Source organism: Panthera pardus, unplaced genomic scaffold (genome assembly GCF_024362965.1).
Source record: "Panthera pardus isolate Hobbes unplaced genomic scaffold, ASM2436296v1 HiC_scaffold_11, whole genome shotgun sequence".
NCBI classification, from domain to species: domain Eukaryota; kingdom Metazoa; phylum Chordata; class Mammalia; order Carnivora; family Felidae; genus Panthera; species Panthera pardus.
In genome coordinates this window covers 12,259,009-12,403,187 of record NW_026526666.1, presented here as the reverse complement: position 1 = coordinate 12,403,187, position 144,179 = coordinate 12,259,009, and the positions used below count along the sequence as shown (strand labels likewise).

The 144,179-nt window shown below is 41.1% G+C and overlaps 3 protein-coding genes and 1 pseudogene across 15 annotated transcripts; 2 read left to right on the top strand and 2 right to left on the bottom strand.

The window, feature by feature from the left end:
- The first annotated feature begins 20,350 nt into the window (after positions 1 to 20,350).
- Positions 20,351 to 22,039, top strand: LOC109271855 (beta-1,3-galactosyltransferase 6-like; annotated as a pseudogene).
- A 19,100-nt stretch (positions 22,040 to 41,139) lies between these two features.
- On the bottom strand, positions 41,140 to 65,755 carry DRAM2 (DNA damage regulated autophagy modulator 2). Of its 6 annotated transcripts, none has more exons than XR_002082223.2 (11): positions 65,634 to 65,753; positions 64,446 to 64,573; positions 63,236 to 63,303; positions 59,043 to 59,184; positions 55,400 to 55,467; positions 54,026 to 54,165; positions 46,696 to 46,873; positions 46,112 to 46,194; positions 44,330 to 44,422; positions 42,082 to 43,796; positions 41,140 to 41,599 (listed from the first exon to the last, which is right to left on the bottom strand). XR_002082223.2 is itself a non-coding variant. In XM_019457818.2 (10 exons), exons 4-10 carry the CDS (start codon positions 59,171 to 59,173, stop codon positions 41,555 to 41,557), a joined length of 738 nt encoding a protein of 245 aa, XP_019313363.2. In that variant the 5' UTR covers positions 59,174 to 59,184; positions 63,236 to 63,303; positions 64,446 to 64,573; positions 65,634 to 65,755; the 3' UTR covers positions 41,140 to 41,554. The 6 variants fall into 6 exon arrangements, 3 of the variants coding, with proteins under 3 accessions (XP_019313363.2, XP_019313361.2, XP_053747285.1); XR_002082221.2 differs by having other exon boundaries at positions 41,140 to 42,650; positions 42,974 to 43,796; XR_002082222.2 differs by having other exon boundaries at positions 41,140 to 42,650; positions 43,152 to 43,796.
- A 13-nt stretch (positions 65,756 to 65,768) lies between these two features.
- Positions 65,769 to 102,683, top strand: CEPT1 (choline/ethanolamine phosphotransferase 1). 3 transcript variants are annotated; one of them, XM_019457815.2, is made up of 9 exons: positions 65,769 to 65,875; positions 72,423 to 72,832; positions 78,011 to 78,158; positions 80,440 to 80,581; positions 93,497 to 93,581; positions 99,870 to 100,001; positions 100,471 to 100,629; positions 101,184 to 101,309; positions 101,905 to 102,683. In XM_019457815.2, exons 2-9 carry the CDS (start codon positions 72,494 to 72,496, stop codon positions 102,022 to 102,024), a joined length of 1,251 nt encoding a protein of 416 aa, XP_019313360.1. In that variant the 5' UTR covers positions 65,769 to 65,875; positions 72,423 to 72,493; the 3' UTR covers positions 102,025 to 102,683. The 3 variants fall into 3 exon arrangements, with proteins under 3 accessions (XP_019313360.1, XP_019313359.1, XP_019313358.1); XM_019457814.2 differs by lacking the exon at positions 93,497 to 93,581 and adding an exon at positions 86,582 to 86,666 and having other exon boundaries at positions 65,790 to 65,910; XM_019457813.2 differs by having other exon boundaries at positions 65,791 to 65,910.
- Positions 102,684 to 105,218: 2,535 nt separating this feature from the next.
- Positions 105,219 to 124,708, bottom strand: DENND2D (DENN domain containing 2D). 6 transcript variants are annotated; one of them, XM_053891269.1, is made up of 12 exons: positions 124,412 to 124,708; positions 119,661 to 119,836; positions 118,714 to 118,826; positions 117,940 to 118,009; positions 117,141 to 117,218; positions 115,955 to 116,095; positions 114,779 to 114,927; positions 110,471 to 110,648; positions 107,171 to 107,212; positions 106,697 to 106,781; positions 106,152 to 106,394; positions 105,219 to 105,728 (listed from the first exon to the last, which is right to left on the bottom strand). In XM_053891269.1, the coding sequence occupies exons 1-12, from the start codon at positions 124,467 to 124,469 to the stop codon at positions 105,652 to 105,654; spliced, it is 1,410 nt and encodes a 469-aa protein (XP_053747244.1). In that variant the 5' UTR covers positions 124,470 to 124,708; the 3' UTR covers positions 105,219 to 105,651. The 6 variants fall into 6 exon arrangements, with proteins under 6 accessions (XP_053747244.1, XP_053747246.1, XP_019313366.2 ...); XM_053891271.1 differs by having other exon boundaries at positions 106,152 to 106,391; XM_019457821.2 differs by lacking the exon at positions 124,412 to 124,708 and adding an exon at positions 120,439 to 121,647.
- Between the last annotated feature and the right edge of the window lie 19,471 nt (positions 124,709 to 144,179).

The following is a 144,179-nucleotide window of genomic DNA, read 5'->3' as shown; positions in this document are numbered from 1 at the left end:
AGGAGTATAATATATTCAAAGTGCTGAATGGGAAAAATCTGCAGCCAATAATACTGTATCCAGCAAAGCTGTCGTTTAGAATAGGAGAGATAAAAGAGTTTCACAAACAAAAACTAAAGATGTTCATGACAACTAACCAGTGTTGCCAGATATAGATATATATACATTTTATTTTTATATACTTTATTGTCAAGTTAGCTAACATACAGTGTATACCGTGTGCTCTTGGCTTCAGGAGTAGATTCCGGTGATTCAACACTTACACACAACACCCAGTGATCATCCCAACAAGTACCCTCCTCAATGCCCATCATCCATTTTCCCCGTCCCCCCAGTCAACCCTCAGTTCGTTCTCTGTATTTAGGAGTCTCTTATGGTTTGCCTCCCTCTCTGTTTGTAACTTTTTTGGTCTCTTTTTTCTTTGGAAAGAAAAGAACAAAAGTGACAACCACAAGAAAGGAACAGAGATAATTTCCAGAAACAATGACAAAACAAATAATAAAACGGCAATAAATACTATCCATCAATAATTACTTTCAATGTAAATGGACTAAATGTTCCAATCAAAAGATACAGGGTGTCCGAATGATTAAAAAAAAAAAAAAATCCGTCTATAGGCTGCTTCCAAGACACTAATTTTAGACCTAAAGTTATCTGCAGACTAAAGTGAGGGGATGGATAAACATTTAAAATGCAAACTGATGTCAAAAGACATCTGGAGTAGCAATACTTGTATCAGATAAACTAGACTTTAAAACAAATACTGTAAAAAGAGAAAAGGGCACAATATAATCATAAAGGATACAATCCAACCAGAAGATCTAACAATTGTAAAAATTTATGCATCCAACATGAAAGCACCAAATATATAAAAAAAATTAATAGCAAATATAAAGTAACTTATTGATAATAATGTAATACTACTAGAAGCTTTAACACCCCACTTACATCAATGGACAGATCTAAGCAGAAAATCAAGGAAACAATGGCTTTGAATGACACACTGGACCAGATGGAATTAATAGATATATTCAGAACATTCCATCTTAAAACAGCAGAATACACATCCTTTTTTTTTTTTAATTTTTTTTAACATTTATTTATTTTTGAGACAGAGAGAGACAGAGCATGAACAGGGGAGGGGCAGAGAGAGAGAGGGAGACACAGAATCAGAAGCAGGCTCCAGGCTCTGAGCCATCAGCCCAGAGCCCTACGCAGGGCTCGAACTCACGGACTGTGAGATCGTGACCCGAGTGGAAGTCGGACGCTTAACTGACTGAGCCACCCAGGCGCCCCTACACATCCTTTTCAAGTACACATTGGAGAGTCTCCAGAACACATCACATACTCAGAAATCAGGCCTCAGCAAACACAAATGAATAAGATCATAACATGCATATGGTTAGTATTCAAAATATATAAAGAACTTATCAAATTCAACACCAAAAAATTAAATGACCCAGTTAAAAAAATGGGCAGAAGACATGAATAGGAAATTTCCCAAAGAAGATGTACAGATGGCCAATAGACACATAAAAAGATGGTCAACATCATTCACCATCAGGGAAATGCAAATTAAAACTACAATGAGATACCACCCCATATTTGTCAAAATGGCTAAAATTAATAACACAGGAAACAACAGTTGTTGACAAGGATGTAGAGAAAGGAGAACTGTCTTGCACTATTGCCAGGGACGCAGACTGGTGCAGTCTGGAAAATGGTGTAGAGGTTTCTCAAATGTTAAAAATGGAAGTATTTACCCAAAGGATACAAAAATACTAATTCAAAGGGATACATGCACCTTGATATTTATAGCAGCATTATCCACAATAGCCAAATCGTGGAAACAGCCCAAATGCCCATCAACTGATGAATGTATAAAGAAGAGGTGGCATGTGTGTGTGTATGTGTGTGTGTATGGAATATTATTCAGCAATTAAAAGAATGAAATCCTGCCAATTACAATGACATGAATGAGAGATTATAATGCTAAGGGAAATAAGTCAGTCAGAGAAAGACAAATACCATATGATTTCATTTATATGTGGAAGTTAAGAAACAAAACAAGCAAGCAAGGGAGAAGAGAGAGAGAGAGAGAGAGAGAACCCAAGAAACAGACTCTTAACTAAAGAGAACTGATGGTTACCAAAGGGAAGGTGAATATGTGAATGGATGAAAAAGGTGATGAGAATTAAGGAGTGCACTTGGGTTATGAGCACTGGGTGATGTATGGAATTACTGAATCACTATACTGCATACCTGAAACTAATATGACAATGTATGTTAACTCTATTGGAATTAAAATAAAATTTTAAAAAGGAAAAAAAGAAATGTAAAAGAACTTTCTCAGAGTGAAGAAAAATAATACAGGTCAGAAACTGAGATCTACATAAATAAAGAGCATTAGAGAAGGAATAAGTGAAAGTAAAATAAAAACTCTAATTCAAAAAAATTTTTCAATGTTTATTTTTGAGAGAAATGGAGAGTGTAAGCAGGAGATTGCCCCGATCTCTCTGTCCAAGGTGGGGGGCGGGGAGAGAAAGAGAAAGAGAGAGAGAGAATCCAAAGAAGGCTTCACACTACCAGCTGAGACCCCAATGTGGGACTTGAACTCAAAAACCATAAGATCATGACCTGAGCCAGTCAGACACTTAACCAACTGAGCCATGCAGGCGCCCCTAATTTTTTCTTCTTAATTGAAATAACAGATAATGGTTTACTCAAAATACTATCAACAATGTATTTGATGATTATAGCTTATATATAAGTAAAATGAGTGGCAATAATGATTAAAAAAATGGAAAAGAATTAGGGATATTTTGTTGTTATAAGCTACCTGCATCATCTGTGTTGTGATATAGATTTATTCAAAAATGGACTTGCATTAGCTGTAAATGTACACTTAAACTCTAGGATAATAACTCAAAAAGGTTAAAAAAAACAACCTATTATTGATATAGTAAGAGAGGACATAAAGTGGGATGATATCAAATGTTCAATTAAAAATGCAATGGTCAGCAAAAGAGCAGAACACAAAAAGTTGAACAAACATTCATGGCAAGGAATAGATAACAGTAACAAATATGATAGATATTAACTGAACTATATAACAATAACTTTAAACATCAATGTCCTATATACATCAATTAGAAGATAGAGATTGATGATGTTAAAATCAAATATAGAATGGAAACGAGATGAAAATTTCCTGAGCAGAAAAACCCACATAAGGAAAACTTAATACAGCCAATTCTGCAACACAAGTCAAACTTGAGCCATTCTTATGCCTCTTAAAATCATAAATGAAACAAGCTATTCCCCCATACTGGCAGTCCCTTATTAGTAGGAAAACTCTAATACTGTAATCAACTTATTGTAAAGATGCAACCTCTAGGGGTGCCTGGGTGGCGCAGTCGGTTAAGCGTCCGACTTCAGCCAGGTCACGATCTCACGGTCCGTGAGTTCGAGCCCCGCGTCAGGCTCTGGGCTGATGGCTCGGAGCCTGGAGCCTGTTTCCGATTCTGTGTCTCCCTCTCTCTCTGCCCCTCCCCCGTTCATGCTCTGTCTCTCTCTGTCCCAAAAATAAATAAAAAACGTTGAAAAAAAAAATTAAAAAAAAAAACAACAAAAAAACAAAGTTGAGGACTCTAAAATGTTTGTTAGTGTGGATCCTGACAGTCTACTCCTCAGAAGACACCAGCAGCTATTTTCCATTGAGGTAACCAGCAGCCATCACTATGGTGGACTTCCCAGAGAGGATGTAGAAAAATCAGGACCAAGAAGGAAATTCATAGTGATTAATGAATACATTAAAAAAAAACTCAAATTAACAACCTAACTTTACAATTCAAGGAACTAGAAAAATAGTAATAAACCAAATCCAAAGTTAGCAGAAGGAAGAAAATAACAAAGGTTAGAGAAAAAGTCAAAGAAATAGAAAATAGCAAAATGATTTTTAAAAAACTAAGAGTTGGCTTTTTGAAAAGATAAAACTGACAAACCCTTCACTAGTCTAAGAAAACAGAGGGGAAACTCACTCAAATAAATAAAATTGGAAATGAAAGAAACATGAGAACTAATGACACAAATAAAAAGATCACTTTTCAGAATGGCTAAAATTAACAACTCATGGAAAAACAGATGTCGGTGATGATGCAGAGAAAGAGGAACCCTCTTACACTGTTTGTGGGAATGCAAACTGGTGAAGCCACTCTGGAAAACAGTAGGGAGTTTCCTCAAAAACTTAAAAATAGAACTACCCTACCATCCAGCAATTGCACTACGAGGTATTTACCCCAAGGACACAAAAATACTGATTTGAAGGGATACACACACTCCAAAGTTTATAGCAGCATTATTAACAATAGCCAAAGTATGGAAAGAGCCCTAATGTCTATTGAATGGTGAATAAAGAACTTGTGGCATGAATATATATATATATATGTGTGTATATATATATATATATATATATATATATATATATATATATATATGAATATTACTCAGCCATCAAAAAGAATCAAATCTTGCCATTTGCAATGGCATGGATGGAGCTGGAAACTATTATGCTAGGTGAAATAAGTCAGTCAGAGAAATACAAATACCATATGATTCTACTCATATGTGGAATTTAAGAAATGAAACAAATTAACATTGGTGGGGTGGAAGAGAGAGGCAAGCCATAAGACAGACTCTTAATTATAGAGAATAAGCTGAGGGTTGCTGGAGGGGAGGTGGGTGGGGGGATGGGTTAAATGGGTGATGGGTATTAAGGAGGGCACTGGTTGTGATGGCACTGGGTATTGTATGTAAGCGATGAATCACTAAATTCTATACCTGAAACTAAAAGAAAGAAAGAAAGAAAGAAAGAAAGAAAGAAAGAAAGAAAGAAAGAAAGAAAGAAAGAAAGAAAGAAAGAAAAAGCTATTTATCTCAAAGCACTGGATAATCTAAAAGAAATGGATAAATTCCTAGAAACATAACCGACCACAGGTAGATCATGAAGAAATAGAATTTCTAAACAGACCCAAACTAGAATAGTGATTGAATCATTAGTCAAAAACCTCTCCACAAGGAAAAGATCAGTATGAAATGGTTTCACTAGTGAATTCTACCAAATATTTAAAGAATTAATGCCAATTTTGCTCAAATTCTTCCAAGAAATTGAAAATGAAGTTATATTTCCAAACTCATTTTACAAGGTTAGCATTACCCACATACAAATGCCAGTAGAAGAAAACTAAAGGCCAACATCCCTGATGAATATAGGTATAAAAATTATAAACAAAATATCAGGAAACTGAATTCAAAAACACATTAAAAATATCATACAACATTACCAAGCAGGATTATCCCTGGGATGCAGCAAACACAATCAATAAATGTGATATATCATATTAGTAATATGAAAAATAAAATCTATGATCATATGAATAGATGCAAAAAAAAGCACTTGACAAAATACATCATTTCATGCTAAAAACCCCTCAGTCAACTGAGTATAAAAGAAACATACATGAACAAAACAAGGATTATATATGACAGTGTTGCAGCTAACATCAAACTCAATGGTGAAAGAATGAGAGGTTTTCCTCTAAGATCACCCTCACCACTCTTATTCTACATAGTACTGGAAGCCACAGATAGAGAAATTAGGAAGATAAAGAAACAAAAAGTGGCTTTCTGAGAGGGGCCAAGTTGGCAGAACAGCATGGAATATTTTTTTTTGCGTCTCTCATCCCTGAAATACAGCCAGATCAACACTAAACCATCTTGCACACCTAGAAAACTGATTTGAGGATTAACACAACAATCTGCACAACCTGAATCACAGAACTCAGCAGGTACGTGGGGCAGAGAGGTGAACCAGGGGAGAGAAGCCACAGAGGGCAAGGAGCTGTTTTTGCTTGTGGAGAGAGGATGGAGATGGGGGGTGGGTAGGGAAAGTACAGGAAAGCATCCCACCCCCAACCGCCTGAAAGCAGCTGGAGAGAAAAGAAAGAGCACACAAGGAAGTGAAGGAAAAACAGAGAGAAAGGAGAAAGAAGAGTGTTTAAATTCCATTAAGACTCTAAACAGGGGGACCTCAGAGTCTGAAACTCTGTAGCTTGATACCTGATGGTGTTCTGGTAGGAAGGGCGAATCCCCAGGAGCAGAGTGAGGTCGGGAGGTCCTTGGGCCACAGAGGAGAGGCAGTTCCCCTGCTGGGAGGACATCTGGTAGAGGCTATGCAGACACCCCACAGGCAAAGGCTCCAGCAGACCCCGGAGAACAACCACATTCACTGGTGCTGGAACAAGGTCATTAAGGGTAAAGCCTGGTGCCAGATATGTGTTGTGATTTTTCATAATCCCTGAAATGCTGCTGCTACGTGATCATGTGAACTTTTTCTGGGGTGGGCTGGCACCCAGCCGTGGTCTCTGGGCATCAGCAGCGACGCGGTCTCCCAAACGTCCCTGGGGGTGGGCCAGCACCCAGCCATTTCTCGGTGAGACCCTCCCCAAGAAGGTCTGAGTGGGCCAAAGACGCAGTCCCTCAGAAGTGAGGGGTCGGGAAACACAGCCGCATTTGAGATAAAACTCAGGAGGGAGGTGCCGCTTAGTAACCTGGCGGCTTGGTCACAGACAGTCTAAAAGTGGAGTGTGGATGGAAGCTGGAGAAAAAGGATGTGTGCGGGATTGCTGATCAGGGAGAACAGATTTCTGATACTAGAGACTGGGTGGGAGAACAGATTTCTGATACTAGAGACTGGGTAGCTGGGTGACACCATTCTCACCCCTCCCACACATGCGCAAACATACTTACATGCGACACAACAATCCACCGCAGTAGACTAGAAGTGCCATCTAGTGGAGAACGGAGCTGTTACACTAAGCCCCGCCCAACTGGGCCAACCTCACTCTTCAGGAACACAAGTTTCTCCACCACACAAGTTTCTCCGCCTGCTTAGTTTATGGACTATAAAGTGCTTCATAGTGTGCTTCTAGGGGAAACTGATGTAATTTCAATTGTATTTCAGTCTTTGCTGGTCCATCTATTCAATTTGTTTTCTTTTTCTTTTTTTTTGCTTGAATACAGAAAGAGAAAAAAATTTTTATTTTCAATTTTTATAAAAAAATTTGTCTTTAATTTTTTTCTACTATATTTTTTACTTTTTTGTAAACTTTTCAAATTCTATTTTACTTCCATCATGTCATTTAATTCTATTTCATTGTATTCATTTTTTTCAAATTTTCAAACATTTTCCTTTTTCCTTTTTTCTTTTGTTTATCTTTCCCTTTTTTCACTAATCTATCAAGCCCTTTTCAACAACTAGACCAAAACACAACTAGGATCTAGCATCATTTATTTGATTTTTGTGTGTGTTGTTTTTATTTTATAATTTTAATTTTTTTATCTCACGAATTCCTTTTCCTTCAAAATGATGAAATGAAGGAACTCACCCCAAAAGAAAGAGCAGAAAGATATGACAGCCAGGGACTTAATCAACAGACACAAGCAAGACGTCTGATCTAGAATTTAGAATCACAATAATAAGAATACTAGCTGGGGTTGAAAACAGATTAGAATCCCTATCTGAGGATATAAAAGAAGAAAAAGCTAGTCAGGAAGAAATGTAAAAAATGGATAACTGAGCTGCAATCTCGAATAGATGCCACGGAGGCAAAGATGGATGCGGCAGAGCAGTAAATCAGCAATATAAAGGACAAACTTGTCCTCTAGGAGAATAATGAAGCAGAAAAAAAGAGGGAGACTAAGGCAAAAGAGCATGATTTAAGAATTAGAAAAATCAGTGACTCATCAAAAAGTAACATCAAAATCATATGGGTCCCAAAAAGATGAAGAGAGAGAAAAAGGGGTAGAAGGGTTATGTGAGTACATCATAGCAGAAAACTTTCCTAACCTGGGGAAAGACACAGACCTCAAAATCCAGAAAACACAGAGGACTCCCAGTAGATTCAACAAAACTGACCATCAACAAGGCATATCATAACTCAAATTCACAAAATAGTCAGGCAAGGAGAGAATCATGAAAGTAGCAAGGGAAAAAAAGTCCTTAACCTACAAGGGAACACAGATCAGGTTTGCAGAAACCTATCCACAGAAACTTGGCAGGGCAGAAAGGAGTGGCAGGATATATTCAGTGTGCTGAATCAGAAAAAAATATGCAGTGAAGAATTCTTTCTCCAGCAAGGCTGTCATTCAAAAGAGAAGGAGAGAGAAAAAGTTTCCCAGACAGACAAAACTTAAAGGAGTTTGTGACCACTAAACCAGCCCTGCAAGAAATTTTAAGGGGGACTCTCTGAAGGGAGAAAAGACAAAACAAAACAAAAAAGACCAAAAGCACAAAGACTAGAAAGGACTAGGGAACACTACCAGACACTCCAACTCTACAGGCAACACAATGGAAAAAAGTTCATATCTTTCAGTATTCACTCTAAATGTCAATGGACTAAAAGCTCCAATAAATAGACATAAGGTAACAGAATGGATAAGAAAACAAGATCCATCTATATACTGTTTACAAGAGACCCACTTTAGACCTTCAGATTGAAAGTAAGAGGATGGAGAACCATCTATCATGCTAATGGTCAACAAAAGAAAGCTGGAGTAGCCATACTTATATCAGACAATCTAGACTTTAAAATAAGGACTGTAACAAGAAATGAAGAAGGGCATTATGTCATACTTAAGGGGTCTATCCACCAAGGAGATCTAACGATTGTAAACACTTACGCTCCAAATGTGGCAGCACCCAAATATATAAATCAATTAATCACAAACATAAAGAAACTCATTGATAATAATACCACAATTGTAGGGACTTCAACACCCCACTTAGAGCAATGGACAGGCCACCTAAACAGATAATCAACAAGGAAACAATAGCTTTGAATGACACACTGGACCAGATGGACTTAACAGATATATTCAGAAAATTGCATCCTAAAGCAGTTGCATCCTAAAGCAGAAGGAATACACCTTCTTCTCCAGTGCACATGGAACATTCTCCAGAATAGATCACACACTGGGACACAAATCAGCCCTAAACAAGTACAAAAAGACTGAGATCATACCGTGCATATTTTCAGACAACAATGCTATGAAACTCGAAATCAACCACAAGAAAAAATGTGGAAAGATAACAAATACTTGGAGACTAAAGACCATCCTACTAAAGAATTAATGGGAGGGGCGCCTGGGTGGCGCAGTCGGTTAAGCGTCCGACTTCAGCCAGGTCACGATCTCACGGTCCGTGAGTTCGAGCCCCGCGTCAGGCTCTGGGCTGATGGCTCAGAGCCTGGAGCCTGTTTCCGATTCTGTGTCTCCCTCTCTCTCTGTCCCTCCCCCGTTCATGCTCTGTCTCTCTCTGTCCCAAAAATAAATAAACGTTGAAAAAAAAAAAAGAATTAATGGATAACCAAGAAGTTAAAGAGGAAATTCGAAAGCACCTGGAAGCCAATTAAAACGATAACACCACAGCCCCAAACCTCTGGGACTCAGCAAAGACGGTCATAAGAGGAAAGTATATAGCAATCCAAGTCTTCCTAAAGAAGGAAGAAAGGTCTCAGATACACAACCTAACCTTACACCTTAAGAAGCTGGAAAAGAACAGCAAATAAACCAAAAACCAGCAAAAGATAGGAAATAATAAAGATTAAGGCAGAAATCAATGCTATTGAAACAAACAAAAAAACCACACACACAAAAACAAAAAACAAACAAACAAAAAAAAACCAACAACAGAACAGATCAATGAAACCAGAAGCTGCTTCTTTCAAAGAATTAACAAAATTGATAAACCCTTGCCAGTTTGATCAAAAAGATAAAGGAAAGGACCGAAATAAATAAAATCAAGAATGAAGAGGAGAGATCACAACCAACACAGCAGAAATACAAATTATAATAAGAGAATATTATGAGCATTACACACCGATAAAATGGGAAATCTGGAAGAAATGGACAAATTCCTAGAAACATAGAAATGACCAAACCTGAAACAGGAAGAAATAGAAATATTTAACAGACCCATAACAAGTAAAGAAACTGAATTAGTAATCAAAAATCTCCCAAAAAACAAGAGTCCAAGGCCAGATGGCTTTCCAGGGGAATTCTATCAAACATTTAAGGAAGAGTTAACATCTTTCTCTTGAAGCTGTTCCAAAAAATAGAAATGGAAGGAAAACTTCCAAACTCTTTCTATGAAGCCAACATTACCTTGATTCCAAAACCAAAGACCCCATGAAAAAGGAGAACTATAGACCAATTTCCCTGATGAACATGGATGCAAGAATCCTCAACAATATATTAGCCAACCGGATCCAGTAAGACATTAAAAAAATTATTCACCATGACCAAGTGGGATTTATACTTGGGATGCAGGCCTGGCTCAATATCCACAGAACAATCAATGTGATACATCACATCAATAAAAGATAGGACAAGAAACACATGATCCTCCCAATAGATGCAAAGAAAGCATTTGACAAAATACAGCATCCTCTCTTGACAAAAACCCTCAAGAAAGTAGGGATAGAAAGATCATACCTGAGATCACAAAAGCCATACATGAAAGACCCAATGCTAATATCATCCTCAATGGGGAAAAAGTGAGAGCTTTCTCCATAAGGTCAGGAACAAGACAGGGATGCCCAGTCTTGCCACTGTTATTCAACATAGTACTGGAAGTCTTAGCCTCTGCAATCAGACAACACAAAGAAATAAAAGCCATCCAAATTGGCCAGTAGGAGGTCAAACTTTCACTCTTTGCAGATGACATGATAATCTACATGGAAAACCCAAAAGATTCCACCAAAAATTGCTAGAACTAATCCATGAATTCAGTAAAGTTGCAGGATATAAAATCAATGCACAGAAATCAGTTGCATTCTTATACATCCAACAATGAAGACCAGAAAGAGAAATCAAGGAATCAATCCCACTTACAATTGCACCAAAAACAATAAAATACCTAGGAATAAATCTAACTGAAGGGGTGAAAAATCTATAAACTGAAAACTATAGAAGGTTTATGAAAGAAATTGAAGAAGACAGACAAACAAAATGGAAAAATATTCCATGCTCCTGGATAGGAAGAACAAATATTGCTAAAATGTCAATACTACCAAAAGCAATCTACATATTCAATGAAATACCTATCAAAATAACACCATCATTCTTCACAGAACCACAACAAACAATTCTAAAATTTGTATGAAACCAGAAAAGACACCAAATAGCCAAAGCAATTTTGAAAAAGAAAAACAAAGCTGGAAGCATCACAATCCTGGACTTCAAGCTGTATTACAAAGCTCTCATCTATCAAGATAGTATAGTACTAGCACAAAAACAGACACTCAGATCAATGGAACGGAATAGAGAACCCAGAAATCGACCCACAAATGTATGGCCAACTAATCTTTGACAAAGCAGGAAAGACTATCCAATGGAATAAAGACAGTGTCTTCAGCAAGTGGTGCTGGGAAAACTGGACAGCAACATGCAGAAAAATGAACCTGAACCACTTTCTTACACCATACACAAAAATAAACTCAAAATGGATGAAAGACCTAAACGTAAGACAGGAAGCCATCAAAATCCTCGAGGAGAAAGCAGGCAAAAATCTCTTTGACCTTGGCCACAGCAACTTCTTACTCAACATGTGTCTGGAGGCAAGGGAAACAAAACTAAAAATGAACTAGTGGGACCTCATCAAAATAAAAAGCTTCTGCACAGTGAAGGAAACAATCAGCAAAACTGTAAGGCAACTGATGGAATGGGAGAAGATATTTGCAAATGACATATCAGATAAAGGCTTAGTATCCAAAATCTATAAAGAATTTATCAAACTCAACACCCAAAAACAAATAATCCAGTGAGGAAATGGCCAAAAGACATGAATAGACACTTCTCCAAAGAAGACATCCAGATGGCCAACTGACACATGAAAAAATGCTCAACATCACTCATCAGGGAAATACAAATCAAAACCACAATGAGATACCACCTCACATCTGTCAGAATGGCTAAAGTTAACAACTTAGGCAACAACAGATGTTGGCGAGGATGTGGAGAAAGAGGATCTCTTTTGCACTGCTGGTGGGAATGAAAACTAATGCAGCCACTCTGGAAAACTGTATGGAGGTTTCTCAAAAACTTAAAAAGAGAACTACCCTACAACCCAGCAATTGCACTACTAGGTATTTATCCAAGGGATATAGGTATGCTGTTTCAAAGGGGCACATGCACTCCAATGTTTATAGCAGCACTATTGACAATAGCCAAAGTATGGAAGGAGTCCAAATGTACATCTATGGATGAATGGATTAAGAAGATGTGGTGTATACACACACACACACACACACACACACACACACACAATGGAGTATTACTCGGGGGTTGTGGGAGGGGGGGATGGACTAAATGCGTCAGGGGAATTAAGAAATCTACTCCTGAGGGGTGCCTGGGTGGCTCAGTCGGTTGAACGTCCAACTTCGGCCCAGGTCATGATCTCACAGTTCATCAGTTCGAGCCCCACGTCAGGCTCTGTGCTGACAGCTTGGAGCCTGAAGCCTGCTTCAGATTCTGTGTCTCCCTCTCTCTCTGCCCCCTCCCCAGCTCATGCTCACACTATGTCTCTGTCAAAAATAAATAAACTTAAAAAAAAAAAAAAAAGAAATCTACTCCTGAAATCATTGTTGCACTATATGCTAACGTGGATGTAAATTAAAAAATAAATTATTTTTTAAAAAAGAAATAAAAAGCATCCAAATTAGAAAAGAAGTAAAATTGTCATTATTTGTAGGTGATATGGTCTTATATGTAGAAAATAGTAAAGACTCAACCCAAAACCTGTAGAACCAATCAAGCTCAGGAAAGTTGCAGGATATAAAATCAACATAGAGAAATCAGTTGTGTTTGTATACTCTAACAATGAAATATATGAAAAAAGGAATAAAACTATCCTATTCACAATAGCATGAAAAACAGTAAAATACTTAATAATTTAACCAAGGAAGTGGACATTCAGCACAATGAAAACTACAAGACTTTGATGAAATATGTTGAAGAAGACACAATAAATGGAAAGATATCCCATGCTCATGGTCAGGAGAATTAATATTGTTAAAATATCATGCCACTAAGTATATTTATAAATTCAATATAATCCCTATCAAAATCATAAAGGCAATTTTCACAGAAAGAGAAAAAAATAATTCTAAAATCTGTGTGAAACCAGAGAAGACCCCAAATATTCAAAGCAATTCCGGGGGGAAAAAAACAAAGCTGGAGACATCACACTTCATGATTTCACACTATAATAAAGCTCTAGTAATTAAAATAGTATGGTACTGACATAAGAATAGACACTTAGACCAATGGAAGAGAGCCCAGAAATAAACCCCTGCAGATATGGTCAACTAATATTTGACAATGGTCCAAGAACACTCAATGGGGAAATGAAAGCCTCTTCAACAAATGGTGATGCAAAAAGTGGATCATCACATGCAAAAAAATGAAATCAGACCGCGATCTTACAGCACTCATTAAAAATAACTCAACATAAATTAAAACATAAACATAAGACCTGACGCTGCAAATCTCCTACAAGAAAACACAGAGAAGAATTCACTTGGCATTGGTCTTAGCAATGACTTTTTTTTTTTGTATATGACATCAGAAACATAATCAAGAAAAGCAAAAATAAACAAGTGAAGCTACATGAAACAAAAAAACTTCTGCACAGGAAAAGAAAAAATCAGCAAAATGAAAAGTCAACCTACAGAAAAGGAGAAAAAATATTTTCAAGCCATATATTGCATATGGGATAATATCTAAAATATCCAAAAGCTCACGCAAGCCAATAACAAAAAAAATCAAATTAAAAATGGGCAAAGTAGGGGCGCCTGGGTGGCTCAGTTGGCTAAGTGTCTGGCTTCCGCCCAGGTCCTGATCTCACAGTCCGTGAGTTCGAGCCCCACATCAGTCTCTGTGCTGACAGCTCAGAGCCTAGAGCCTGCTTCAGATTCTGTGTCTCCCGCTCTCTCTCTGCCCCTCCCACACTTGCACTCTCTCTGAAAAATAAAAAAATGTAAAAAAATTTTTTTTAAATGGGCAAAGTAACTCAATAGGTATTTTTCCAAAGAAGACATACAAATAGATAACAAGTACATGAAAAGTGTTCACCATTACTAATCATCAGGAAAATCTAAGTCAAAACCACAATAAAATATTACCTCACACCTGTTAGAATACTATCATCTAGAAGATAAAAAATAACAACTGTTGGTGAAAATGTGTGGGAAAGGAACCCTACCTAGTGCACTATTGGTGGGAATGTAAATTTGTACAGATACTATGGAAACCAGTATGGAAGTTCAAAATACAAAACATAGAGTGATCATATGATCCAGCAATCCCACTTCTGGGTATACATCCAAAGGAAATGAAATCAGGATTTCAAAAAGATACCTGCAATTCCATATTCATTGCAGTATTTACTACAGCATTTTTACATATGGAAACACCCTAAGTGTCCCTCAGTGGGTAAATGGATGAAGAAGATGTGGATGTGGATGTGTGTATGTGTATGTGTACACATACAGTGGAATACTATTCAGCCAGGAGAAAGAAGGAAATCCTGCCATTTGCAACAACATGGATGGACTTTGAGGGCATTATGCTAAGCGAGGTAAGTTAGAGAGATAAAGAGAAACACCGCATTATATCACTTGTATATGGAATCTTAAAAAGCTAAACTTGTACAGAGCATAGAATTGAGGTTAGCAGGGATTGAGGAGTAGGAGAACTGGGATATTTAAGGGTACAAACTTGAAACCAGTAGATAAACACATTCTGGAGATCTAATGTATAGTAGAGCGGTTATAATCAACAATATTGTATTATAAACTTCAAAAGCGCTAAGAGACTAGACCTTAATTGTTTTTACAATAAAGAAATGGTAGTTATGTGATATGATGGAAGTATTAGCTAATGCTAAGATGTTAGACATATTGCAATATACAACTGTATCTAATCAATGCATTGTAAACTTTAAATTCATATCATGTTATATTCAACTATATTTAAATAAATAAATTTAAGAAGTTCTCTGCACATTTTTATCACATTATTTGCTATTCTGTTATTGAGCTGTAGCAGTGTTTGCCTTTTAGAGAATTTATAGTTAATATTTATTATAATTATTGATACATTTGACTTAAATCCATGAAATAGAGATACAGTCACATTTATCTCACTTGCACTATTACTTTTTCAATCCTCTTGCTTTGTTTTGGCTTAATTTTTATTATTCCATTTTTCCTTTTATTATCTCTTACACATTCCCATACTAATGTCTTAGGGGTTCCCTACAGATTCCAGCATGTACCCCTTACTAAAATCAAAATCTGGGGGTGCCTGGGTGGCTCAGTCACTTAAGCATCCGACTTTGGCTCAGGTCATGATCGCACAGTTCGTGAGTTCGAGCCCTGCGTTGGACTCTGCGCTGACAGCTCAGAGCCTAGAGCCTGCTTCAGGTTCTGTGTCTCCCTCTCTCTCTGCTCCTCCCCTACTCATGCTCTGTCTCTCTCTCTCTCAAAAATCAATAAACATTAAAAAAAATTTTAAACCAAAATCTGTACATTTCCTGAGCAATTAAGGGAAATTCAAAAATTTTTATTCCATTTATTTTGATTTATTTTTTCATATATTTTGCTTCTGCATATATTTTAGGCCTAGGCAGGTGTGATTGATAATGATGATGATGATTTTATACAATCAACAGTAATTTAGACTTACCCATTTATATATCCATTCTGTTCCTGTTTATTCTTTAATTTCTAATACTGCCTCTGGAATCTTAACTTTGCACAAACAACCCCCTTTAATATTTTCTTTAGTGAAGACCTAATGGTGAAATTTCTTGGCCTTATAGGTCCAAAAATGTTGCTATTTTTACTTAATCTTGATAGATTGACTTGATACACAGGTTTAAGTTGGCAATTATTTTCTTTTAGTTCTTTGAATACATTATTCCATTGCATTCTGATTTCCATCATCTCTGTTAGCAAGTCACTTGTAAATGTTATGTCCCCCCCCCTTTTTAATGTTTATTTATTTTGAGAGAGAGAGAAAGGAAGAGACACGTGTGCATGCGAGTCAGGGAGGGGCAGAGAAAGAGGGAGAAAGAGAATTCCAAGCAGGCTCCACATTCAGCACAGAGCCCTATATGGTGCTCGATCTCACAAACTGAAAGATCATGACCTGAGCTGAAATAAAGAGTCAGACACTTAACCGACTGAGTCACCCAGGTGTCCCATGTTCCCCCTTTAAACACAATGTTTCTTCTCTTTGGATGTTTTGAAGACTTTCTCCTTGTCATTAATTTTTACTAGCTTTGCTGTAATATACTTACGTATGTTTTAATTTACCTTCATAAATTTATGTTTATAAAACTTTTTTTAAAAATTTGCAGATTGATCTTTCTTCAATCTTCTAACATTCTTCAGCCAGCATGTCTTTAAGTAGTGTTCAGCCCCATTCTCTCTCCACCCTGTTCTTCACTCCAATCAGTCTTTTTCACTATATAGTCCACATATCTCTTATGGTCCTTCTTCTGACATCCATCTTTTTGCTTCTCTATGGCATCACTGTAATATTTTCTTTTGACAAATTTTTTACTCTCTTTTCCTTTACATCTTATCTATTAAGTGAATATTATTTTCAGCTATTATGTGTTTTAGCCTAACAAATCCATTTGTATGGTTTTAAAGTCCATGTCTGTGAACTCCATTATTTGGCTTTCTTGGTTATCTAAAATAAGTTCTTGGTATTTTGTCATCCCCCCTCACCTGTCCATATACTCATCTAGTTGTCAGATATATTAATGTGGTATTTAACTTTTTTTTTAATGTTTTTGAGAGACAGAGAGTACAAGTGGGGGATGGGGACAGAGAGAGAGGGAGACCCAGAATCTGAAGCAGGCTCCAGGGTCTGAGCTGTCAGCACAAAGCCCGTCACAGGGCTCGAACTCATGAGCCGTGAGATCATGACCTGAGCTGGAGTCGTACACTTAACTGACTGAGCACCCAGGTGCCCCATACTGTGATATTTAATGTGAAAAACTGTAGATATAATTAGAGACTCTGGGTGATGGGACCTTTCTCCAGATCGGATTTGCTCATGCTTCTGTTAGGAAGATAGGCTAAAGGAGCTGGAGATCCCACAGTAGGCGGACTCATCTAAGGAATATATGATCTGAAGCTTGGCTTAAAACTGTACAATGGAAATTGTACATGTACCTCAGCCTCACGCCTTTCAGAGTCCCGACTGAAAGTGGGTTATTGCCCAAGGTCTCACCTCCTTCCTAGGGCCAATTACTGCAGTATTTGTCAGTGTACTACTATTGACTCCACAGAAAGTGATGCTTGGTTTTGTACCATGTCAGCACCTCCTTTCAGAATTGGCAATTCCTATAATTTGAGGAAAAAGCAGCATCGATGATAGGCTCGCTTCTTTGAGCATTCCTTCTTTTTAAAGTTTGGCTTCCAAAATTGCCAGTACCTATGCAAATCTTCGATGCCTTTTAACAGATTTATGATTTTTAGTATAAACCTTATTGAAATATAGTTCACGTAAATGTGTTCATTTTAAGTGTAGAGTTACATGAGTTTCGAAAACTATGTACAGCAATGTAAACACTACCAGAATTAGGAAGTAAAGGTATTCCATCATTCCTCAAAATTCTTTTTGCAGTCAACCCCCTAACACCCAAGTCCCAAATGGACTTGTCTTCTATAATTACAAATTACAATTTGCTTTTTCCCTTTTCTAAAATTTCATGAGTGGAACTGTATTAACATACGTTCTCTTTTGTGTCTAAACACGTTTAGAACTTCATCTATATATTTACATATATCAGAAATTTGTTTCCTTTTACTGATTAGCATTCCATTGTGCAGATATATCACAATGTGTTCATTCATTTACCCGTTGACAGACATTCACATTATTACCAGTTTATAATTATTATTAATACAGCTGCTATGAAATACCAATATAAGTCTTTTGTGGACAAAAATTTTCATTTACCGTGGGTAAATACCCAGTGGACTCATATCATAATTGTAAATTTGAGTTTATAAAAAACCATCAAAAATATTTGAGTGGTTATAAATTTTACATTAACCAGAAACATGTGAAAATTCTAAGTGCTCCATATTTAGCAATATTTATAATTGTCAGTTATATAATTTTAGTAATTCTAGTTGGTGTGTAGTATAATTATATTGATATTTCAATATGCACTTCTCTAATGACAAATAATGTTCATTATAATTTGATATGCTCATTGACCATTTCTTGATCTCATGTTACAAAGTATTTGTTTAAATCTGTTCCCCTTCTTTATGGATCTTTATATTACTGGATTAAAAGAGTACTTTATATATTTTGGATATAAACCCTTTGTAAGATATATATTTAAAATGTTTTTCCCCACTCTCTAGTTTTCCTTTTCCTTTTCTTAGGATGTGCATAGGGCTCCCCAGAGATACCTATGTGTGTGTGGGGTGGGAGGTGTTAAAAGAGTTTTTAAAAAATTGTCTCACATGATTGTGTGGGCTGGCAAGTTGGAAATCTATAGGGGAGGCCAGCAAATAGGAAATTAAGGTAGAATTTGATGTTGCAGTATTGAGTCCGAAATCTCCATTGCAGGGCAAAAGACTGAAAATTCACTCAGAATTGTTATGTTTTTGAAGTAGAATTCATTCTTCTTGAGAAACTTCAGTTTTTGTTCATAAGACCTTCAACTGATGGGATGTGGCTAACCCACATTATGGAGGATAATCTGCTTTACTGAGAGCCAACTGATTACAAAAGTTAATCACATCTAGGGGCACCTGGGTGGCTCAGTCAGTTGAGCATCCAGCTTTGGCTCAGGTCATGATCTCATGGTTCATGAGTTTGAGCCCTGCAGCACTCTCTGCCCCTCCCCCACTCTCTCTCTCTCTCTCTCTTTCTCTCAAAAATAAACAAAAACATTAAAAAAAATTTTTTTAAGTTAATCACATCTAAAACAGTACCTTCACAGCAACATCTGGATAGCTTAGCCAAGCTGGACACAGGAAATCAATCATCAGAGTGTCTGAAGCAGAAAATTTTAATTATGATAACTCTAACTTATCCATTGTAATGACTCAAGCCTTTTATGTTACATATATATAAAACTATGTCTACCCCCAATACTGCTAAAATTACTCATACTTTTATAAATTTTATAGTTTTAGCATTCTTAAATGGATGTCTATATAAAGTAAATATTTTGTGTGAAGTATTAGATTCAGTGCGTTTGTTTCTATTTTGTTCTTCAGTTGTTTCAGCACTATTTGATTTTAAAAAACTCTTCTTTTTCATTGAATTTTTTAGAACCCATGTTAAAAATACATAGACCATATGCATTATTTTCATAGGTTTTTGTAAGTAAGACTCATTTTCTCACCTCCTGCTTCCAAAACTAGATTCCTGAGAAAGAGATTTATTTTAAATAATTGGCTCACCTGGCAAGAATCTGTGTATTTTCAGCCCACTTTTTCAAACTCTAAACTTGTTCCTCAAAAGTGTCTTGGAGAACACTTTAGGAACAGTCAAGTAAGGACTTCTGAATATCCACTCTGAGAGGGGTGTGGTGGGGTGGGGGTGGGGGGGGTGGGGGGAGACAACAGTGGCAAAATGGTCAACGTCAACTTTTTCTAAACTTTGGAAATTACCCAAGGCTTCAAGAAGCTGGAGAGCATTTCTTCAAGAACAACAAGTGAATCTCAGTAAGAACTGTGAGCTCTGAGGATGCTCTTTCCTAGTCACCTCCACAGATCAGTGGTAGTCTTAAAACTTAGAGGCCTAAGAGCAAGAGCAATTAAAGAGAAGGGGAGGGGGAGGGGGGGAGAGGGGGAGGGGGAGGGGGAAGGGAGAAAAAGAAAGAAAGGAAAGGAAAGGAAAGGGAAAAGGAAAGAAACCCCAGTGTAGTAGGTACTGAAGGGACAATTGTTTGGGAAGTTTCCAAAAAAGCCCACCAGAGAACTGTCACTGTTTGACCTGTCTGGAAGCTTCCTGGAAATGCCCATTCACCAGCTTTGAACTGACTGAGAGTTCACACAGAGAGGAAACATCTGGCTGTTAGTCAAAAATAAATAACAGCGATTGTGTCAAATTGCAGCTGCCTCAGGCAGAAACACTAGGAAGGGCTAGAAAGATGGCCAAGAAAATTATATCGGAAAATCCAGGGAATCGATGTGCACAAATGGTTACACGTAGAGGTCTAGAGGGCAGAACACACATGCAAGCAGACATGGAAGCTCAGGAAGACAATGTAAAAGACCCTAATCTCTCACAAGCAGGAAATGAAGGCTAAGAAAGAACTATAAACCACCAGAGCACCGAGGGCATGCTGCAACATGTACACAGAGCCTCTTTTCAAATGGGGACGATTCATTGCTTTAAGGCATTGTTTTGAAGTTGTTGTTGTTTTTTTTTTTTTTTAATTTTTTTTAATGTTTATTTTTATTTTTGAGAGAGGGCAAGAGCACAAGCAGGGCAGCGAGAGAGGGAGACACAGAATCCGAAGCAGGCTCCAGGCTCTGAGCTGTCAGCACAAAGCTTGATGCCGGGCTCCAACTCACAAACCGCAAGATCATGACCTGAGTCAAAGTCAGACGCTTAACCAACTGAGCCACCCAGGTGGCCCGGCACTGCTTTGAAGTTTCTGCCAATCACTAGTTGACTATGAAGTTGACCAAAAATATTGTTGGCTCCACACTAGACAGAATAGGGAATGCATTGTATTGATCCAGATAAGTAATCAAACAGCAAACTAACAAACTTTTGGAAGTGGGGGGGGGGGGGGTGGGGAGGAGAGGGGAGGGCTGATTTCTAGAGTCCCTACATTATATTATGTAAAATAACTAGTTTTTGCCCTGGCCCTCAGCCTCCACTGCCAGCAGATTCTGCCTGTGCCGCCGGGTCAGGGCCTCTGGCATGTCCCAGGGGAGTGTCCTGAAGCTACTATACCACACCTGGTGGCACTAGACAGTGTTGGGCCTGGGTGGCCTGGTGCTCTGCAGTGCCGGACTTCTCTACCTGGCCTGCTGTGCAGCTCTTGGCCCTAGCCTGCCAGAGGCCGCAGCCCTCCTCCCGCTGGGCCAGCACGGGCCACCACCCTCCTGGTGGTACCGTTGGCCCGTGCGCCGTGGGCGGCCGCACGGCACTGTGTGGTGCACCACACAAAGGAGGCGGCCACACGGCCCAGCAGCCAGGGTGACATGTGGGCACATTCTGCCAGTGGGCACAGGCAGCCTGGGCGCCGAGGAGCGGCTAGCCCTGGCACGCGAGCAGGCACAGCACGGTGACCTGCTGCTCCCCGTGCTGCACCACGTGTGCGAGAACCTCACGGCCAAGGTACCGGCCACGCTGGTCTGGCTGGAGGGCACATGGCCTTTGCGTTCATACTAAAGGCGGATGCCGACGCGTTTGCGGGGCTGGGCGAGCTGCTGGCAGAGCTGCGCACACGTGACCCCAGGCACGGTCACCGTCTCAACTGGGGCTTCCTTTTAGGCCGCGGCAGCGCCAAGCCTCGGCGCCACTGCCACAAAGCCATCTGACAGCTCTGTGACTACTACCTGCCGTACACGCCGAGCAGTGGCTCTGCGCTCTCAGCGGACCTGGTGCACTACCTGTGCCGCAGCTTGAGCACTTGCACACGTGGCACAGCGAGGAGGTGTCCCTGGGCGCCTGGCCGGCGTCGATGGGTGTCCGGCGCGAGTACGACCCCTGCTTCCACACCGAGTCGAAGTCCAGCGGCTGTAGCGACCTATACCCAGTGACACGCAAGCTGAGCCTGGAGAACATGCTGGAGAAGCGCAAGGCCCTGACGGGAGAGGACCACCTGTGCAAGCAGGACATGCAGCTGCGCCTTTCCTACGTCTTCCACTGGTGGGCGCCTCCCCCACAATGCTGTCAGAGGAAGGAGGGCCTCCCCTGAGCTGCAGCCTAGCTGACCTGCCACAGTCACAACAGCACTGTTGGGAGCCAGGACAGATGCTTTGGGAGGTGGCTGGCACAGCCAGTCATTCAGGGCCGGTGGGGCAGATGATGAGTGGCCTCCCACTGGCCTCGCATGGACAAAGCTGGCAGGTTCTGGCTAGTGGCTCAAAATGAGTCCAGCCCCCAGGAGACCTGGTTTATTCAGCGCCAAATGGGGTTTTCAGGCAGAAGCCAAGCAGCAGTGGGCAGCTCCTGGATCCCAACTCTGGTGGGCACCCTGGGCTGTGCACCCCAGTGGCCACCATGGGGCCTCACTCAAAGAGCATCTTGTTCGGGGTCTGGGAGACCCATGGTACTTGCCAGGACAACACATGATGTCCAGGTACAAATGCTTGTCGCTGGATTTCAGGCAGTGTTGGCCTAGACTGGGAAGATGTCCGGTTTGGGGTGTGATGGCAGACAGCAGGGGCTTGTAGCCCCACCTCAGCCTGTCCGCTTGCTGTTCTCTCCCAAGGTAGGGGCAAGCAGCCAGAGGCTGGAGCTGACAGGCGCTTGCAGACCCTGACCCCAAAGAAAGAATCTGGACTTGTTCAGGGGTGGGGACTGTGTCATTTCCTACATCCTGTGTCATTTCCTACATCCTAGGAAATCCCTGCACCAAGAGCTGTGGCTGCAGGGAAATGACCCTTGGACCCTTACATGTTGCAACTTAGCTCTGTGTTGCACTCCAATGGCGTTTATCAAAATTGCTATAGATTTACTGCATTAGGTTACCTTCTTTAATGTGTCATGTTGGTATCTTTTGTCATGTGTAAGTTTAAAATTTAACTTGTGTTATGTTACTTAGCTTCAATGGTATTTTGGTCTGTGTTGCTCTAGAGTGAATTTGTGACAAATGTAATTCAGGGCTAGCCTGTGACTTATTTATAAATAATGTAAATTTGTGTGGATGAGGGTTTAAGTTGGGAATGTATGGGTCTCAGTATTTTTAAAATTATTTAAGGGCAAATTTTTCTTCAGAACGTGTAATTTGTGGATTAATCCGTTTTTACAACTTGCGTTGTAGAGCCATTGCTGCATGTGTATTTAAATGTGGAAGAATTCTAAAACTGTCAAAAAATAAAATAACTAGTTTTTAACAAAAATTATGAATCATGCAAAGAAAGAAGAAAGTATGGTCCACACAAAACAAAACAGTCACTAGATACTGTTCCCAAGGAGCTCAAATGTTGGAATTACATGATAAAAACTTTAGAATAACTGTTATAAATATGCTTAGCAAATGAAAACACATGTTTAAAAAATTTTTTTAAAGCATGAGAATAACATTTCACCGTATGAAAAAATTTCAATGAAGAAACCAAATAAAACTTCTGGACAGAAAGTACAATAACTGAAATTTAAAAGCCACTAAATAAGGTCAACAAATAATTGGAAGATAACTAAGATAACAAATAACTTGAAGATAGATCAATTGAGATGATCTAATCTGAGGGATGAAAGAGAAGAAGAAGAGGGAGGAGGGAAGAGAAGAGAGGAGAAGAGGGGAGAAGAAGGGAGGAGAAGAAGAAAAAGGGAGAAGAACAAGAAGGGAGAAAAAGAAGGGAGAAGAAGAAGGGAGAAGAAGACGGGAGAAGGGAGAAGAAGGGAGAAGGGGGGAGAAGGGAGGAGAAGGGAGGGGGAGGATGGGGGGGACAGAGGGGGAGGAGGGAGAAGAAGGAGGAGGAGGGAGGAGGAGAAGGGAGAAGGGAGGAGAAGAGAAGAAGAAAGAAGAAAGAAAGAAGAAGAAAGAAACCCAAAATGTCAGAGTCCACTGAAACACCATCAAGTGCACCAGATGTACAGTAAAGGAGTCCCAGAAGGAAAGGAGAAAGGGGCACATTTCAAAACTATTTCAAGACCAATTAGTTCCCAAATTTAAAGAAAAATAGTAATCTACTTATCCAAGAAGCAATGAATTTCAATTACAATAAACAAAAAGAGATTCACACATAGTCACATCAAAGTCAAACTGTCAAAAGCCAGACTTATATATACATTGAAAGCAGTAAAAAAAAAAAAAAATAATAATAATAATCTAATTAAAAATGTGAACAAGAAATGAACAGACATTTCTCCAAAGAAGACATCCAGATGGCAAACAGACACATGAAAACATCACTCATCATCATGGAAATGCTAATCAAAACTAAAGTGAGACCTCACACCTGTCAGAATGGCTAAAATCAACAACACAAGAAACATGTGTTGATGAGGCTGTGGAGAAAAAGGAATCCCTTTGCACTGTTGGTGCGAATGCAAACTTGTGTACCACTGTGGAAAACAGGTTGGAGTTTCCTCAAAAAGTTAAAAATAGCACTATCCTATGATCCAGTAATCATCTTACTGGGTATTTACCCCAAAAATACAAAAACCTTAATTCAAAGGGATACATGTGCTCTTGTGTATATAGCAGCATTATTCACAGTAGCTCAATTACAGAAACAGTCCAAGTGTCCATCTACAGATGAATGAATAAAGAAGATGTAGTTTATATACACAACGGAATATCATTCAGCCATAAAAAACAACGAAATCTTGCCATTTCCAACAACGTGGAGGGACCTAAAGAGTATAATGCTAAGCAAAAGAAGTCAGTCAGAGACAGACAAATACTATATGATTTCACTCATATATGGGACTTAAGAAACAAACAAAAAGGAGCAAAGGGGGAAAGAGAGAGAGAGGCAAATCAAGAAACAGACTCCCAGCTATAGAGAACAAACTGATGGTTACCAGAGGGATGGGTAAAATAGGTGATGCGGATTAAGGAGTGCACTTGTCATCATGAGAATACTGTGTGATTTATGGAATTGTTGAATGACTATATTGTACACCTGAAACTAATATAACACTGTATGTGAATTATGCTGGAATTAAAATTAAATTAAATGAATGTAGTAGAAAAAAATTACTCCTAAGGGATCCACATTTAGATTAACCACTGACTTCTCCGCAGACATCATGAAGGCCCATGAGCAATGGAATGACTTATTCAAAATCAAAGACCATCAACCAATAATTCTAAGTCCATAAAAACTATCTTTCAAAAATGAAGGTGAAATTAAGATCATCCCAGACCAAAACAAACAAACAAACAAACAAACAAAAAACTGACAATCTGTCTCTAACAGGTCAGACATGTATGCAGTTGAATCTTCTATTCATAACTGCATAGAAGAGTAATTACAAAATTGTGTTGAAGGGCTTAAAATTGACGACCTTATAAAGACATAATATATATGAAAATGGTACCACAAATGCATGGGGAGATAACATAGCCATACTGGAGCAATATGTTTGTATACAATTGAAATTAAGTTGGTACTAATGTGAACTAAAATGATTTAAGTTAAAATGGACTTATAATCCCAGAGTGATCACTAAGGAAGTAAGTAAAAAGTGACACAAAAATATATAGGAGTTAAACCAGTAGAATAAACAATATCTATTCTTAAAATTTTTTTTTATGTTTATTTATTTTGAGGGAGAGAGAGACAGAGCACGAGTGGGGAGGGGCAGAGAGAGGGAGACACAGAATCTGAAGCAGGCTCCAGGCTCTGAGCTGCCAGCACAGAGCCTGACATGGGGCTTGAACTCACGAACTGCGAGATCATGACCTGAGCCAAAGTCAGACACTTAACCGATTGAGCCACCCAGGTGCCCAACAATACCTATTTAATACAGAAGAAGCCAGTAACACAGAAATGGAGAAAAAAATAAAGACACAGAAATGTAGAAAACAAAGAGTCACAAAATGGTAAATGGTGCAGTAAGAAGCTCCAAGAATCCATCCCTCCAGCAAAACCAATACTGAAATGATAAAAACTGTCAAAAATCACTATTTTGGAAACCTACTCTAGTTGAAAATCTGAAGTGATCAGTGGAGTCCCTGAAGAAGAAAGAGGCTGGTAAATTTAAATGCTTGGCATTTAAATATTGGTAAATTTAAATGCTTGGCATAGTAGTTATCAGCCCTAAGCCCCAGCCATGCAGAAGCTAGAAATTGAGATTCTGTTCCATATCCTGCTGTGGCTTGTTAGTTCCAGATGAGCTTTGTCCTCCAAAATCTAGGTTTACATTTTGATCTGATTGGTTTGGTTATTCATTTAAGAAACAGCACAGAGAGTGACCATTTTAAACTCAGACAGAAGTGATTTCTACTGTCTGAAGAAAGAATTTAAAGGGACAAAACACTTGTATTTTCCTTTTGGGTCCAAGTATTTAAGGAGAACTCTGTCAGGGCACTGGCTAAACATGTAGATAGTAGAACAGAGACATCATGGTCACACATGACAAGGAATACAACATTTGCAAAAATAGTTTGGAAAAGCCTTTTTTTTTTTTTTTTTTTTTTTTTTTTTAAGAGAGAGAGCATGCTCACCCAATGCAGGGCTGGATCCCACAACCCTGGGATCATGACCCAAGCCAAAATCAAGAGTTGGACATTCAACCGAGCCACCCAGGTGCCCTGGAAAACTCACCTTTTAAAGAAACAGTAATTTTGCAGGAAGGTAAGATGGCAGAGGAGCAGGGTGACCCTAAGCTCATCTCTTCACTTCAACAGCTAGATTAATATTGAATCATTCTGAACACCCAAGAAATCAATTGGAAATCTTAGAGAACAAAGCTGCATTTCTACAAACCAGAAAAACTACTCGTAGAAGGTAGGACCTGGGTAGAGTTCATGGGAGAAAAGGGCTGCAGTCAAACCCCAGGGGAAGGAGCCCTGACTGTGTTGGGAATAAGGAGAGAGAAGGAGGAGAGATAAAGCACAGAAAAAAAAAAAAAAAAAGAATGAAAACATGCACAGAGGACTGTACAAGAAAACTACTCCCCAAAACCTTTGACAAGGAAAAATACAACACCGCCAGTCTTCTATAAACAACGGAGTGCAGATTCCAAAGTTTTGGAGGTCTATGAAATTGTGGTTCATGCGTGGGGAGCTGAGCTGTGTTCTGGTGGGAGAGCAGTGTTGAGCCCCAGTAGCAGAAAGCCTGAGGGTCCCTAGGGTCACACGGTGAGAAGTGATTCTCCTGTTTGGAGAGCATTTTGGAGAATGATATAGCCTCTCCACAGACAAAGGACCCTGTGGGCATCATCAAGCTATCCCGCTCACCATAATAGGAACAAAGATGGTGACTGAGAGCAGCAATCCCTGGCACCAGCTATGTGTTGCGATTTACCATAAACTCTGATACAATGCACGGTTGGGTGACGGTCTTCTACGGTCTTCAATGACAAGACGGCACTAGCCACAATGCAGTATTACCCTCCCCCCAGAAGACCAGTATGGGTCCCTGCTACAAGGGTCTCTGTAGCGTGGGGTTTTGAAACACAGCCATGCCTGAGTTAAAAAACAGGAGTGCTGTGGCATTTGGCAGGCTGACAGCTCAGAGACAAGATGAAGGTGGAGATCTGATGGAAACCAGGGACACAGGTGGGGTCACTGTTTGAGTGTCTCTGATGGCTCACTGAACAGGGATGGCTTCATTTCTTGCTCCCAAGAGAGAACAGGGTAAAGAATGTCTTCCCCTTATCCACCAGCTTGAACTACCTCAGTGAGCTAAACAGCACCACCAAGCAGACAGAAGCCACTACACCAAGCACTACCTTCCTGCTCCCTGCAGGCACGTCTCCACTACAGCAATTGCACCTGAGAATCAGAGTAGCAGGTTCCTCCCCCAGAAGACCAGCACAAACCCCTCATCCATAGTGATTTAGTCTACTGATCATAAACTGCTGCAAAGCTTCACCTCTAAGGGAAAAAGAATCTTGCTTCCTTTGTTTGTTTTTTGTATTTGTTTCACTATTTTGTTTTGCTGATAGAGAAAGCAATTTTTAAGTTTTTAAAAATTTTGTACATATTTGTTAATTTTATATATGTATTTAAAAATTGTAATGTAATCCATTCCTTTTCTTTCTTTCTACCTTTTTTCTATCAAGCTTCTCATAACAAGCAGACTAAAACACACGTAGGATCTAGCTTCCTTCGTGTACTTTATTTTTAATTTTTAATTTAATTCAATTTTTAGGTTTTATTTTGCTTTTGTTTCCCTCTGTCTCCAAAATGACAAGATGGAGGAATTCATCTAAAAGATATTCACCTAAAAGGAACAGGAAGAAATGATGGCCAGGGATTTAATCAATGCAGATATAAGTAAGAGGTCTGAACTAGAATTTAAAACAATTATAAGATCATTAGTTGGGCCTGAAAAAAGCACAGAAAACACTAGAGAATCCCTTACTGCAAAGATAAAAGAACTAAAGTCTAGTCCAGCTGAAATTAAAAATACTATAACTAAGATGCAATCACAAATGGAGGCCATAAAATCAAGGACAGCAGAGGCAAAGCAGCATATCAGTGATACAGAAGATAAAATCATGGAAAATAGCACAGATGAAATGAAGAGAGGAAGAAAGGTCATGGACCATGAAGGCAGACTTAAGGAACTCGTGACTTATTAAAAGGCAATAACATTAACATTCGTATCATAGGATGCCAGAAGATGAAGAGAGAGAAAGAAAGAGGGCAGAAGGTTTATTTGGCCAAATTAAAAAAAAAAAAAATTTTTTTTAATGTTTATTTTTTTGAGACAGAGACAGAGCACGAGTGGGGGAGGAGCAGAGAGAGAAATAGAGATAGTGAGATAAAGAATCTGAAACAGACTCCAAGCTCTGAGCTGTCAGCACAGGGCCTGACGCAGGGCTCAAACTCATGAATTGTGAGATCATGACCTGAGCCAAAGTTGGACACTTAACTGACTGAGCCAACCAGGTATGCTTGACCAAATTATACCTGAAAACTTCCCTAATCTTGGAAGAAAACAGACATCAAAATCCAAGAAGCACAGAGAATTCCCATTACATTCAACAAAGGCTGATCATTGCCAAGGCATATCATAGTCAAATTCACAAAATATGCAGGCAAGGAAAGAACCCTGAAAGCAGCAAAAGGGTAAAAAAAGTCCTTAACCTACAAGGGAAGACAATCAGTTTTGCAACAGATCTGTCCACAGAAACATAGCAGGCCAGAAACAAGTTGCAGGAAATACTCAACGTGCTGAATGGGAAAAATATGTGGCCAAGAATTCTTTATCCAGCATGGGTGTCATTCAATATAGAAAGAGAGATAAAGAATTTCCCAGACAAAAGCTAAAAGGTTCATGACCACCTAAACCAGCCCTGCACAAAATTTTAAGGAGGACTCTGAGTGGAGAAAAAAAAAAGACCAAAGCAACAAACACTAGAAAAGACCAGAGAACATCACCAGAAACACCAACTCTACAGGTAAAACAATGGCACTAAATTTGTATCTTTCCATAGTGACCCCGAATGTAAATGGACTAAATGATCCAATCAAAAGACACAGGGCATCAGAACGGATAAAAAAACAAAAAACAAAAAACAAACAAACAAAACAAGATCCATCTATATATTGCCTACAAGAGAGTCATTTTAGACCCAAAGACCCCTGAAGATTGAAAGTGAGGGGATGGAAAACCATCTATGATGCTAACGGATGTCAAAAAAACCAAAGTAGCCATACCTACAAGAAACAAATTAGATTTTAAAACAAAGATTGTAAAGAGATAAAAAAAGGGGGGGGGCATTATATCATAATTAAGGGGTCTATCCATCAAGAAGCATTAACATTTGTAAATACTTTTGTCCCCAACGTGGGACCCCAAATATAGAAATCAATTAATTTAACAAATGTAAATACGCTATTGAAAATAATACAATGTTAGTAGGTGACTTTAACACCACCCTTACAACAATGGATGGATCATGTAAGCAAAAAATCAGTAAGGAAACAAGGGCTTTGAATGACACACTGGACCAGATGGACTTAACAGATAAGCAGCAGAATACACACTCTCCTCAATGCACATGGAACATTATCTAGAATAGACCACATACTGGGTCACATATAAGTCCTCAGCAAGTATAAAAAGACTGAGAGAATATTATGCATATTTTTAGATCACAATGCTATGAAACCTGAAGTCAACTGCAAGAAAAATTTACAAAGTCCTCAAGTACATAAAGGTTAAAGAAATTCCTACTAAAGAAAGAATGGGTTGGCCAGAAATTAAAGAAATAAAAAATATATATATGGAAGCAAAAGAAAATGAAAACATGATAATCTAAAAACTTTGGGATATAGCAAAGGCAGTCATAAGGGGAAATATATGGCAATTCAGGCCTATCTCAAGAAGCAAGAAAGGTCCCAAATACAAAACCTAACCTTACACCCAAAGGAGCTAAAAAAGAAACAGCAAATGAAGCCTACAGCCAGAAGAAGAAGGAAAATAATAAAGATAAGAGCAGAAATAAATGATATAGAAACAAACAAAAAACCAAACAGAACAGATCAATGGAAGTAAGAGCTGACTATTTGAAAGAATTAACAAAATTCACAAACCCTTAGCCAGACTCCAAAAAGAAAAGAGAAAGGACCCAAATAGATAAAATCATCAGTGAAAGAGGAGAGATCACAACCAACACCAGAAAAATATAGACAATTATAATACTCTGAAAAATTATATGCCAACCAACTGGGCAATCTGGAAGAAATGGACAAATTCCTAGAAACATACAAACTACCAAAACTGAAACAGGAAGAAATAGAAAATTTGATCAGACCTGTAATCAGCAAAGAAATTGAATCAGTAATCAAAAATCGCTCAACAAACAAAAGTCCAAGGCAGATGCCTTCCCAGGGGGAATTCTACCAGACATTTAAAGTAGAGTTAATACCTACTCTTCTCAAACTCTTCCAAAAGAAAAAAAAATAAAATTAAAAAAAAAAATATATATATATATATAAAAGGAAATCTTCTGAACCCATTATATTGAGCTAGCGTTACCTTGGTTCCAAAACCAAAGACCCCACTAAAAAGGCAAATTACAGGCCAATATCTATGATGAGCATGGATGCAAAAATTCTCAACAAGATACTAGAAAATTGAATCCAACAATACATTAAAAGAATTATTTACCACCAAAAAGTGGGATTTATTCCTGGGCTGCAGGGGTAGCTCAATATTTGCAAATCAATCAAAGTGATTGATTAAGAAAAGGATAAGAACATGATCATTTGAATAGATGCAGAAAAGACATCTGACAAAGTGCAACATCCATGCATTATTAAAACCCTCAACAAAGCAGGGTAAGGGGAACATACCTCACCATCATAGGGCCATATATGAAAAACCCACAGCTAATATCATCCTAAATGGGGAAAAACTGAGAGCTTTCCTTCTAGACTAAGGAACAAGACAGGGGTATCCACTCTCACCACTGTTATTTAACATAGTACTGGAAGTACTACCTCAACAGTCATACAACAAAAAGAAATAAAAGGCACCCAAATTGGCAAGGAAGAAGTAATACTTGCACTATTTGCAGATGAGATGAGACTCTATGCAGAAAAGCCAAAAGATTCCAGAAGAAAACTGCTAGAACTGATATACAAATTCAATAAAGTCACAGGATATAAAATCAACATACAGAAATGTGCTGCATTTCTATACAACAATAATGAGGCAGTAGAAAGAGAAATCAAGAATTGATCCCACTTACGGCTGCACCAAAAAACATAAGATACCTAGAAATAAACCTAACCGCACAGGTAAAAAATTTGGAGTCTGAAAACACTTATGAAAGAAACTGAAAAGGATACAAAGAAATGTGAAAACATTCCATGCTCATGGATTGGCAGAAAAATATTGTTAAAATGTCTAAATTACCCAAATTTAATGCAATTCACATCAAAGTACCACCATCATTCTTTGCCGAGCTAGAACACACAACCCTAAATTCATATGGAACCACAAGAGACCCCAAATAGCCAAAACCATCTTGAAAAAAAAGAAAACTGGAGGTATCACAATTCCAGACATAAAGTTATACTACAAAGCTGTATTCATCAAGACAGCATGGTACTGGCATAAAAACAGACACCTAGACCAAAAGAACAGAATAGAAAACCAGAATTGAACACACAACTATATGGAACAATTAATCTTTGGCAAAGTAGGAAAGAATATGCAATGGGAAAATGTCTTTTCAACAAGTGGTGTTGGAAAAACTGGACAGCAACAGGCAAAACAATGAAATGGGGCCACTTTCTTACAACATACACAAAAATAAACTCAAAATGGAGAACCACCTAAATGTAAGCCAAGAAACCATCAGAATTCTAGAGGAGAACACAGGTAGCAACCACCTTGACCTCAGCCACAGCAACTTCTTACTAGACATGTCTCCAGAGGCAAGGGAAACAAAATCAAACATGAACTATTGCAACTTCATCAAGATAAAAAAACTTCCTTACAGCACAGGAAACAATCAGCAAAACTAAAAGGCAGCCTATAGAATGGGAGATGATATTTGCAAAGGACATATCTGATAAAGGACTAGTATCTAACATCTATAAAGAACTTGGCAAACTCAACACCCAAAGAGTAAATAATCCAGTAAAGAAATGGGCAGGGGAGGAGCCAAGATAGTGGAACAGCATGGAATGTTTTTGGCATCTCGTGTCCATGAAATGCAGCCAGATAAACACTAAACCATCCTGCACACCTAGAAAACTGATTTGAGGAGTAACACAACAATCTGCACAACCTGAATCACAGAGCCCAGCAGGTATGCAGCACAAAAAGGTGAACTGGGGGAGAGAAGCCGTGGAGGGCAGGGAGTGTTTCTGCTTGCAGAGAGAGGATGCAGTCGGGGGGACAGTATGGGAAAAGCACCCACACACACAAAAGAGGTGGAGAGAAAGTGGAAAAGTGGAAACAGCCACAGGGAATGAACTAAAAAGGGAGAAAGGAGAAAGGAGAGGGTTTAAATTCCATTAAGACTCTATAAACAGGGGGAGTGCAGTCTGAACTCCACAGCTAGATACCTGGTGGTACTCTGGTGGGAAAGGCAAATCTCCAGGAGCAGAGTGAGGTACAGGGGGTCCTTGTGACACGGAGAGAGGTGGTTCCCCTTCTGGGAGGACATCTGGTACAGGCTGTGTGGCCACCCCACAGGCAAAGGTCGTAATGGAGTCTGGAGAGCAATCACATTTGCTGGTGCTGGAACAAGGTCGTTAAGGGTGAAGCCTGGTGCCAGATGTGTGTTGTGATTTTCCATACTCCCTGAAATACTGCTGCTACACGATTGCATGAACTTTTTCTGGGGTGGGCTGGACCCAGCTGCAGTCTCTGGACATCCGCAACAGCATGGTCCCATGAACATCCCTGGGGAGGCCAGCACCTGGCCATTGCTGGGTGAGACCATCCCGTAGAGGGTCATAACAGGTCAAATCTGCAGTCCCTCAGAAGTGAGGGGTCGGGAAACACAGCTGCATCTGAGATAAAACTCAGGAGGGAGGTGCCGCCTGGCAACCTGACAGCTTGGTCATAGTGTAAAAGCAGAGAGTGGATGGAAGCCAAAGACAAAGGACAGGTGTGCTATTGCTGATTGGGGAAACAGAGTTTGGATACTAGAGGCTGGGTAGCTGGGTGAGGCCATTTTCATCCCTCCCACGCATGTGCATACACACCTACAAGCACTATAATCCAACCCAGTAAGCTAAGCAGCACCATCTGGTGGAGAATGGAGCTGTTACACTAGGCCCCGCCCAACAGGGAAAACCTGGCTCTTCAGGAACACCCCTCTGCCTGCTTAGTTTAAGGACTTTTATAAAGTGCTTCATAGTTTGACTTCTAGAGGAAACATGTAATTTCACTTTTCACTGGTCCAGCTATTCGTTTTTTCTTTTCTTTTGCTTGAATACAGAAAAAGAAAAATTTATTTTTATTAAAAATATTTTTCTTTAATTTTATTCTACTATATTTCCACTTTTTTGAAAATATTTCAAATTCTATTTTACCTCCATAATTTCATTTTGTTCTATTTCTTTGTATTTATTTTTTAAATTTGCAAACATTTTCCATTTTTTTCCTTTGTCTCTATTTTTTTCCTTTCTTCTCTAATCTATCAAGCTCTTTACAACAACCAGACCAAAAGACATATGACCTAGCATCATTTATTTGATTTTTGTTTCTGTGTCTGTGTTGTTTTTAATTTTTTAATTTTAAAATTTTTCCCTTATTAATTCCCTTTCTTCCTTCAAAATGATGAGATGAAGGAATTCATGCCAAAAGAAAGAGCAGGAAGAAACAACAGCCAAGGACTTATCAACACAGATACAAGCAAGATGTCTGAACCAGAATTTAGACTCATGATAATAAGAATAATAGCTGGGGTCAAAAAAAGATTAGAATCTCTTTCTGAGGATATAAAAGAAGAAAAAGATAGTCAGGAAGAAATAAAAAAATGCTATAACTGAGCTGCAATCATGAATGGAGGCCACGGCAGCAAAGATGGATGAGGCAGAGCAGTAAATCAACAACATGGAGGACAAGCTTGTGGAGAATAATGAAGCAGAAAAAAAGAGGGAGACTAAGGCAAAAGAGCATGATTTAAGAATTAGAAAAATCAGCGACTCATTAAAAAGTAACATCAAAATCATATGGGTCCCAAAAAGATGAAGAGAGAGAAAAAGGGGTAGAAGGGTTATGTGAGTACATCATAGCAGAAAACTTTCCTCACCTGGGGAAAGACACAGACCTCAAAATCCAGAAAACACAGAGGACTCCCATTAGATTCAACAAAACTGACCATCAACAAGGCATATCATAACTCAAATTCACAAAATAGTCAGGCAAGGAGAGAATCATGAAAGTAGCAAGGGAAAAAAAGTCCTTAACCTACAAGGGAACACAGATCAGGTTTGCAGAAACCTATCCACAGAAACTTGGCAGGGCAGAAAGGAGTGGCAGGATATATTCAGTGTGCTGAATCAGAAAAAATATGCAGTGAAGAATTCTTTCTCCAGCAAGGCTGTCATTCAAGAGAGAAGGAGAGAGAAAAAGTTTCCCAGACAGACAAAACTTAAAGGAGTTTGTGACCACTAAACCAGCCCTGCAAGAAATTTTAAGGGGGACTCTCTGAAGGGAGAAAAGACAAAACAAAACAAAAAAGACCAAAAGCACAAAGACTAGAAAGGACTAGGGAACACTACCAGACACTCCAACTCTACAGGCAACACAATGGAAAAAAGTTCATATCTTTCAGTATTCACTCTAAATGTCAATGGACTAAAAGCTCCAATAAATAGACATAAGGTAACAGAATGGATAAGAAAACAAGATCCATCTATATACTGTTTACAAGAGACCCACTTTAGACCTTCAGATTGAAAGTAAGAGGATGGAGAACCATCTATCATGCTAATGGTCAACAAAAGAAAGCTGGAGTAGCCATACTTATATCAGACAATCTAGACTTTAAAATAAGGACTGTAACAAGAAATGAAGAAGGGCATTATGTCATACTTAAGGGGTCTATCCACCAAGGAGATCTAACGATTGTAAACACTTACGCTCCAAATGTGGCAGCACCCAAATATATAAATCAATTAATCACAAACATAAAGAAACTCATTGATAATAATACCACAATTGTAGGGACTTCAACACCCCACTTAGAGCAATGGACAGGCCACCTAAACAGATAATCAACAAGGAAACAATAGCTTTGAATGACACACTGGACCAGATGGACTTAACAGATATATTCAGAAAATTGCATCCTAAAGCAGAAGGAATACACCTTCTTCTCCAGTGCACAGGGAACATTCTCCAGAATAGATCACACACTGGGACACAAATCAGCCCTAAACAAGTACAAAAAGACTGAGATCATACCGTGCATATTTTCAGATGACAACGCTATGAAACTCGAAATCAACCACAAGAAAAAATGTGGAAAGATAACAAATACTTGGAGACTAAAGACCATCCTACTAAAGAATTAATGGGATAACCAAGAAGTTAAAGAGGAAATTCGAAAGCACCTGGAAGCCAATGAAAACGAAACCACAGCCCCAAACCTCTGGGACTCAGCAGAGAGGGAAGTATATAGCAATCCAGGTCTTCCTAAAGAAGGAAGAAAGGTCTCAGATACACAACCTAACCTTACACCTTAAGGAGCTGGAAAAGAACAGCAAATAAACCCAAAACCAGCAAAAGACAGGAAATAATAAATATTAAAGCAGAAATCAATGCTATCAAAACCAACCAACCAACCAAACAAAAACAGTAGAACAGATCAATGAAACCAGAAGCTGCTTCCCTGAAAGAATTAACAAAATCGATAAACCCTTGCCAGTTTGATCAAAAAGAAAAAGGACCGAAATAAATAAAATCAAGAATTAAAGAGGTGAGAGCACAACCAACACAGCAGATACAAATAGTAATAAGAGAATATTATGAGCATTACACACCAATAAAATGGGCAATCTGGAAGAAATGGACAAATTCCTAGAAACATAGAAACTACCAAACCTGAAACAGGAAGAAATAGAAATAATGAACAGACCCATAACAAGTAAAGAAATCAAATTAGTAATCAAAAATCTCCCAAAAACAAGAGTCCAAGGCCAGATGGCTTTCCAGGGGAATTCTATCAAACATTTAAGGAAGAGTTAATACCTATTCTCTTGAAGTTGTTCCAAAAAATAGAAATGGAAGGAAAACTTCCAAACTCTTTCTATGAAGCCAGCATTACCTTGATTCCAAAACCAGACGAAGACCCCATGAAAAAGGAGAACTATAGACCAATTTCCCTGATGAACATGGATGCAAGAATCCTCAACAAGATATTAGCCAACCAAATCCAACAATACTTTAAAAAAATTATTCACCATGACCAAGTGGGATTTATACCTGGGATGCAGGGCTGGTTCAATATCCAGAAAGCAATCAATGTGATACATCACATCAATAAAAGAAAGGACAAGAACCACATGATCCTCCCATTACATGCAGAGAAAGCATTTGACAAAATACAGCATCCTTTCTTGATAAAAAGCCCTTAAGAAAGTAGGGATAGAAGGATCATACCTCAAGATCATAAAAGCCATATATGAAAGACCCAACACTAAAATCATGTTCAATGGGGAAAAACTGAGAGCTTTCTACCTAAGGTCAGGAACAAGATAGGGATGTCCACTCTCACAACTGGTATTTAACATAGTATTGGAATTCTTATCCTCAGCAATCAGACAACACAAAGAAATAAAATACATCAAATCAGACAGGAGTTCAAACTTTCACTCTTCACAGATGACATGATACTCTCTATGGAAAAGATTCTACCAAAAAACTGCTATAACTGATCCATGAATTCAGCAAAGTTGTAGGATATAAAATCAATGCACAGAAATCGGTTTCATTCCTATACATCGATAATGACACAATAGAAAGAGAAATCAAGGAATCGATCCCATTTACAATTGCACCAAAAACCATAAAATACCTAGGAATAAATCTAACCAAAGAGGTGAAAAACCTATACACTGAAAACTACATAAAGTTAATGAAAAAAACTGAAGACACACAAAAAAGGAAAAATATTCCATGCTCCTGGATAGGAAGAACAAATATTATCAAAATGTCAATACTACTCAAAGCAATCTACATATTCAATGCAATCCCTATCAAAATAACACCATCATTCTTCACAGAACTAGAACAATCCTAAAATCTGTATGGAACCAGAAAAAAATAGCCAAAAGCAATCTTAAAAAACAAAACCAAAGCCGGAGGTATCACAATCCCAGACTTCAAGCTGTATTACAAAGCTGGAATCCTCAGGACAGTATGATACTGGCACAAAAACAGACACTCAGATCAATGGAACAGAATAGAGAACCCGGAAATGGACCCACAAGTATATGGCTAACTAATCTTTGACAAAGCAGGAAAGACTATCCAATGGAATAAAGACAGTGTCTTCAGCAAGTCATGCTGGGAAAACTGGACAGCGACATGCAGAAAAATGAACCTGAACCACTTTCTTACACCATACACAAAAATAAACTCAAAATGGATGAAAGACCTAAATGTGAGACAGGAAACCACCAAAATCCTTGAGGAGAAAACAGGCAACAACCTCTTTGACTTAGGCCGTAGCAACTTCTTACTTGACACGTCTCCAGAGGCAAGGGAAATAGAAGCAACAACAAACTATTGGGACCTCATCATGATAAAAAGCTTCTGCATAGCAAAGGAAACAATCAACAAAACTAAAAGGCAACCGACAAAATGAGAGAAAATATTCACAAATGATATATTGGATAAAGTGGTTAACATTCAAAATCTATAAAGAACTTACCAAACTTAACACCCCAATAACAAATAATCCAGGGAAGAAATTGGCAGAAGAAATGAATAGACACTTTTCAAAAGACATTCAGATGGCAAACAGACACATGAAAAGACCCTTCATCATCAGGGAAATACAAATCAAAACCACAATGAGATACCACTTCACACCTTTCAGAATGGCTCAAATTATCAACTCAGGAAACAATAGATGTTGGTGAGGATGCAGAGAAAGGGGAATCCTTTTGCACTGCTGGTGGGAATGCAAACTGGTACAGCCACTCTGGAAAACACTATGGAGGTTCCTCAAACAATTAAAAATAGAACTACTCTCTGACCTAGCAATGGCACTACTAGGAATTTATCCAAAGGATAAAAAAACAAAATGCTGATTCAAAGGGGCACACGCACCCCAATGTTTACAGCAATGCTATCAACAACAGCCAAATTATGGAAAGAGCCCAAATGTCCATCTGTTGATGAATGGATAAGAGATGTGATATATATACAGGTACAATAGAATACTACTTGACAATGGAAAAGAATGAAATCTTGCCATTTGCAACAATGTGGATGCAATTAGAGGGTATTACGCTAAATGAAATAAGTCGGTCAGAGAAACACAGATATCATATGACTTCACTCATATGTGGAATTTGAGAAACTACAGATGAACAGGTAAAAGGAAAGAAAAATAATATAAAAACAGAGAGGAAGGCAAACCACAAGAGACTCTTAAATACAGAGAATAAACATAGTTGCTGGAGGGGGGTGGGTGGAGGGATGGGTTAAATGGGTGATGAACATTAAGAAGTCACTTTTTGGGATGAGCACTAGGTGTCATATGTAAGTCACTGGATTCTATTCCTGAAGCCAAGACTACACTGTATGTTAACTAACTTGAATTTAAATAAAAAATAAAAATCAACAACAAAAAAAGTAAAAGGCATATGTCCATTTCATCTTAGTTGTTGAACTTATTGGTATAAAGTTGTCCATTACATGCTCTTATTATCTTTAATGTCAACATGTTCTGTATTGATGTCTTACTTTTCATTCTTGATATTACTAATCTGTTTTATCTTTTACTTGATCAGTTTTTTTGTTTCCTAAGCTATTATAACAAATAACCATAAACTGAGTGGCTTGAAAACAATAGAAATGTACTCTGCCACATTTTCCTTTGAAAATCGAGGAGACTTTTAAAGGCTGTAGGAGAGGATTGTTCCTCACTTCTTACTGGTTTCTGGTGGCTAGCAATCTTTGGCTTGAGGATGCATTAGTCCAATCCCTGCCTTATCTTCACTTGGCCTTCTGTTTCTGTGTCTCTTTATGGTCTTCTTATAAGGACACTAAATCATTGGATTTAATATGATATAGTATGATGTCATAACTAAGTATATCTACAATAACCCTACTTCCAAATAAGGTCACATTCTAAAGTTCTGGATGGACGTGGCTTTTTTTATTAAAAAAATTTTTTTTTAACGTTTATTTATTTTTGAGACAGAGAGAGATAGAGCATGAACGGGGGAGGGTCAGAGAGAGAGGGAGACACAGAATCCGAAACAGGCTCCAGGCTCTGAGCTGTCAGCACAGAGCCCGACGCGGGGCTCGAACCCACGAACTGTGAGATCGTGACCTGAGCTGAAGTCGGATACTTAGCCAACTGAGCCACCCAGGCGCCCCAAAGGATGGACGTGGCTTTTGAGAGAATACTATTCAGCTCAGCATATTAATCCTGCTAGGTGTTTATCAATTTTAATCATTTCCAAAGTCTCACTTTTTTGTTGATTTTCTGTGTTAATTTCCATCAATTGTGGATATGTTCTCTGTCAATATCTCTTCAAACATTTCTTCCGTGCCATTCTCTTTTTCTTCACCTTGTGAAACTCAATTACAAGATGCAAGGCCATTTGATTTTGCCTTCAAAACTCAAATACTCTGTCCTTTTTATTTTCACTCCCTTTTCTCTTTGATTTTCAGTTTTTTATTTTCAATTGTCCCATCTTCCAAGTTTATCAAATCATTTCCTATGTAGTCATATCATATTCAATTCTAGAATTTTCTTTTTGTTTCCCATAGTTTACATGTATTTGCTGAAATTCCCCATCTTTTCATGCATGTTTTCCACCCTTTTTACTACCTCCTTCAGCAATTTATCATAGTTAATCTACTTCTGATAACTACAATATCTGGGCAATCTCTGAGTTCACTTCTATTGACTTCTCTCTGAATCAAATCAAATGTCTCTGCTCCTTGAAGGTCTTATAATTTCTTGCTGCATGCTGGATATTTTCTATAAAAGAATAGTAGGTATGAAAATAAATAATAATTACCTCCACAAAAGGGTGTGCCTATTCCTTGTCAGGCTCTTAGACTGGGAAGCTGCATCAATCTAATCTGTGGTTGATGTGGAGATGAGCTGTGCTGATTTAGTTTAGTTTTACCACTTGCTTCAAATATTTTAAATGAAGATTTCCTTTCAGCAGGAATTGGGATCTGAGAATTGGTGAGAACTTAGTAGAACCTTTGGTTTTTCAGCTAAATCGCCAGCTTTCCAAACATGTGGAGTTTCTCTTTGCACTACATTCCAAAGGCATAAGTTAGAATTTGAGGTTTTCTCTTTGTATTCCACTCAGGCTTCCTGAGAAGGTGAACTCTCTCTCAAATTACCATGCCTTTTGGAGGATACAGTTGCTTACACTCACAATGCCTCAGAAAGATTTTTCCTATTTTAGTTCTGTTCTATGTTCTTATCTTCCTAGTAAGTGAGTACATTCTTTCTAAAACTAGCAATCTGGCTGATTGAAAAGAAGCAAGACATAAATCACGGATTTATAAAGATAAGCCAATGTTTACTGAACTTCATTTCACAGTGAGTCTATACAGGACAAGGCAGAAGAGATAAGAGAAGTTCTTTCTCTTTCATAAATCCACTGAGCACTTACAACATATGACACTATTCCAGCAAAATATAATCTCAGTAACTGGGATGGATAAAAATGGAGCTCCTAAATTATAGAAGATCTTGTTTGATTTTCTAAAATCTAAAATTAGAAGTGGACTAGTTCAGGTTCCTTTTACCATGTGATTCTGCCATCTCCTAAAATCTTATCATCAATAATATCCATTGACTGGAAAGAGGGAAAAAAAGGGGACGGGCATTCCCGTTTTTCAGAATCTTAATATGAAAACAACAAATACATCCATTTCACTTACATTTCAGTGGCTAATATTCAGTCTCATGCAATTCTTAATTGAAAGGGAGGCTGGGAAATGCAGTTTTGCTGTGTATCCAGAACAAAAAAGAAATACATTCAGTTCATAGAATCTGTTAATTTTGTCAGCTTAAAAACCTTCTATCCTTAAAGCTAAATATTCAATACAGGAACGTTGATTGAATTGAAGAGGAATGCCTTATCTGTTTATACAAGCTTCTGTACTGACATTGGAGGCAAGTCATATTTTAAGGGAGGGTGTGGTTCTCTTCCATTACTTCAGTGTAAGTGAGGGATAAACACACATTCAAAAATCTATTTATAATCCCTTTTTGAATTAACATTTTCACCCTCTGTTATGTTTAAGAGTAAAAGTTACATAATGGGATTAAAATATTATTGAAGTAACTTTCTGTTTTATAAGAATTTAATGTGTTAGTGCATATTTCTAAACCTAATATTCTAGTACAGACCTGTAAGTCCAAGTTCTTCCTGTGTCATCCTCCCCACATGTAATTTATAAACTTTGATTCTATCAATCCCCCTCTCACCATATGTGGTCCTTCACAACTTGAATTTCAGCTTCCTTGATGTACAGGAGTCAGGACCCACCAGTGTTTCTCAGCTGTGGTTGCACTATGATTTTCAGAGGCATGAAAGAAATTTTTCATGGCTTGTATCCAAATATTTTTCTAGTGATGTCAAATTTCAATGCATCGATATTTACTGAAGTATCTCCCATGGTCACTACTGTGTGACCTATGTAAATAGTATTTTATTCCACTTTCTGTCTTATTAGCCCAGAAGTCTTCAGCAGTATTACTTACACAGTCTTATATCTAGAAACTTATTCCTAATTGAGATTTCTAATTCCACCAGATAACCATTTTCTTTTAAAGTGCTCCCTCTTATACGTTAAACTTGTCACCATCTTTTATTTTGGCCATGGAATCATTTCTTCTAAAATGATAAACCCTGTTAATCTTCTTCAAAGATTCTTTTGAGAACCAGTCACTGGGAACCTTCTGGATGATCATTTTCTTCTTTTGAATTTTCTCTGGGATCTGTAAACCATTCTTTATCTGCACAGATATGGATCCAAGTAGAAGCTATCCAATCACTTGCATGACAGAGAGAGAGAGAAAGTTGTTTTTGTGGATACAAGTATCACAACTATTTTGTACCTAGTTTTCTCCCCCTCTCCCCCCTTTGATTTTGTCCTTCCTACAAAGATCACACCCTGTTTAAAAGGGTTAGTATTTGCTCATTCAAGACTACTTTTACAAATAATTATAATTTCTATATAAATGAAAATCTCAGAAGCTCTTGACAGCAGTTTGTGGTAACTTCTATTAATCATATCTGCTATTACTCACAACCTTTCAGCCTTATGTATGAACACTAGTCCTTGTTTTGTGTAGATCACAACTGAAGTAAACTTACCTATAGCTACTTCTCTCATGCATCAAGTGATTAAAATCCCATTTCAGAGACTAAGCTTCATGAACCTCTTGCAAGGATGTGTGACAGACTAGTTGGCATAGTATTTGGCCTTATGGCAGGAATTAAATCAACACCTACAGAATCACTTGTGCAAAGCCTAAGCAATGAAAGTGCTTACATGAATTCAGGTCTGCTCCCCTTAATAAGTGGATTCCAGAAGAAAAAAATTTTATAAAGACTGTAAGAAATGTAGTGATATGGTAAAACTATTACTTCAAAACCCAATTCTAAAGGAGCTGCTGAGCAATGCTGAGTATCCAGGGTCCTGGAAAATGTCCTTATAAAAGTGCTCCAAACAAAACATGCTTTACGATGATTTAGAAAATATGAAAGGCTGGATTTTGTAGACTGCTTGGTACACTTCTGGTTGTTTCTCATAAGTAGGAAAAAAATCTACAATGTTGTAGTCCTTTGGTTTTATTTTCTGGGATTAAAAAAAAGTATAGGCATAAATGTTTTCCCATGCTCTTCTTGATGATATCCTTTAAAATAACTTATCAAACGGCTTTATGTCTCTTGTTTATCAGTGTTCATCAAAGTCACTGTCAGCCTTGATTAACTGGTTGAAAATTTCAGAGCAGAGTAAGTAACTTTCATGAACATTTTCCCCAATCCCTGAGAATCATAATCATCACAGAAATGTTTTATCCCTTCATCATAAATCTCTGGAAAGTAGCCGTGTTCGTTCATTGTTAACAGGGCAAGGAGCAGTGTCATAGAGGGTTAATCCATGTAAATTGGCTTCCACTTGTAAAGAAATTTTCTGTAACAGAAAAGAAAATTATATATAGACGTTTGTTCCTTAAAGACATCTTCAATGTCTTCAACATCACATCTTCGATATGTTCTGAGGAACATTTATGGGATTGAGGATGTAAATCAATTCTAATGAGTAACAAGAGTGAGACAGATGCTATACTGACAAAGGTATCAACTGTAGTACCAACAGAGTTGGGAAAACCAAGCTTCTCTACTCAGAAGTTCTTCATTTTTCTTTGGTTTCTAAAAGGAATCAGTAGGCGGAGGAATCAGGAAACGTAGGCAGAGTTGATGAAAATTCTGTGAAAAAGTTTCTGCAAATTTACTTGTTCTACAGCCCTATTTTCAAGGTTGAATACCTTACTAACAATACACTACTTCTCCAAACACAGAAACAATTTCCCTGAGTCGCTCCTCTTCTGGCATTGCTGCTTATGAAGTTAATTTTCAAAAAGGCTGGAGACTTGCCTATAGAAACTTCTCTTATTCCACCTGCAGGAAGTTTGACTGCATAAATCTAACGCTGTGTTTTCTTACCTGAAAATCACGGATGTAAGTCAAGAAAAAACCAAAGAAGGAGAATGACAAAGACCATTCTGCTGCAGTGGTGATCATGTGAAGCACATAACCCTTGAGTGACAATGGAAAAAAAAAGAACAGTTCTGTGAAATTTCATTCAAATAATCTATAATTTCTCTCAAAAAACCCATAAAATTTATAATCCAATCTGCCTTATGAAAATTAAAGGACATCAGGTAAATACTAAGGACATTTTAATACACTATAGACTTTTGTTAAAAATGTGTCCATTTGAGTTTAACTATAACAAGCATGCTATATTAATTAAAGATGTTAATAAAAGGGGAAGGTATAGAATACACTGATAACACAGAACCCTCTGTACTATTTTCACAATTCTTCTGTAAATATAAACTATCTAAATTCGGATTTGTTTAAAAACTTAATTCCATTTATATTTTATAAATAATTCCACATCTGAACTTTCTGTGGAAAAAAACCCAATCCTTAATTTATTGAACCTAGCTCGAGAATTAAAGACAGACATTAGAAAGTTCCTCCTAAATGATTTACCTACTGTAAATTTCATCCAGAGCAAATAAAATTTCCATCTGAGAACTAAGACAGGAGAACTTCTCTATGATCAGGAAGTTACTGCCTTTCCCACAACCATAAGATTCATTAAATGTCACTAAAAATGTTTAGGTAAAAAATGCTCATGGTAAACGTGGTATCATTTTTAGAGCATTAAATAATATATGGATTATAGCTAAGAGAATCCAGGGGTTCCTAGGTGGCTCAACTGGTTGGGGATCCAACTCTTGAGTTTGGCTTAAGTCATGATCCTAGGGTCATGAGATCAAGCCCTAGGTCAGGGTCTGCACTGAGCATTGAGACTGCTTGAGATTCTCTTTCTCCCTCCTTCTGTCCCTCTCCTCTGCTCATATATCTCTCTCTAAAATAAAAAAATATATACAATAAAAAAAATAACTGAGAATGGGGCACCTGGGTGGCTCAATCAGTTAAGCGTCCAGCTTTAGCTCAGGTCATGATCTCACGGTCCGTGAGTTCGAGCCCCACGTTGAGCTCTGCGCTGGCAGCTCGGAGCCTGGAGCCTAGTTGGATTCTGTGTCTCCCTCTCTCTCTGCTCCTCTCCCACTTATGCTCTGTCTCTCTCTCAAAAGTAAATAAACATTAAAAACTATTTTTAAAAAATAACTGAAAGAATCTAATAAATTATTCCATTCTTTCATTCTTATAAACATGTCCTATCCAGGGCTAATTCTTTAAAAATAACTTAAAATGAAATGCCACTGAGAGGTTTGTGAAAACAGATGAACTTATTTTATCATCTATTTAGTATATGTCCCTCCACTTTTTTTCTCAGGATCAAAGATGCTATCTCCATTCAGATATCCAGTATACTGGAACCCAAATGTAGAGTCCATAATAATAAACTTCCAGATAATAATTCAGAAAACACGATTTCTAATAATAAAAGATCTCAGTTGGGTATGTTGTACACTACATCCATATTTAGGAGAGACAATTTCTGAGAAAACTCTTTGCCATCACGATTCTCTTCATGTCTTGAAAATGTTCACTGATCAGACGCGAGAGAATAACACAGGTAATTCTACACAAACTCAATCATACATAGTAAATAATCCTAATTTAACAGAATTGACTATTCTACTGAAAAAGTTTCATTTTTGGTGATGACACAAAAGAATACATCAAAACCAACCAAACTAGTCATCTTTAATATAAAACTAAGTTTTGTAGATTCCAAGCTCTTACTTTGTCCTCGGGGTCCCAATGGAGTTTCTGGTCTACATCTTTGCCATAATTGCCACTGTGCAACAATGATGAGGAAGTCAGCACTATAAAAAAAAGTAAGTCAAGGAGAATCTCGGACAAGACCTGTGCATTTAAATTACATTCAAAATAAAAATAACTTTAAAGGTCCCAAAGGATTACTCATACATTTGTTACCAAGGTCCAAACCCATTTTCTTAAAGACTAGATGTCACATAGCAGTAGTGAAAATTAAAATGTGCCTGGAGGATTACAATGAAATGGTCTGTAGAGTCAACTCCCCTTTGCTCAGTAAATCAGTACTATCCTCCATAATTGTTCTCAAGGACATAAACTCATCCTTCAGATGTCTGAAGTGAGTATGGTCAGGCTAAACATCAGCTTTGTTCCTAGTTCAATTATTGAGGTCTTATGTAAAATTTGAATTTCACATTTCAAGTCTTTTAGTTTACTAACCCAAGAATCTCACCCACAAAAGACCTGCTTACAATATGCCAACAGTGTTCACTTAAATTCTGTTATTCAATTCCCTTCCAAGTGGAGCCACATTTTACAGCAAAGGATACTGCTAAATGCACTTACTCCACACCAGATAACCAGCAATAGTCTAATCCAGAAGACTTGTTTGCCATGAATTTTGGGCTGCATTTGGTAGGAAAGGATGGTCTGAACCAACATATATAACGAGCCCATACCAAAGGTGAGCACAGCTCCACATATGTGTACAGGAAAAAAGTCTGTTTTCTAAGAGGTAGAAAGAAGAAATAAGTAAATAAGGTAAACTCAAAACACATTACCAACACAATATTTAAAAGCACAAGCCAGCGATTTCAATAGAACATTCACTGAGTGCAAAAATACTGCGAATTCTACAAAATTAGTTCTTGAAGTAATTCTCTCTTAGACTACTCAGCATAAGCCAGAGGACTACAGTAAACCAAATTATTCATATGCCACTACTGAAAATATGACAGTAGTTGTTCATTTACTCATTGAATACCATGTTTCTGTGGGTGCCTCTTGTGTGTCAAGCACTGTTCTAACTACTCAGATATATCAGTGAACAAAACAGGCAAGCATCTGGCCCTCAGAGTTTATATTCAAGTGAAGAAGCAAAAACAATAAATAATAAACTTTAGAAGCAAGTAAAATTCATAGTATGTTAGATGGTGATAAGGACTATAGAAAAAGAGTAATGCACAACAAAGGGAGATTAGCAGGTTGGAAAGCTGGAGGGAGGGAGTTTCAACTGAAACCCAATTTAAATCAAAAGCAATTTAAAGTCTCAAAAAATTTAAACACCCCACCTTGGCTCTAATTGATTGGTATTGATAAAGTATACAAGGGATTATCATAAATTATAATTTTTCCCCCTTTACCTCACTCTTACCGGTATCCATTTACATTTTACTTTTTACTACATATACCCTCTGCTTAAAAGTGACAAGAGTGGCTCTCCAAAAATCCTACAAAGACCTTCAGTTGAGCCCCTCTAATTCTCGAAGCTGGCACTGTCTGTATTTCATGTGGTTGGGAAGGCACTGCACAGCATCTGGCACGGAGGGCATCACGGGGGTAGCAAGAGGGAAGAGGTAGGGCTTGGGCCTCTCCTTTCAGTCAACTGTGCTAATTCACAAATACAGAACCCAACTTTCTTAGTTGAAGCTACAGGAAGTTTCCAGTATAAAGAAGTAAAAGATAACGTTTTTGGCAACGCCATTGGTTTTCTTTTGGAGAGAAAAGGCTACTTTGATCCAGTTTGCGGTGTTATAACTGGCAATGAGTTATGAGTACTGAGAAGGGAAAAAAATGCATTGTCATTTCCACTTTGGGTAACAGAAAAAAAACCCTTCAGCACCTGTAAAACAATACAAAAAATAATAAAAAATAAAACAAAATGGTACTATCTTATCTTCATATGGGAATTTATCTGTACGTATGGATAAAGGCTGGAAAAATATAGACAAAAATGAAATTAACTATTTTAGGGCTATGAGAAGGAATATGGGTGAACTTTTCCCCTTAAAAATATTCTCATATCGTGATGATGCTAGAGATAGAACCTGATTGATGACCATCTGGGACGAGTACACAGTCCCATCAATAAAACCCTGTGACTTAAAAAGTAAAAACAAAAAATGGAGAACATTTATTACTATATTTTTATAGTTATAATAAAGGAATATAAAACTGGCAGGAATATTTAACTGGCAGTGCTTCAGCTTGTACATTAAATTTTGTCATATTTTTGAGACCAGAGAAACAGCAAAAGATCTTGAAATAGGTCAGACAGCATTCTTCCTATGGAATGCTAGAGCCTCTGGGTATAGTTCTACACAAATGTGAATTTTACTTGGCTTGGATGAGGCTACTTTTCACAGAAAACTTCTGTAATAATAAAGCTATGTGTAGCTTAGAATTCATAGGTAAATATTTTGCATACGACTTTTGAAAATGAAACAAACCATCCTTTGAGGTGTAGAATAGTTCTATATTTGTTCACAGGGAAGAAGAGTAAAGGAAGAGAACAGAAGAGAATTCTATTCATATTTATTATAACCATTGTTCTTTGGGCATATTTTATGTAATGCTTTTGCACAAATGCATTGAAACTTGATTGAAAGTCACAGAAACTCACACTTATGGAAAAGAGGGTATTTATACCTTTTATACTCATTTTACTAGAAAGGGCAATGATAGACCTATTCCTTGCATAAGCTAGATTAAAGTGTTCTGTACCTGGAAAAAAAAGTTATGTACAGAGACAGAAGTTAACTTATAGAACACTGATAGTAATACAAATAATCCACATCTGCATAAATGCAAACTGTGTCCTTTTGAATGCTATTAATTATTACCCTGTGAATAATGGCCAGTTTTGCATCATAAATTTATTTTACATTCCTTATCTGACAATAAATGTGTGGTACTTTGACTTCTCTTTTGAGCTGATTTGTAATTCCTAGTATTTCTCTCATGAATTAATAAGTTAAATAAAAGTCTTTGACACATTTATCCTCTTTAAAAATATATCCTTTATCAAAGACAAAAACTTATCTTTTGACAAAGACAAGAAAAATTACAGAGATTATGTGTGGTCAGGAGCCAATGTCTGATAAAGAACTTATAAATTACATATTGATTATATCTGTAAACTTTACCTAAAAGCAGTTAATGAAACTTAGGAACTAATATCCTGCTTACTTATCCTCTCTCCCAGGTGTCCTTGAGGATAAATTTTACAGGAAGAGAGAATGCCATGTGACAACAGAGGCATATATTATAGAGTTATGCCATGAGCCACGCATACCAAGGGTTACTGGTTTCCACCAGAAACTAAGAAAGAGGCATGGAATAGCCTGTGTCCAAAAGGGAACCACCCCTACTAACATCTTGGTTTCAGACTTCTGGCCTCCTAAACTTTGAGAGAATAAATTTCTGTTATTTTAAGCCACTTGATGTACGGTATTTTGTTATGGCAGCCTTATGAAATTAACATAGATTTCTGCTTACTTGACCCTTCCAAGTTTCCTTGAGGGTAAATTTCCTAGGAGGGGAAAAATTCCTCTAAGTAGGCATTGAGGACATATGTGTTTGTTTTGCTGAATATTATCATACACAGTTGTTTTAAAAGAAATTAAATTTGTATCTTTTTAGTCAGAGTTTTCAAATCTCATTAGATCTCTTTAAATATGGACGGCCACCCACACTCAGATATCACCTCACGCCAGTCAGAGTGGCCAAAATGAACAAATCAGGAGACTATAGATGCTGGAGAGGATGTGGAGAAACGGGAACCCTCTTGCACTGTTGGTGGGAATGCAAACTGGTGCAGCCACTCTGGAAAACAGTGTGGAGGTTCCTCAAAAAATTAAAAATAGACCTACCCTATGACCCAGCAGTAGCACTGCTAGGAATTTACCCAAGGGATACAGGAGTACTGATGCATAGGGGCACTTGTACCCCAATGTTTATAGCAGCACTCTCAACAATAGCCAAATTATGGAAAGAGCCTAAATGTCCATCAACTGATGAATGGATAAAGAAATTGTGGTTTACATACACAATGGAGTACTATGTGGCAATGAGAAAGAATGAAATATGGCCCTTTGTAGCAACGTGGATGGAACTGGAGAGTGTGATGCTAAGTGAAATAAGCCATACAGAGAAAGACAGATACCATATGGTTTCACTCTTATGTGGATCCTGAGAAACTTAACAGAAACCCATGGGGGAGGGGAAGAAAAAAAGAAAAAAAAAGAGGTTAGAGTGGGAGAGAGCCAAAGCATAAGAGACTCTTAAAAACTGAGAACAAACTGAGGGTTGATGGGGGGTGGGAGGGAGGGGAGGGTAGGTGATGGGTATTGAAGAGGGCATCTTTTGGGATGAGCACTGGGTATTGTATCAAAACCAATTTGATAATAAATTATATATATTAAAAAATATATATATATATACATATATATACATATATATGGACGGCCACAAAAGGGGCGCCTGGGTGGCTCAGTTGGTTGGTCATCTGACTTTGACTCAGGTCATATCTCACGGTTTGTGGGTTCAAGCCCCACATCAGGCTCTGTGCTGACAGCTCAGACCCTGGAGCCTCCTTCAGATTCTGTGTCTCCCTCTCTCTCTGTCCCTCCCGCTTGCACTCTCTCTCTCAAAAATAAATAAACATTAAAAAAAATAATAAAAATATATAGACGGCCACAATAATCACAAGAGAATTTTTAGCCATCCTGCTTAGTCCTTTAGCCTCTTCACGAAGTTACTAAACAATGAGAACATGTTGGTGGTAAGTACTATGTTAGGTGCTAAATATGCAATATACACAACGGTGAACAAACCCATGGTGCTTACAATTAATGGAGAACTAGATCAACTAAAAATTTTTAAAAACCATAGATATAAAATTAGACTGTAAGAAGTACTGTGAGAAATTTGTTTCCAGAGCTTAGAGAACACAAAGAATACAAATAAAGAAAACTCAAACTACACAGAAGCAAGTCTATTCACAGATTTCCTGAGGAACTACAGCGTGCACTGAGATCTTTAAGACACCTCGATCTGTTTAGGCTTGGGGTTGTGAAATGTCCAACAAAGGAAACATGAAATGGAGTGAAATAACTTATCTTATTCAAAGAACAAAGAAAGTCCAGTGTTATGTACAAGGGAAGACATTAAGAAGGGGAATGATGCAGGGGCGCCTGGGTGGCTGTCGGTTGAGCGTCTGACTTCAGCTCAGGTCATGATCTCGCGGTTTGTGAATTCGAGCCCCGTGTCAGGTTCTGTGCTGACCGCTCAGAGCCTGGAACCTATTTCAGATTCTGTGTCTCCCTCTCTCTCTGCCCCTCCCCTGCTCACGCTCTGTCTCTCTCTGTCTCAAAACTAAATAAAACATTAAAAAATTAAAAAAAAAAAAAAGAAGGGGAATGATGCAGAACGAGGTTAAAGAGGTAGACAGCACCCAGATCATGTAAGACCTTTGACTTAATTAAGCAGCTTGGCAGGCAGTTTGCCAAACTCCTTTTTCTCTCTTGATTCTATGTCTTTGCATGAAACTTTGGAGCTGTACAGCTCTAAGCAGGGGTACAGAGAAACAGAGTAGGATGTATATATAGCTCCAAAAGATTATACCGGAGCAATATTAAATGAAAGGCTTGCAAGACTGAGTGCAGAGGAAGTATTCAGGCAACTATGGCAGTAGTCCAGATGAGAGAGAATGAAATCTGAACTGGCTGAGAAGGAGATGGTAGGGAGAGAAGCGGAGATGAAAATGGACAGAAGCAGATGCTTTCAACACATGTTTAAGAGGTAAGACCCATAAGTCCCTACTTTAAAACACAGTGCTAGAGTCTCTTCCAAGTCAAGCTCTAGAACTGTAAACATCTGGTTTGTGGACCTTTTTTTCCTGTATCAATCAGCTAGAGTTTGTTTTTGCAAGAGAGAAGTGGGAAGAGGGGGCAATGCACTCGCCACTTAAAATAAGCAGTAACAGTTTATGTGAGAAAGGAAGGAAGGATATCTGGGTACTATTACAGAGTCTGCTTATAAACAGGGCCCAGCAATGAAGCCATCAAGGAAGGATGTAGAAGAAATTCAATAGGTCCAAAGCTGCATGAAAAGAGATGTGACCAAGAGAGAAAAAGGAATTTGATTCAAAATTATAAGGCTCAGGTGATGAAGTAAATTAGAATGAAAGCTGAAAACAACAACAAAAAAGTATATCAACTGTTTTTGTAGGTGAATGAGATAAAGGTAGAAAGGCAGTGTGTATGAGTGCAATCAGGAACTGTCACTGGAATTTACTGGATCGCATAAACAAATTTTAGTTACTAGTAGAAGTAACAAATTAAGTGTGGAAGTCAGGTTGGGATTCATTTTCCCACATGGGGGTGACAAATATTGTTAAATTGATCAAGGGACAACCAGAGCAAAGAATCACTATCCATACACTAAAAATTTCCAAATTTCCAAAACATATTTTTAAACACTGAGCTTTAGAAACTGATGGACGGGGGGGGGGGGGGGGGGGGGGGGGGGGGGCGGTTGCTGAATGGTTTGGGCGGTTAAACATCCAACTTCGGCTCAGGTCATGATCTTGCAGTTCGTGGATTCAAGCCCTGCAGTGGGCTCTGTGCTGACAGTTCAGAGCCCAGAGCCCAGAGCCTACTTTGGAATCTGTGTCTCCCTCTCTCTCTGCCCCTCCCTTGTTTGCACTCTGTCTCTCTTTCTTAAAAATAAATAAACATTTTAAAAAATAAAAATAAATTAAAAAAATAAAGAAAGAAACTGATCAGGGAAGGCAGGACCCTATTTGTGGCAAAGACAACTAGGTAGCTGTCCACCAAAAATTGTATGTCCCTTCCATGGTTTAGAGTTGCCCCAGGAACTGATGCTCAGCAAGACTTCATTTCCTAGCACCCCTGTGTCTAGCATCTAGCAAATACATGTTACTAGAATGATGTGACTAATTCTAGTTAACGTTAAAGTTGTAAAAAGCAGGTGTGGTTTTTGCATGTTCTCTTTGACTGTTTCAGCCAGCTGGTTGCAGAAGACATTAAGGACTTAGGGAACAGCAGAGCTCAAAGAAGGATAGTGTCAAGGCCTTAAATCATTGTGGGAGGAAAGCCATCCATCAACCAAAAATAACTACACTAGATGCATGAATATGCCTCTATAAGTATATTTGTATGATGAGTGTGTATAAATAGGGCATCAAACGTCTAAACTGAAACTTTATAAAGACTGTAGAGAGATTAATCAAAAGACACAATGTGCCCAGGATGTGGCTGAAAGAATGTCAATAGAAAGGAATGTGAAGAGTTGGCAAATGTTTATGAAGGTTGACTACCACTTTGAGAATTCCCTGAGGAAAAAGCTGGAAGAGCTCCATATCCTCCCTTTACTTACTCATATAAGGGGCTGAACACCTAGAAAGAGAGGTGATCAATGGGAACATCTTAACAAGAATATAAATACAAAATAGGTGTCAGGCATATTTTTTTTAAGTTTAAGTCTATAATTTGGTCACTTATAATTTATATCAATTCTCTCTGGTCTTGGAGTAATCACCAACTAAGTAGTAATAAAGAGTCTAATAAATGAAGAGTCCTGTGGACCCTTAAAGGGATAATTTATAAATAAAGAGTTCTGTGAATCCTTAAAAGGTCAGAATAATTTATAGGTGTTCAGCAGTTTACTGAGAATGAATTTTTCTAATTGTATATGTAGTGATCTCTAAGAAGGCCAAATAATTTAATGGTAGGGGATTCTACTTTGTCAAGGCAAAGAAACAATAACAGTGTGTAACTGAATGTTTCAGGTTTCCTTTTTAACATGTATTAATTTAGGTACTTCAGGAAAATACCTATGCTGGGCTAAGGCACAAACCTGGAAGTTTGCCACGATAGAAAGTCCAAAACAACTCAGTAATCCAAGTATAAGGCCAGCCTTGTTTATTCTGATGATACGATTCTCTTCAGGATTCAGAGCATGAACTTGCTTATAACGAACATAAATTGTAGCAATGCCTGGGAAGAGATAATCCGAATGACAACAAAGTAATAAATAACCAGGGAATAAAGTTGCCAACAGTTAACAAAGGTCATATATCGTAGATTTTCCTTTTACATTTTATTTGAGAGAAGAGAAAAAACAAAAAGCAGAAATAGCTGTCGATTTCAAAGAACTTTTAAGGTTGCATTATGGAACTAGTAATATCTCTGTGTGACTCAAAGGCACTGGCCTCCTGTGGGCCTCACGTTTACAAATATTTAGGATAAAACTTAAGAGAGAAGTTTGATGTTTTCTGAAAATGTCTAATAAGTGTTATATAAAACACAAACTATTCTATATGATTAGCATTAAAGTCTAAAGTAATTAGTGCCAAAATATGGATAAAATGAGTCTAGGCAAACAAAACAAAACACTAAAAGATGATTTGCCTCACTCTCATCAAATTATTACAATTTGGCTCAATGAGATATAGCAGTCAATTACACAGGGGGAAAATCCACACAACAACCCATTTTACTATCCTTATTAGTCAAAAGAGTCAAATCAAATCAAATTTTCCATGGCAAAAATATTATCAAAGATCTCAGAAGTGTAGAAAAGGAAACAGAGATATGCTTTTGTAGACAAGTTTTTGAAAACTTTAGTCATAAGAAGAATTTCTATGCACGGAATCATTTCCTTGACTTCAATTTTTGAAGTAATAAATATCATATGGAAGAATGCAAATATTTAAAACAATCAAAACTGAGAGAAAAAATATTTTAGTAAATCATTAATGAAGTTTGGTTCAAAAAAATAAACAGGAATGTAAAATCCAGTAGAACTCCATTCTTTTGGCATTAGAACATCATTCAAAAATCAAAACGTGGTTCCACTGCTGCTCTCAAACTTCTAAACTGTTTATCCCAAATGAATTTAGTTGGTGTTAGTTGTGAGCAGTGTGTTTACAGCTTTCTGTCCTCTACTGGTTCCTTAAGAAATCCACTTAAGGCCTCAAGAAATATTTGGTTGTACTTTACAACTTCTATTTGGATGAGAAGTTAAATAGCTTCATAGATATGTTTTATGATTTCTGTAATTTAGCATTTTTAGAAATTGCTTTTCTTTTAAAAGAAACATACCTGCGATCAATAATTTAGTGATAACAGTCCCTCCAGTAAACAGAAAGTAAAACAACAGAGTAGTGTTTAAAGAAGGAAATTAATTTAGCTATTACTTTCAATTTTTAAAATAATTCCCATCACTTACATAAAACTGCAGCGATATTTAACATTGCCCCAAACAAGCATTTTTCTGGAGGCAGTGTACCGGTGTCACTGAAAGAAAAAAAAGAAGGTATGTGGATTTCTCACACTAGGTATACATGTGCATTTTTTCTAAAGAATAAAAAATAGCAGGGTTACTTCAAATCCTTTGTCTTTTTATACATTTGTAAGTTCAGCTCTTATATAATTTTATGCGATCATGACAGTTTGAGCTCACAATATCCTACCTGGTTCACTTTTTCTCGTATCGCTTTAGCTTATTTCTTTTTCACATAACAGAAATCAACAGAAAATGATTTGAAAAACACACAAACAAAAGCACATGCTGGGTATGTTAGGGCTGTGTTCCTGACTGCCATCCTGGGCAGGTGTGTTCATCTGTCTCACCAGAATATTCATTCCCTAAACACCGCAGGCTCTTTCACAACTCTGTCTTTTGGCATCTGTTGTTGATGCTGCCTATAATTCAATTAATACTTAATCATTTCCTGTTAATTAAAAAAACATTTATCAAGCACCTCCTAAGTGCCAGACAGTATTTTAGGGACAGGAATACAGTGGTTAGTAAAGGAGACAAAGCCCTTGCCCGCCTGGAGCTTCCACGCGAGACCAGTTTTGAGTCCCCTCCCCTCCATAGCCTTAGCCAACTCCTCTAGCAGAGTGCAGACTCACAAAGCATTGTGTCCAGACTTCTATCGAAATCAATTAGTACAATGTATTGCAATGCATCGGTTTACATGCCTGTGTTTCAGGGCAGTGTGGAATACACAGATCCAGATCAACAGTCCACCCACCATTTACTGCAACACCTTGGGTATGCTCTTTTCAGTCCTTCTGACTGCTCCTTATCTGCAAAATGGGGCTATTAATTCCCTCCCAGCCTCGTCAGACCAACAAGAGGAAATGAAACTGTGGTCATACATGTGAAGATCTAGCGAAGTAGCAGACGCAGGGGAGATGCGTATTAAATGTTACTTCCTTTCCCTTCCTTCAAACTACAGTAAAGATGAAAAAGACAAAGACTTTCAAAGTCTCTTTTGAAAATAAGAAGGATCTCAACTAACACAATGTAATGGGATTAAAAACGAAATGGAAACTCGTGTCTGGTAAGGAATCAATAAGGTTTGGCGAGTTAAGTTGGGTTAAGTTCAGGAAAACTAAAGTATCAAATATCAATTCTAAGTATTGTTCCTTCTGACTCTAAAATGTATCTTCAGAAACAAAAGATTTTGTTACTCTGATCACCTTCAGGAGGTGGAGATTGTGGTTTTGTTAGTTTCTTCTACCTTTCAAAATTTCAAAAATAATGTATATATATTCTTATAATCAGAAAAAAAATCCATAATCATCCATAATAGTTGTATTTCAAGTGATGCGGTTTTGAACTATCCCATAAGTAAACAAAAGCATGCATTTCCAAGACGACTGGCTAAGTGTGCTCCTTCCTTGGCTCTGCATCAGAATGACATAAACTGGCCCACAAGTGAAAAGAGCCAAGTCCATCACCTCATCAGCATGATGCCCCAACCCGGAGGTCATCAAATTATTTTGATCATACACTATCAAAAAAAAAAAAAAATCTGATCATGTAACTTCAAAATGTATGTATTATATAAATTTAAACATTGAGATTTAAATAAAATACAGAAGTTCTAATAATTTCTCCTCGTGCCCCAGTACTAGTCTTGTGCATTCTACCTGAGCGTCCACTACTTGAACCGCTAAGAGAACATGTGCAGTGGAACCGCTGAAGCACATGTGCAGTGGAGTTGTCTTTGGAGTGAAATTTACACTTGGTTATGTCTTTTGGGACTATTAACAACTAAACCTTTCAGATAGGGTGTGTGAGCTGAAAGGAAGTTTGCAGAGCATCTAGTCTAACTCAATCATTTTTCAGATGAAGGAAATGAGCCTGAGAAGTAAAATTAAGTACTACTGAGTTTAGATACAGTAGAATGTTGGAGAAAGATCCCAGGGTAATATTACTAAGGTCATTAGCAGGAAAATAAAAAGGCAGAATGACAGGGATGGAAAAGGAAGTGTCTAGGGTACTGTCTATCAGAAAGTCACATGCAGTACCATCACAGAACTGAAACTCTGAAGAACCCAGTGGCCTCTTAAATGATTAAAAGCTCTTTAAAGTGAAAGCAGACAAGTTCTCGAAGGGGAAGTAAAAATGCTGATGGATGCTCAGGAATCACAGATATGTGCTCGCTAAAGAGTTACTAAAGAATGAACGGGCTCCTTAAACTACATATTCTGCTAGCAGAGTGGTGAACGGTGGTGATTCTTCATCAGATTATTCCTAGACTTGGAACCTTAAATTCTAAAGTATCTTTGGTTTTTGTAAATCTTCCCAAAGTGTACCCAATTGGTTGATATCCTTTACTCCACAGCATGCTACTGTGAGAACAGATGTAGATGGTAACATTCTGATCTCTTCTTGATATTTTTAAAAGGTAAATTTAGGCTTTTGGTTTATCATCCTTTAAAAGTTCGCTATTCTCTATGTTGGAAAGATTACTTTTCAGGAGATAAACAAACAAGTGAAACAACTACAGCAACAAAACAAACAATGGAAGGAAATCAACGAAACCATTATATTACCTCTGGACAGGCAGGAACTGGAGAGGGCTGAAACAGACTTTCATTTTTTACTCTTATAAGCAGTCTAGTATTGTTTAAAATTTGTTAGAATAAGTATATATTGCCTTTATAATTGGGAAAAAAGAGAGTTACTGACATAGCACATGCAACTGAGTACCCATACTAACGTCGTTATTAGTTTTGAAATTTCAAAGATATTACTGATAAATGTTGATACTTAATGTGTTAGAAAGACCTAAACGACATGTCATAAAGATTATGAGCAGAGCCGGTAGAATCAAATTATCCAGTCAAACTGAACCTTGGTTCCATCACTTACTGAATCATGTGCCCTTGAACAAATAACTTAACCTCGGACCTCATTTCCTCCTCTCTCAAATGGGGGTAATAATTCTAACTTCAAAGGGTAATTGTAACAATTCAATTATTTAAGACCTGAAGAATGCTTGAAACATTACCTTGTACACAGTGGGTCAAGAAATAGTTGCCATTACCATTACATTTTAATACTATTACTGTTGTTTGCAGCATTTTTGAATTTTAAGGAGAGAATAATTCCACATCTCTCTTCCGAGACAACCTCAAGTACTTATTTGGAAAACAAGACACTTGAATGTCGTAATTCACTAACTAGTTCACTAAGTGAATCTAATTCCATCCCCACATTTTTTCTATCACATGGAAAGAACCAAACATAACTTCCTTTTTATATCCCTTTGGTTGTTGTAATGTCAAACATGAAATCTGAATTTTAAATGTTAGCATTAAATGTGGCTTTGGCTACTATAGACATTTTATCAATATTTGTTCTTCCAATCCATGAGCATAAAATGTTTTTCCATTTCTTTGTGTCCTATTCAATTTCTTTCATCAGTGTTCTATGAAGCAGAGTACAGATCTTTGACTTCTGTGGTCAGGTTTATTCCTAAGTATCTTATGGTTTTTGGTGCAATTGCAAATGGCTTCAATGTTAAAATGTAAATGAAACAGTCTCCTATAAAAGGATATATTTCACTGACCTGATATAAGGCAAAGCAGGGTCAACATGGTGGAGTGTTATAGCAATAATGTACGAAAATATGAAAGCAGCAGCTGTCCAAATTACTAGGGCAGAAGGAAGGAAACTGAGACCTTGCTGAAACCACCACATCTCAAACACGTCTTCCGAAGTAGAAAAAAAAACAAAAACAAATTAGAAAAGATTATTCACAAGTATTTCATCTCTTCTACTTTAGCTATCCACTCCCACAATCTTGTACTTATCACCATGAGCTGTCCCACTTCTGAAATCATCCCCCATACCATCTCCTAACACCTGTTTGCTTTCAATTTCTCGGTAAACGGAACCGAGTTTCACCCACTTGCCATATTCAGAAACATCCTTTCTCCCCCATCTTTCCACACATAATCAAGTACTAAGTAATGTTTATTCAATCTCTCAAATATCCTTCAAATCTACCCTTTCTCTCCATCTTCCCTGCCACTACTCTACCCAAAATACCATCGTTTCTTGACCAGATTATTGTTATAATCTCCTAAATGGTCCTTCTCTAGTGTGGACCATGATCAATCTAGACTCCACCCTATAACCAGAGTGATCCTTCTAATTCTGAAATACCAATCTGACCACCTAATTCTCCTACAAGAATCTTTCGGTGCATCCCTGTGCCCTTATAAATTGTCTTTCCTCCTTAACATGATCTACAAGGTCTTTGTATTGTCTGATCTCTACTTACCTTTCATAATTCATCTCTGACTACTTATTTGTTCCCAGTTCCTTGTTCTAGTTATCATCATCTTCATCATCATTACAAAAGTAAACACAGTGTCTATTCTGTGTCACCAAGTTACTAAGCATCTTAATTACATGATCTCATTTACTCCTCAGAACAGAATTACAGAGACAAAGAAAACTGCAAGGTCACAGAGCTGGAACTCAGTAGAGACAGAATTCAAACTCAGGCCTTCCATTCTAACACCAATCACTATGCTCTACTGCTATAGCGAACTTCTTTCAGATGTTCAAATGGGTCATGCTCTCTTGCACACTCATAGACCTTCACGTACACTGTTCTGTCTGGATGGCAGGCCGCAGTGCTATCATTCCCCCAGCCCTATGACCACCTGTTAACTCCTATACATATTCAAGTCCCAGATCTTCCAGCTTCAGCTGAGTGGCCCTACTTTGTTTCCAATAGTACCCTTTACTTCTCCAACCAGGGCATTTATCTCACTTAACTGTTCCTAGTTTGCTTGGTTTTATCTTCACTAAACCTTAGATTCTGAGACAGAAGAAACCAACTGTTTTGTTCACCATTACATGCATAAGGGCAGGGGGAAGAAAAAGAGCACCTAAATACACACCTAACACACATCACCACTTTCTTTCTTCAACTCCAGATGGAGAATGTTAAGTAATCATAATGAATTTTAAGACATTAATGTATCTGAATGCATTTACTTTTCAAAAATAAATACAGAAATACTTTCAAATTCTAAGAAATTACTCCTCTGTATGCGAAAATAATTTCATGTTTGGAGGGGTATCTTCTCATAGTTTGAGGGACAGAAATTGAGTACTTCCCATGAACAATGTAAGAACAACTCCTATCTACACAACCCTCCAGTACACTCAGCGTCCGCATCTCAGACTGAGGTTCCAAACAATGAAATCTCAGCCATTTTTCACTTGTCATTTACTCTGATCATCTGACTTGTTGCTAAATATGTACATTTAAATCTTGCTAAATAAATTTCTCTTCCTTTATCCCCGAAGTCACCATTATAGACATGGTTTGAGTAATTTCCTGCCTAAATTATCATAATCTCCTTCTTTCTGTTCTTTTTTTCCCTTCTGAGTCTTTAACATTCTATCAATGCTTTTCATCAATTTAAACATGACAATTCCTTGCCACATTCCTATAGTGCTTTCCCCGGCATAAGTTTCTGGGATAATGATTCTCAATTTCTAGAAAGTTTGAACTGCTTCTAAAGTCTTTAATTCTTCTCCTTTCTTCTCTTTGAACATTATTTTAATTTGTTTTGGGTAATTCTAATGCAACATCCTTAGAGGAATCTAATTTCATATTTGTTGGTTCCACCACCCCTTGCACCTGCTTTATAGTTTTTGACCATGAACTTGTATTTGGATGATTTTAATTGGGAGAATTCAAAAAGGCTTAGGTTAAGGGTAATTCATTCCAGAAGCGCCTGGGTGGCTCAGCTCAGTCGGTTGAGCGTCCAACTTCAGCTGAGCTCATGATCTTGCCATTCCCAAGTTCAAGCCCTGTGTCAGGCTCTGTGCTGACAGCTCAGGGCCTAGAGCCTGTTTCAGATTCTGTGTTTCCCTCTCTGTATCTGACCCTCCTCCGCTCAGGCTGTGTGTGTCTCTTTCTCTCTCAAAAATAAACAAACATTAAAAAAAGAAAAGAAAAAAAGGGTGAATCATTCCAGGGAGGGTCTATGACTATTTTTGCCAGACACTCTGGCACATTACCAACCTAGGCCAACTTTAATTTCTTGACTTCCAGGTTTTTCAGACCATGTAGATATGTAAATTGAGCCCTGAATCTGAGTGATGAAAGACCCTATAGCTTCAGGTTCTCAAGGGGGAGCTTTACTCCCTCACCTGGACCTGGGTGAAAATTTCTTTGTGATCTTCCTTTGCCAGAAAGGAGATACATTTCCTAGCCCACCTTTCATTGAGTGTGGATTTTTGAGGATCCTGGCTGAATGAGGGGGAAGGTAATTCTCCAAGGCCGTAAGTTGTACAGTTGCAAGTAGAAATCTTTACATTTTATTTTTTATGAGAAAGGTCGTCCCCTGAAACACATTTACACCAACTACCCTGTGAATGGTGCCTCTTGGATTTGTATACCTGAGAAGTTAAAGGGGTATGAATTATACCTCTCTACCTTGGGGGGAGTGGGGGGGTCGTGGGGAGAAGAGGAGCCTATGAGCTGACTCTAATTGTGCTTCATTTCTGCTATCAGCCAAATGCCTTCTCCCCGCAAAAGACACATTGCTAGTTTACTACTCTGGTTTCTGCTCTCTCTCTTTGACCTTTAGCCCTGGGCATTTTCCTTTCTGTTCTACACACCTGCTATGCATTTAAAGGCTAATATAATTTATCCAACATTTAGGTGTTTTAGCAAAAGTAATTTTCACAACATCATGTCCATCTCATTTCTAGAAGCATAACCTCCTCTCCCTTTAATCATTTTTGAATGCCCACATCCTTCCTATTCTTTACAATGGAGCTCAAATACCATCTTCCACACACAACCTTCCCTTATCTCTTTGCATCTGGAAATAAGCACTCCTTCTTCAGAGAACGCTAGATTTGCACATCTCTTGTGGCTATTATCTTCTGCAGTAGGACAGATAAGGAGAGTGTCTTTAAGTGGATAAAATCCTTGATAAGAGACTCTACTACCTAAGCATAGCAGAGGGCCTTGCCCATAGTAATCACTCATTCACTATTTTCTTTTTTTTTTTTTTTTAAGTTTATTTATTTATTTGAAAGAGGCAGAGAATCCCAAGCAGACTCTGAGCTGTCAGTGCAGAGCCCAATCCAGGGCTCGATCTCACAGACCATGAGATCATGACCTGAGCCAAAATCAAGAGTCTCATGACTGAGCCACCCAGGCACCCCTCACTAAATATTTTCTGAATGAACAAACAGCTAAATCCAAATCATCTTAAACCCCAAAAGGATTCACGTCTTTTCTACTTCAGTAAACAGTATTACCATTTTTCTAGGTTATCCAGATTCTAAGACCTCAGAGTAACCCTATGTTCCAATACAGTATCCTCCAGCCAAATGTGGCTACTTAAATTAAAATTACAAATGACTAAAATAAAACTTAAAATTCAGTCTTTCAGTCACACTAGCCACATTTCAAGTGCTCAAAAGCCACATGTGTCTAGTGGCTACCATGAAAGATGGTGAAGACCTAGAACATTTTCCATTATCGTAGGAGAGTTCTATTGTACTATGCTACATAGCTATCACAGGGATTGCACTGACATAGCACAAGAAACTAACACATTACTGGTACATAATAAGGGCTAGCTTTTACAATTAACTGTTTTAAATAATGCCCACTTCACAGAGGTTTAGTCAAGAACTAAATGAATTAATATAAGTGAAATACTGTCATAGATGGTCCATAAATGGTTGTTCCTCTTGTAGAATAAAAAGATGAATTACCTGTTTTACAAGTTCATAAGATACGTCTTCAAATCTGCACAAACCTGCACCTTTGTAAATCTTGAAATCTACATACAAAGAGAGAAAAAGGGTATTTCAAACTGCATTCTTTTAAACATGTACAATTTCAAGTCAATGCATCAATATTTGTTCACAGGTAGAACACTATGTTATAGAATTATTAATAACTTATTTTTCTTTAAAGAGTTGATAATTGTGTGTTTAATTTTTTTATTTTAAATCTAGTATAGTTAACATATGGTGTTATATTAGTTTCAGGCATATGATACAGTGATTCAACCATTCTATACATTATTCAGTGCTCAAGATAAGTGTACTAATGTGTTTTATAATGATATTGTACCATCTGAAATTAAGTAATATTTTAAATCCAGGATGTCAATTTTCCTATCCTTTCTCCCATTAGACAACTTTCACTGACCTCAAAAAAGATAAAATGAAAGGAAAATCACTGAGTTTCCTCCTACAAAAGGAAAGACAAAAATGAAGAAAGAACAATAGTTTATTATTAAGCAAAATAAAACATTAGTCTGTGTGATGCAATGGAAAGAACACACACAGTTGTGAGAGGAGGAAAAAAAAATCACTAATCTGTGTGATGCAATGGAAAGAACACAGTTGTGAAATCAGTTGTGACATTTAGCCAAGTGCAAATCCTAGCTTTATCAAGTCCCAGCTGTGTGATTTAGGAAAGTTACTAAGCTTCTCTGAGTTACAGTATTCTGATTTGGAAAGCAGCTATATCAAAGGGTTGTTCCTTAGAGTAGAACAGAGTAAGCACACAATTTAACAATGAGAGTCGATTTATCAATTCTGTACAACTACCACGGGGATGGGGAACAACACTCAATTCTTTGCATGTGTGAATCATCTTGGAGTTGTATCTCCTTAGGCTTTGAGGGTTCTCATTGTTTAAACTGACAGTTTAGATGAGAAGCAGGGCTTGAAATGATTTACCAATTTGCTAATGACAACTGAAAACTTTAAGTGCACTGACTTGGTAAGGAAGACTACTTTTGCTCATGTATTTTCACAGTGGAAAGCTGGAAGTATGGCTGTCTAAGTGCCAAGCAAATAAAGTTAAAATTTTAATGGTTAATGATTTAAGGAAACCTTTGAAAATAAGCAGGAATAATCTTCATAGAGTAGTAAGAGTGATTAACAAAATGTTGTTGCGTCTCTCACCTACCTTCTCTACTTTCTTTGAAGATCCACGAATCAGAACTGCAGTTACAATTCTTAAATTTCACAAATGTTTGAATGCCACTGGTAATAAGATGAATTCCTTATTCATCTGCTGAGTCCTCTAAGCGGTGACTGCTAAGAAACAAGAAAGTAAATTCTAGATATTCCAACTGAAGAGAGAAAGCCTAAAAAAGAGAGAAAGCTTAAAAAAAAAAAATTCTATGGAACCATCAGGCCCAAAGCAAAACAGAAAACGGTTATTTGTCTAAACTCTAACTTGGCCTTCTAGCAAATGTGATATTCTTGTAATTGCTAAATCCTATAGAGTCTAAAAGATTAACTTTGTTATACGTTGGGTCAAATGTTATAGGGAGAGAAATGGGGGAGAATCTGATGATGCCACAAGAATTACAGAAGGGCATTTGGGTACTGATTTATAAATTAAAATTTGGGAGAACTGGAAAAATTTCCCTGGTGTGTTTTCTGTTTTTCAAATGTATCCTAATGCAAAGAAAGCACGGTGTGAGGATACAAAGGACCAGCCATTTACCTTCCCGTATTGGGCTCACACACTCTTCACTCCGCCCCGCGACAGAACTGCGCGTGGTGGACAAGCTTCGGGTAAACACAAGGTCAACACAGATCTCAATTTCAAACCTGCCCCCAAGCACCCTACCAAGAACTCTGAGCCTGGGAGTGAAAACTGCAGTTTTTGTGGGACTGGGGCGAAGGTTCTCAGTAGCCGCTTAAAACAAAACCAAGGCACTATTTACACCGTTGCCTCCTTCAGAGGTGCAAAGCCCTCGGACTAGCACCTGGGACCAGGAAAAATGCGGGAGGCGGAGCCTGGCCCGGCTCGCAGAAAGGGGGCAAGGGGGAGGGAAGTGGGAGGGGGACCGCCCAAGGATGGGGGCGCAAAGGTGAAGCGCGGAGACCTGAGCCCAGTGCACACACCCGCCCCGGTCCCCCGGAGCCCGCCCGCGCCCCGACCACCACCAGGTCCCTCTCCCGCGCTTCGCACAGCGTAGGGCCAGCTGGCACGCGACTCGTGCGCGGGCCACCTTGGTGAGGGGGGAGGAGGGTGGCGGTCGGGCTCGGGGCGGCTTCCACTTCTCCGACCCGCCCTATCCCATCCTTTGACACACACTCCGACAGCGGTCTGGGGCCGGCCCTCATCCCCTTTTCGGCTTACCTCGCTTGCATGGGCCGGCTAGTGCTGGCCGCCGCGTCGGCAGCGGTCCCGCCGGACGAAGACAGGGCGGGCCTCCGGGGCGCGCTCCCGAGCAGCCAGGCCAGGCCTGGGGCGCGCTTACCGCCCCGAGGAGCGCGCCCGCGCCGCCGCTCCTTCCAACCCTGTCTCCCTTTACGGCAATCGCGAAAGTGTCGCGAACGGGCCGCCGCGGATCACAGTCACTCAGTCGCCTGGAGTAGGAGGTCTTATTTCTAGCCGTGTGCTTTCGGGGGTCGGGGTAAGGCTGCCGGGCTCGGCCTGGGGAAGGTGGCCGGGTGTGACGGACGTGTTGGGGGCACGACTCTCGAGCTGGGTGGAGAGAGAGCTGCATGCTCTGGGGTGGGGCGTTGGAATATTGGTGTGTAGGGACTCGAGCGAGGCGAACGCAGTGCTTCCCCGCGCCGGCTGCCCTCGCGCGCGGGGTTGTGGGGAAGGCGAGGGGCGCCTGCTCCTCTGGCCGCAGGTGGAGAGATTGAGGTGGCCAAGTGCCAGCGCGGGAGCCCGGGGGCTGCTGAGGGGGAGTCGGGATGCGGAGAACCTCGGCGGGCCGGGGCTGGGCGGGCCGAGGGGTGGAGGCGCTGCCCGAGTGGAACCGACCTTGCCTAGTCAGGTCCACACCCTCCTGCCCAGGTGCTGCCAAGTCCACCAGCGTGTTGCATCCGGTGCCCGGGTGGCCTTCTTTTTGGAATGCGGGCTGGGCCACGCTTCTTCATCAGCAACTTTTCTAGAAATTTCAGCGTATATTGACAAGCTCCGAGATCGCCAGCTAGGGTTTATTTTCAGCAGCGTTCTTGGAAGGAGGAAGGACGGGAGGGTTGGTAGTGTTTGCCGGTGTTCCCAGGATCACTGGGATGAATGGGATTACAGTTAGCCGCGTTTAACCTGTTTTCTCCAATTCGGTGCTTGGCGTTTCCGTGTCGTTTTGCTATTTTGCATCCTTGGTATCGGATATTTAATTTTTCTTGAGGTCTCTTAGTTCATTAATGAATCCATATTATGATAGTCAAATTTAGTGTCTTGTATGTAGCCAGAGAGTAAAGATTCCGTTTCGACTCTCGAGCTAGTAGGAGTGTGTTCAATGCTTGTGTTTAATTGACTCACAACACAAGTTAGACTGTCGTAAGGACATTTAGCATTACTACTTTAGAACCATTGGCGTTCACATAAAGTTCCAGCTATCCAAGTTCTAAAAGCATTTATTTTGCCGCTTATTCTGTGCTGGGAAAAACCAGTCAAAGCCCCTTGTACAACTTGTCTCTACGATGCTTCCAACTGAAAATAAGTTTGATGAATCTGCCTTTTGTATTAACCTGTTCCGACAGAGGCACCTTTATTTCTTGTCCAGTTGATAGATTATTACTGAATATTTACCACTGTGGTTTCATAAATTTATTCTCTTTCCCACACCCAGTCTCTCCTGAAATTTACATTATCAACATTTATTCGTTTGAGATGTGTAACTCTAAACTTTGTTATAACCCAAATTACATTTTATTGCATAGTCTGTTTTCTAGGAGGCAGTAGACAGACATGTTCTTTAAGCTGGCTAAAAGTGCTTGGTGATGTTCTTTTGAGGGTCATGCTGTGCTGTCTTTTTTGATGGAATATGAAAATAATCTATAAAATGCCACGCTTTTGCTTTGCTTTTTTTTTTTTTTTTTTTCTGGAGGAAGTCATTTCGTTTTTTTAAGGAATGCAAGATTTCACTTCAGCAAAACAGTAGATCTAAATTGTGTTACACAGTACTGTTTTTGCTTCCAAGTCTGCTGAAAAGGCTTTTGTTTTTGCTAACTTGTTCTGTTATCACTTGTTAAATAATGCTGAATGTAATCCTGTGATCCTATTAGTTTTCCTTTTATTTATTTTTTTTTAACCTTTTATGATTTGCTCTGCTGCCCAAATAGTGTTGGCCATTACAGTTTTCCTTTAGTAGTGCCATAAAGGTCGGAAAGAGCTGTGTTGTCACCAATTTCTGTGAAAAGACTATAAACATACTGCTGAATCAGTGCAGCTCAAAACTTGGCACCCTGAGATGTGGGGGGTGGGAAATCTGGAATTTCACACTTCAGGTTGGATATTGTGTAAGCTTACCTTATGCTCTGCAGAGCAGTTGGAGATTCCTTTTTTAGTGGGATGCTTGTCAGATGTTCCCCAAAGCTGAACCCAGGAATAATGTAGGCAGCATGCCATTATCCTCAGCTGCTATAAGCACAGATGTTCTATGCCGTAGATGTATGTCCACAAAATGTGTGTAATTTTAGTAAAGGTATTCGTTAAACATCTCTGATTATATTTTTGTACCTTCATTGGGCTTTTCATATAAATATTCATGTCTGCACAGAGAAAATCTTTTGTTAGACCATATGTGCCCCCTCCTCTGGACTCCCACAACAGTTTGTTCAGAGCACATTGTAACCTAGCTGTTTATAAGACACACACGCACACATGCCCTGAGCTTCTTGGGGGAATGGATGGCATACTTCAGTTTTTCTGTTTCCTCAGGGTCAAGAATAACTAGGCGCTCATTAAATACTACATAAATCATTTTTGTTCCTTGTTCCATAAATAAGTCCTAATTACCCACTTAGTATTAGGTATGGTATGAGATTCTCAGAAAAGAATGTTGCGACAGGTGTGGTCTCTGCATTTGTGGAGCTTATAGACCAGTGTGGGGAAAAGACCAAAAACAGTACAAGAAACAAAAAAATTCAAAATGTGGTAAGTGCTATGAAAGGAATATTGCACTGGGGCCAGGAAGGGGAATTTGCTGATTACAAGTAGAAAGGTTACAATAGCTGTAGGCCTGTGATCAATATTTATAGTAAACTGGATTCCAGATAATGGGAAATTTTTCAGTTCAAAATATTCACTTTTACTATTATGATTTATGAAACATATCCTCAGTTAATAAGCTGTGCTACAAAATTACAAATTTATAAGCTCATTGATGGCCTTCCAAAACAGAATAAATTCTCAGTTCCTTACCTATAAACCTTACTCAGTTCCTTCCTACAAACCTCTGCATTGTCTGGCTTTTCAGACTTTATTGTATGTCACTCTTCCATCTGATTTACTGCTGTCCAGCCACAGTGATCCCAAAGGTACCTGAACAAGACTTGACTCAGGGCTTATTCCCTTGGACAGTTCTTTCTCCTGCTTTTGGAATGACTACCTCCTTTTCTTCCTGTGAATTTGATACAAATGCTACCTCTTCATAGATTTCAATTACCTTATCTAAAATGTGCACCCCTAACTATTTTCTGGCTGCACACTCTTTTCCTCATAGCCCTCATCATAGTATGTAATGCTGTTTGCTCATTTACCTGTTTTTAGTTATTTTCCATTTGGACATGGGAACCGGGACTCCCGTTGTCTGTCCTGTTTACTGCACCAATATTGGCTGAATGCATTTGGAACTTGGAGTTCATTTTCTCATAAAAACTTATGACTGGTGGTTGGTAGGCTAGCCAGCAGTGATTTTAACTCCTTACATTAATTGTTTTAGTTCCTTTAGTGTGGCATAGGCCTGACTCTATGTAAAAATTTCAAGTGGCTAGAATAATTTAGTAGTATTTGTTTCTCCTTTCCGTATTCCCATTCCACATCCTATTTCCCTTTCTCTCCATAAAGTTCGATCTTCCTGTTACAGTCACCTACCCTGTTGCACTCCCTTGAGATATGCTTGCTTTTCATGAGCTGAAATGCAAAAGCTCCTGTTTTTTTCTTGAGATGGTTTGAATTGCAATAGCGTCTAGGTCCCAGATGTTAGGGGATGAAGGGAGAGTAGAGATGGGCTTGTGTCAGCTACGACAACCTCTGTGTGTATCTGAATGTAGTGAAAGTAGGTATCTGTATGTCAGGGGCTACATGTATCCGAATTTATATTTGCAATCTTGTTGCTAATAGCTTCACAGAGAGACAATGTTGCCAAATCGCAGTGTTTAAAAACTCCCTGGCCTTTTTTCTTGTATGAATTATGCAAAGGCTAGATCTATGTAAAAATCTAGAAAGGTTTGTCAAAATGTAGATTTTTTTAAAGAGAGAAATAAAAGGTAAAAAAAAAAAAATGTAGGGCACAGAGGGAAAACACTCAGAAGGGAGGTATCAGTGTATCATATAATCCTGCCAAATGCTCAAACTTAAAACCATTAGGATCAGTTACTTGTAGTTGTTTAGTGCCTTCAGCATGTCACCTGTTTTTTGTTTGTTTGTTTGGTTTTGGTTTGTGTGTGTGTGTTTTTTTTTTTACAATAGGAAAATGGAACACCACAATAATAAAATGTAAATTGAGTTGACTAGACTTTTTGTTCCCATTTTAAGTTGAATTCTATAAGAACTGATTTATTATAGCTTCCAAATGTGAAGATGAATCATTTGACCACAGAAAATATGACTATAAGGCTATTTGGTGGCCTGTCACTTTCTCTAAAATGATTACAAACCAGTTGTTTGGCATTAATCAATTGCTTTGTGACACAGTTGGGTGTATGGAAGAATTCTTTGAAATAATAAGATATTATCTTTGGTTTGCCTTAGTTTAAAAAATTATTTCAGTATTTTTACTTCAGAGCACTTTAGTTAGCACTGGCGATTCTTTTTAAGATTTTTGAAAATTTATTTAAAGTAGTTGATGATTACAGTAACTTTTCTGAACCAGTTATTGAGATACATGATTGAGATTTTGGATGTCACTATAGATCATTAGTGACATTGAAGCTTTAGAATTTGATATGTATGGGAATAGAAGGAAGAAGTCTTGCACATGTTTAATACCGGGTCCATTGCTGAGATGTCCTAGTCCCTGTATCACATTCTTTATTCCCATAGTGCAACATTTCTGGGAATTTCATATTGCATTTTGGATAGCTTTCTACCAGAAGATTGAAGTATACCTCTCTTGGTTCATTGCCACTACCCTTTTAGTTCTATTGAGATTGTTCCTTTCTTTTTCCCCCCTTAATCCTCTTATGGCTTCCCTCTCTTCTGCTTTGTAACCATGAATTTCCTGCAAAGTTCCTTACTCTTTTCCTTTTTTCTTCACACTTAATCCATTCAAGAAATTTTCTACTTTCTAAAAGAACTAGACTTTAACTTTTAAGTTGATAACTTGAAATTTTCATCTCTTGCTCAAACTCCAGGTATTTGATCTTGTCTGAAAGATGTCTGCTTAAAAGTTACTTCTGTGTATTTCTTACCTCCATCCCTAAATCCCCTTCCATCACCCTTCAAGCCACAATAACTGGTTTACTTTCCTCACTTCCCTTTTTGACAGTAGTACCACTAGTCTCTGACTGTTGATTCATGTTTTCTTCTGTTCCTCCAGCCTTCATATCTAATTCCTAAGTGCCTTTCCAGGATTCTTCCTTCTAAATAGAAGTTACGTACAGATTTGACTTTCACACTTCAATTTTTACTACCCTCGTCAAATGTTTGAGGTCACCACACTAACTTTTGAGTGTTCTCACTTTCTGTGTTCTGATAAATATACATATATGTATATATATGTGCATATATGTATGTATATACACATACATACGCATATACACACATATATACATGACTCCCCTTTAGTCTTGAATATATTCTTGTCATTTCTTATGTTGCTTAGTGATTTACAATAATTATGTTATCTTTAATCTTTTCTAAGTCAAGTGCAAGTACTTTTGGGATTAAACTTAAGGTCCTTGGGGCGCCTGGGTGGCTCAGTCGGTTAAGCGTCCGACTTCAGCTCAGGTCACGATCTCACGGTCCGGTCCATGAGTTCAAGCCCCGCGTTGGGCTCTGGGCTGATGGCTCAGAGCCTGGAGCCTGCTTCCGATTCTGTGTCTCCCTCTCTCTCTGCCCCTCCCCCGTTCATGCTCTGTCTTTGTCTCAAAAATAAATAAACGTTAAAAAAAAAAAACACTTAAGGTCCTTTATGAACAGTCATCACTTAATACACTTATACTTTTTTCTTACTACCTCAGTTCATCAGGTCACTCTGCTAATACATGTATTCTGTCCTCTTAAAGTTAGGTTTGTTACTGCTCTTCACCCCTGCCTAAAATACTCTCAATATCCCATTCTACTAATAAGTTTTTTTATCTTTCAGTTTAGCTTAGACAGAAACCCTGTGTTTGTGTGAACCCCACTTACCAGCTCTATGAGCTTGGACAAGTTAGTTAGCCCCTGTGCCTTAGTTTCATTTTCTGTAAAAATGGGGATAATTAATAATCCTGACCTAGAGTTATTGTGAGGGTTAAATGAGTTAATATGTGAAACGTGCTTGAAGCATTAGTACACAGCAAGTGCTCAATGTTAGCTATTAGCATTAAATAAATAATCTGATTTAAAACCCATTTTATTCAAGTCATTCCTCTGATATTAATATTAATTTGCTAGCTATCTTTGGGTATGCCTTTGGACCTCAGTGTCCATACATGTGAAATAACTAGATCATTTCTAAGGTTTATTCCATTATATTACTGAAATCAGAGTGAGATAGAAAAAAAAAAGTGAGAGCTTTGAATTCAGTCAGACAAACTATAAGGTTTCGGGAACTATATTACTATTAATTCCCTTAATGTTTTTCATCTGAGAGTGAAGTTATATGACTTCTTTTGGCTCACACATTTAGTAAGAATTAGAACTAAAAACAGGTCCCTGGTGTTCTGATCCCTGTTTGATATGCATTAGTCTGTTACCAGTTTAAACTTTACTGACATTGACATAAATAGTGGCTGATAGATACATCTTTTTCTCTTTTTTCAGGTAAAGACCAGCCACAAAAAGCTGTGAAACAAAAGAAATTATTCTCTTCAAATAAAAGACAGCCAAGATCCATGAGTGGGCATCGGTCAACAAGGAAACGATGTGGAGATTCTCACCCGGAGTCCCCTATGGGCTTCGGGCATATGAGTACTCCAGGGTGTGTATTAAATAAATTGTTTCAGTTACCTACGCCACCATTATCAAGACATCAACTAAAGCGGCTAGAGGAACACAGATATCAGAGTGCTGGACGGTCCCTGCTTGAGCCCTTGATGCAGGGCTATTGGGAATGGCTAGTTGGAAGAGTTCCCTCCTGGATTGCCCCAAATCTCATCACCATCATCGGATTGTCAATAAACATCTGTACAACTGTTTTATTAGTCTTCTACTGTCCCACAGCCACAGAGCAGGTAAGGTGAATTTCTTAACAGATTTGAGCATTTGTTATATACCCAAAACAATGTAATTGGGATTTTAGGCCATTTTTGCTAAAGATAAGATGATTTGACAATTATTTATCAACTGTTCTAAAAGATTGTATCACACATACTATTAATAAAGCTTATAACTACAGTCTATTTTGTATACTCCGCTTATGAAAACCAGAAGCAAAGGGTGGAGTCTGAGTCTGGTAGGTATATTAGTGTCATCAGAGATTAACATGTAAGGTAATCCTTTTAAAATCAGTAAATCTCAATGCAAAAAAGTTTTTTTAATGGCTGGATTTTTTTTTTTAAATTTTTTAATTGCTGAATGAAATCCTAGCAAAGTTGAAAATGATCAGAGAAAAAAGGCTCTGGTAGTGAGATGGCACAGCTGTAAATCAGTCTTATCAAAAGTGGTTTCCTCTCGGGGCGCCCTGGGGGGCTCAGTCTGTTAAGCGTCCGACTTCGGCTCGGGTCATGATCTCATGGTTCATGAGTTTGAGCCCTGCATCAGGCTCTATGCTGACAGCTCAAAGCCTGGAACCTGCTTTGGATTCTGTGTCTCCCTCTCTCTCTCTCTCTGCCCCTCCTCCACTCACAACTCTGTTTCTCTCTCTCTCTCTCTCTCAAAAATAAATAAACATTAAAAAAAATTAAAAAGTGGTTTCGTCTCCATTCCAGTGAGAATTGTTTGAATATCCCTTTCCTCTTCCTGTAAATACATGTGACAGATAGACCTCAGATATATCTCTATTATTCTAACAAGGCAAAAGAAGTTCTGTTCTGTACCCTGCAATGGCTGCCTTGAAGAAGAGAAGCAGTTATTGCTGACAAGGACTCTCTGATTGGCCCCTTCAGTACAAGTCTCTCTACTGCTGGTCCCGCTTTTTACCCTCTGTACCCGTTACTTAAAACCAAAACTGAAACTAGAGCTCTTCATCAGAATAGGTAAATTGATGTTTATCTCTTTGGTTTTGAAACTTCCTTGATAAAAAGGGAACTAAAGTAGTTAGGTAGATGGCACAACATTTGTTGTGCATGTTGTGCCCCTCCGAATGATCAGTCACACCAAGAAGATACAAGGTGATTCTCAACGAAAGGTGTCAAACGTGACTCTGAACCATATGAAATCATAGTGGTCACAAGGATTCCTTCTCTTCTTTTAAGCTTGAAGTAATCATTTTTAAGTAGTCTTTTCAGATTATTCGTTCTTTGTGATAAAATTATCACCATCCAACCCCTTGTCCTTTTCTGTTTTTATCAATTCATTTGTTTCTCTCTCTCTCTCTTTTTTTAATATTTACCTATTTTGCAGAGAGAGAGAGAGAGTGTGAGCAGGGGAGGGGCAGAGAGAGAGGGAGAACCAGAATCCGAAGCAAGCTCCAGGCTCTGAGCTGTCAGCACAGAGCCCAACACAGGGCTCAGACTCATGAACTGTGAGATCATGACCTGAGCCGAAGTTAGATGCTTAACCGACTGAGCCACCCAGGTGCCCCTACATACCTCTCTTAAAGTAAATGGCTACTGAATGTCACAGTTACTTACAAAACACATTTTTTTCCTTCTTCCAGTTCATTTCTTAATCACCCTTGAATACTTTTAATTCCTCGTCTCCTGTACAAATACAGTTCCAAACAGATTGTATGAATATATTTCTGATTTTCTATCATTTCCTTAACTATCTTGCTTCATATCAATCAGGAAACTTAAAAACCAGTATGACTGTTTAAATGTGTCCTGGGATTCTTTATCACATGTCCTTTGAACTATTTTACCTGTGACTTATTTGAGGACCTGATAGCCACTTCCAGAGGAACTTGGTTCAGGTCTCACACATCCTTACAGTTACAGCAGAACAACAGGGGTGTGTGTTAATTCTAATGGAAGCCCTCCAACAATCCTAAGCTAGTTCCACAATAGGGGTCAGGGAATGAGAGCAAGTTTAAAGGTAGAGCTCAGCTACTAATATTTATTGAACACCCCAGAGTGTACCAGGTACCATGTTCCCTATAATACTTTTCCTCAGCCTCTGTGCTTAAGTGATTTGGAATTATTGGAATAATCTTAGAATTAGTTTAAATCTTTGAGGAAACTTCCAGAATGAGAACTAGTTGAATCAAATAGAACTTTTCAGAATGGCTACTAGGAGGAATGAAGGTAGAACATGACTGAGCTGCTGTTTGTTTGGTGCTCTGCAAGGGAAGGTAGTGTCCCACAAAGGCTATGCATGGATACATTTATAGCTGCACAGTAGAAATCCTTGTTAAGCTTTAGATCACAGTGCATTAAAATAGGTCATGGCTGTCTTCCATGATATGCTCTTATTATCTCTGTGATCTTCAGTAAATTACATAAATTCTCTAAGTCACAGTTTATTCTTTGAAATTTTATTTTGTGGTACTGAAAGAAGTAAGATTATCCATTTATAGTACATAACATATAATGCTCCATAAGTAATTATTATTTCATTGGTCAAAAAGATTAAGTATGTAATATGTTCTTCCCCACAATTTCCCTCCCATTCCTCATTTCTTCTAATAAAATACTTATATATGAAAGCATGGATATTTTTTTCTTTATCACTGTTTTGGAGTCAGAGAGTTCCCTAAACTTATTACCCAGGGACATTCTCATTCATTATGATTCTAATTCCTTTGGGCCTTATTCCAGTGGGTGAGCATTAAATTTCATGTCTCCAGATATTGTGAACTTTCCATATATTTATGTTACTGATTTCTTTTAATACATTAGAGTTTCAGATACTAGTCTTTCTAATAGAAAAGAATGTCACTATTGTAATGGTTTCAGCAGAGTTTGCCTTTTTGTTAGAAAAAAAAACTTTCCAGTAGATGGGAAAGGAAAATCAGTCCTTATTTTTCAAATTACTAAGGTAGAACTATAGGCTTAACCCTTTAAAAAAAAAAAAAAGAAAAAAGCTCATCTATTTATTTAGAGAGCTTGCAAATGCGTGCACACAAGAAGCAGAGAGAGAGAAAGAGAGAGAATCCCAAGCAGGCTCCAAGCTGTCAGTGTGGAGTCCGACACCGCACTCAAACCCAGCAACCCCAAGACCATGACCCGAGCCGAAATCAAGAGCCAGGTGTTTAACCTACTGAGACCCCCAGGTGCCCCATCCCTTTTTATATGTATACCAAAATATACTTGTGATTTCTGATACTATGTACTTAAATCTCCTTAGCTAGTAGCTTTGATTTTACTATCATAAGTTAATTTGGAATTTATCTTGCAGCTTGATATATGTTACATATGCTTGAGTTACCCTTGCAGCCTAAGACAGATAAAGGAAATTGGTATTAGCTATTTCATACACAGGAAAACTAGAACGAACTGAGCTGTATGTTGTTACCAATAAGAGCTCTATCAGGTTTAATTAAAACTTTTTGAAATATGACCATAAGAGTTTTTAGGTTTTTTTTTTTTTTTTTTTTTTTTTTTAATTTTTTTTAACGTTTTTTCTTTATTTTTGGGACAGAGAGAGACATAGCATGAACGGGGATGGGGCAGAGAGAGAGGGAGACACAGAATCGGAAACAGGCTCCAGTCTCCAAGCCATCAGCCCAGAGCCTGTCGCGGGGCTCGAACTCACGGACCGCGAGATCGTGACCTGGCTGAAGTCGGACGCTTAACCGACTGCGCCACCCAGGCGCCCAAGAGTTTTTAGTTTTAATATTCATTTGTTTTTGTTTTGTATTGCTAAATGAAATTCTTTTGATCTGACTTACTAAATGCGTGGTCCAGGATGGTAACCATAGCCACGTCTGGCTGTTGAGCACTTGAAATGTGCCTAGTGTAGCTGACGAACTGAGTTTTTGTTTTTATTTAATTGTAATGAATCTAAACTAAAATAGCCACACATGGCTAATGGCTAACTATGTAGGACAGTGCAGCTCTAGAGTTACTGGATTCCTGTAGGAGCAAAAAGCAGTAGCTTCAAAGTCTAGAAGGTGGGGCTTCTTAGTCACACGAGGTTAACCAATCTCTCAGTGAACTTGCGCATCAACTATGGTTATGTAACCACAGTGATTGCTTTCAGGGTTTGTAACTCTGTCCTAGGGGAGGCTTACACTCTGGTCCTTTTGATAGCTTCAATGTTCTAAAATATGAGACTCTAAGAAAATGTTTAAGAAAAGATCCTTACCTTTAATATTGGTAACTAAATAGATGTCTGAGAGCAACCTCTTTGCAGTGAAGAATATGAATATTATTTGCAGCTCTGCATAGTTTTGATTTGCTGCTCTGAGCACTTGATACTCAGTTTAACTTGATAACCAATATCTGAGAAATACCTTGTGATCATAGAAATTTTTCCATGGCATGGGAAAATAGTGAAAAGTGATATAAAACACTCTTTCTTACTTTCTTAAAGAGAACACGCCGAATAGAAGCTCTCCTTTTTTAACACATAGCATTTAAATTCAGTATTAGTGGTTCAGTTTCTGCCTGGGAAAAGAGAAATTATTCCTTGAAAATGTGACCATAAATATTTGAAAAATAATGTTCTAAGCACTCCGTGTGCTAGATCGTCATTTCCCTACCGTTGTTCCATTGAACACTGATGAGGTATGTTGAAAAATAGGTTACGTGCTCAAATGAGTTTAGAAAATGGCAGTGTGTTGTGTCTCCCTTCTCGAATATTCACAGTGTGCATTAGCAACATTAAGGGCTGGAAGGAGTCCTGCAGTAAAGAAATGTTTAACATTGTTTAACCCAGTGTTTCCCACATGTGTTAAGCATGGAATTCATTTTCTTCATGCAATACCTATAAACATCCTCAAAATCCAATTTGGGAGAAACTGTACTAGATTATTCATTAATTGACTCAGCATCTAAATGTTAGTTATTCTAACTAAATGTTAGGAGGAATCTTATGGACGTTACCTAGTGTAATCTCTTAAGATAACCTTACAAAGCAGTTATCCAGCATCTGCAGTGAGCAGCCCTCCAAAGCAAAGAATGTGATTCTTTTACAATTCTGATTGTTTCAGAAAGTTTTCCATTATGTAACCCTTGCATTCTCTCCCTTAGCTTCCAACTAGTTGTACTTCTCTGGAGAATGAAGACAAACTATCTGCCAGTAAACCGTTATCAGTGAAACATAGTAACGAATATGTCTTAGTAAATCTTGTGTCTTTTGTTTCACAGGCACCTCTGTGGGCATATATTGCTTGTGCATGTGGCCTTTTCATTTACCAGTCTTTGGACGCTATAGATGGGAAACAGGCAAGAAGAACCAATAGTAGTTCTCCTTTGGGAGAACTTTTTGATCATGGTTGTGATTCACTATCAACAGGTATTGTTGATTTTTTAGTGTTAATGATTAATAGTGATAAAATTAATATGATAAACAATGTTAGAATAAAATGTTTATGGTGTTATGGTATCAGAGTAAGTGATTTATATCAAATTTTAATGTTTTCAAAAGACTATAAATATGATTAATATTTGTTCATTATTGGCTGTATTGGGAGATTTAGAAATTCAGTTAATTTCTACTTAAACTACTTTTAGCCTAAATATTATTCTTTTGGCACCTGTGATATTTAAAATCTTAGGGCATAATTATCATCAAAAATCTCATAAATTGTAGACAAGAGTACAATAGTGGGAGACCAGGAAATCTGTGGTCTTTATATTTATGTGGATATTCTGTAGACATTTAAAATTATGTTGTAGGGGCGCCTGGGTGGCTCAGTCGGTTAAGCATCTGACTTCAGCTCAGGTCACGATCTCGTGGTTCGTGGGTTCGAGACCCGCATCGGGCTCTGTGCTGACGGCCCGGAGCCTGGAGCCCATTTCGGATTCTGTGTCTCCTTCTCTCTCTGACCTTCCTCCGTTCATGCTCTGTCTCTTTCTGTCTCAAAAATAAATAAACGTTAAAAAAAATTTTTTTTTTAAATAAATAAAATAAGATAAAATTATGTTGTAGGCTTGCAGTATAACTGGCAATGAATGGGCTTGGATAAAAAGATTGGAAAGAGTGGTGCCTGGGTGGCTCAGTCGGTTAAGCATCTGACTCTTGATTTCGGCTCAGATCATGACCTTGTGGTTCATGGGATCGAGCCTGGTATCAGGCTCCACTCTGTCAGCACTTGGGATTCTCTCTCTCTTTCTCTCTCCCCGTCTCTCTCTCTCTCTCCCCGTCTCTCTCTCTCTCTCCCCGTCTCTCTGTTCCTCCCTCACTCATAATAGACTTGCTCTCTCTCAAATATTTAAAAAAAAATTTTTTTTAAAGTCTGGAAAGAAATATATATACTAAAGTGCTGGCAATAGCTGAGTTATATATTAGGTTATAGGCAATACATCTTGTACTGTTTTAAGAATACTATTTTAGTATTTGGAGGGAAAAAAGATTTAGAAACTAAATGACAGTTTCTAACTAGTCTTCCTGGTAGGAACACCCCATGCCCTCACAACACATATTTTTACTTAGTTTTTTCTGTTGGTTTCTTGTCATTTGGCATAGCATTTAGAATATTTTTTTAAAGAAACAAAAACCCATGGTAGCTTTACCTCCTGAACTCAGATATGCAGATGTAGGTTCCTGTGAAAATCATTGTTTCAGCGTGTCCTGACAACAGCTTCCTAAGTAGAGGAGAATGAATAGCTAAGCACTCATAATTCAAAGGACTCAAGAAACACTCAAGACTTCTACTGAATGCAAAGGCTTAATGGGCACCTAATTTAATCAAGTGTATCCTATTTTTTTTTACCTGTTTATTTATTTATTTTGAGGGAGAGCTTGCATGTGTGTGTACCAAAGGGGAAGGGGCAGAAAGAGAGGGAAAGAGAATCACAAGCAGGCTCTACACTCAGCATGAAGCCCCATGTGGGGCGCTATCTTGTAACTAAGAGATCATGACCTGAGCTGAAAATGAGAGTAGGACACTCAACCAATTGAGCCACCCAGGCACCCCCCTATTTTTTCTTTTAAGTGGTAATCTTTTTTGTGGTGTACTTTGAGTTCCAAACTTTTATAGGACATGTTTTTCTGTATAAGTCACCCATAATTATATCTGCTACATATGAAAAGATACCTATGGATGTAAAAAACAATCAGTCCTTTTGTGAATTATGTAGGTCTTTAGTGTTTCTTCCTCCTCCGCCAATAATCACTTAATGCAATGTCTAATATGTTTCAGGCACTGTTTGAAATCCTTTACAATATTGATTTATTTTGTCTGGTTTTTATCATCATGTTACAAATGAGGTAACTGAGGCACAAGGGAAGTCTTTCTTTTTACTCTGTCCTGTAATTTTTTTTACTGTTCATCACTATCACTAAACTGGGAGGATACTCCAAAAAATGCTCAAGTATTTTAGTTGCTTTCAAGACCTTTGGTTCCACTGAGTGGTATAGTGAAAAATGAAAGTGAAATTATGGGGTGAAAGATAATGTAAAAGATTATATCCTGCTTTCCTGGAACCATAGGTACCTGAGACAAGATTGTACATTCATAGCATGTCTTTTTTTTTTTTTTTCTTTTTTTTTTGCTTAATCTAAAAGTGTTTCCAGCTCAGTTAATGTTGGTTATTGAGATTGTTCAGTTATTATCGTGATCTTTCTTTTGCAGTTTTTGTGGTTCTTGGAACTTGTATTGCAGTGCAGCTGGGGACAAACCCTGATTGGATGTTTTTTTGTTGTTTTGCTGGAACATTCATGTTCTATTGTGCACACTGGCAAACATATGTTTCTGGAACATTGCGATTTGGAATGTAAGTAACACTTAACAGTGATTTTTTTTGTTTTCTCTTTCAGATATGGAGAATGTTGCTTTTACATATCTCAGTATTAGGAATTGATCAAAGCTCTAAATTAGTTTAGCAAATAGAAGTTTAAAACTCTCATTATTGTAGCTGCCTAATGGTCTCTGTCCGTCTGTCACACTGTTTAGAAGGAAATATTAGGACCTCCAACCAATATTTTTAAAATAATATGAAAAGCAGTGGCCCCTCCTCACTCATACCCACTTGTCTTTCCCTCAGATAAATTCACTGTATTTTTCCTGTATTTACCTTAACTCCATGTTTTATTTTGACATACGAAAATGCATTTTCAGGAAAGATTAGATAGTTTATGAGAGCAAAGAGCAACTCTCATCTCTCAATATCATAGCTTAATTAGATTTTATTCTTTTCATATTATTTGTGAGTCTATAAAAATCTAAGCTCTTAATAATTCAGTTGACATAAACACACCATATAGGTTACTACCACCAACAAATGCCCAAGAATTTAAAAAATGAAATACAAGCTCCTTTCAGACTCCAAAATGTATAGTTCCTACCTGTTGATCAGTACTTTTTCATAAATATTAATGAGTAAACTCATCTTGGAACAAGGTAAAGGATGAAATGCACCAACTGGTGTTTAATTGCCACAGATCCGATTTACACTGCTCGAGTTAGTCTTATTTTTTTCATGGTGTCGAAGTAAAAGAGAAAGAACTTGAGAAAAGACTCTGAATACTTCATGAAATATCCAAATAAAATCTCTGATTGCAAATGATAGGAGAACATCTTAACCTAGTCTCTTTAAGATGAATCATTAATGGATATTTAAATTTTAGATCCCTAAGAAACTTAGTTTTCTAGCTCTTGTGAGAGCCAAATGCACAGAAATCCAGCTGTTCCTTACAAATTCAGTTCAAATTGTTTTTGCTAAACTTATTTAAACAGAACTTAAGATGTTCTTAACTTATGACAGTAACAATAATTATTATTTTGGATGTTAACTAAAAGACATGTCCTGGAAGAATTTTATAATAAGGGGGCTAGAAGACATGTTTAAGGCCCATCTTAAGGTGACAATAGTAGACACGCATGTCCAATTGAAACTCGAATGCTTGTGCGTTCATCAGTTCAAAAATGATCAGTGCTCAGGAAATATTGTAGATTTCTGATACAAAAAAAAAAAGCAGTAATTGAAAATACTGTGTGCAGATGTTTTTTTCAAATTGGTTTTATAGCCTATATCTCAAGTTTTCATAGTATTTCTCTGCATTGGTAAAACCACAAAATATAATGGACTTCCAAGATCACTTGGTTTGTCCTAATTCAGTCTTAATTTTTAGTGATGTGACTGTTTTCAAAAATAGCAGAACTTGTAGTATCTGGATTTGACATAGTTTGTTTCAGTGGTTATTATCTCATAGTTAACTTGCAAGCTCTTATTTTGAAAGTTTATTTATCATCAGCCCTAATAAATTCTCTTTCCCTTTCAAGTAAAGCAGCACCAACCATGTAGTATGGGAACTGAAGGAAGGAGAGGGAGTGAACCATGGAAGTAGGGGAAGAGTAAACAGTGTTTTTAGGAGCGATTTGTTAGCACAGCTCTCAATTTGCCAGTCTTAGAATGTCCCTTGTAGTGTATTCCTTTGATAAAATATGCACTTAGAGAACTGTGAGCAGTTCCATATTGTTAGACCAAAGATGCCTGTAGGGGAGTGGCAGGAGATAAGGCTGGAGAAGATCCAGAAAATCAGGGGATTTCTATGTCCTGCCAAGAAATATGAGCTTTTTTCCTGAATCTGTGGGGAGCCTTTGCAAAACCGAAACCAGGAAAATGACAAAAGGACAATTGGAAAGAACAGTCTGGCAGCATTCGGAGGGTGAATTGGCATGGGCTAGTACAGAGGTAAGGAGGTCCTGTCGGAGTCATCAACATAATTAACATGAGGAATGCTCACACCTGAACTAGTGTGATGACAGTGCTATCAGAGAGAAAGTCATAGTCTGGAGAGAGGCTGAAGAGGTAGAAACTGTAGGACCTAATCTCTATCTGCACGTGGGGAATGAATGAGCGAGCAGAGACTGGAGTAACTCCCAGTTCCCCTCCTTAGGTGGTTGGATGGAGGGTAGAGAAAGGCCCTACACTCAGAAGAACCTATGTGAAAGGGCGAGTTCTATCAGCACATGTATGTGAGGGATTTTAGGCATCCAGATAGAATGAAAATAGCTTAGAAAACTTAGAAAGCAAGCTTAGAAAGAAGCCTATGAAAATTATTGAACAGCCAGAGAAGGAGGCATACCAGAATGAAAAGCCAGAGATTTCAAAAGAGAACAACGCTGAATGCTGCCAAGACTCAAAATGAGGACAGAAAATTGTACACTAAATTTGGCGATCTGAGGCCATCCGGAGTAGTTTTCTGTAGTGGAAGGGTAGAAGCCAGATTGTAGGGGATGGGAAGTGAAGGGACTAAATAAGCATGTGGTACAGGTGATGTACAGAATGTGTGGCTGCGATGGGAAGAAGCAAGACATCTGTTAGAAGAAAGAACATAGGTGCAAAGGAAGGAGGGTTTTGAATTTACACAGAAGAAATTGGCTAGAGAAGAGATTGAAGATATTTGGGGGAGAAAAGAGAGAGATGGATCTACGGAGCTAGACTGATGAAAATGCAGGAACAATGTTTAGGGTAACAGGTAGAGGGACTAGGTGGGAAGACACTGTCCCATTGAGACTATAGTGCTTCTTTGTTATGGTGTGAAACTAGATACACAAATATTGGAGCCAGTTTAAATTTAATATCTCAATTTAAATTACATATTAGTATTACAAGGGATTGGTTTTGATTTGGAAAATTAAATACAATTTTCTGAAATCCTGCATTCATATTAAGGCAACGCTTTTTTTTTTTTTTTTTTTTTTTTTTTTTTTTTTTTTTAAGTAAAAGCAGATCTCAATATTCAAAGAAATGTGCTGCGAGTACTCACATTTAAGGAGATATTTTTCCAATGTAATGGGGACATATGGAATAATAGAGATATTCCTAAAGAAGTTTTTAAAATGCATTTAAGATTTCACATTCTTTTCAAGAGCAGGTAGAATAGGCTGATGTATAATAGGTTGAATATTGAAGTAAAGTTTATATGTGTGGAGGAGAAAGTCTAAATTTTGTTTAATTAGAAAAGAATAAGATAACCTTTCAAATGTAATTTGACTAAAAAGACTTTTTTTTACTATTTATTTTTTTGAGAGAGAGACCGACAGAGCTTGAGGGGAGAGGGGCAGATAGAGAGGGAGACACAGATTCTAAAGTAGGCTCCAGGCTCTGAGCTGTCAGCACAGAGCCTGATGCAGGGCTTGAACTTAGGAACCATGAAATCATGACCTGAGCCAAAGTCGACGCTTAGCCTACTGAGTCACCCAGGCATCCCTGACTAAAGAAATTTTTTTAAATCCCTTACTTTTCTTACTCCTTTTTGGAGAAACATGAAAGCGGCCCTTAGGCACCTTGGGAATTTTGTTTTAAAATATTTTTATTTTGATTGTTTTATTTTGGTGGTTACACACAAATGAAAAAAAATCATGAGGATTTCTTTTTTATATATAATCAATTTAGGTTGTTGTGTGTTTAATAACCATATAGCATATTTGTCAAATAAGAGATATTGATTTGTTTTTCTTAATCGCCTAGTGTCACTAATTTTAGTTGCTATTAAATTTGCTCATATCTTGACCAAAAATAGGCACCATAGTTAATTCATTTTTAACTAAGTAATTTCCATTCAAAGTCAGATATCATGAGAAAGTCAATGTGTTTTGGATCCATCATCTCTGATATTATGACTAAATCTTCCAGCATTTTGCTCTGATCACAACTGAAAGCTGCCTTGTACAGAGAATATTAGTACCTGTCACATCTAGATAGACCCCTGTTCTGACAGTGTTTCTGGACCAAGCAAGTAGAGGTCTGATAGAGATGAGTACTGCTCGCTGGGACCTCCTAGACCCAACTTAGCCTGTTGGGATTTTTACTGACTTGGATTTGAAAGCTGGGGAGGGAAGTGGGCTCAGAGGCTAGAACTTCACAGAAGAATGGGGTCGGCCGAAGAAGATAAGAATTATGAATCGAAGTTCATTTGTAAACATTTGTAAAACATACTTTAAAATGTTTATGGGTTATACTAAATGGAAGAGTTCATATTTCCTCTCTTAAGGCTTAAACCGTGTATATCTAGATATTTTAAAATATATAATTTGTAGATGTATATGTAGAATCATTTTTTATAAATCAAATGCTTAGAAATTCTAGACAATCTCTAAAATATTTATGCAAAATACTGGCCTTAAATCCTCCACACTGTGAAAGGTAGAACTCTTAAATTATCATTTCAGGAAAAAAAAAACAAAAAACAAAAAACTTTTCACAAGTCAAAAAAAGAAAGAATTATAATAAATTGAACTAGATCAGTATACCTTGCCTCAAGTGTTACCTCCAGACTATTGTCTGTGTATCAGCTTGCGCAAGGCCCAGAACTTTCATTTCGTAATTTGTAAGTCAGAGTTTTGGATTTGATGGTATCTAAGGTTCCTTCTATGAGCCTATTAACTTTACAGATGCTATTTTCAGTGTACTTACTATTTATAATTATAGCACGTAGAGTATTTAGTACATTTTTCAATTCATTTTTCCACACTTACATTAGCTAAAACTATGTAAATACATAACTTCTGACCTTTTCTAGTTAAATGAAAAAAGTTAATAGGCTATGTATTCTGGTAGTCTGGCAAATCCAGTTCAATTCTTACCCAAGAAATCTCTAAAGTATAAGTATTTGCAGATATCATAGTAATTAAAAACTGTTAATGTATAATCCACTTTTTGTGGATTAAGAATTAGGAAGCTTCCTGTTAAATGCCCATATAGGATATTCATACCTTTAGAAGTTTAAGACTTACCATGTGAACTAATAACTATCAAAGATTTTCCTTTCAGTTTCTAGTTTCCCTGTGTATTTTTTGTTAGTAAGTCATTCATTTGGACTGTGCCTATTTTAATTCTATCAAGTTATTAGAGATAAGATCTTAAAACAACTGTTTATATTAATGTAAAGCCTAGATTGCAGTTTGGACTTTAAGATCATCAGGTAAAATCGTAGACCTGTTTCCATCACATTTAGCATTCCTAGGTTCTTAATTTTGATTACATGGCTTTGATTTGAAGTCTGTTCTATACTGCCACTCCTTTTGCCAACATCCTTTAGTGATCACATTAGACATGTTACTTATTTTTACCACTAATAAACTAATCCAATATAGTAGAGAGTTATAATGCTGGTATGGAATTAAGGGAAGAGAAAGAGGAAGAAGGATAAGATTTTAGACTAGAAATGATCAGGAAACGGGACAAGGAGCTGACCAGTTTTATTTTGTTCTGACCATATCCAAAGAAGTCCTAGTTTCCCCCTTGCCTTTTTCACATACGTGTGCATTTTTTTACTGAATAGCAGAAGCAGGAGCATGATGAGATGTGGGGCAGTGAAGGGGTATGAGATGATTAGTGGTTTTTCAAACACCTAGTTAACTGTACACTGGGGCTTCTGGAAGCACTCCTCTCGACAGAGAAGTCTGGATAGGTTCTCACAGAGAAGGGACCTATGTCACAGCTAATGTGATTATTTGGCAAGTAGTGTTCACTACTTAGGTAACTAAGAATTAACTGCATTTTTAGTTCTCGTGTTTCCAGCTGCCTATTTACAAGTCATGTATTCAGTGTGTTAGTTTGAATTTTTACACTTTTCTACTATTTTGGTTTGGGTAAGAAATATACATGTTTGCATAAGGTTAGTAATAGTACTGTATAAATTGTTATTGAATCTTTAAATGTCTTTAAAGGGTAATGCTACTTTTTAAATGTTTTTGCTACCTGTAGGGCTCTTTGGCAAAAGCTCTGAGTAAAGTTATTTTGAAATGTTTGTTTCCTTATGCATAGATTCGATGTTACAGAGTCCCAGATCATAATTATAATATGCCAGCTTCTCACAGGAACCCTGGGACCTTGGTTCTGGAACTTCACGGTAACTGCTAGAATATTCATGCTGTCCAATGAACAGTGGCGTGAACTCAATAAAGACAGCACCTTTGTCATGCACAGAGTAATTAAAATACAAAAAAATAAAAAGTCTTCTGGTGGTATTTCACAGACAAACAGGTTATTAGAAAACATAATTTTAATATATATAGGGCAATAAAAATCCACCCTATTAAAATTTTTTGAAAATAATATTCCTGGTGATTTGATGCTAGAAACAATTGTCTCTCTCACTTACCCTACTGTACCTAATATCATTTTTGCTCTTTGTAATATTTTTAAAACAAATACCTTTCCACCATTAACTAGATTTTTTTTTTGAATTTATATTTTGAAAACAGAATAAAGCAAGCAGAGTTTCCCTTTAGATAAGCAAGTTGAGAAGATGCTTAGTAGTAATGTAGGAAAGATTCTGTTTATTCCCTTAACTCCTTTAGAATATTCTTTAAGCAATCTAGTACTGATTCTTCTGTTTCTGTTTTCAACGATCTTAGTTTTTAAGAAAATTAATGCTAGAAGCTATTCTTATTTGTATTGTTTACTGTTTTCTTCTCTTATTGTGCTTTTAAAACTAAGTATCCTTTGCTTTTCATGTTACTATAGCCATCTATTGAATAACATCCTTTTTCAGGTTTGGTTTGTTTTTAGTAAATACATATTTCCTTAATTAATGCTGAGTAAATAATACAACTTTTTTTCTCTCATGTTAAAATTATAATTTAGACTTTATGACCTTTAAAAGTTCAAAAATATTTATTAGGAAATAGTTTCCCAGTAGAATAGTCCAGAATCTTTCACACTTTAGTATGAAAGGTTTATTCACAAGCAAAGTAGAGCTTAAATTCCATTTATTTTGCAGTTCATGGAGTGTTTGGGGACTGTTCATATGGACACCTAACATATTGTTCTAGCAATACGGGGCTGCATTAGGTTTCCTATATTGAATCCTCATGCTCCAAAATGTTTCAATAATGTGATAGAGTAAGTCTGGTAGCAGAGTTCTTTCTGAAAGGTATCTTGCAGCATTGTAAATCCATTTATTCAGTGGCAGTAGAGACCTCTTTGGGGACAGATTAATAGTGAGGGATAATTTACATCTTTTTTTTTTTCAAAAGAAGCTTAGACTTTGGAGAATACTGAAAAGTACTATAGACATTATTTAGAATCAAAACAAAAGCCATTTTTTCATTTGAATTTACAACGTACTTGCAGAATTATTTGTGGGGTCTATTTTCCTGGGGTAGAATAATGTGCATAGTTCAGAATGTGTCATTTTTAGTCCCCCTCTACCCATAACCTGTCTTCTGGTTCTTTCTCCAAAGACCTAAAACTTTATGCTCACTGCAGTTGTCTAGGTAGACAATTTTTGATAGCTCATTTACTATTTTTAATTGTACTCACCAAAGGTCTTTTCTCCCAGTGTTCTTAGTGAAATTAATAGTCAGGATATTGACTATATTACTTACTTTCACCTTGTTTGTGTATGATAAAAAAGTACCTGTATTTATAGAACCTTTCCTATTAAAATGTTTCTAGAAACTAATGCAAATCTGTTCTTTTACCAGTTGCTAACTTGCAGAGACTTTTTTTGCTTTTAATATTTGTTGCTTTAACTGGTTTAATCATTGCAATCAGACTGTCAGATGTTTGTGGGTTTTTCTTTTTCCATTTTTTCAGAGTTCAGGGGGAAAATAAGCTTAAGAAAGAGTTCATTATAATTTGTTTCCAATTTAATTTATTAGCATCAACTTGGAATGCTATTACCATTTTACAGAAAGTTGTGTTAGAATACAAGAAACATCATACATGGACACCTTAGTGATAACAAGGTAAAAACTTAGCACAGATGTTTACTCCAGTTGATTAGTAAACTAAAAATCAGAGTTTTGGCACCATGTAGGTACAACACTTCCATTTTCTTTCAAGGCTCTGCCACCTATTATCTCGGTAACCTTGGAAAAGTCCATTAACCTATCTGACTTTCCTCATCTATAAAATGGTGGCAATAGTTCCTACCTCCTAAATAGTTGTGAAGATTAAGAGTATCAAAAGTAATGTGCTAGCTTTAGTGACTGGCATATAAGTGTTTGTTACCACTATTATTTTTATTGATTTTAAGGCCTGTGTTAGTAACTCCCAGAAGTTGCTAGATTTCTTCCAGAATTGATTGTGCTAGTTTGAGAGGAAGAATAGGTCCATGATCCCTTCATTTAACTTCATCACGATTATTACTAAATGAGGTGAGAGGACTCTCCTAATTCTTCTGTTTCCAAGGGTGATAAGGGTAGGCTGTCCCCTGAATTGTGAGACCTAAGCTTTAGCTCCTTTTAGAGGACTTATATTCTAGCCTTTGGCTATTTTTCTTCTTCCTCAAGAATCACTGGATGGGTTGTTGTTGCAGGTGGTTTTTTTTTTTTTTTTTTGTAGTCTTCTCAGATAATCTAAAGATTCATTTAGTCCTTCATGTGGTAGATAATAAATATGGTTTTAAATAATTCAGCTTATCTCAAAAACAGATGCTTAGACTTTCTCTGTATGTAACACTTTTTGAGAGTGTGTGCGTATGTGCGAACAGGAAGGGGCAAAGGAAGAAGGGAGAGAGAGAATCCCAAGCAGGCTCCGTGCTGTCCGCACAGAGCCCAAATCAGGGATCAATCCCACGACTGTGAGATTATGACCTGAGCTGAAATTAAGAGTCAGATGCTTAACTGACTGAAACACCCAGGTGCCCTGTACCACTTGGGTTTAAAATATCATCGTTACCATTCAGCTGTCTGGTTAATATTACCTAACATTAAGCTTGCCATGCCCAGATTGTCCATTATCAAGGGTAGAAAGTAAAATATTGGAAGGCAGTATGGTCAGTTTCTAGGCCAGTCTTGGTTGCAGTCTACCAAGACTTCACCCCACCCATGATTTTTCTGGTATAATAAATGTTCTGGTCATGCAGAAGTTCCCTACAACTTCAGATCCATTGACAAGTGAGTGCAAATCTGTAATTAATAACAATCTAATCTTTGAATAGGATTCCAGACACCCTCAGTGGATGTCTTTTTAAACAAAATTCTTCTTTTTAAATAATAAATAGCTCACAAGTCAAATTGTACAAATCTGGGTTTCTTTGACACTTGAATTTAGCCTTAGTGCATATTCTCTTAACCAAGCCAACAGCCAACCCAAATTATAATACAATTACATTTGTTGTGTAGAGTTTAACAACAACAACATTGCTTTTATACATTAACTGCAAATATATCTTTAAATGCATATGTGACACATATAAGAAAAATAGATTAACTCGTATTAGAGTGAGTGGAAAGACATAAAAATTTTAGGGAAAAGATGATTAACATGCTCACCAGCTTTCACAGAATGTCATTTAAATCCCTTCACATTCCCATTACTCCTGAGTCTTGTTGGAATTCAAATCAGATGCATTTGTTAAGTATCTCTCTCAAAACTGAACAATGAAAATGAAACTTAAAATAGAAATTTTATTCATAGTCAGTTAACTTAGGAAGTTTGAGGTTGTTACACCCCTTAATCACTTTTTAAACCTCTAATTCTGATGTAATAACTGATCTAGGCTGCCTTTCTGTTGTGATAGAGACCCCCGGAGTTCCTCACTCCCAGCTAGACAGATTTTCTGTTCCCTGTTTAGAAGTTAAAATTACTCCTATTCATTTAAGATACCATGATCTCTTTACCTCTTAGTCAGTAGACCATTAAGATGTTGCTAGGAGTGATGGGCCCAGGGGATTTATTTCAAATATTCAGTTATTTTGACTGCCACACTTACAGCCTCCCCATCAAAAGAATGGGGGAGCTTAGTCTCCACAGCTGGTTTGCTTCTTTGCATTTTTCTTCCGTGACAGCCATTAGAATGTTGTTTATGGCTGGCTTGTTGTTGTCATTTGAAGAGATTATACATAGCAATTGGGCAAGTTCTTTCTGTACTTTGACAACCTATACTAAAATAGAAACAGGAAATTATTTAAAGCCAAACAAGTCAGAATATTTAAATACCTTCATGGTTACAGAAAATTAAGTGCATTCTCATCTAATTTCCCCCCTCTGAAACTTTTAGGCTGTGGAAATCTAATGCTGTAGATAAGAGATTTGTTTTCCCATATGTCTTAAAAAAAAAAAAAAAATCACTCTGGTGTTTTGGATGCTCCTTTACCACATATTCTTTGTATCTTGAAGGGCTTATTTTTAGTGTAGTTCTGGAGGATGCTTTTTTGGTTTTTGAGTAGTAGTCCCAACATTTGGGAATTTTCCACCCATATTATTATTTTGAAATGAATAATAAGAAAGTGACTACAGAAATGCCACATTCCTGTCTTTCCGTAACATTCTCCTTTCTGGATAACTGTCTTTCCTCCTCAGCCAAAAGTAGTAAATGATGAATATATATTACCATAAATTCATCCACTAGGAGACTTCTTAGTGGAAAGGTAGGAAAATGGACTGCCATATAAGCAACTCTTGTCTAAGTAGATTCATTGACTCTTTTGTTCATTGTTAATCACTTCTGCCACCTGTCCCTCTTAGTTCCCTTAGTTCCAATCTCTAGGGAGGGCCTCTTACTGCACTCTTCTTCATTGACAGTCAAGCTTAGAGCCACACCTCCAGGAGTGGGGATAGGCCATGATTCAGTGCAGGAGGGTCTCATCCGGCAGTACTGAGTATTCCTCTAAATCAAATAAGCAAACAGGAAAAAAAAACTCTTAACTACCTATAACTGGTAAGTTTTCCCTGGCTTTCCCTCCTAACATTAAGGCATCGTGGATCTAAATACTATGACAGTATCTGCATGGTTTAGGAAATTCTGTCTTCTAAAAGTTTTAAACAGGCAAATCCATAAAACTTTCCCTAGGAATCCCAGTCTGAGCTTTATAAAGATCTTTCATGTTCCCCATTCTCTTTTACATTCATCCAGGGTACAAAGATTAATTGCATGAGGTTCCCTCCATTTTTATTTTGTAATTCTATACTTCTGGCCCTTCCCCTCCCAAAAGGCTACTTCATATATCCAGCAAAATGTTGTAAGATGTCTACCCTCCTCCACCCAAGACAGACTCGATCATCTTTGACACCTGCTTAGTCTCCTGAATCTGCTACTGAGTGTAATTCCCCTTATTGGCAACACCATTCATCAGGTCAGCTCTACAGATTCTTTTTAGCCTAATTCGGTCCATTTTTTCCCCAATAAATGTGTATGTAAAGATGACTACATCACTATATGTTTACAACTTAATAAGCTTCTGTTCAAAAAAAAAAAATCTGGAGCAAACAAAGCTCAATTTTTTTTAGTTGTGAGAGACTGGTATCAACTTAGTTGTTTATGTTGGGCATGGAAACTTGCATATCTAGCTCACATTATATGTTTTAAGTGTCAGTTTTAGAAATGGGGGCTCCATTCTGCTCTGGGAATTGAATCCCCTTGCTGTTGTTGGTATCTGTTTTTCTTAGACTAATTTTTTAAAAAATTTACCTTAATATAAGTTACTCACTTTGTTTAAAACTAACATTATAAAAAAACATATGCAGTGTATGGTCTCCTTCCCATCCTCCTCTCCCAGCGGTCCATCCCCACACTGTCCTCTCCAGTAGGTACCACTGTTCTTAGTTTATAATGTATCCTTCCAGAAATTTGTTATGTAATTACTGACAAAAATAGAGAATATTATTTTTCTTCTTTTTTACACACACACACACACACACACACACAATAGCACTTACACATTCTGCAACATTTCTTTTCACCTAATATATCTTTGATATTTTTCCATATCACTTTTTAGGGAGCAACTCACTCTTTTTTCAAAGCTACCAGATACCCCATTGTGTGGAAGTACTCTAATTTCTATAACTGTTCCCTCATTGAGGGCTTTGCTGTTATAAAGAATGCTGTAATAAATAACCTTGTACAAACACTTTGTGCAAGTATATCTGTACGATAAGTTGTGAGAATTTTAATTTTGGATCCAATAATCTGGAATGATAATCTCAAGATTATGTAAAGTGCTGGTCTGTAGAAGGAAAAGAATGTCAGTTTGTACTTTGCTCCTCAATCTTTTTGTCCATATTCTTTTTTTTCAGACTTTCAGACTTCTAATTTCTACTGCCCTGTTTTTGTACCAGGTTTGTCTTTTCTTGACTGTAAGATCATTTTCAGCAACCTCAAACTAATTCTTGGCTGCTTTTCAGTTCTTCTTTCCAGAAATCTTAGGGTAGTTCACCTAATAAGTGTAAGAATTTGAGAGCTGGGTGAAATTTTTTTTCACACCCCTACTATGGAAGGCATTAAGTGAATATAACTAAAGGGCAGTAAGTTTTATAAGATCTGAGTGATTCACGTTACTTTAGTAAAAACTCACCATTTCCTCTATTTGGTACTACAAAGCCCTGGTTTCAAGATTTCATATTCTATAGCAGTGTAATGCAGTCCCCTCTGCTTGACACTCGAAATTTAATACACACATGCCCTGCCCCTGCTCCTTTTTTCTTTTTTTCCTTTTTTTGGTGGGAAAGGTTAAGCTATAGTTTCAGCTCCACTTCAGTGAGTCAGAAATTTCCTATGGAAAGGAGGGGTTTTTATTGCTCTGTGAAATTCATCAAATTAAATTAAAAGCCTCTGGATTTTATTTGATTTTGCTCATAACAAATTTTTGACACCTCCTTCTCCCCTTTCCTCAATATTTGAGATTTTTTTCTATTGTGCATGATAGAGGAATGCTGCTAAGCTCGCAAGTAATTAACTTGAAATTGTTTTGAGTAATTCTGCTTTTTTGGCTTTTTGTACCTAATCAGAATTGATGTGACTGAAGTGCAAATCTTCATAATAATCATGCATTTGCTGGCAGTGATTGGAGGACCACCTTTTTGGCAATCTATGGTAACTTTGTTCACATTGTGTATCCCATGTAATGCATGTTGTCTTTTGCTTGTGTTTTCTAATATAGGATAATCCAGTTAAAGAGTGATATGTAAAACTATTTTACTCTTTCTGAAAATGAAAAGCCACAGCAATGGTAGGACACAAACTTCTCTTTGGGTCATGGTGAATTTTACTACTTGGAGTCAGGTGGAACTTGAGGTCCATTCCAGGACTATTGTTTTGGAAGGCCATCTGAATTATTATTCGTCATCCCATTTTACATCTGAGGAGACAGCGGATACTATAGCCGCTTAACCAATGACTAGATCAAATCAGGCTTTTTTTCTTTCTGAGCTATAGGAGTCTACTAGTTTTTCTATCATATGCTTAAAGCTGAATAACAAATTTGGGGTAGCAAATAAACTAGCCCTAAAACAGAATAAATGCTTATTGAAATCGGTGCCATAGAATGGTTTTAACAAGCCAGGACCTTGATTTTCAACCTGACCTATAAACACACATTTTTTTTTTTCACAAAACGTCAAAACAGGGTACATGAAAGGTATAATATGCAAGCCAAGAGCACAGGCTTAGGAACCAGACTGCCTGAGTTCAGTCGGGCTCCTCTGCGTATTGTGTGAACGTCATCTGTTACTCAGCTCTCTGTGGCTTAATTGCCTCCTCTGTAAAATGAGAACAGTAATAATACCTATTTCATAGGGTTATTCTTTTTTGTTAAATGAGTAGTACGTATAAAGCACTTAGAACCGTGTGTATCAAGTAATAAGCCCTCAGTGAAAGCTGCTCTTACAATTGCCAGATAGATCTTCTTCCAGATCTGAGTCACAGTTGTTTGTGCTGCCTGGTCCAGTTTACTGCTGATCACTACCACCACGCTTTCAGAATTTGCCATTCATTTGGTGTGATCTCACCAAAGGATTTACTACTCCTAAACAAACATAATTCTTAAAAATCAGATTAATTTTAAGGTATATGGGAAATTTATGGAACGAGATCTTTCGCATACCTAATTCACTTTATGAGGGTCAATCAGATATTTGAGGAGGTGTAATTGACATACTTCCCTGCGTATTCATTACCAGAAATTGTTCAATACCTTTTTTTTTTTTTAATTTTTTTTTTTTTTCAATATTCAATACCTTTTGTCAGGAGGATAGGGTTGTGAGGAGGGAGGAGATAAAGGAATAAAAATAATTCATAGTCTGCCAGGAGAATTCTGAAGCTATCTAGTCATGTATGTAGTATCATTCAAATTCACATCTTTCCTACACACGAGTCTCAAAAGCTGATAGGGTCTTTAGTGAAATCTAAGATATATTTTAGTGAAATCTGAGCTCCATAGATTCAGATATAGGTATACAGATAGATACATAGATATAGGGAGAGAATTTTATTATTTTTGTTTTCCAGCAAGTTAAGCATATATAAATATATATAAAATATATAAATAAATATAATAAAATATATAAATAAATGTAATAAATAAAATAAATATATGTTATATATACAGTTGACCCCTGGACTACACAGGTTTGTTAAAGCAAGGGTCCCTTAACTATACACTTTTTTTTATAAATACAGTGCAGTGCCATAAATGTGTTTTCTGTTCCTTATGATTTTCTTAATATCATTTTCTTTTGTCTAGCATCCTTTCCTGTAAGTGTATAGTATATAATACATATACAAAATATGTGATAATCAACTGTCTTATCAGTAAGCCTTCTGGTCAACAATAGCTCAGTTTTGGGGGAATCAGAAATTATATGCAGAGTTTCAACTGCACGGGGCTGGGTGGGTAGGCACTCCTAACCCTCGTGGTGTTCAAGGGTCAATCGTATGTTGACTTAAATTTTTTGTATCTCTTGACTATGTTCATAGACTTTGTGTTTTATACCAAAGTCTCCCCTTCTCCAAAATTATTTTGAATATCTTAAATGTATATAAATTATCTATACAGTTTCATCATACCAGTTACCAAAAATTGTGATTTCTGGCTTGATCGTTGCAAAACAAGTCAGCGTCAGGTTTATAAACCATATTATCCTTATCAGTATGGAAATACATAAGGCATTATTGCAAATGAAGTTATAGGCTGTATGCGTATATTTTTTATGTGGTGCCTGGTGGTGAATTTGCTTCAGGTATCCTTGTTACCTTTTTCACTAGGATTTATATACATGAACTTAACAGAAGTGATGGTTGTTTTGGTTTTTTTTTTCTTTTAAAAGGATCAAATAGTTTGCCCTATCTTTATAGATAATTAAGATAATATAATCATCCTCTTTTATTATATGTTTTAAAAAGTAACTGTAGGAACTCTCAGATCCGAGACTGAAGTAAAATCCCCAGGCCCAACAATCTAACTCCAGTAGGAGTGAGGCCAGGTTGCGGGAGAGATGCAGATCCCAGGCCTTTGTTAGTGGCCCTGCTGTTACCATCATTAAAGTAAAAGGGAAGGGCCTGACCTCTCTGGTGATATTTGGAGGCTAAAAGAAATATTCTGTGTTCTTTGAGCAATTCCCAGTAGAGAGTCCCATAATTGACCTCAGACCACTATATTTCTTTTTTTCTTTTTATTTGGCCCTATGGGTTCAATGCTGAATATACTGTTTCAAATTGGATTATGTTAGTTTAGGAAAGATTACATGTAATAATTTGTGTGCCAAAATGGAGAAAATGTACCCTTTTGGAGCGTCAAATTTTCATCTCTCTTGAAGTTGAAGGCACGAAATGGACACTGCTTTCCAAATCCTCATTAAAAGGCTTTCATTGATAGTTAGGAAGCAAATCTATGGCTTTAAAAAATATATACAATTGTTTTTATAAAGCTGATTTCAGAATATCAGCTGTTTTGCAAAGATAAGTGATTTATATCTGCAGCTTATGGATTACCCATTTCTTGCTGCTTTTTTGCTTTTTTTTTTTTTTCTTCAGAGAGGTGGGTTTTTACCAAAGTTTGTAATTAGTTCTGTTGGTTTGGGTTGTTTGTGGTTTTTTTCTTTTCTTTTTTTTAAGGAAAAATTGTTTTCATGCACAAAAGTCTGTGCATGGGTTTACACATTGCAAGGAACAAAACAAAAATCCATATTGTTAATTTTTCTGTATTGCTTTTCCCAGAAGAATATATTCTTTTGGAATGTCTTGAAACTATCTTTTATCCTATCACTGTTTTTTTGTTTGTTTTTGTTTTAAGGAGAATTATCCTCACTTGAAAGGGACCCACATGCAATCCCCTCATGGTTACTTTCACTGCTGTTTCATTCTTTTTTTTTTTTTTCTTTTTTAAGTTTGTTTTTATTTATTTTGAGAGAGAAAAGAGAGCACGAGTGGGGTATGGGCAGAGAGAGAGGGAGAGAGAATTCCAAGCAGGCTCCACTTAGAAGAAGTGTACTTAGACTTAAATAATTTAGACATGGTGATTTTCTTTAAATACTTGGTAGATGCTGTAATTATTGTTATATTAAAGTTTGATGGAAATCACTTCTTTTCAAAGTACTTCTAAATAGGCATTGCCACATTGTTTGGAAGAAGGTTAGTAGTATCTAACCTCAAAATGACACTTTGTGTTTCAGCTGAAATTTACAAAGCCCATAAGAACATTTTATTATGTCCCTAAGAAAACTAGTCTTAACAGTTTAGTAACTGATATTCTATATTAATCCAAACTATTGAATCAGAACATGTCCATTGTAATCTGGTAAATCTGAGATTTAATACCTGCTTTTCCATCTCTAACCTAATTTAAAATGAATTACATTAGATTGATATTATTTAGATGCATAATTTGATAGCTTAAATCCAGAGGGTTTGCCCCTGGCTATAGAGCAGACACCATGACCCAGAGCTCTGATAAAGGTATGTTTTCAGTATAGCTTTCTTGTATTTCTGTAGAGTGAATGCATGTTAGCTACCTTGGGCGAGTTCCAAGATGAGAAGGCCAGAAAGGGAAAGATTGGGAAAAGACAGAATGTGTCCACCTTCCTTGATCTTGGGTGGGAGGTGAAAATGGCAATGCTTTTGGTGCTTTTTATAAGTGGTTCATTTGGTGCTGATTTTTAAGGGATTGCCTGATAAGGCTTGTGATTCCTTTCCTTCCAGCTCCCTTCACTTTGCCTCAGATTTTCTTGTAGCTAACATTCTTTTTCCTTCTTAATGTGGGAGCAAGATATGTCTTCTTATTCTCCCATAACCGTAATTCTACATAGAGGATAAGAGAAAGGGAGGAGATCTTAATCTTCAACAAGTGTATATAGAGCACTTACGATGCGCATGGCTCCAGAGAGAATATAAAAAATCAATGCAAACAAAATCCTATACTCAGAAACTTAGGGTTTGGTGTATATAGCTATCCTATATGATGGAAACCGAGAGGATCTTAGGAATGTTTATGATACTTTGCTCCTAAGTCTGTAGCTTGCTTACTTATTTTGTGGTTCAAGGCATTTACTAAATTGCCTGGCTTCTTTAATATTTCAGTTTATTCTTTCTTCTTTCAATAGCCAACAGTTTCCATGAACCTACCGCATTTTCACCAAATTTTAATTATAGTTGTGGTAATACTCAGTTCAGTTGTGGCACAGATGACTGCTATGCCAGAGTTGGCACTTACTCGATACCCTGGCCCTAATACAGGCATGCCACTGTAATGGATGAATGCTTTGTCTCCTTTGAAATCTGAGGGAGTATAGTATTTCCCCCATTGCCATACAGGGCCTTTGTCTCTGGAGGAAAAAAGAAAACTAGCCAGGGTATTAAATTTAATTCAGGTGCATCAGATTAAGATTGTAATATCCCTAGTTTTCTGAACCAGAGCAGGAAAATCTTAGAGCTCAAAGCAACCACGGTGTTGATTTTCTCCTTCACTGTAAACAAGTGTTGAATTTGGGCTGTAGGGTTTAGAAATGAATTAGGGAAGGAAGAAGACCATTTAGGATGCTCTGTAGAGTTCTGGGCTTAACTTTTAAGTTGACCTATTTCATTTTAGAAAACTAAACACTGCCACAGTACAACTTGAAATTTGAACAGTTGATTACAATTTTTTTTCAGAGCTGCAGTTTTGCAAGAGGTCATAGTGTTTTATAAACAAACTGAGTTCTTCAGAGTTTTGAAGAAATACAGTATCTAAACATTAGGATTGTTGTCTCTACCAATTTTACTTGGGTTTTATGTATACAAAAAAAAAAAAATTAGGAAATGTGACATGTCCTATTTGGTTTTTAAATGGTAGCCCTAAAAAGTATAAATAGCCCTAGTTAAAATGTTTTCATTATAAGAACTCATTGCCTATTAAACCCTGTGGGCTTCTGGAATTTTGTACTTATACTCATTTGTTTCTGTTAATAGAATATATCATTTTATGTTGCTTTATTTTCAACCCGTATTGGACAAAATATGAGCCTTCAGAAAAGCTAAATGAGAGGTGCAAACAGAAAGAAAATCTTAAATGATTTTAAAAAGTTAGCACAAGTGTATTTCATTTTAAATGATGGATATTGTACTTGCAAGATTGAATACTTGATACCAGTGCACTCAGCCGCTCTCCCCCGCCCCACTTTAGGTAAATTAATCTGCATTTTCAGTATGCTTTTGTATTTTCAGTATGCTATAAAAATATATTATTTGCTTCTTCTGAAAATTTAACATGTTAAAATTTTGGATACACAATTGTACCTGCTTGGATGGTGCTTGACGTCTTTTTGCCCTGCATATGAATGTCTTTTTGGCTGCCCTCTGCTTTTTCTAGTTGCTTGTATCCTAACAGTTTGGAGTTGAGACCTCCTCTGAGTACAGCTTTTGTCTTCCATTCTCTAGTTTGCATGCTTTTTTAATCTAGCTGCAGATATTTCTAGTCTTCTATGCTCCACACTTTGTCTCTCATAACAATTAGTAACAAAGTACAGATTTAAAGGCAGAGGTCCAAAAATGTACAAAGAAACAAGCAAAGTACACTTCATTTATAAAAAGTCCAGAAGACAGCCTGTTCCACTGTTGCCAGACTTCTGGGATACATTAGGTGAACTTTACTTAGCTTGTGACACAATTTAATAAAGTTGAATCAGTAATTTTTTTAAAGGTTGGCGTGAGAAATGAGATTAATTTCTACATAGCCTCGTCTCTTTGTTATATTGCTTCTAATAGAAAGAGGGAAATGTTCATGAATTTAAGTATTTGCTAAACTGGAGGGAATATGGAGGATATATGGGAATATGAACCAAACATGTGTTGTATTTTCTTATTTCAATTTGTATATATTTTAATTGTTCTCTTTCTCTCCACCCACTAAAGATTCCAGTGCTGAATATCCAAATGAAAATTTTTCCTGCACTTTGTACTGTAGCAGGGACCATATTTTCCTGTACAAATTACTTCCGTGTAATCTTCACAGGTGGTGTTGGAAAAAACGGATCAACGATAGCAGTGAGTACATCTTAAGATTCCCCACAATTGTTTATACTAGGACTTGGTTTTGTAGTTGCCTTTCCATTTGAATTGTATAAAACATTTGCTAATTTAGACTTTCTGCTCAGTCTTAAACAAAAGTAATATCCCAAACTCACTTTTATCTATACATGCATACATGTATATGCTTACGTGCTTTTTTTTTTGTGCATGTACATACGGACACACATGCATGCCTTTATACACAAATGTATTTTTAAAAGTATGATCTGCTTTGTAAAATAAGCCTGACAGCATAAGTAAAATCCTCAGATTGTGCCTGACCAACCCATACTGCTGCTTTCTTCACTAGCTGTTCAGTATTCGGTTACAGAAACTGCTGGCTGTCAGGCACCGTGAGGTTCTTAAAAGTGTGAGTTGATCTGCCTTACAACAGATCCGTGTTGTATCTGACAGTTTGTACCTCTCTTCTCTTTATTCTGCACAGGGAACAAGTGTCCTTTCTCCTTTTCTCCATATTGGATCAGTGATTACATTAGCTGCAATGATCTATAAGAAATCGGCAGTTCAGCTTTTTGAAAAGCATCCCTGTCTTTATATACTGACGTTTGGTTTTGTATCTGCTAAAATCACTAATAAGCTTGTGGTAAGCACTAAAGATTTTCTTTGTTTTGTGTTTAAAATTCCTCTTATTTTGGGTTTATGGCCATAGCTTTCATCCCACAGCTTCCTGAGCAGCTCTAGAGTTTGCTCTCCTCCAGTCAAGATCCCTGGACATCAACGTGGGAACTGTTCTCACTCTTCTGTGAAGCTACAACTGGAGGTTACCAGAAGCTTCTTGGACCTCCACAGCCCTTCTTTCTGCTACAGTTTAATGTGGTGCTTTAGTTTATCTGCCTTCTTCAGTCTCCATCTGTACACTCGAATCAAGGGTGTTTATGAAAAGCATCTTCTGGGGCGGGGCGGGGGTGGGGGGGGCTTGGTTGACATGGTCTGTCCCTGTGGTGTATAGCTCTCACACATAATTCTTGTCAGTTTTCTGGGGGTTTTTTGGGAAGTTTAGCTTTTTATTCAGTATCGCCAAATAATTCTCGAAACTTGTGAACACAACTTGAAACTTGAGCGCAAAACTGATTTACTGTGACTCACGGTTGCTCTAGTATGAGAGTGCCTGCATCACGGGTTCTCTTTTGTTTTCAGGTGGCACACATGACTAAGAGCGAAATGCATTTGCACGACACAGCATTCATAGGCCCAGCACTTTTGTTTCTGGACCAGTATTTTAACAGCTTTATCGATGAATATATTGTACTTTGGATTGCCCTGGTAAGTATCGTTCTGTGTCCGGTTTCATGATTCAGAAGCCACTTGTTTTCTTGTTCCTGTGGGTCAGTCCTGAAAGATAGATACTATAATTGTAATGATTTGGAATGTCAGAAAACCATATTTATGGGACTTTGTAAAGAGTTCTTCGTGGCTTCATCTTTGAGCCATTTTTTGCATTAGTCTTATTAGTCCTACATCTGGGCTCAAAAATTCCAGATTTCTGACTGTAAGGCAGGAACTGATAAATTACATCCTGTGGGCCAAAGGTCTGTTTGTATAAAGTTCTATTGGAACACAGCCGTGGCCATTCATGAAGGTATTGTCTGTGTCTGCTTTCGTGCTATAATGGCAAAAGTTGAGCAGCTAAGACACAGACAGTATGGTCCACAAAGCCTAAAATATTTACTGTGTCTCTGAGAAAGAGTTTGTCGATCCTTAGCGTAAAGGAAAAATCCATGAGGAAATTGAAGTATTAGATTGTATGGAATTGAAGACATGTCTGGAAAGAAGGGAAGAGGGAAGCCACTCCTCATTTAGGAAGCTTAGGAATCACCTAAGCAGGTCCTGAGAATCTGACACTCTCTTTTCTTTCTAGGTCTTCTCCTTCTTTGATTTGATCCGCTACTGTGTCAGTGTTTGCAATCAGATTGCGTCTCACCTGCACATACATGTCTTCAGAATCAAGGTCTCGACAGCTCATTCTAATCATCACTAATGACATACTTGGTGTCATATAGGAAACTCACGTTTTCTGCAGGAAAGAATCAGAACATATTAAGGAGAATGGGGTGGATAAGAACAAATATAATTTATAATAATCAATGTTGTATAACTTTTCTTTGTTATTGGTAACACTCCTTAACTATCCTGTGTGAGAATGGGAATTTCAATCCCATCCTGTAATTGTACATGTTGTCATACAGGGTTTGGCCCAAGGAAGCATGCAGGAAAAATGGCCATGTGTTTGTAATTATCTTGGATTCAGAATAAAATTGTCCTGGGGAGCAGATTCCCAGTGGTGGAGATTTCTCATGTAGAATATTTGCAGGCCAAAAGATGGTTGCTTTATAATTTTAACAAATCATCATCTTTTAGTGACATCCTTGTTTAGTCTCTTCTCAAGCTTTCTTTACTAAGGAGCTCAGCTTGTGGCACAGATATATCCTACTAGCTTGTGCAATGGAATTAGTGATAAAGACCTTGAATTTGAATTGAAAGGTTTCTTATCTTTACATTGTTGAGGAGGTAATTTTTTTTATTGCTCAAGAAATGGTATCTCTCATGGGCTTGGGATTTCCTGTTAGCATGCAGAATAATGTGGTAACTTTGTTGATCCATTTTATTTTTTTAAATAAATATATGACCTGAAAGCCAGCCTTTTTCTCAATTTTATTCAGTGGAAAGATAGACTAAGTTTTAATGTCATTTTTTTTTAAGCAGAATTTATTTCTGTTCTTTAATAAATGAGGAAATTCGGTCATCTGCTTTGTCATGATGTGTCCTGCGATCTTTCTACTCTGTTTAACTGAAAATATGGAACTGTGTTCGTTTTCCTTCTTGATAGGTTTTTTTCGTTGCACTTGTCCCCCTTCAGATTATAAATCTTTTAGGAGTCTCAAACCCTTCCCCAGAATTTTCCATGAGAGAGGCTTCGGCCTCCCTAGGCAGTCACCGAAAAGTTGTGCTCCTGTTCTGCCTCCTCGGTATGCTACAGTTTGAAATGAGAACCAGCTGTCACAGTGATTATAAGCAGGATCTGTTTCCGCAGTATGTATAGTCCAGATGCTTGAATGGAGGGGGACAGCAGAAAAGAAACTAGTGGTATCTTTTTATTGATTTGCATAGATTCCTGTTGATTTGTATTTATACCCTGTTTTGGTAATCATGGGTAAACAATAGCCGTTCTGCCTCAGCTGGGAGTCGGAACTCTGCTCTCTCGCACTTCTAATGCTTCCGTTAATCCCACGTAATCTTGAGTAGGAGCGACAGTGAAACCTTCAAGTTCCTTGCTAGACTGTAGCAGTAGAGAGAAATCTCTCATTGTTTTTGCTGGCTAGCAACTCCTCCAGCATCTGGGGTAGTTTTGAAGGTTAGGACGAAGAAGGATAATTCTACTTATTTGGAACAGTTGCACCTCCTGCCCTCCTTGAGTAGTACAATAGACACAGCAGATGGTAATTACCTACAGTGGAAATTGAGGTCTGCCGAGAGGCTAAGTGGTGTATCAGTGTCACACAGTCGTTCCTTTTCCAAATAGGGACTAGACTCTGTATCTTCTGAATCCTGGTCCAGTGTTCTCTCCTCACACCATAGTAGGTTTTTGTGGGCTAAAGCTATAAACCCAGATGCTCAAATCTTTTTCAGCCATAAAGGGAATCTGAAAAATGCTCAGATACTCCGTGTGTGCTTTCTTAGCTCCAGGTACATCGTCATCAGATCAAGGGTACATTTATAGTCAACCTCAGCTGGCCCGCCTCCTCTTTGATCCTATACCTAGTTGGGTGTCGGAATCACCTGAAGGAGCTTTAGAAATTACAGGTTCCCAGGTCCTATCTCTAGAGATGCTTTAGTCAGTTTGGGATGAGGCCTCAGAAAGTATTTTCAAAAGCTTCCCAGGACTCCAGTCCATGTTCTAAAACCTTCTGAGGTACAGCTAGGTTTAGGAACGGCGCTGGCTCTTAGAACCCGTGAAGAGTAGCAGCATCGCTACAGGCGGTGTGTGGACAGTGGAACATCTGCCGCCCGCAGCGTGTGTCTGTGCTCCACCCCCCGAAAACATTTGTGTTCTTCGTATAGAATTCAGGGGCCTCTGAGGGCCACGCTCACACACACACATTCAAAAGATGAGAGTTTTGAAAGGTAAGAGGCTTCTAAAAGTTTCCCATCCCTATCAGTGTTGAAACAGAAGCTGTCATTGGAAGTACAGAGGGAAGGTGGACCAGGTGACCACTCAACTCCTTTGGACCCTTAAGATTATAATACTCTTTTCTGAAAGGGGGAAACGGCAATGCAGCAATCCCTCCACCGTTAGCTAAAGAGTTGAAATTGGTGTCTAAGGGGGCACCTGGGGGGCTCAGTCAGTGACGCGTCCAACTCTTGATTTTGTCTCAGCTCATGATCTCATGGTTCATGGGTTTGAGCCCTGCATCATGCTCTGCACTGACAGTGTGGAGCCTGCTGGGGATTCTCTCTGTCCCTCCCCTGCTGTCTCTCTCAAAAAATAAACAAACTCAGAAAAAAAGTTTAGGGATGCCCGGGTGGCTCAGTTGTTTAAGCATCCGACTTCAGCTCAGCTCACGACTTCACAGTTCGTGGGTTCGAGCCCCACGTCAGGTTCTGTGCTCAGAGCCTGGAAACTGCTTCAGGTTTTGTGTCTCCTCTCTCTTCCCCTCCCCAGCTCACGCTCTGTCTCTCTCTCAAAGATAAATGTTTAAAAAAAAATTTTTTTTTTTAATTTTTAAAAGAGTTGAACTTGGTTTCTCAAAATAACCAAGTAGGAAGTTGGATGTCTACAACTGAAGGTTCCAAACCTTCAGTTGTGATGGGCAGACAGACCTGCCTATGGAAGCAATGTAGAGCTCTTCACTGGCTTCTGGGAACTGACATCTCCTACCTCGAGTTTCCCTGGAATGCAGATACTTCCGTGGCCAGCAGCCTTTCCTCCCGGATTCTGGAAGGCACACCCAACTAGACCCAAGAACTGCCGCCCTGTCCCAGTGCTGTTGCCGCTTCTCCCGGTATCCCTACCCTTCCTGTTAGAAGCAGAGCAGCTGACCCCCAGTCCAAACACAGCCCCAAAGTTCTGGGCCACAGTGGCCAGGTCTCCCACTCCCCATGCAGATTATTCTCCTATCTTTTTGCCTTGTGCTCCTGGTTTCTCCCCCCAGCGTGGAGGCCAAAGATAACACGTAAACAAGACTTTCATCTTTATTCTTATCTTCCTATGTCCACAGACCTCTTTTACGTGGAGAGACTAAGCCTTTGGGCCACAAGTACTTTCCCTGTTGAGGACTTCATCATAGTGGTTCCTGGAAGAGGGCATTCACAGCAACTTCTAAGGCTCCACAGCACCTGTGCTACTGTGCTGTGTCACCTGCGCAGAAAATGTAGCTTTGAGCCCAGCTCCGTGGGCATGGAGGTCCGAGCCTTCCACGGTCCTGGGAAAGCTGATTCCAGGGATCCCAGACCCAAGACACCAGCTTGACGCCAGACCTGGTTACCAGGACTCGGAAGAAGGCCGTGGGTTCTGGGGGCTGCGAGCTTTGCCAATCCCACCGTGCTGGCAGGGGCCAAAGTCCAAAACTGACCCGTGAGTCCAGTCCCCCGCTTTTGACCACAGCTCTTATTTCACAGTCTTTTCCCTTGATTTCTTCTGTTTCTTCTGTTCCTCGTATTCAAGTATCTTCTGTTGGAAGTAGCCTGTGGGTTCAGAAGCCGGTGTTAGAGGCATATAATCCGACCAGGTGGACGACGATGAGGTCAGGAACGGGGATCAGATATACCCTCTCTGTCTCTTCCACCACCACACCCACATTCCCGCCAGGACTCCCATGTTCTCACAGGCCTCTGGAGATCCAGGTATTCAATTTGGCCCCAATCTGGGGCTACAAATAGAATAGTTAGTAGAAATTAACTCCAGATTAAAACAAAGAGCAAGTTCTACCAAATGGCAGCCCAGAGGCATTTTCTGAGGCTTCAAGTTACTTTGTTCCAACCCCCCTGACAAGACTACATCTTATTTTGTGGGCCTCTAGACACCATGCTGTTCATCCTCGGGCCACACCTGACTTGGAGGCAGTGACCCTCTCTGGGCTTGGAATGATGGGGGCCGTCACCGCATACCTGCAGGAGGGTGCTTGCTCTTCTCAGCTTCCTGGATGAAAAGGGAGAAGAGCTGCGTCTTCACAAACTTCTTCACAAATCGGCGGTTGGTCTTGGAGGTCAGAGCCTTATAGAAGGCCCGTTCTTGGAAACGGCCTTGCCCGTTTGCCTCCCGCTTGATGTAGGAAGCATAGTGGCCCACAGTCTTGACAAAGAACTGCACAAATGGGCCCGAAACATGCTCGTTGAGCTGTTCGGAAGCTGCTGGAGATATACAAGAGGCCGTCTCAGAAGAACCACCCACTCTTGCCTCCAGGTGGCTTTCACCGCAGGGAAGCGGCCAGGGTAGGCCTCATAATTACCAATCAAAATAGGAGATTGGGTACGGGTTCTCCACCCCTGCTTAGGAAGAATGACATCTTGCACTCAGACTGGCCCTAGAATCTAGGCACCTGGGACTGGCCCAGGACTGCTGAGTGAGTCCATTTTAGTCTGGGCAGGGGTGGTCGGGAATCCTGCCCTCAGGCTCTGTGGAGAAACCCAAATAAGGAGGACCAAGGACTTACTCTCGAACTCATTGATCCCCTGGCCAAGAGACTCTAAGATGTCATCCTGAAGCTTGGGTGGTAGGATATCTTTTTCATCACCAACCTAGGACAGAACAGAGCTCAGACGTCAAGCTGTCAGGGAAGCGGTGTCTTCATAGGAGGTGTATCGGCAGATAGCGTGAGGAGGGTGTGAATTCTACACCCCAACTCTACCCCCAAATAATTGGCCATGTAAGAGAGAAACAACAGACACTGCCTCTGGGTCTTGAGTCCGAGTGTAAACATTAGCAAGTCTTCTCTATATCCCTGGGGTACTGGGTTTACAACCCTGCTTTAGAAGCATCAACACCGATCGCCTCATAGAATGGTCTTAGCGTGGGTTCTCCCCCAGCAAAAGCACTTCAACCACGTGGAAGGAGGTGGAGCATGGGAGAGATGAGTGTGATAGACCAGGTGGTGGGCCTGCAGGGGTGTCGGAGCCCAGATACTTACTGACATTAAGAAGGTTCCTTCACAAAGATTCACCAATAGGACCTGAAATAAATAGAGCGAATGGTTTTCCCTCTTCCCATCAGAGACCACAGGGGCACTTACCACCTGCATTTCTGCCTGTGGCCGTACCTGTCAGCCCAAATGGCAACAAGATCGGCAACTGCAATTCTCCTTTCCTGCGTGACACCCTCCTCTCTCACCCTTCCCCTCTTTGGAAACCCCAGTTCCCTTCCTGGGGAAAAGGAATGAGGGTGTAGGAAGGGGGTGGGGAGGAGCGCTAAGGTAGGAAGGAATACAACATGGGAGAAATCACAGCCAGTCACTCTTAATGAAACACGGATCACAGGAATGGCTTCTAGATCTGGAACATTTAGCACGCAGCACACACGATCAGGCTTTGCACATTTTCTCTCAGTTAATTCTCCCCACGGTCCTGTAGAGGCAGGCACTATCCCCATTTTGCAGGCGAGGGAACAAACAAGAAAGTTGTCCAAGGTCTTACGACTAGTAGAGCCCATTTCCAAGCCTAGATGGGTCCTACGTTCCGCATCCCTTTCTCCACCACCCTCCTTCAACTCCCTGCCCTCTGGTCAGATTTAGGACAGCAGTGGATGGCTTTTGATCTTTTGATGCTTGCAACAACTTTCTGTATGATCTCCTGATGTCCTAGTTTAAAAACTTCCTGGGAGCTCTGGACCTTCCCACGGGAAATGGGAAGAGAAGGAAATGAGCCCAGGGCAACAGGAATAGGGAAGGAGAGGTGGTGAGGAAACCATGTGTGTGTCTGCAGGCTGCAGGGAAGGCACGCACAGGGCTGGCAGTTGAGTTCTGCTACCGGCTCCCTCACTGTCCAAGGGGCCCTCGGTCCAGACTCGAGATTACAAATTGGCATCCTGCTGGTGGGATTCCAACCTGCTGATCTGTTTCTTTGATCCTCAGAGTACGTTTAAACAATTGAGTTGGTTTCCAATATTCAAAATGGGAAAAATCACTTAAACTTGGTTTTAGGACTCCTGAAAAGTCAGGAACTCTAACACTGGTTGGTCCACATTTCCTTATTTTTTTTAAAACTTATTTTATGTTTATTTACTTTTGAGAGAGAGAGAGACAGAGGCATGAGCAGGGAAGGGGCAGAGAGAAGGAGACGCAGAATCCAAAGCAGGGTCCAGGCTTGAGCTGTCAGCACAGAGCCTGACACGGGGCTCGAACTCACAGATCACGAGATCATGACCTGAGCTGAAGTCAGACGCTTAACGGACAGAGCCACCCAGGCACCCCTGGTTGGTCCATGTTTCTAAAGGACCATGTTCAGATGGAACTGAGTGCAGCTGCCCCCTTTAGGTGGGGCACGTGCTCGACAGTTTGCCATGATCCACAAGCCTGGCTTGGTCATTTAAAGGCCTGCTGGGCCCCCCTTTGCAGTTTGGACTCTTGATCTTGCCAATATGGTGAATGATCCCTTGTATGCTCCGTTCTTCCAAATAAAAGGAAAGAGGGACCGGAAAGTGTGCCAAAAGACAGAGTAGGCACTGTAAATATCCATTATCAGGGGAGAAAACGTTGAACTAGTCCAGGCCTGAGATCACTTGACTACATAGGCTCACATGCCTTCATTCAGGGAAGGCGGTTCATTTCAGGGAGCTAAGAGTATGCATGAAGAATTTTTTTTGTGAAGTTGTTCCCCAGAATCTTTCTAGTAATCGCTATATTACGGTCTGTTGAGTGATCCCTTCCAGAGAGCTTATGTGGGCCGCCAGAGAATCCCCCCACAGCGCCAGCGGCCCCTGGCCTTCCCCCTTCCTCAGCCCCTGCCCATTTCACAGAGCAGCTGCTGAGGACGAAAACAGGCCAAGGCTCTTGCACGGCAGGCCTTGGGGTGTCGTCCTGCCTGGCTGTCGGGGAGGAGTCGGAACTGCGGTGTCAGCAAGTTTCATAACTCCTAGGGTTGGGATATTTTAAGTCCTTGCTAAACGTGGGGCTAATACTCTGACCCAGTTAGTCACACGGCAAAGGCTCCTTCAAAAGCCCTGTCTACTCAGCACTTACGAGGAGGGCTGGGAAGGCCAGGGAAGTTAGGAAGGGAAGTAGCTGACTTCTTTACTTCCCAGCAACATGTTGTATAAGAGGGGCTTTGGTTCTATCTGTGCTAGGTTCCATTATTGCCTGTGTGGCCTCGAATAAGTCAACTCAGTTCTTGGGACCTCCATTGTTTCTTACGCAAATGGGGGAAATCTTCCCCCTCAGGCTGGTTCTTGCCTCTTCAGTAGCTTCCTACTAGACCTCACCTCTTCCCTTGGTCAGCCCTTTACACAGAAGTCAATGGTTAGCCAGTGTAGACATCCCTAAGTAACTCTCATAACTGAGATTATAGTAACGTGCGATCTTGGGAACAGGCAGAGTGCATGTTTTGAGTTGTTCTTCCAACACTGGAGATAGCTTTATGCTACCAATGCCCGTTTTCACCACGCAGCCCTCTGGGCGTGTCTGGGCCACCGCCAAGAAACCAGAAGCTGACAAAACCAAGGGGGATCTGGACCTATATCCTCATTAGCCAAGTGAGCTCTGAGGTTATCAGAGAGAGAACTCTTGTGGGGCATCTGGGTGGCTCAGTGGGTCCAGTGTCGGCCTCTTGATTTCGGTTCTGGTCATGATCTTGCAGTTTGAGTTCAAGCCCCGCGTCAGGCTCTGCACTGACAGTGTGGAGTGTGCTTGGGATCCGCTCTCCCTGCCCCGCCCCTGCTCATGTACACATGCGCTCGCTCTCTCTAAATAAATAAGTAAACAAACCTTAAAAAAAAAAAGAAGAAGGTAACTCTCACTGCAAAACTCTGCATTTATCAAGGCTCTTCGTTTGCAGGAGGGCTACATTAGCTCCCTTGCAAGGAACACAAATGAATTCTAGTGGGGTGTGGTGGCGTATAGACCAGCTGCGTTTGTCCATTCAGATGAGTGAGGGGACACCCCAGGGCCTGCCCTTTGGAGCCAACCGACCTAGGATGGCTGGACGACCCCTGAATAAGCCGCCCCTGAAGCCCAGAAGGAAATCTTCCGGGAGGAGGAAGTAGCCACGTGCTGAGCATCAACCATGCGTTAGGCACCGGGCTATGAGCTTTCCTGCAGGCTCTTTCCCCCAGAACCCCTAGCACTTGAACACTGCCGTCCCCGTTTTGCAGAGAAGAAGCTCAGGCTGAAAGAGGGTAAGCAACTTGCTCCGAGTCACACGGCTGTTAGTGGCGGAGCCCAGGTGCGAAGCCAGGTGTGCCCGGCTCCAAGCGACGCCCTCTTCCTGCGGCACCATACCTCTTCCATGGGGCTATCCATAACCTGCTGCCGAAAGCGCATTTGTACTCCGACCATGAAGGGAGTGGGGCAGCAGACAGTGTCCAAAAGGCTCTCGGGGACAACGGGGATGTAGGTGTGCGCCCAGCTGAAGGGGTAGAGCAGCGCGGCGGCAGCGTGGATGCACTGAGACAGGGTGCTGGGGACAGGGCACAGAGAACACGAGTCAGAGGGGCCTCCCTGCGCCTCCGCCACAACGCACCCCCCACGGCCCCCGCCGACGGCAGGAGCAAGTCTAGAGCCGTGCGGGTCGCAGAGCTTGGGACTACCGATGGCTGCGGGGAGGGAGCGCGGGGGACAGAAGCCAGGAGCGGCCGAGGCTCCTCTCATCCAGGATGGGGCCTCTGTCTGACCCTTCTTTTCCCGCCCAGTTGGTGCCCCTTCACCCCTCTGCACAAAAACACTAGTGGCTCCAGAGAGGGGGGAAGAGGAAATGCCTTCACTCCAGCAGCTTACTGAGTGAGCCCTTCTACACGCTCACCGCTGCACTAAGGATGCGGACACCAGGAAGTACAAGGCGCTGACCCCGCTGAACAAACTCACAGTGTAGTTAAGGAGACAAACGTAAACAGTGAGGCACAGCAGAGAGGCGAAGCCGTGTTTCCTCCTTGTGGCTATCCACCCTCACCCGTACGTAGTCTTTACCTCTCACGGCTCCCTCTGGCCACCGGAGGTTATTTAAAGTTAACAGGTTGGTGCCAGAGCGAGCTTGGGAAATTCCTAGATTCCAGGAACCTTTGCCTGGCAATTCCTACCCGGAAAGTCCCACAGAGGTGGCCCCTCCACCCTTCCAATGAAGCATTCCCCCGGATGATTCCTGCCTCGGTCACAGCTCAGGCAGACTCCTCACCACACCCCCCGACACACACACACACACACACACACACACACACACACGGCCCGTTCTCTGTCCTCTCCACTCCTCTCCACGGCTTCTCCGTGGCTCCCCATTTCTCCAAACAACACCCAACCCGAGGCCAATCAAAACACAGATACAGAAACCGTGTTTCAGTTCTTGGAATGGAGCTTGCACTTCCTGAGTCACAAAGATTGAGTCCCTGAGGGTCTAGCCGGGCTTAGGCTGACTGGAAGTCTCCTCCCTGCCTGTGCTTCAGGGGTCTGACAAGCTCAGTGTGGGAAGGAAGTGGGGGTGCGGGGGGGCGGGGGGGAACCTCCCTGGAGAAAGTGAGCACCTGAGAGGCGAGTCCTGCCTGCCCTGGCCCGTGCCCAGGCCAGCAGGCACCTGGAATCACCTTCACTTCCCAAACACTGATCTCAGGGGAAAAGGAGGAAGCCCAGCTCCAGCCACAAGGGAAACTTCGTATTTTTCTACAGGGTTGAAAGTGGGAACACTATTTCCGGAGCAGAAGATGCCACCACTTCCCTCAAGGTTTTAGCCTACAACGAGTGCCTTTTTGGCGGTCACTGATTTTTATAGAATGTTCAGCCCAGAGACCTCCAACCCTACACGCTTCCTTTCCCCTAATACCCATGACATTCCCCTGACCCTCTGGCCTAACATTTGAGCCCCTAACCTAACCTCCTTTTCTTCTTCCCTAAAAGATAGAACCAGGGTTGTCAGTCCAGTATCCTTGGCTTTCTCCCTCCCCAGACATGAATAAAAGGTCAGCCTCCTACTGTTTTATGATATTTTCCTCCTCTTCTATCATATGTCTCCCCATGTCTTTCTCAGACTTGAGGCCCGTAAGAGGTAGAGACCAAGAAACGACAGTCCCCTTCTTTGACTATGTACAGGGATGTATGCAGCTGTGAACTTATCATGAAGGATAACAGCTAGCTTTGGCACAGCAAAGGAAACCATCAACGAAATGAAAAGGCAACCTACTGAATGGGAGAAGATTTGAGGATGACATAACCAATAAAAGGTTAATATCTAAAATATATAACGAACTCACACAAGTCAACACCAAAAATCATCACAGTCATGTGATTAAAAAATGGGCAGATGACCTGAATAGCCATTTTCCTAAAGAAGACACACAGAGAAGATCCTCAGCACCACTAATCGTCAGGGAAATGCAAATGGAAACCACAATGAGATATAACCTCACACTAATCAGAACGGCTTGTATCAAGAACACAAGAGATAGCAAGTGGTGGAGAGGATGTGGAGAAAAGGGAACTCTTTTCATTCACTGTTGGTGGGAATGGAAAGTGATGCAGCTACTGTGGAAAACAGTATGGAGGTCCCTCCAAAAGTTAAAAACCAAAATACCACAGAACCCAATAATTCTGCTGTGTGTATATCCAAAGAAAACAAAAACACTAATTTGAAAAGCTGTATGCACCCTTAGGTTTACTGCAGCACTCTTTTACAAGAGCCAAGATACGAAAACAACCTAAGCGTCCACCGATCGGTGAATGGATACAAAAGAGTGGATATATACACATACACAAAGGAATATTAGCCATACGAAAACAATGAAATCTTGCAATTTCTTTTTTTTTTTTTTAGTTTTTTTTTAACGTTTATTTATTTTTGAGACAGAGAGAGACAGAGCATGAACGGGGGAGGGTCAGAGAGAGAGAGGGAGACACAGAATCGGAAGCAGGCTCCAGGCTCTGAGCTGTCAGCACAGAGCCCGACGCGGGGCTCGAACTCATGGATGGCGAGATCGTGACCTGAGCTGAAGTCGGACACTTAGCCGATGGAGCCACCCAGGCGCCCCTTCAATTTCATACCAACATAGATAGACCTAGACCTTGTACTATGCTAAATGAAAGAAGTCAGACAGGGGCACCTGGATGGCTCAGTCGGTTGAGCGACCGACTTCGGCTCAGGTCATGATCTCAAGGTTTGTGAGTTCGAGCCCCGCGTCGGGCTCTGTGCTGACAGCTCAGAGCCTGGAGCCAGCTTCCGATTCTGTGTCTCCCTCTCTCTCTGCCCCTCCCCGGCTCATGCTCTGTCTCTCTCTGTCTCAGAAATAAATAAACATTAAAAAAAAATTCGGAAGTCAGACAGAGAAAGACGAATACCGCCTGAGTTCACTTCTACGTGAACCTAAAAAACAATACAACAGACAGAAGCAGACACAGACCCATAAATACAGGGAACAAACTGGTGGTTGCCAGAGAGGAGGTGGGAGGGAGGATGGGCAAAATAAGTGAAGGGGGTTAAGAGGTACAAACTTCTGGTTATAAAAATAAGCAAGTCACGGAGATGAAAAGTACAGCGTAGGGAAGAGAGTCCACAACATTGTAATAATGTTGCAGAGTGACTGACCGTGACTACACCTATCTTGGGGAGCACCGAGGAACGTATAGAACTGTCGAATCAATATGTTGTACACCTGAAATTAATATAACACTCCGGGCTACGCGTATGCCTGGCAGGGAGGTGGTGCACTGTGTCATTTGATCCTCGACAGAAGCTTATGAGGTAGGCACGATCCTTATTGTGATTTTACAGATAAGGAGACTATGACTTCAAGAAGTCAAGAAACTACCCTAAGGGAAAGCACACAGTTAAAGGTAGAAGAATGGTTTGGACTTGAACCTTGCCCTGCTGATTTCAACACCTGTGCATTCAACCACTACAGATTCCTACATCCCCTAGGGTCAAAGACCATGTCTTGTTTGTCTGTATCTTCCTGACGTTTGGCATCTGGCAGACAGCTGACACACAATAAATGTTTGTTGAATGAGTGAAAAAATGGATAGATGAGATGTGTCTGCCATTAAGGATGATGGGCTTGGGGCGCCTGGGTGGCTCAGTCGGTTGAGTGTCCGACTCTTGATTTTGGCTCATGTCATGATCTCAGTTTGTGGGGTTGAGCGTCGAGTTGGGCTAAGCACTGATAGCATGGAGCCTGCTTGGGATTCTCTCTCTCCGTCTCTCTGCCCCTCCCCTGCTTGCACACTCCCTCTCTCTCTCTCTAATAAATAAATAAACTTAAAAAAAAAAAAAAAAAAAGGGATGATGGGCTTTTGACCTCCAAACCTATATACGCCTTCTTCCCCTCCCTAAGCCATCGGGAGCAGAATCCCATCTGCACCCACCCTGACTGGTCTCTGCCTGGAGCCAAATCTGGATCTTTCTTCACCCTTAGGCAGCAATCAAGTTTGGAGGCAGAAGCAGGGGAATTGCAACAGCTGTTTCTCTAGGAGGCTTAGTGCAAAATCAGACCTGGAGGCAGGAGGGTGGGCGTCAAGGTCCTACAGCCTGATTCCCTTAGAGAACCCTCCGGTCCGTCCCCTGAACCCAGGGGAGCCAGACGGCCCGGGAAGTGGCCCAGCAGCTGGACCCACCTGAGATCTTCTGCCAGGAAGATGATTCTTCTCTCCAGCACTGCAGAGGCAAATATCTGAAGGATCTGCTCAAAACGGAGACAGCGCAACAGAGATCTAAAATCCACGTGTTCTAGGTGGGAGTCCAGGGGCCGTGTCAGGGAGATGAACTGCAGGGGAACCAAGGAGAGAGAAGGTGTCACCACATTGAAAACTCGCAGACCCTGGAACGCTGGGTCTCCACCTGCCTCCCCTCCACTCTCCTGGCTACATCTGATCCCGCCTCTCCCCTGCTAGAAGCACTTCGGTGGTTTCCCTTAGCTCTGAGGGTCATGCCGACCCTGTCCCCCTTTCCAGTCTGCTCTTCCTGCCTGAGGGTCCTCACAGGTCAGGTCACCCTTCTGCTTGTCTCCTCCTCCCTCCGGCCCAGAGGCCCGCCTAATTGGGCGTGTGTTTCCATCATTTTCTCATGGAGCATCTGGTTTCTCCCCTTTCGTCACTTTAAATTACATACTTATTTGTGTCTTTCCTTATTTAGCGTCTGTCTCCTCCACTAGATTTTAAGCTCCAGGAGGTCAGGAATCCTATTCATTGTATTCACCGAGTTGTATCCAGAAAATTGCATCGCCTGGTGTAGGGCAAGCATTCTATGGAGACTGTGAAAAGGCCTAGCTCCTCCCCTCATTTTTACATAGGAAAGCCAAGGTTCAGAGAGGCAGGCCGATCTTCCACAGTCCCAGGGGGCAGGACTGGAAGAGACAGCCTCGTGCCTGCAGTGACAGCATCCCCGTGTGGCATGGGTGGGGACACAGGGGTGGGGAGGGATGATAACAAGTAGACAGATGGGAGGCCATGAGGGAGTGATACTGGACACACACATGGGAAGATAAAGGTGGTAATAGGGAGAAATGGCCGTTTGGGGCTGGGGGCACAGTCCATTCTAGCACCAGGAACCTTAGCTTACATGTTTTTTTTATTATAGATACAAGTCTTGGTGGCTCGAACAGTAAGTAGGTCCCTGGGAGCATCAGGTTGGGAGCGTCAGAAAACATGGGCTTGATTTTCAGCTCTGTCAATCCTTCTAGTCAGGCCCCGGTCCCGGCCTGGCTCAGTCTGGGTGTGTTAACCAGGGCGGGGGATGGCATAACTGTGACAGCGGTACCACCGAAGCTGGGGCTCACGCACTCCATAACCCACCTCAGTGCCCGAGTCGGGGATGAAGCTCTTGAGGGTGACAGTCTTCCCGGGGGCAGGGAAGGCCGCCTCTCGGAGGCCCTGCATGAACGGGTAAATGACGGCCACGGAGATCTGGTGCCTCTTCTCCACCTCATCCAGGATCTGCAAGGAAACGGCTCAGAAGGATGCCACCGGGAAGTGGCAGAGAACCCCGTGCGTGCATCTTCCCGCCCTGCACTGATCCAGCCAATCCCCGTGGACCTTCTAGGCTTCCCTCTCTTCCCCGGCAGAGCCCAGTCTGCTGTTTCTCTCCTGCAGGAGGCCTGTAGCCTTCTTCCTTTCACCCTCTCCCTATCAGTCCGTTCCTCCCTTTTCCTGGCACCACGTAACCGCCTTCCCCCCGGCAGTCATCCCAGAGCCAACCACCGCACACAGCGGTATACCATGTCTCGTCACGCTGGCATGCTGGGTGCAGTGGGAGCCTAGAACCCTGGGCCTCTTGGGTGTTACTCTGCCCTCTGACTTCCACTGGAGACTCGCCAGGGCCAGGGCCAGACTGCATCCCCGAGAACCCAGCCCAGATGAACACTCCACCAAGCAAAGGCTCACAGCGTCCTGCCCTCACCCTCTGAAGATCCTGCTGGGGGCAGAGCACATTGAAGCTCTTTCGTGGCCACCAAGACATGCCTGTCCGTTCTGAGGCCTGACTCAGGTGCACAGGCCCTGCAGTTAGCTCCAGAAGCCCTAGGGACCTCCCCCCTCAGAGGGCTCACAGGGAGTCTCGGGGCCCCCCTGTAGAGCAGCCGTCTTCACCCTTGTTCAGTGTTCTGCATTTCTCATGTCGCTTCATTCGAGCCTCGTGCCAGGCCCTAAGCCAGGGAGGTGAGCCATCACTGCACGTCCTTGACAGATGAGGAAACGGGAAACTCCCGCCCCCTAACCTGGGGCTTTCCCTGCTGTCCTGCTCCAGCTGCTTTCTTACCTGACCAGAGGGGGAGCGTGGGCTCTCTGCAGGGGAGAAAGTCCCAGTTTTCTCGAGCCCAAGCTCCTCTCTGCCTCAATTTCCCCAAGTGTGCCTAGGATCGACCCCGGCTGTGAGAAAAGAAGTCCACTGAGGGCCCAGGGAGCACAGACAGGTCAGGCGGCCAGGCCGACCTGGAGGCTGAACAGGTCAAACAGGCCCCAAGGAATCCCGCTGCACCTCTACCTTGGAGAACAGGCCGAAGCAGCCGATGCAGCTGATGATGCAGTAAACCTTGGGAAGGCGAGAGCCACGGCCGGCGGGCTGGGGAGGGACAGACAGGCTCCTTCAGTTCCGCAGCCTCCCCAGGGCTTCTCCCAACTGGGGCTGACTGGGCACACGGCTGGTGGCTGGGACTAGGGGACTCATGGGGAAAGGCGGGCCAGACGGAGAAGCCCCTGGCTGTGCAGAGCTTCTGTTCATGGCGCAGGCAGCAGGGAGGCCAGAACAGCCACCACAGTCAAAAGAAGATGGCCTTGAGGGGGCCAAGCCCTGCCACCGTCAGCACCAGCACCATGTAGGGCCCGCAGAGAAAGGGAGCAAGTGTGCTGTAGAGATGAGGGAATGGCGAGGGAGGACAGCACTGTAAAAGTGACTTGGAGAATCCTCTTGAGACCCAAGAATCATCGTCCAGCCCCAGTCTATGCTCTGGGAGGCTCTGGGGGCCAAGGAGGCCAGGACTGGGTACAGAAGGTGGAGAAGGGATTAGGCAGGAGCCTCCCACACAGGGAGATGTCAGAAGCTTGGGGAGAGAAGAGACCAAAGCATGGCCAGCAAAGGTCCCCTGGGTGGGCAAGGAGGGGCAAGTGTCCCCGTTCCTGCAGGGTTGCAGAGGGCACTAACATGGCAGCAGGTGCTGGGCCGTGCGCTCCCCGCAACCACCACTGCCAAGGAGCCTTGGCTTTTGCAGCTGAAGCTTGAGCAAGCCCAGCTGTGGAGCCGAGCGGGCTGCAGAGAGGAGGGGGCAGTTCTGAGCAGCACAGACCAAGAGGCGCCTGCAGTATCCAATCTTCCTGCTCCCATCCACGTTGGTCAGAACGAAGGAAAAGGTCTCCCTGAAGAAGAGCACACACATGGTTTGCATTTGCCCACTAGACCCTAAAACAGGAAGGCGGCAGCCTCAGAGAGATGCTGAGCAGGGTCAGGGGGGCAGAGGGGAGCTGCTGATTAATCTTGAGAGTAATAATAACACCAGTAATTTATTACGTGCTTACTGGCTCCCAGCTCTAAACGCACCACCTCGTTTAATTGTCAAAACAACCCTTTGAGGTAGGTTCAATTACGATCCCCACTTGAAAGACAAAGGAACTGAGGCCGCAAAGGTGGTTCTTATCCAAGGTCATTCGACTCAAAAGTGGTAAAGCCAAAATGCGAACTCGGGCAGCCAAAAACCAGGGCTGATGCTGAAAGGGACTTTGCCACATTGTCTTCATTGAAGCCAAAGGCCTTCTGCTGAGTCCAGCTTCTTCCAAAAGCAGCCAAAACATGGCGACTGTCATTCCCAGGAGAGGTGAGAGAACCTCGCCCTTCTCTGGACAGAGGTGACAGGCCGGTTGACCGAGTTGGCTAAGATCCCTGGCCTTGGGGGACTCCAGGAGAGATGTTTATAAATGGATTGACTACAGCCCCTCCCCATCAGGAGAGAAGCTGGTGAGAACTGGCATCCACACCAAGTGAGGGAGCCACAGGACCCACATGGCTCACACTTGTCCCTTCTCCCCCAGTCCCAGGTTCCTCTGTCCCAGGCCCGGGCAATTACCTGGGGTACTCAGTGAGCGGTGCCCACTCATTCCCATCTGGGAAGCAGAACAAGGGGATGGCACTGAGCAGCCGTTCCTCCTCCTCCTGCTGGCCCCGGAGCAGGTTCTCTCGCTATAGGAAACAGGGGAAAAGCCCAGTGAATTGTGGGGGCAGGGGCAGGAGGAGAGGGCTTGAGGGCTGGCAGGCTGCTCTTGAGGCTCTAAAGCAGTTTGAGAATAAGCTGTCCTGCTGGCATGGGGGCTCAACGTGCCTCTGCCTGTCACTCTGCACAGGGACTTCATTCAGGGTCTGACCAGCCCCACGGCTGAGTCTACACGAGCCTGAGTTAGACATCAGTATCCTAAGGACCCACATAGGCAGGAAGGGGGCCAGGGCCTCACTTGGTATAGAAAGGCCCAGAGGCTGCCTGGCCTCCTGGAGGGGCCACGTGAGAGAGCCACCACATTAGAGAGGACAGGTGGCCAGCTCAGTTACCAGGCCGGCAGGGTCAGTGAGGATGCCCTACGCCCGCCCCTGACTGCAGTGCGGGAGCAGACATGAAGGAGCCTGGTGTTTGGGCTGTGGCCACAGGCTGAGCCTGCCCACCAGCTGTGTGCCCGCCCCACCCTCTCCTTCCCACCCACCCCAGGGAGGGGATGCCCGCAAGGAGGTCTGGCAGAAGGTAAGCTTCTCTACAGAGAAGGATGACTAAGGATGGAATTTGGAAGAACTAGGAGGCCCCAAAAGGGGCAGAAGAACCAGCCTGGTCTCCTGGCCAGGGAGCCCAGGTCAGTTCCTCACAAAGAAGCCAGACCTAGATTCTGTGGGTGATAACAGGAAACAGGGCTGGGCCTGAAGGAAACAGGAGCGGAGGAGCGCAAGGCGGCTCTCGACCTGAGCCCTGGCACCGTCCCCCTCTCAAACACCCAAACCTGGGCTCCCCCTGCCCCCTCCTTCAGTCCTTACCTTGGGAAACTGGTAGGTGATGGTGGGCTCATAGTCATGCCCTGAACTCTTTTTTTTGAGGGAAACCACGAAGAGGTATTCAAAGAAGTGCTGCCCTCCAGCAAAGGTGGACAGACAGTGCTCCGGGGCCCTTTCTGGTTCCTTCACAGCTTCCCTCAGGTTGTCCTGGCGACTTCCTGAAACCAAGACACCAGACCCCACTTGGTATCTCCCCAGCCCATGCCCCAGGTGGAGCCTGTGTGGCTCCCGGCAAGTTGTGCACCTCGGGGCCGCCAGGCCAACGCTAAGGTCCCCGGAGGCTTCCCCGCTCCTCAGGGCCTGCAACAGGGTCAGAACCAACTGGGCATTTTCCGTGCCTGCCCTGGGAGATTTGAAAACCCAGGGAGCCAAGAGGGGGACAGAAGCCACTGATTTGGATGCCAAGGAAAGGGACTGGGGAGCCACTTGGGAGGCCCTATGCCCCAGAGGCAGAGACTGTGCCCACCCACAAGTGCCCAGGCCAGTACCTGAAAGAGTAAGCCCTGAGCGGACATGTATCCAAAGCAGAACGGGTCCCAGAGCCACGTGCCTGTGACCACACAAACCCCCCCATGGGGAGGCATGACCAGCTCTAAAATCCAGTGGGGGAAGTATTCTGGTCTAGTCACACGGGGGACCAGGTGGAGGTCAAACTATAAAGATTCTACATGTAAGAAAAGGAAGAAGCATTTCAAGGAAGAAACAGCCCCATCCAAGAGGGTCACCCTAGAAAACAGGAAGTGGGTAATCCAGTCCAGACCTGCTCGGAGTCGGGGCAGCCGGTTGCGGAACAGCCTGAGCATCGTGCCTACCACTTGTCCTTCCATCTTCTCGAACCTGCAGGGCATTGGAGTGCTTCCCTTTCCTCCTACAGACCGGCTACAGAGAGTCTGAGAGAGGGGCCGCTTCAGTCTCCAACCACAACTCCGTGAAGCCAAGCCATGTGCTGCCTTCCAAACAGGGGACGGCAGTTTCCATGCTGAGCACACAATGGCTGAGCAAGAAGGATGTGACGGGACCCAGGAAGGCAGCAGAAGGCCCGCACCAACAGAGGCAGCATCCTGGCACTGCAGCTCAGACCTCAGCTCCTCCCAAGAGCCCCAGGGTGTGGCGAGAGAAAAGGTCGTGAGCAAACACCTCCAAGGCCCAGCTGCTTTCTGGGCTAAGGGCTGTGAATTCTGGGCTGCGGATTGTGCAACGGGTTTATTTACAACTTCGGGACAGTGAAGAATGCCTAAGAGCATCAGACTGTGGGCACTGGAACTTCACCAGCCCCAGGACAGGGATCTTATATCCCCATAACTTTGACTCCTGACCTTTCACATCTCAACTTGGCCCACTACCGCCCCAAACCCCTGCAAGGCCCCATGCTGCATTCAGGAGTTTCCAGGACTTCAGGACTGCAAGCAAGAGGATAGGACCAAATATTCCCCACAGCCAGCATACCACTGCCTCCCTTGATTAAGATAAATAGACTCAGTCCATTAATTCTCTAAATGGAAAAAAACCGTTCTAGCATGAGAGAGTTCTGGAAATTGATACGAACGTAAAAGCCTCCTCTCCTGGAGGTAAAATAGAGAATAAATCCATCTCTGAGCTGGAGAGTTCCTGATACTTCAGGATGATCTACAGCGATGCATCTCTCACCGCACCTCCCCCCCTCCCCCCCTGCAATATATCCGAAGTCTGACTTCTCTCACGGGAACCGTTCCAGGGCTCCAGCAAAGGATCCCACTTCCCAAATAGGAAGCACTGACTCAGGACAGTCTCCCTGGCCTACAGTAGGGGACGGACTGGTAGCCTCAGCAGCTTGAGGGGCATTCGGTGACAATAGAAAGCAACTGGGTGATCTCTGCCCTACCCCCACTCCTGCTCAGGCTTTTTTCCCCGTTGAGCCAGGTCAATAGTTCTGCCCAAGCTAAAAGCAGAGCCCCTTGGGCTCTAGTGGTATCTAGAGCCAGGAGGCTGGGGAAGAGAGAAAAATAACAATAAGTCACCTATGAATGAGTAAATGCCCAGGGTCAGAGAGGACTTTGTCAGAAAGCTGACTCTAAAAGGGGCCAGGAAGCAAAAGCGTTTGGTATCAGTGTTTGCCACTCCAGCAAAGAATTAGCAGCCCGCTGGAGGAAAGTGGGTTGCTTGAAAGGGGGAGATGGCTGCCTTCTTCTTAAGAGCTCCAGATTGGCTTTTGTGGGACTAGTAAAAGCCAGGACTCAGGGGCCCCAGACACGACTCGCGGGGAGAACCCACAAGTAAGGATGTGACAGATTCTGTCATGGTGAGGACAATGACCCAGAATACTCAGAACTGTCACCACGCCTTACAACCTGCACAGACTTGTTGCACAACCCTCACCACCTGAGGAACAACCATCTTCCTCATACAAATGGGGAAACTGAGTCACAGAACAAGTCAGGGGCTATTCAGGGACTATTAACAGAATCGGGGGGGGTGGGTAGGAATTATGAGAGTCCCATGTCTATGCTCCTGCCTTTTAGATATAGTACACACCAAACATTCCACAAATGTGGGCTGCCCCCTGTTTGCAAAGGTCTTTGAGAACCCAAATCTTTTCACTGACCATTCCAGAACCTCAGGAAATTATGCCTTTCCCTGAACCCTTTGGGTTGCATTTTCAGCCCATTTCCTCCTGCTTTATCAGCAGAGCCAGGAGAACAGCAAAACTCACAAAATCAAACAAAAGAGATTACCAGACTTTTGGGCTGAAGCCCAAGAAATCCAGAAAAGGATTGCTTTCTTCTCCCTTTCAAAGAGGTTTATCAACAGAAGAGAAAAGCTGAACAGAAAACATTCATCCTAGGGGCACCTGGGTGGCTCAGTCGGTTGAGTGTCCAACTTCGGTTCGGGTCATGATCTCGAGGTCTGTGAGTTTGAGCCCCGCGTCGGGCTCTGTGCTGACAGCTCAGAGCCTGGAGCCTGCTTCGGATTCTGTGTCTCCCTCTCTCTCTGTCCCTCCCCCGCTTGCACCCTGTCTCTCTCTGTCTCTCAAAAATAAATAAATAAATGTAAAAAAATTAAAAAAAAAAAAAAGAAAGAAAACATTCATCCTATTAATATAGGTCATCTCATTTAATCCCTGGTGCCCTGGAGTGCAATCACAGTCCTGAGTTTTTTAGTTGAGGAGGGAGCCACCCCTCCTAGGGAAGTCGAGAGTCTGGTTACACTTGTTCCTCCACCAGGAAGCCCCTCCCACGGCCACCTGACTAAAGTCACAAAACCAGCTAGACTATAGGTAAGGGGACTTTTTAGAACTTTGATGTAGAAGGCTGGCTCTTCCTTTTCTAGCTCAGCTGCTCTCCACTCAGGACCACCACCACTGCCACTTCTTCCCACCAGGATGATTTACACATGCGTGTACGTGCACACACATAAACACACGCACACACACACCTCTTACCACACAACTGCTCTGAGGCCAAAAGGGAAAAGAAGATGCGGGAACTCCCCAGAAAGGTGAAGGATGGCATGGAAGACGAAGAGAGCACACTCTCCTGGCCCAACAGGTGGCCAAGCAACACCGGCTGCTCACCTCACAGCTCCTCCTTGATGCCCAGACACCATGATCAGCCCACTTTGGGGGCTGGGGTGGGAACAATTGGAATGTCTCCTCTGGGCTGCCAAAAGCAGAGCTCTGCCATTCACACAGCCTTCTGAGGATTGAGGGAGTCCAGGAAAGCCCAGGCCAGTACTCTCCAGAGAAAGGAGGACACCAGCGAGGTCAGAATGGCCGAACTCTGTGCCAACCCTTGCCGTCCAGAGCCCTGCCCCCATTCCGGTCTCTGAAATAGTCTGGGAGTGGGGGGGGGGGGGGGGTGGCAGGAGGGATGGCAGAAGGAGCACCTGTGTCTCACCCCAGATCTGCCCAATTCGGGGGCCTGGCGTAGGAAGGGGACTTTTCAACTGCCAATGTTAGAAAGCTGTCTGGGAGTGACCCGATTTACCTTCCAACCGACTCCTTTCTCCTCAGAATGTGCGACCTCTGGGCAAAGTATCTAAAGGACACTTCAGGACTGGCTACCGGCAAGCCGAAATAAATGTTTGTTGAATGAATGAAAACATGAATGAATTCCCAATTGTGTTCTTGCAAAGCCCAGCGCCCCTGCTAGGAAGAAAGGAAGTGACTTCTACTGGAGTCCCCACAACCCTGGACGGGAGGAATTCTTTCCCCCTCACCTGGGGGTGGGGGTGTCAGCGGCCAGGGCAGGCGTGCCCTGTCTGGTTCGCAGGCTCTAAGGCCCCGCAGAGCAGGCGCTCTCCCAGGTCTGCCGGGGGCCACACTCCCCGGGGCCCCGCCGCCCTCAGGTGGGGGCGGTCACGTCGGGGGAGCGGAGTTTCCGAGGAGCGCAGCGGGCGGGGCGGGGCTGGGGTTCCAGGAGGGCGCCTCAAGCACACTGCGGTTGCACCACAAGCTTCCTGGCTGGGAGGACACGTGGCCCCGGGGCCCCACAACGGCTTCCTTCGGCCCGCCGCCTCCCCCTCGCCCCCGCGGGCCTGGGCGCCCCTCCGATCTCCGACCCCGGCGCCACCTCGCCACGTCCCCTCCACCTGCGCCCCCTCTCCGGCTCACCTGGCGCCAGGCCTGCGCTCCTAGTGGCCCTCACTCGCCCCCCCGTCGAACCTCCCCCCGCCACCCTCTCCCCCGGCCCCCGCCCCGCCAGCCTCGAGGCCCGGCCCCCGGCTTCCCCGCCCCCGCGCCCCGGCCCCGCACTAACCCCCGCGGCGGCGCTTCAGTCTCAGGCTGGCTCGGAGGCGGTGGCCGAGCCCATCCATGGCCCGGCGAGTGCCCGGCGCCGGTCCCGGGTCCGCGCCGGCCCCGCCCCCAGAGCTCGCCCTTCGCGGACCCGGCACTTTCGCTTTCACGAGGGGGGGTGGGGGGGAGGCCGAGGGCACAGGCCCGGGACCGGGCGGCGCACCTTCCGGACGGCGGGCCAAACCCCGGCGCACCTGGGCGGGCCGCCTCTGCCCTGGGCACCCCCCCCCCCCGCCCCCGGCGGAGCGGCGTGGGGTGACAGAGGGCGCTCGACGCGCGTCCGGGAGGGGGCGGTGCCACCGCGCTCCCACCCTCCGTGGGGCGCCCCGGGAAGCTCGACTTGCCCGAGCCCGCAGTCCCCAAACGCGCGAGTGCGACGCGGTCACGCCCTACCTTCTCGGCACCGGCTGGGAGTGCCCTGTGGGCACCGGGGCCCTTTCCAGGTGGCTCCACTTATCTCAGAGTCGGCACACCTTCCACCCTTCCATCTCTCCCCACCCCGCAACTGCTGTAGCCTCTGGCCATTTCCTTCTGTGTCCTATGCTTTCTCTGTCCTTGCACCCATAGGGCACGTGTCCCTCGCTCTTTTCCCTATTTCACTTCCCTAAGAACCAACGAGCCAACGACAGCCCTTCGGGCTCCCGAGGAGGGACTGGAGGAACCCTTAGGGATCTGACCCTGACTTGCGTCCCGAGTGTGCTTGGGCAGCTCAGCAAAGTGGGAGTAAACCCTGCCCCGCCAGCCCACAGACATGTGAACGCTAAGGAACAGAAAGCTCTTTGTAGACTATCATGTGATACAAATGTAAGGGATGGTGATGGTGATGGTGATGATGATGGTGGTGATGGTGATGTCAGCTGCAGCTATCCACACTCCTGGTCTAATCCGAAATCCCCATAGAGCCTTTCAGCTCCTCCTCCGCCCTTCTCCTACTCATTGAATTCCGAACGAACACGCAGAGACTTCAAGCTTCAGTTGTCAGACATGAAAATTTGCATCTGATAAGCCCCACTTGCTTCTGGGCCACCTGCCTGGCTCTCCTCTTCCTCCCAGACCTGCACCTGTAGGCTGGGAAGGGTGGGGCATGTGCAAAGTCTATCTGAAGTTTCTGCATTCAAAGAGGTTTTAGCCTCAGTTTCACTTGTGAGAGGCACAAAGGCAGAAGACACTGGCAGAAATATGTCTGGGCTCTATAGAAAGGACGCTCAGACCTACACCTCCTTTCTGTCACCCACGCATGGCCTCCAGGTACCTCTCCTGTCGCAGACAGGGTGGGTGAGCAGGAGTGGAGAATCCAGCCCTGGTATTAAACTGTCTAGTCTTTGCCAGGAGGTTTTAAAAGTTGGCCTCTACTCTGGGCATATGCAATTTTGTACTTAATTACACAGTCTGTTTCTGTTCCCTATTCTCTGTGTGTTCCCACACGCAAGGACACCTCCTCCCCAAGTATCTCCTCTTGGCTGGTGTCTTATGCATCTCTGTGTAAGTACAACAGTTGTTCATGATCAACGTGTCCAGTCGGTTGAATATTGTCGTGCCTTAATTTTCTCAACCTATTTTATGGCGGTCCAGACCAAATCACTTCCTCCCTTTAAAAACAGGCAAAGAAATATGTGCACATGTACAACTAAAAAGCATACACAAATATTCATGGAAAGCCTACTTGAAATAGCCTCACACTGGAAATAATCTCAAGTGTCCATAAACAGTGAAATGGATGGACTGTGGCATATTCTTACAATGGAGTACTATGCAGCAGTGAAAAACATCAATAAACCACTGTGGCACACAACATGGCTAGTCACACAAATGTGATGTTGGGCCAAAGAACCAGACATGAAAGAGCACATAATGTAAGGTTCCATCAATATATAAAGTTAAAAACAAGCAAAACTAATATATATAGTATGAAAAGCCAGGATGATGGCAGATTTATGGAGGAAGGAGGAAATAATGACTGGAAGGATACCATAGGGCTTCTGGGTGCTGGAATGTCCTCATTCTTAACATAGTGGCAGATACATAAATGTGTTTACTGTGTGATCATTCTTTGTATTGTCCAGTTCTATGCATTTTTCTATATGTTTCTATATGTTTCATTTTTCTTAGAGAGAGAGAGAGAGGGCACAAGTGAGTGAAGGGCAGAAAGAGATAGATAGAAATGGGGCTCACCTGAAGTGGGACTCGTGTTTTTACCTGAAAGGGGGCTCGTGTTCACCTGATTCGGGGCTCAAGCTCACCCGACATGGGGCTCGAACTCACGAACTCTGAGATCATGACCTGAGCTGAAGTCAGATGCTCAATGACTAAGCCACCCATGTGCCCGGAGTTTAATTTTAAGAGACTTTAAAAAATACTCATCAGGACCATAGGGTGACATAAATGGAGGTATAAGCCAGTTGAGAATGAGAAGGTACGGATAACTGTAGGAAAGTTAATTGTGGCATAGTTAGAGGGACATATGGGTTTGAAGCAGTGGGTTAAACATCTGAATAATGGAAACAAAGATGACCTTTTATATTACAACAAAGAGCTTCTGGAGCCGAAGGTCTCAAATCTCTCCCTTTTAGACAGGAGTTTGTGCTCTATATTTGGATAACCTTGAGATTACTCAACTACACTTTCCTTTTCTAGAGTTTTCCCCAAGAGGCATCAGCTGTGTCTCTTTTGCCTAACTCTGTGTCCCCAGGGCCTGGTAACAGTGTAGGCACACATGACGTAATCAGTAAATACTTGAGTGAATAAATGAATGAATGAGTCGAAGGGTAGTCTGCCCTAAACTTCCATCTCTACGGAGACAGAAAATCACTTGAAACGTTTTGTTCCCCTGGGTTCTACTGAGGTTGCTTAACACCCATTCTGCCTTTTACTTTGCTGGCAGCCTTTGGCCAGAGTTGTATCACATGGGTGGAATCTGAGCATCGTAGCCCCAGTCTCCTTTCTTGAGCCTCGTTTATAGTGGGCATGTGACCCAGCTCTGGCTGGTAAGGACATTATCTGTTCTAGTCGAGGAGTGATCTGCTGGGGATGTCTGGTATGGGTTTCCCTAGAAGGGATGGTGTTTTTCTGCCTCTGGCCATCACTGGGTTTGAGGAGGGCAAGAGCTGCGGAGGCAAAGCCAGCACATGCACAGAACAAAGCCAACGTGCTCTCAGAGTAAGGAGGCAGGAGCCCGGTGTGGCTGGCAGGAGCCGGGAGCACCTCTTGCTACCTTAGGTAATGGCTCTCTTGACAGATTAAGGCAGTGAGCTTTCTAAATACATTTTACATGGCTTCCAACACAAATACACACACATGTAATATACAAAAACTACAGAAGTTTCACAGGACAATACCACTCCTACTCTTTGCAAGATAGTTCTCCTTTTTTCTTCCATTCTATTGTTGCATTTTTAAAAAGACATAACTGAGGGGCGCCTGGGTGACTCAGTTAAGCGTCCGACTTCAGCTCAGATCATGATATCATGGTGTGTGGGTTCAAGCCCCACATCGGGCTCTCTTCTGTCAGGGCAAAGCCCAATTCAGATCCTCTGTCCCCCTCTCTCTCTGCCCCTCCCCTCCTTGTGCTCTCTCTCTCTCTCTCTCTCAAAAAAAAGTAAACATTTTTAAAAAGACATAATTGAGGCACCCTAAAATCATTACACAAACCCAAAAATGTGTGTGACCTACAGCATAAAAAAATTGGGAGTTTTCTGGTACTTTTTCTGCAAACTCTGAAGTCCGACTACCTTGGGTTGGTATCCCAAATCTGCCAGTTACCAGCTTTGTTCAATTGCCCAAGCTTCTTCACCTCTCTGATTCTGTTTTCTTATTATCTGGTGGGAGTAAGAAGGGCACCGACTTCCTAAGGATTGTTGTTCTAAGGATTAAATGAGTTAATATATGTAAAGCAGTTGGAATGGGGAGCCATTGGGAGGTCTGAGCAGAAAACTGACAGGATCTCCCAAAGCTGACTTAGGCATGGTCCCTGCCCTCACAGAGTTTACATTCCTCTGGGGAAAATATAATGCAGAGGTACTGGGATGAAGAGAAACACATAGCGGTCTAGAAACATGAAGGAGAAACTTGCATTTTGGCTGGTAAAATAAAGTCTCATAATCTCCAGGAACTAGGACTGGGAGATAAAATGAATTTGGAAAATTCTATTTGCTTAAAAAATATAATACACTAAGTTTTAGAGCAATGTCAGGTACACGAAAATCGAAAGGAAAGTACAGTGCAGAGCATATTCCCTCACCTTCACCCTCACAATTTTCCCTATTATTAACATCTTGTATTTGTGTGGTACATTTGTTAGAATTGATAAGGCAATATTGATACACTATTAAGTGAGGTCTATAGTTTACATCAGTGTTCACTCTTTGTCCCATACTTTCTGTGGATTTGGGCAAATGCACAGTAACATGTATTCATCATTACAGTATCATATGCAATGGTTTCACTGCCCTAAACCCCGCTCCCAAGCCTATGCTCCACCGACTTACTCATCCCTCCTTCCCTCCCGTGAAACCCCTGGAAACCCCTGATCCTTTTATTGTGTTCATAGTTTTGCCTTTTCCAGAATTCCATAGAATGGAAATCATGCAGTAGGTAGACTTTTAAGATTGACTTCTTTCACTTAACAATGTCTACTTACTTTTTACAAAACCTTTCTAGGGGCGCCTGGGTGGCTCAATCGGTTGAGCATCCCACTCTGGTTCAGGTCATGATCTCACAGTTTGTGAGTTCAAGCCCTGCGTTGGGCTCTGTGCTGACAGCTCAGAGTCTGGAGCCTGCTTCAGATTCTGTATCTCCTCCTCTCTCTGGCCCACCCATGCTCATGCTCTGTCTCTCTCTGTCTCCCAATAATAGTAAATAAATGTTAAAAAAATTTAAAAAATCAAATATGAATAAATTCCCAGCAGTATGATTACAACATTAACATGTGGTCAACACGTATTTGTTGAACTGAATTACAGTCCTAACCCCTTGATTACACTTAGGAATTTCCTAGTTCTCCTTGGCCAGTCATATAATAGGAACAGACAAGGCTCACGGATTGAACTCTTCATATGTGCAGGCACTGTGCTAAGCATTTTATAAACATTACTTTAAATCAGTTTTACCAATAATCCTTTGAGCTAGGTATTACTATCCCTGCTTTATAGATGAAGAAACAGGCTCAGAGATGTTCAGAAACTTGCCCAAACTCACAAAGCAGGTAGAGTTCACCTTTCATTCACACTCAAATGAGAGCCTTATCTCCAGGTTCCTACTTCCATAGTGCTCTCAGACAGATAGCCTGTGTGATTAGAGTAGGCCAGTCTTCTCATTGTTCCCCAAATTCCCTACCTTCCTTGCTGAGGAATTCCAACTATGTATGAGGGTTTTTGTCATTTATTGTTTCCTATATGGGACAGAGCCTCATCATAATAAGTGTCACAGGTCTTGGAAGTATGGAGATGTAAGTGATACCTCCAGAGGTAAGGCAGACATATAGTCCTGTCACGCTAGGGAAATGAACCCACCATCCATCATTGTAGGAGGAAAGAAGGGGACTCAAAGATCAGGGAGGGCTTTGTAAATCATCAAAGATTATTAGACATCTCTACCTACAATTAGAAATGTTAAATACCTGATTTTCTCCAATGCTTCCAACTTCTGGCAGGGAAGACTTACAAATCTAATAAGCAAAATATTTCAAACAGGTAGACAAGTCTTGTAAATCAAATATTCCAGCCTGCTAAATGTGGTAAGGTGACACAGTACAACCAAAGCAGCATCGCAAAGACAAATTACTCTACCTGAATGAACACAGTTTATCAAGGTATTGATCCTGTATTCATGCCTTTATTGTCACCCTGCGTCTTTGTACAATTTCTTTGTACAATTTGAACTACATGTGTTTCTCATCCGACCAAGGGAAACTTATAAACCATCTCACTCCCATGACTGCAGTAACTGACATTTCAGAATCAGGGTTTGGTCTGAGACTCTGGATGGGGAAACAAGGCTTGCACAATAATTCCAAGAACATTCTAGATGAACCCTTCGTTAATAAGCTGAATCCTTCTTACGGTAATATAGTCTTCTTAGTCCTATACCTTTCTCAGAATATTGTGCATCTTCTATCACTGTTTTGATTTTTTGAATGGTAACCTCTATCTTTTACCAAGGTACCGTCCACATGAATTTTATTTTTTTTAAGATTTTTTTATTTGTAAGTAATCTCTACACCCAGCGTGGGGCTTGAACTCACAACCCCAAGATCAAGAATCAGATGCTCCACCAACTGAGCCAGCCAAGCCTCTCCCACATGAGTTTTAATTGACTAATTTGAATCAAAACTCTCTTCTCCTTGCCTGAATTGCAGTGAAATATTTTTATTGCCTGCTTGAATTCCATTTGTCTTATTAACCACCATATTCTGGCCACTTATTGACAGAAATAACTTAGAATTATAGAAGGTCAAGTTGGAAAAGACTGTATCCGAGGCATTCCTATGCCCCAGGCTGTCCCTGTCAGGCTCTGGCACCTTTGCTGGCACAGTGGAAAATCCCCACCTTGAGAATGAGAGCCTTCCAGTCCCTGGCCTCCCTGGCAGGGGCAGGGGTGGGGTGTAGGGGTGTGTCAGGGTGGTGGTGAAGTCTTGTCGCAACTAGTTAGTGGCTGTCAGGATCAGAGCCCTAGATGGCTCTGTCCAAACCCCTGTCTTCAGCCCAATGAAGGGATCTGATGAAGAACCATCTTCTATTGTTTCCCCTTTATTCACTTAATGAGCAGAGACAACAGAGAACAGTGAGTACTTAGCACAGCCCTAGAACATGGAAATGATAAATATTTGTTCACTGACTGATTAATGACACCAACACCCAGCTGCCCTGACCACATTCACCCAAATAACAAAGCCCAGCTTTGTTGGTATGGCTTCCATGACCCCATGTTTCAACCCCCTCTATCCCTGCCGAGCCCAGGAAGGAGTTGAACAACTGTGGTCGTGGCCATCGTGAGGAAATGATGAAAGGCTTTGAAAGACAAACATGTGAAGAAAGGGAGGAAGAGCGGGGGAAGGTCACAGTGGGCAGGGACCTGGAAGGAAGAGAGAAAGGTGATTGGGTAGAGAGCCTGGGGGGCAGGACTAGCATTACCCTCACAACCATGGGCTCCCATCTGGGTCTCAGAGATGGCTCTCTTCTCTTCCCATTGGCTCCTGCAGAGAAAATCATTCCATCTTAAGTCTTGATCATACTTAAAGAGATGATGTACATAGATGTGTGTACGGACGCACACAAACACTCACATAGGTGCTCATGGGTCTGTTTAACTATATGTAACAAATTGACACCTGTTCCAAAACCGGACTCTACTGAACAGAGCCATTCAAAGTGGGTGCCCTGAGGGAGCCTGCACCCTTGAAATCAGATACCATCTCAAGGGTAAGGGTTAGCCTCAGCCTCAGAGGGTGCCCTCTCCGGACCTGATGAAGAACTGAGAAGGGCCACAGCCTACTTCGTTACTTCTTCTCTTCTCAGCTTGCTTTACCTGTCACTCTAACCCCTCTTCTGCAGCTGTCCTTTGCTGAGCATCTCCTGAGTCCCAGACAAGCTGCTGGGTGCTGCAGGTTAAGCCATGCAAACCTGAACTCCGATCGAAGGAGGCACCATCTCAGCTCTCAGAGGACTTTCCACACCCAACGTAACCTGGAGGCTTCTTGCGAAGACCAGGGGAGACCAGTTGTGAAAATGCTCTGAATAAGTGGAGTATGTGAACTAATATTACATCACATATACAGTGGTGCACACAACAGAACTCCCTAGTGTGCTTGCTGCTGAGAGGAAGCTGAAGGTATAATACTCAGCACCCGATGGACCACATGAGAGGTGGGAGGTCTCAACAGCAACCAAGGTGTAAATACGTGGGAAATCATGAGCATCAGGTTCCCAGGGCGAATGGAGCCGTGAAATTAAAAACCGCTTTGTTTTGCTTTTGCTTTCCTCATTATTTTTTCTTTTGGTAATATTCAAGGAAGAACAAAACCCAAAGGAAACCATATTCAGATTGGTACTTATTCTATAGGGGCCCAGACACCAGCCCCCTACTTATCAGTTGCCTGAGTAACAGAAGCCGGGCTGCTGGAGACCTGGGAGTGGAAGGTGGGGCTAAGGCTGTTTACCAGCTTGCTTGGGGAAGGAGGTGGAACCATCACCCACAGCACTAACCAGAGGAAACTGCCTGTTCCCCAAGGTCATAGTAGAGCTTCCTGCCAGAGCACCCGGCATCTGAGTTCATGACTGAGGTGGCCTTCACCGCAAAGTCTTTCCATAGATGGAGATCAGAGGGTTTGTGAATGACCAACTAACTGCCTCCATGCTGCCTGGGGTGGGGCTGCAGGTGGAGAGAGGGAGCACCAGGCTTTTGTTTGGTTCTGGTCTTTTTTTTGTTGTTTTTTTTTTCCAGGCTTTTGAATTTCTGTGTTTAAATCCTTGCTCTTTCATTTGAAAGCTATGGGACTCCTTCTCTGTAAAACAAGGACAGGGTATAATGTCCACTGGCTGACGGTTATGGAACTTTCTCTCCCATCCATTTTAATTTTCCCCTTTCCTTTCAGATCCCCGGGATCCCTTTACCCCCCACTCTTGTGCAACCAGCCCAAACTCAAAAAGGAATTTTGCTTTCTTTGTGTCATGGTTTGCTCTCTGAACCAGATCCTGGGACCCAGCTTTTCAGAATTGAGTGCCAGGCAAGTGCTTTTGCTGACAATAACAACAAAAGTCCTCTAAAAGGAATTCTGCCCCCAGCTTTAATATAACATGCATTTCTTTCCCTTCATGGCTCCACCGGTTCTTCCCTCTGCACTTCCCTTTTATCTCAACACAACCTACAATGAATGAGATGGCCAAACCGACAGCCTACCTGCTTCGCAGACTTCATGAATCTCCAGTGCACTGCTCCCCTCACAGGCCATTTTTTAAACAATCTAAGACTGATCATGCCCACCCTTTCCCCCTCCACGTCTCTCCAGTCTTTCTTTCAGGAGCTTATTTAAGAAGTCTTTCAAAACCACTATGCCATCATGCCAACCTGGTAGCAGGGAATATTTATTATATATACCTGCCAAACACGGGGTTGGGGGAGGGTTGTTTTTTTAAACAAAATTACAAAAACCAATCAATCAATGGTAGAAATCGGCCATCACTCTTCTAACGTTCTTCCTGAAGTATGCCCCATCCACTCTGCTAATAGAACCTCATTTGTTCAGCTAATAGCAGAAATCTTTTGACTGTAGGGAGAGAAGGCCTCTTACTCTGGCCATAAAGAATGAACTGCAATTTGCCTAGACCATACATAGTAATCTCATTCTCCTAAGGTTGGCGACGTGACCCAATGAAATATTAGGGGAAGTTTGCTGGATGTGGCTTCCAGGAAAGTTTTTGCTTTCTTGGGTTAAAAAAGGACAAACTCATCTGGCAGGGTCCTTTTTGTACCTTTGTTATTTTTTCTTTCCTGGAATACTGATAATATGCCTGGAAGTACAGCAGCCACCTTGAGACCATGAGGCAGAAGAAGAGGGCAAAGATAAAATCTGTTAAAGTATGGCTTAACAGAAAGATAGCAAGAGCCTGGGATACTGATGGTAACCTCAAGTAGCTGACCAACCTTGGTCCCACCAGTCATGTGAAACAAATAAGCCTCCATTTGTTTACGTCGTTGGGCCTTTGGTTACACATACCTAAATGCAATCCTAACTGATACATAGTTCTTGCTCTCAAGAAATGGGTAATGGCTCAGTGTATACAACTTGATATCCCTCTTCATTCTAAATCTAGTGCATGAAAAAACCCTGTCTGCTCTACAATCAAAATATATCTCAGGAGTACCTGACTGGCTCAGTTGGGAAAGCAGGCGACACTTAATCTTGGGGTCATGAGCTCAAGCTCCATATGGGGCTTAAAGCTTACATTAAAAAAATATATATCTATATATCTATATCTATGTATCTATATACCTATATATATCTATATATAGATATAGATATCTCAGATTTCAACCATTTCTCATTGTCCTGATATTAACCTGGATTAAGCACCATCATCTCTCACTCAGAATATAGCAGCATTCACTGAACAGACCACCTGTGTCTAGCCTTTCCCCTCTGTGGCTTATTCTTAATACAGCGACCAGAGAGCTTCCACTGACAGGTAAACCAGATGGTATCCCTCTGCCATCAAAACTCTCCAGTGGTGTCTAAGGTACCCAGAGTAGAAACCAAAATCCTTAAAGTGACTTCAGGGCACCTGCGTGACTCAGCTCCTGCTTTGTTATTATTTTGTACGGTGTCCATCACTCTGCTTTGAAGTTTACTGATATTTTCCTCCTCAAAATCGAATCTACTTTCATGCCCACCCAGTGCATTTTTCATTTTGAACATTTCACTTTGTGGCTCTTGAGTTTCCTTTTGTTCTTGGTTTCTCTCTTCATTGTATTCATGTTTCCCTTTACATCCTTGAGCATAGTTACAATAGCTGCCCCAAGGCCCTTGTTTGTTAATCTCTGTCATTTTCTGGTCTGTTTCCATTGACAGATCTCCCCCCCCCCCCCCCCCCCGCCCCTCCTGTGTCACATTTTCTGCTTGTTTTGGGGCATATCTAATAATTATCACTGGACACGGAACATTGTAACTGTTATGTTGTAGAATGTCTAGATTTTGTGGGCAGCGCATTTACTTACACATTGACTTGAGCATTTTGCAGTTTGTGTTTAAGCTTTGTCCGGGAAGGTCTAGAGATGTCTTTGAGGCCCAATGTGCCCTTTACTGAGCATTGAACCTTCTGAGATCCCAATTTAATTTCCTAGCTGCTCAACAAACACTTTCCACCCTGGCCAGTCTTACATCAAGTACCTCCCAGCCCTTTGCGAGCTCTGGTGTTTGTTCAGTATCCAGCTCTCTGGTGGTGGTCTTGTTTGTCCGTCTGTCTGTTTTTGTAACTGCTCTTTGTCTATTCTTCTGGAGTTTCACGCTGTGTAGGGACAGCTTTGCATTCAGCAGAAGATCCAAGGGAACCCCATACAGGTTTTCGAAGCTCTGTTCCTGTATCGCTCCCTTAGCTCTGGTATTCTCCGGCACAATTTCAAACAGCCTCTTCCAACTCCTGTCTTCGCCTTCTCAGCTCAGTGAGATGATCCACCCTCTTTACAGGTTCCCCTGCTTCGTGTTGTGGTCTGGAGTTGCCCCAAGGCAGAAGTCTGAGGTAGCAGGGGGCCTCCCCTCACTTGTTTTCCTTCCCTCAGTGTTCACCGTCCTGCACTCTGTGTTGCCCACTGCCTGAAAATGTGGTTCCATATATTTAAGCTAGATTTCTAGTTTATGGCATGAGGGTTACTCAGTCGTACCTGGAAGTGGCTGTAAACACTTCTTCAATGTGTAGTGCATTTCGGCCTCCGTGTCAGTTCCTAGGACACCAAGTTGAGTGTGAGTCCATTGACATGTGGCCGAGGAATTGAATCTCAGAGTGGGGAAATAACTTGCCTAAAACAAAGCTGTGGCTGGAGCTAGGATAATGCCCAGGAGTTTGGGGCTCTTAGGCTGATCTTCACGCTCAAGCTGTATCACCTTTCCCCAGCTTAGCGCCTCTGAACACTCCCTCCCTCTCAGTTCCTTAGAATACAGACTTCTTCAGCCAGAACCCTCTCCAATACCCTCCCCCAGACTAGCTGGGAAATGTCTTTCACGCCCCAGTGGTTCAGACCATTTAGAAGGACTGAGACCCACTCCATCACAAGCCAGCGGGATGAGCTTTCTGGTTCTCCCCACCACCCACTTTGATTTCTGCTTCAGATTTCCCCCAAAGGCCCCTCTCACCAGCCTGCAACAGGATGAGACCACGTCTGGCGAAACTGTGTTGTGAACAGCAACACTTAGGCAAATGGGATTCATCCAAGAATAACTGAGGTAGAAAACATCTGCTTCTGAGTGTGTCAGGCCACAAGGGGCTGAGGGTCACAAAAGGCCTCTTTGCTCCACAAGTACTCATTCCAGGGACTTGCAGGGGGGCCTCGGCAGACAGGCTCCTGCTGCCGGGGTTCCCAGGGTCTGTTCCCATGCAGACAGTGCTTTTTCCCAAGATCATGCCCTTACGAGGTGACTGAATGAGGTGGGAGTATAAAGGCCCAGGCATTTTAGTCTGAATGAGGCAGGCCAGCTCTGGCAGACAGCACTTGTTCTGGAGCTCCTGGCCAGGCTGGCCAAAGCTTTGTCAGGGTTGCCTCAGGACTCTGCTTCCCCCCTGCCCGGTCCTGCCTCCTCCCCGGCCTTTTGCAGGTGACGACTCCTGGTGAATGATCTGCACCCACGTTCTGGCTCCACCTCTGTTCCGAAGCCAACCTGTGACTCAGGGAACCACCACTGGGGCCATCCAGCCCAGGTTCCCTGCAGCCAGGGCCTCAAAGTTAGGCAGTGGCTGCTCATTCCATAGGATGGTCACCCCGATATGACAGGTTTGGGCTCCTCACAACTTTCCACTTCCCTTCTTTATCGGTGTGATAGAAAATTGAAGTGAGCATCCAGAATGTATTGGGAAATAATATTGGAAATTTATTGAGTGTACATTCTGAGCCAGACACTACGCTTCACACATATGGTCACATTTAATCTCCACAAACGATCCCATAGGAAAGGTAACCCTATTATTCCCACTCTTTAAAGACCTTTTCTAGCCTCTGTCTGCAAAGAGTTGGGGCAGGTCCATGGGTAGGTGATGAATGACTATCTCAGGCTCTCTCCAGGGTCTTGGCCCCTTTTTCTACGGCATGAGCTCCTGACCGTGGCTTCCTTCTCATCTCTGGCTGGTGCTTACATCCTCCCTTTCCTCCTTCCTCCCTCAGCTCTCAGTTCTGCAGCTCTGGCAGCCCCCGCACTGGCCCCACTAGCAAAGCAGAGGCACTTTCGGTGCCCAAAACCCACCCTTGAAAGTAGGAACATAAGAACTCTCAGCCCACATCCTGTATCTGAGCAAATTTCTCACAGGTGGTTCAGCCCCGGCAAGCCTTTATGCAACATCTTGCAGCCTACCACCAGTCTAGTAACCACCAAATCTGGGCTCCCAAGAGGTCACTCATTCATTCATCCATTTATCAACAATGAACTACCAGCGATGGACCTACTGGGTACAGGGGCTGGCTGGAAGAACACGGATGGACCACCTATTCATTTATTCATGCACTTGCTTACTTGACAATCACTTACTGAGATCCTATTTTGTCTGAAGCACACGTCCTGATGACATGGTGGGAGCCAGAAGCAGTCTAGACCTTGCATTCCAAAGGAAGGGGGGAGGGTTAGAGTCCATTTTGCAACTACTTTACTAAAGAGTCCAGTCTCACACACAAAGTCCAGAAGGATGTACAAGAGACTTTTAGTTCAGGTTGGAGAGTGACTTCTCATGCAGAAGGGGCTCTTGGACGAGGTGTGCATCTGGGCATCTCTTTCTGTTGGTTCCTCCCTAGTTCGTTTTGGGCTGGGTCTTTCCATTTAAGCTCTTTGGGTGCCTTGCTGGTGTACTCTTCCCACCAAGGAGCAAATATGTCTCTGTGAACCTGCTGTCTCCTCTCTTTCCTTGTAGATGGGCCTCTCTTCCCTTGTAGATGGGCCTTTCTTCGCAGGCCTCCTATGTGTTCCCAGGCTGACATAGGCTGAAAAAGCCCATCCCTTCCTCTGCCTAGAGGCACGTGAACAAAGAGCCCCTTTCTCTTAAACCAAGTTAAGGCCTGAACCAGGTCCCACAAAGCAAGCTGGGGAGGTGCCAGGCCTTAGGAATGAATGCGTGTGGGGACAAGCAAGGAAAATCTATCTGGCCATACTTAGAGTGTTTCTTCCACCTTTTTCTGCATGTTTCCATTTGACTTTCCCTGGTGTTCTCCTGCTTTGGGGTCCATACTTACTTCCGCACTGAGCTAGGTTATAGATTCATTCCTCTCTCCCTACCCATCCACCCAACTTTCCTGAGACAATCCTTATCCCAAGAAAAGACTGAGGAAGGGGAAGACAGCACCCTCCCAGGAGTCTACCAGGTGTTGAGCCTCCCGCCAACCACCACCAGAGGGCGCTGCTCCCCCTGGCCTCCTGCGGTGCTGGCTCTCCCCCAGTCCAGGCAGGGGGTGCTTCTGAGGCACTGCACAGGCCTCGACCCAGGTTTCTGTCTGGACAGTGGCAGTGCCTCCGTTACATATTTCATTTTTATTTCCTCCTTTAGCAGAATAGTCTTCTGAATTTTGACCTCAGACAAATCACGAAAGCATATGGTTTCTGACCAAATCTTGGGTTAATAAGTATAGTTTTCCCCACCTTTAGGGATTCAGGTCTCCCCTTGGGTTTAAAACAGAGCTAGATCTTGCCTTCCCAGGCCCCTGTAAATCAAGGTGACCCAGGACTGGCATTTAAATCCGCCCTTATTAACCAAAAATGGGTGTCCTCACATCTCCACCCATGTGGCGATTCTTAGTTGCTATGATGCCCCTAAAGGCCCATCAGTCACTCTTGTTCTCCATGAGTACCCAGGGTGACCATTTCTGCCCCCGAAACTTCACTGAGGACTGGCTACAGTGTACGTTTCTGACTTTCCTTCTGCACCTTGTCAATGCCCAGGCCCTCTTTCTAAGCCTATCTCAAAACTCACTTTCTTTCTTTTTTTAAAGTTTTCATTTAAATTCCACTTAGTTAACAGTGTAATATTGGTTGCAGGTGTGCAATATAGGGATTCAACACTTCCATACATCACCCTGTGCTCCTCACAAGTGCCCTCCTTAATCCCTACCTCGTAAGTAACCCACCCCCCACCCCCTCCCTTCTGGTAACCATCAGTTTTTTCCTCATAATTAAGAGTCTGTGTTTTGGTTTCTCTCTCTCTCTCTCTCTCTCCCCCCTTGCTCTTTTGTTTTGTTTCTTAAATTCCACATATAAGTGAAATCATGTGGTATTTGTCTTTGACTGACATATTTCGCTTGTCAAAACTCACTGTCCAGAGGAAGCCGGCCTGATCCCTGCCAGAACCCCACCCTGCCCCATTCCATTCACCATTAATACTGCTGTGCTGCTCGGATTCAATCCTTTGCTCCCTCCTCCTACATCTTCCATAGCTCCTGCCCATGTCCTCCTTCCTGGGGTTACATCGGAAGCCATAAATGAAGATTGACAGAGGGGTACCTGGGTGGCTCAGTTGGTTAAGTGCCTGACTCGATTTTGGCTCAGGTTATGATCTCATGGTCTGTGGGATCAATCCCTGCTTTGGGCTCCATGCTGAGCGTGAAGCCTGCTTGAGATTCTCTCTCTCCCTCTCTCTCTGCCCCTCCCTTGCTCGCCCCCTTGCTCCCTCTCCAAAAAAAAAAAAAAAAAAAAAAAAAATCACAAAACAAAGATTGACAGATTGAACTCCATGAAAACATTTGTAATTGCACAAAGACAATATAAACAAAACATGAAGAAAAAATGAGTAAATTTTAAAATAAATATGAGGGAGGAAAGATCAATTTATGTAATGCAGAGAGAAGGACAACCCCATAGGGATGGGCAGGGAACTGGGAGAGGCAATACTTTGGTCAATAAATATATGAACAAATAATTGCTCAACCTTTCCTTTTAATAGAAGTTCAAATAAGAAGGCACTGTTGTTTAATATAAAAGATATAAAACACTGATAACACCCACTTTTGTCAGAATGAGGGAAACAGGCATACTCCATACACTGTGGGAGGGAATATAAAACTGAAGCTCATTTTGAAGAGTAGTATAGAAATAGTAAGTGTCTGTTCTTTTATACCAGCTCATCTCGTGGCATTATTGTCTGTTACTGTGAAATGTAGAACCAACTAAAAGCAGTGGGAGAGTGTAGCCACTTAAAAGGGCATATAAACCGATATATCTAAACTGATGACACATACGATGGTTTATCTTAAATTTGTGTGTGTGTGTGTGTGTGTGTGTGTGCGTGTGCATGTGTATACAGAGGCAGAGAGAAGGAAGAAAACTAGGAATGCTATATGCTAAACCATTAACAGTGGTTTCTTTAGAGAATGAGTAGTCACTTTCATTTTTTGCTTTATATACTTTCATATCCTCTAGGGTTTGGTGGCAACGCACGTTTGCTACAATTATATTTTTTTCCCATATTTCCAGTACGGGGCAAAAAGGAACAATTTGTTTATTGTTCTGAGGACATAAGGACGTAAGGTATGTCTGAGGACATAAGGTATTAGAAAGCTGGAACCAAATCATATTTATATCTATGAAGTGGTTGGCATAAATACTCCATTCATGTATTTTGAATTGAGTTTCTTTTACACATTTTAAAGGTTGATGCTCTATTTAGCCTTTCATTCCCTATAGTATTATATTTTGTTGTATTTATATATTTGCCTCCCTAAGTAGAGTGCAAGTTCCTCGAGGCAGATCAGAGGCATCCCTTATAAGCTCCTAGCAGTTCGCTGCAAAGTGTAGATTTTCCATGAAGTTTGCAGTACTTGTTGGCTACTGAGTCACTGAAAGTCTCACTTCCTTTCTAGACCCCAACCCCTCCACCCATATTCTCTTCCTCTTCCTTGGTGGGGCTTTGAGTTTAGAACATACTAATATCTGTGTGATTGGGAAAGAGCGAAGGTCTAGTAAGGAATGTCTCCAATTCAGGGTTTGAGTCAGAATAGACAATGTAACAACGGAGTGGAAGACCCGACTTGGGATAGAATCCACACCTCGGAACCAGAATGAGACTTGTTTCAGAAGGAAGTCTGCAGGGGTGCCTGGGTGGCTCTGTCAGTTGGGCGTCTGACTCTTGATTTCGGCTCAGGTTATGATCTCAGGGTTCATGGGACTGGGCTCACCGTTGATGGTACACAGCCTGTTTGGGATTCTCTCTCTTTCTTTCTCTCTGCCCTCTCCTGCTTGTGCTCTCCCTCTCTCTCAAGATAAATAACTTAAAAAATAAAAAAGAAGAAGTTCTGCAAACAATTATCATGACCCTGAAGGTAACAGAATCCAGGATGGGCTGGAAGTGGGCAGTGGGCTAGGAAGAGCAGGACACAGGAGACTGAGGGAGACTGACTGTCTTCACATATTTGGACTTTCCCATTCTTATGTTCCTTTGCCACCTGCTGCCTTGTTTTCTTATCGATTACGCTGGTTCTGTCCTTTTGATGGGTTTCCCACAGACTCTTGAAATAATAACTGTAGTCATTTTGATTACCATTTGTTGAGCACAGTCTGAGTCAAGGGCTTTCTTTTTTTTTTAATTTTTTTTTTAACATTTTATTTATTTTTGAGACAGGGAGAGACAGAGCATGAACAGGGGAGGTTCAGAGAGAGGGAGACACAGAATCTGAAACAGGCTCCAGGCTCTGAGCTATCAGCACAGAGCCCGACACGGGGCTCGAACTCACGGACCGTGAGATCATGACCTGAGCCGAAGTCGGCCGCTTAACCGACTGAACCACCCAGGCACCCCATCAAGAGCTTTCTTTACATGTGTAGCAAACACTGACTCCACCACAATATTTCCTTAAAAATACATCAGTCTGTTTTAATTTTCTGAATCAGAATAAATCTGATCCTATGCCCTTAACTCGCTGGACTGATGAGAAATGCAATCTCAATCATTACTAATGCTCTGTCCCTCCACCCACAGCTGATCTTACTTTAGTCCAGACATTCAGGAGTTCCCATGGTCATTGTTGATATGCTCCTGCATATCAAGTCTACCTATTGCCCTAGAGGCAGGTGGTTTGGATGCCCTTGTCACCCCTGGGTTCCGGGGGTCCTATGGCCTCTTGTGTAGGTAGGAGCTGTTGCTGACCTGCCAGCCAGGCCGAGATGGTCAGAGCAGAGAAGCAGAGGGCTGGAGAGGACTGAAGCCCAGAGTAGTTTGAGATCTCCTAGACTAGACCGCTGGGCAGCTGCCTTCAAGCTCTGAGCATCTACGGTTTAGTGACTCCATTCAGGCCTTATGTTACTAACTTGGGCTTTGAAATATCTTTTTGTTTCCAGACTTAACTTATACCACAGTAGGCAGGGTGACCTTACCACATGTTCCTTCTCCAGGAATTCTTGTGTAGGATTCTTGGAGGCTACACGGGGCCCTCCAAATCTCCCCCTCTAGGCCTTCCCTTCACTTCCTCTCAGACCTTGCACTGGGCCTGGCTTTGCTCTCCTGTAGCTGCTGGCTCGTTCCCTGAGGCACGAGGAAGAAAAAAATCATTTTGTTCCAGCAAGCGTGGCCTCATTTGTGCAATCTTGACCCTGTGGTGTAAGGCTGGGGTACAAATGGAGGCTTGTGTATCGTGTGTTTAAATATTTAAAAGTGCTAACTGTTAAAAATCTGATTTATACTCCTACATTAACAAACAGGATTTCACAACAACCTAGAAGATCAGGCTTGAATTCAGGATTCTCAGGCTCCTGAGAATTCTGCACCAGCTTGGGGCAGCATGTGTCCTCGGCTCTCAGCCCACAGGCCACACCCCACTTCTCCCTTTCAGCCTCTCACAGAGCAGAGGCTTCACACACACACTTGGGGGCACCTCAGTCTCGGCACCCATGCTTCGTCTGTACCCCACTCCCACCCCCAACACACACACACACACACACACACACAAGATCCTCTGGGCCAGACATGTGTATGCCAGCTTTGGAGTCCACACTCAGGATGATGGGACCAAGGAAAAGGCCTATTCAGACCCTGAAAGTGGGAACCAGGCTATTTGGGCAGGAATCCTGAGTATCTGGGTCACGGTGTAGAAGAGGAGAGATGTGAATTCCAGGTGGATGTGCCTGCCCTTAGAGGAGTCTTCATTTCATGGTGGGGGTACAGCTGCTGGAGGACCAGAGTGGACCCACCAAAAGCAGAGGGGTAGGCAGCTATGGCCCCCCAGGTCAAATCCAGCCCACTGCCTGTTTTTGTAATTACAATTTTTTTGGAACACAGCTACTCCCAATTTGTTTACATATTGCCTATGGCTGCTTTCCTTCCTTAGTGGTGGGGAAGTTGGGGGTTGGGAAGTTACCACAGACAGAGAGTATGGCTTGCAAAGCCTAAAATATCTGGCCTTTTATAGAAAAGTTTGCAATTCTTCCTCTAAAGCACGGTGCCCAAAGCAGGGACTAAGGCTGTTTGGGTCTAAGGCTCCTTCTGGGTTCAGACACCTTAATTTCACCATAAATTTCCCCCTGATTCCCTCACTTCTAATCCTTTCCTTCTAGAAAAATGATTTGCTTTTGTTCTTGTTTTTGAGGAAAATGATTTTTAACCTAAACTCTGAACAACACTTTCACAAACCGATTTAATCCTCGCAGCGCCCGAAGGCGGTCATACAGGCCTAATTTGCAGAAGGAGCTAACGGGGACACAGGGAACCTAAGGTCATGTTTCTAAGTGGTGGCAGCAGCAGAATTTCTGTGGAGGAGAGGCTTGGTGATGGCCATGTGATCCAAAGGGGAGTGAGAGCTGGATGCTAGGGGATTTCTTTCTAAGGGACTTTGAATATTCCCTTATGACTGAGAAAACACCAGATGTGCATACTGAGGAACAGGATGACAAGCATTGCTGGGGTGGGGGAACTTAGTGCCCAGACACCCCTAAACACTGCCCCAGTGTTCAGATTTTCTTACCACAGGGTAGACGTTACCGGTGCACTTCTCTGATTTTCTAACTGGTTCAGTGTTTTCATTCTTCTGGTCATCATCACGTTCTCAAGAAGCAGAAGAGCACAATC

Coding starts and splice junctions, on each gene's coding strand:
- DRAM2 (XM_019457816.2), bottom strand. CDS start 59,173: ATGTGGTGGTTTCAGCAAGGTCTCAGTTTCCTTCCTTCTGCCCTAGTA. Junction 46,195..46,695: donor TGGAGTAAGTGCATTTAGCA/GTATCCTTTGCT, acceptor TTTTTTTTATAG/TGCTGACTTCCTCATCATTG. Junction 43,797..44,329: donor CTTACATCCGTGATTTTCAG/GTAAGAAAACAC, acceptor TTTCTGTTACAG/AAAATTTCTTTACAAGTGGA.
- CEPT1 (XM_019457815.2), top strand. CDS start 72,494: ATGAGTGGGCATCGGTCAACAAGGAAACGATGTGGAGATTCTCACCCG. Junction 78,159..80,439: donor TTGTGATTCACTATCAACAG/GTATTGTTGATT, acceptor TTTCTTTTGCAG/TTTTTGTGGTTCTTGGAACT. Junction 80,582..93,496: donor GGAACATTGCGATTTGGAAT/GTAAGTAACACT, acceptor GTACCTAATCAG/AATTGATGTGACTGAAGTGC.
- DENND2D (XM_019457821.2), bottom strand. CDS start 120,922: ATGCTCTTAGGCATTCTTCACTGTCCCGAAGTTGTAAATAAACCCGTT. Junction 118,827..119,660: donor TCACCTACCAGTTTCCCAAG/GTAAGGACTGAA, acceptor TGTTTCCTATAG/CGAGAGAACCTGCTCCGGGG. Junction 110,649..114,778: donor TTCCTGGCAGAAGATCTCAG/GTGGGTCCAGCT, acceptor CCCTGTCCCCAG/CACCCTGTCTCAGTGCATCC.